General features: G+C 38.5%; 1 protein-coding gene and 1 long non-coding RNA gene across 13 annotated transcripts; one reads left to right on the plus strand and one right to left on the minus strand.

Annotated features, from left to right (window-relative positions):
- Positions 1 to 12,820: 12,820 nt before the first annotated feature.
- Positions 12,821 to 31,506, minus strand: LOC112580627. The gene is made up of 4 exons (XR_003104956.3): positions 31,251 to 31,506; positions 16,275 to 16,460; positions 13,480 to 13,541; positions 12,821 to 12,882 (listed from the first exon to the last, which is right to left on the minus strand). It is a non-coding gene; the product is annotated as an uncharacterized LOC112580627 (long non-coding RNA).
- Positions 31,507 to 33,430: 1,924 nt separating this feature from the next.
- EMB (embigin) lies at positions 33,431 to 96,908 on the plus strand. Of its 12 annotated transcripts, none has more exons than XM_006067711.4 (12): positions 33,431 to 33,806; positions 48,222 to 48,311; positions 50,550 to 50,639; positions 53,746 to 53,835; positions 73,001 to 73,081; positions 73,190 to 73,379; positions 73,609 to 73,697; positions 84,232 to 84,359; positions 89,600 to 89,879; positions 90,900 to 90,933; positions 93,018 to 93,072; positions 93,626 to 96,908. In XM_006067711.4, exons 1-12 carry the CDS (start codon positions 33,698 to 33,700, stop codon positions 93,641 to 93,643), a joined length of 1,254 nt encoding a protein of 417 aa, XP_006067773.4. In that variant the 5' UTR covers positions 33,431 to 33,697; the 3' UTR covers positions 93,644 to 96,908. The 12 variants fall into 12 exon arrangements, 10 of the variants coding, with proteins under 10 accessions (XP_006067773.4, XP_025126324.3, XP_044788655.2 ...); XM_025270539.3 differs by lacking the exon at positions 33,431 to 33,806 and adding an exon at positions 34,048 to 34,279; XM_044932720.2 differs by lacking the exon at positions 33,431 to 33,806 and adding an exon at positions 38,179 to 38,212.
- The last annotated feature ends 47,271 nt before the right edge of the window (positions 96,909 to 144,179 follow it).

A 144,179-nucleotide genomic window follows, 5' to 3' on the forward strand; every position in this document is an offset into this window, starting at 1 on the left:
CAGTATTCTGACCTGGGGAATTCCACAGACAGAGGAGCCTGGCAGGCTACAGTCCATGGCATCGCAAAGAGTCGGACATGACTGAGTGACCATATATATATTTTAAATTTTACATAGTTAAAATTTGTGATTTATTTTGTTCTTACTTTGATTGGAATTCTTATAGTATTCTGTTGTTAAGTATATATTTTTGTTTTTGCTAAAGACCCATAATTACATAATACAAAGAAAAGCTTCTTTCTATCCTTGTCTACTCAAAATTTTGGGTTATTGTTTTAATAGGAAAATTGATGTTGACGTCTTACCAAACACATTTTGAGTAGGTGTAGAGATAAATGGATATTTTCTCCATTAATATAAAATAATAAATTACCTGCATGGATGTATGCTCAGTTGTGTCTGACTCTTTGGAACCCCATGGACTGTAAACTGCCAGGCTCCTCTGTCCATTAAATTTTCCAGGCAATAATACTGGAGTACGTTGCCATTTCCTACTCTAGGAGATCTTCCCCACCCAGGGATTGAGCCCACCTCTCCTACATTGGAAGGCAGATTCTATAGTTTCCCTAATGTTGAATTATTCTTTCAAAATATACCCCTTTTGACCTTGTAGTGTTATTGCTAAATTTCTATTATGGTGTTATTGGTGGTATTGCTAAATATTCAATGTTTACATTATTAAGCCTATGTAGGTATATTTCACAGCTGATAGTTTTAGTGTATTATGAATATTTTTGTTTTCCTTCCTTTTGTTTCTCTCTTGTGTGTGTTTGTGTGCATGTTTGTGAGAATTGCTATTTCCCTCCACCACTTATCATTAGTACCTCTAAGTACAATATACTTTTCAACAAGGTCAATCACATCTGGTAAATTTAGACATTTCAATTATTTTTCTGGAAACAATCTTCCTGGAGACCCTCTTTTTCCTGTCTGAGCTGGTTGGACTCTTTTTTGAAGCACAAGGGTCATTCTAGGACTCCCCCTTTCCTTCATACTTTGAATTTTTCATCTTTTTCTTCTGGAACTACTGCTTGTGTCTCCCATATCCCTCTTACTTGATTGTTGCAGAGACAGGAATGAGAGCCCTCAACAAGTGACACTACTCCAGTCTGAGTTCACGATGCTTTGTGCTGCGCACATTTATCATATTCCTTCAGTGTCATCCTGATGATTTCTGTTCCTGTATTTCCCCCTTCACTTTGATTTACTCTCTTGATTTTGAGGATTTTCTTCAGTAGCTTGCTGAGAAAAAGTATGCATAGGAGATAAAATTTTTGAAACAGTTCATACATTAACATGGTTTATTTCATTCTCATATTTGACCTTTCAACAGGGCTTTGAATCCTAAGTTGGAAATATTTTCCTTCTGAATTTTGGAGGTATTTCTCTTTTGCTAAGAAACATCAAAGCCATTCTATTTTCTGACCACCTCTAATATCCCTTTCTCCTTCTATGGAAATTATAGAATTTTCTCCTTGACCAGAGTGTTCTGAAGTTTCACAATGATGTGCCTTTGGTATGGGTCTACTTTCATCTGACTAAAGGAACTCTTCAGCCTGCATTTCCTTCTGTTTTAGTTTTTGAACTATTAATATCCCATTGTTGATCACCTCCCCTCTGTTGTCTCTGTTTAATCTTTATTTGGATGTTGAGACTCTTGGACTAATCATTTAATATTCTTTTTCTTTCCATTCTTACAGTAATCTTTGTCCTTCTGCTCCATTTTCTACAAGATTTCTCTTAACTTTATTTTCCAAAACTTCTTTCATTTTTTCTATTGTGTTTTAAAATCTGATATCGTTTTTCTTTTCTAAATGTTCATTTGCATTTGTTAATTTTTTTCATAGATGTAATATTGTCTCAATATGAGGGGTTTTATGATATTTTTCTATTAAAATTTCTATATATATATATATATAGCTTATAAACCATGCTTTTTCTATTCTGGCTTCTCTTCCATATTAAATATTTCCCTGAGTGTTTGGCAACCTGGTAGTTGTTTATTTTTGTTTAAAATTTTGGGAATATAAATTTATCTTAATCCCTGTGAGTGTATGGGACTTCTTTGACTTTAAACTTTACTTGACGATGGTCTTAAGTAATATGTTTTGAGGGATCCTTGGGCTGGTCAAATATACTTGAAAATAAAATTTCCATCTCCTATCTGTAAAGTACATGTAACAGCTCCTTAGTTAATGGTTTCCAGTGTTCAGTATTCAGTATGTGTGTAGACATTGACCCTTTTATTTTCAATAAAATACTATGTGACCAACTCTATGGAGGCAAAATCAAATTGTACAGTCACACTGAGCCCCTAGAAGAGACCTGTGCTTGATTTCATCATCTACTATAATCATCTTGAAATTGTAATTTTTGAATCATAGACCCCCTAAGTTATGTATCCAGTCCTGGGTATCTTTATCCTCAAGTCTGCAGATTCAAGGCCAAAGACCCTCAGTTTTATCCTCATCAATTCTCTTTGAGGGTAAAAGAAGGGCATTTGCCTAACAACATATAATACAAGTGGGCATCTAGGGATCTAACTGTTTCTAAGTTGGACTTCACAGAATTCACCAGCCCTGCCTTTTAGCCTCCATCCCCCTTCCTCATAAAGTAGCTGTGCCTAAATATAGCTTTCCACTGGCACCAAGGCCACAGCCTACTGGAAGCTGATTTTTGTCTGCCACTCCTATATGTGGCCAGCAATCCAAATTCAGAATGTCTGTTGATAAGCACTCTTTATCAACAGTGAGGTAGGGTCTTCCCTCTGACTGCCAACCCTATATTGTGTGACCAGTGGAGAACCCTGGCCCTAGAATAGCTCTCTGTGTGATAAGGAGAGGTATTGGAGGACCTATGCCTGTCTTTCTGCTCATCACATACTTTGTGCTTTGCCAATAAAATCTGTTTCTTAACCCACTAGACTGACTTGGTAGCAGCTTCAATAAGGCACAGCCCCAAATGGATGCATTTGATACTGTGAGGGAACAAAATTTGCCACCTCAAAATGTGGCTCTTTGGAATAAGGATTGATTTAGGCTGTTTTCTTTTTTTAAATTCTTATTTCCTACTATTGACCATTACCTGCTTTTAAATTTTATTTATTTATTTGACCATACATCATGTGGGATCTTAGTTCCGTGATCAGGGATGAAACCCACACCCCTTGCATAGAAGCCTGGAATCTTAACCATTAGACAGCCATGGAAGACCATAGGCTAACTATTTTTAAGAAACAGAAGACTTAAAAAGTTGTTCCTTTTACCTCCCCCTTAACTACCTAACAGACTTTATATAGAGGGTCTGTTCCCAGAATAGAGCTATCATTAGAGCTATCTGCAAAGAATCTGGGCTAGGTGTGTTGCAGACTCAGCAAGGCCGGGAGAACAGAGCCCTCTTTGTTTACTATTGTGTCTGGTCCAGACAATACATATTTACCAAACATTTGCTTTCCCATTTCCATGTCAGTTGCCTTCTTCCCCTTTGCAATCCCAAAGCAAGGGTTTTGGCCATTTTGGATAGTTATTTAGCTTTCCTGGGTCTCTCCCATGTATACATGTTATTAAGCTTTTGATTTTCTCCTGTTAATCTATCTCAAATTAATTTAATTCTTAGACCAGCCAGAAAATCCTAGGAAGGCAGAGAAAAAATTTTTTTCCTCCCTGATAGCACAAAACTAGAAAAAAAAACCACTTTTTTGAAACCTATAATAATAGTCATAGCAACAAACATTCACATATTTTGTTTTGTCATTTGCAGTGCTGCCAAGACTGTTATTTTCACCTTTACAACACTGGCAGACATGTATTATCTCCCTATTTTATAGGAAAAGAAACTGAAGCTTGGAGTAGTTAAGTGATGTACCCAAATTCACAAAAAGTTTAAGTGGTAATGCTCGGTCTCAAAACCGCTGCCTCCAAACATCCTCTTAACCAGTATGAACATGCAAGACTGTCTCCACAGGCTGAGTTTGCTCTTTTTTAATATTTAAAAATATTAAATCCATTTTTTCTAAGTTATTCATTGAGGAAAGCTAATCCTCCTGTCTTTCCCTCTTTGTCAAGAGCGCCTTAAATAATACCTAAGTTTATTAACTAAACATTTTCCTTAGCAACCATTAATCTTCCAGAATGACTACAAAGCTGCTTTGTATCAGAACGAAAATCAGGGTAATGATTTATTTATTTCTCATACCATGTCATCAAAAACACATTTCTAGAGCACCTAGCAGGTTGTAAACACTAAGACATGGCATGCTTTTTTGGCAACAGTTTAATGAAAAAGTGAGGGCAATACTAAAGTTAAAATGTACATGGTGCTCAGTCATGTCTGACTTTGTGACCCCATGAACTGTAGCTTCTTTGTGACCCCATGAACACGCCAGGCTTCTCTGTCCAGGGGATTTTTCCAGGCAAGAATACTGACTGGAGTGGGTTGTCATTTCCTTCTCCAAGAGATCTTCCCAACCTGTGTCCTGCATTGCAGGCCAATTCTTTACCACTGAGCCATAGAGGGAGGCTGAGGACAGCAGCACAAATGGCCAAATATCTAATTGTTGAGATCAAGCAGCTTTATTTAACTTGTCAATCTTATTTTTTTTTAATTTATCAAAACTGTTAAAATGTCATGGGAAATAATATATTGGCTCTATTTTGAAATAAAACTCTCTGAATAAAATCAAATGTTTGGATAAAAATTGAGACATTTAAATCATTTATAGTGGAAGATGTCCTCTCTCACCATCCCCTCCTTCACCTCTCACTTCTATTACAAAGGCTGAAATGAAATTTTCTGCATCAGGCTTTGACATCTTTGATTTTGCCTTCTGTAAATTGCTTTATCTCTAAAATGTGAACTTGAACTAGATCTCTTTGAGAATCAGTCCAGCTGTGAAATCTTTACTTCCATTAGGCTAAATAATCAGATTATTGGGTATATTCAGGTTATTTAATTTTCCTTTCTCATTCATGTGTGTGGTTAGCCCTCTTCCCAATAGTTTTAATTAAACAGTGTCACTTGTTTGAGCTTGCTTGAAATATGAGAAACAGGAATATTAAACAGATAATAAATGAATAATTCATTTAAATGAGTGGATAACTTTATTGCCCCAAACACAGAGGCAAAATGAAATTCTAAAATAAAAGATGATTGGATATGACAGGAAGATGAGTCATAACCGTTCAGTTTACAAATGCATCAAAAATTCAAGATAAAGAGAGAAAGCAAAACAATACTAGAATAAATCACACTTTTATATTTTTCTTAAAATAAGGAAGGCTTTTCTATATGTGACAGAAGCAAAAGCCATTTTTTGAAAGATTAATTAATCTGAATGCATAATACATAATTGTTGGTGATAAAGTCATAAGACAAAAAAGGTATACTGAGAAAAGTTACCACCAAAACAAAGTTGACAGTGACAAGTGACCCGAGCAGGTTTGGTTTCTCCTGAGGCTTCTTTCCTTGACCCTGTAGATGGCCATCTTTGCTCTGTGGCCTCACATGGCCTTTTCTCTCTCTGTACATCCTTTTTTGTCTCTTCCATAATCTTGGATTATGTCCAAGATTAGACACATTAGATTCTGAGCCCGCTCATATGACCTCATTTAACCTTGCTGTTCAGTCACTAAGCCATGCCCGACTCATTGCAATCTCATGGACTGTAGCACACCAGACTCCTCTGTCCTCCACTAACTCCCAGAGTTTGCCCAGATTCATGTCCAGTAAGTCAGTAATCATCTCCAAATACACTCACACTCAAGGATGCTGGCAGGTTAGAACATCAGTATACAAATTTTGGGGGAACACAGTTCAGTCCATAACACTTTGATCTGGCAAAGATATCCTTTTCCTTCTGAACTTACTTCTGGTGCCAAGTGATAATAGCGTATCAAGACTCAGTCTATCCCTCTTCACCTTTATGTTGGGATGTCCAGAGTTGCCTCAGTCAATACAGGGTGAGTCCCACAGTAAAAGCTCTGTATATCTTTAAGTCATTTCTAGACTGGGTGGCTAGCAATAACTTGTTTCTATGCTAAAGGGATCACAAAACACAAAATTTTATTCGAATAAATCTCAAGTTGCTGCGGCCAGCGCAGCAGGTAGGGATTGAAAGTGGCCAATGCGCAGTTTGGGAAAAAGAAACTAGAGACAGAATTAAAGTTTTAAAGATGGGACCAGGGGACTCAAGACCTCTTGGATCAAGAGCCCCGTTCCTCGGAGCCACTTTTATTTAGAGTCTTGGCAAGCAGAAAGTATCTGTTGTGCTATGATGAAGTCAGCCTCCTGTGTTTCCTGTCACGTCTCCCATTTTATTGATTACTTCAAATTATCTTTGTTGTTTTCTTGTACAAGGGGTATCACCTAGCTGGATGCCATAGACCTGCATATGCCTTGGGAAAACATCTTGGTGTGTGCACAGGCAGTATTCTGAACTTGCTCTGACCTGGCATTCCAAGGTCCACCCTATGTTTTTCCTTAGCTTAGCAGGGCATAACAACCCCAACTGATCAACCCGATGTACTTTTATTTGGGTTATGCTGTATTGCTATATTTTGCTTTTATTTTTTTCCCATGGTGATTTTCTCATGGCTTAGTCAGAGCAACAGGAGGCTGACTATTAACCTCTGCCTATCCCCCTTTTTGCTTTTGTACCAGAAGATATGTTGATCTTGCAACCTCTTTCTTCATTAGTTCTTGGAGGGTTTTCACATGCATCTGAGGACTAAAGAAGATTATAGTGAAACAGCAGAACATAGCTAGTGTTCCAGTGAAACCACCTCTGATGCTTTTGATCCACTTGAGAGGACTCAATGAGTTAAGGCCCTCTGATATTCCTTGAAGTGTATCTGTACCTGGTAATAGTCTAAGAGAAGCATGCTGCATGCCAATGACTTTTGCTTGTAGCTTTTTAATATTTAGAGTAAGGTTGTCAGTTGTATGGTCCTGCGAGTGCCATTTAACTTTTTCCCAGGAGTGTTCAGATGGTTATACACCTGGGGGGTCACACAAAAAGGAGTAATGTTCCAGTCACTCTTTAAATGTATTTGTAATTTGAGATTTTGTACTTCTTCTCCTACGAGTAGCACTGCATTTTCTGAATCCACCAACCTGTTGTTAATCTCCTCGTCTATATGAGTTTTGGCTCCCCAAGCAGAACTGGCATTTTTTTGTACCACTCCTGCATAAAGGTGGTGGTTTGTACTGACTGATGGAGAGCTATTCCTGCCATTGCTGCTGTGGTGGTGATGGCAATAATGCCCATTATGGTGGCAATAAGGAGCCCGATAAAACGCTTGGAACTTTGCAAAATAGTATTTAGTGCTGTGAGCAAAGTATGCATGTCAGGGCAGAGTTCCCAAGGCCTATTTTGAGTTAATGGGAGCCAAACTCCTAAATGTCTATGCAAAATCACATAGGCATGAGTGAGTGATAGTTGCTCAGTCATGCCTGACTCTTTGCAACCCCATGGACTGTAGCCTGCCAGGATCCTCTGTCCATGGATTCTCCAGACAAGATTACTGGAGTGGGTTGCCATTTCCTTCTCCACACATAGGAATGATTAGCGTTAAATAAAGAACTGTTCAAGCAGGTATATAGTTTGCAATCCTGGCAGGTCAGGTTCCTTTCTGTCTGCTTAATAGTTATAGTGCCAATCACAATCACGTATGGATCCCTAACACAGTTCAGTTCAGTTCAGTTGCTCATTTGTGTCCGACTCTTTGCAACCCCATGGACTGCAGCACTCCAGGCATCCCTGTCCATCACCAACTCCCGGAGTTTATGCAAACTCATGTTCATTGAGTTGGTAATGCCATCCAACCACCTTATCCTCTGTCATCCCCTTCTCCTCCCGCCTTCAATCTTTCCCAGTATCAGGGTCTTTTCAAATGAGTCAGTTCTTCGCATGAGGTGGCTAAACTATTGGAGTTTCAGCTTTAGCATCATTCCTTCCAAAGAAATCCCAGGGCTGATCTCCTTCAGAATGGACTGGTTGGATCTCCTTGCAGTCCAAGGGACTCTCAAGAGTCTTCTCCAACACCACACTTCAAAAGCATCAATTCTTTGGTGCTCAGCCTTCTTCACAGTCCAGCTCTCACATCCATACATGACCACTGGAAAACCCATAGCTTTGACTAGACGGACCTTTGTTGGCAAAGTAATGTCTCTGCTTTTTAATATGCTGTATAGGTTGGTCATAACTTTTCTTCCAAGGAGTGAGCATCTTTTAATTTCATGGCTGCAGTCACCATCTGCAGTGATTTTGGAGGCCCCCAAAATAAAATCTGTCACTGTTTCCACTGTTTCCCCATTTCTTTGCCTTGAAGTGATAGGACCAGATGCCATGGTCTTAGTTTTCTGAATGGTGAGTTTTAAGCCAACTTTTTCACTCTCTTCTTTCACTTTCATCAACACAAGCTTGAGTATAAAATGCCCAATTTGCTGATGTATTGAATGTCAAAGTTTAATTTGTGGAATGAGAATAATTTCCACAGCAAATTTGATATTTTTTCAGGCTTATGACCAACTTTCATATTTCTGTTTGAGCCCTACCTAATTTGAGCTGTGGAGAAGGCAACAGCAACCCACTCCGGTACTCTTGCCTGGAAAATCCCATGGATGGAAGAGCCTGGTAGGCTGCAGTCCATGGGGTTACCAAGAGTCGGACACGACTGAGCGACTTCACTTTCACGCATTGGAGAAGGAAATGGCAACCCAGTCCAGTGTTCTTGCCTGGAGAATCCCAGGGACGGGGGAGCCTGGTGGGCTGCTGTCTATGGGGTCGCACCAAGTCGGACACGACTGAAGTGACTTAGCAGCAGCAGCAGCAATTTGAGCTGTGGCTGTGGCAGAGACATGCCACTGCCATGACAGATAACGGGATATTCTGAATGTGCAGTAATATTAGTGTGCTTATATACAGACACATGCCAGTGTACCTTCTTATAAGGATTGCAGGATGAGTTATGGTTTGAGCAATTAGAGACTGCATACCCCTTAGGAGACTAGTCCCAGACAATTCCATGGGAACCACTAAGTAATATCACCCCTCAATTCTGTGACAATTATCCCAGTGTATTTGATCTTGTCAGTTGGTCCATATGTGTCTGTTCTCACATAAGGGTCTATCTGGCTTAGTTAGATTACTTTGATCAGTCTCTTGATATCCAAAGCTCAATCTAGTAAATACAGTTGAGCCTTAGTGTGAATTCTATTCAAAGAATTTACAGAAAGCAAAGCCTGCATTGATAGATTAAGATAGCCCTGGTAAGCACCCAGGCAAACAGGCCAAGTGTCATAACCCAAAGTACTATTAAATGGAGTATTACTCAGCCATTGAAAAGGATACATTTGAATCAGTTCTAATGAGGTGGATGAAACTTGAGCCTATTATACAGAGTGAAGTAAGCCAGAAAGAAAAACACAAATACAGTATACTAAAGCTTATATATATGGAATTTAGAAAGATGGTAATGATAACCCTGTATGCGAGACCACAAAAAAGACACAGATTAATAGAACAGTCTTTTGGACTCTGTGGGAGAGGAAGAGGGTGGGATGATTTGGGAGAATGGCATTGAAACATGTATAATATCATATATGAAATGAATCGCCAGTCCAGGTTCAATGCATGATACTGGATGCTTGGGGCTGGTGCACTGGGACGACCCAGAGGGATGGTACGGGGAGGGAGGAGGGAGGGGGGTTCAGGATGGGGAACACATATGCACCTGTAGCGGATTCATGTTGATATATGGCAAAACCAATACAATATTGTAAAGTAATTAACCTCCAGTTAAAATAAATACATTTATATAAAAAAATAAAATAAAGGAGGTCCCCTCTTCCTTTTGATGAATGGGCAAATGCTTGTCTTCTGGACCAGGAGGAGTCATTAACATAAACAGGGATAGATACTTCACTTCAATTAACAGGTCTTAGTAACAGGGGATTAGGTACATATGCCCAATAGGTATAATTTTTTGCTTCTGCTGAAGCCAGGGGTATATTCACTGCGATGGTTATCAGGACAAGCATAACCATGATGATGTTGCCTGGAGTCACTGGTTGTTTCTGCTTGGTTTTACTCTACAAGCTGGAATCCACACAGGTTATAGACTTTCTCCTGGGGAGATACAAGCAAACCCTCTTCCCCCTGTAATTAACTTCCCCAGTGACCAAGTATTTGTTAGTGGATCTTGCCACCAAATCACAGGCTTAGTTGTATTTGTGGATGTAGCCTGAAAATGTCGCTCAGCTGAAGTTTCCATATTTGTGTCAAAATATTCAAAAAATTAGGAGTAAATAAAGCTTTATTCAATATTGTTTATTGTCCCATGGCATCTCCCCCTTTTCGTTTTTGTATCATATGTTTAAGTGATTGATTAGCTATCTCCATTATGGCCTGTCCTTGTGGATTTTAGGGAATGCCAGTAGAATGTTTTATAAACCAAATTTTAAGAAATTGTTGGAATGTTCTACTGGTATAAGCAGGGCCATTATCATTTTTATAGTTTTTGGTAGTTTCATAACAGCAAACAAGCATATAAATGTCTTTGTACATGTTTTTTAGTCTCACTGGATTGAGTAGTGGTCCATATAAACTGAGAGAATGTATCAATTTTCATATATACATAAGAGGGCTAACCAAAGGAAAATATATGAGTTACATCCATTATAACTATGGATTTCATATGGAATTGTATACCATCATTATATCAATGGCTCAGTCACACATTTGATAATGTTCAGTTCAGTTCAGTTGCTCAGTCGTGTCCAACTCTTTGTGACCCCATGAACCACAGCACGCCAGGCCTCCCTGTCCATCACCAACTCCCAGAGTTCACTCAGACTCACGTCCATCGAGTCAGTGATGCCATCTAAGCATCTCATCCTCTGTCGTCCCCTTCTCCTCCTGCCTTCAATCTTTCCCAACATCAGGGTCTTTTCAAATGAGTCAGTTCTTCACATCAGGTGGCCAAAATATTGGGGTTTCAGCTTTTTAAATGTTTTTCTTGCCTTTTCAATGATCCAGTGAATGTTGGCAATTTGATCTCTGGTTCCTCTGCCTTTTCTAAAACTAGCTTGAACATCTGGAAGTTCATGGTTCATGTATTGTTGTAGCCTAGCTTGGAGAATTTTGAGCATTACTTTGCTAGCGTGTGAGAAGAGTGCAATTGTGCAGTACTTTGAGCATTCTTTGCCATTGCCTTTCTTTGGGATTGGAATGAAACCTGACCTTTTCCAGTCCTCTGGCCACTGCTGAGCTTTCCAAATTAGCTGGCATATTGAGTGCAGCACTTTCACAGCATTATGTTTAAGGATTTGAAATAGCTCAACTGAAATTCCATCACCTCCACTAGCTTTCTTTGCAGTGATACTTCCTAAGGCCCACTTGACTTCACATTCCAGGATGTCTTGCTCTAGGTAAGTGATCACACCGTTGTGGTTATCTGGGTCATGAAGATCTTGTTTGTACAGTTCTTCTATGTATTCTTGTCCCCTCTTCTTAATATCTTCTGCTTCTGTTAGGTCCATGCCATTTCTGTCCTTTATTGTGCCCATCTTTGAATGAAATGTTCCCTTGGGATCTCTAATTTTCTTGAAGAGATCTCTAGTTTTTCCCATTCTATTGTTTTCCTCTATTTCTTTGCATTGATCGCTGAGGAAGGCTTTCTTATCTCTCCTTGCTATTCTTTGGAACTCTGCATTCAAATGAGTATATCTTTCCTTTTCTCCTTTGCTTTTCGCTTCTCTTCTTTTCACAGCTGTTTGTAAGGCCTCTTCAGACAGCCATTTTGATTTTTGGTATTTCTTTTTGTTGAGGATGGTCTTGCTCTCTGTCTCCTGTACAATGTCACGAATCTCTGTCCATAGTTCATCAGGCACTCTGTCTATCAGATCTAGTCCATTAAATCTATTTCTCACTTCCACTGTATAATCATAAAGGATTTGATTTAGGTCATACCTGAATGGTCTAGTGGTTTTCCCCACTTTCTTCAATTTAAGTCTGAATTTGGCAATAAGAAGCTCATGATCTGAGCCTCAGTCAGCTCCCGGTCTTGTTTTTGCTGACTGTATAGAGCTTCTCCATCTTTGGCTGCAAAGAATATAATCAATCTGATTTCAGTGTTGACCATCTGGTGATATCCATGTGTAGAGTCTTCTCTTGTGTTGTTGGAAGAGGGTGTTTGCTATGATCAGTGCATTCTCTTGGTAAAACTCTATTAGTCTTTGCCCTGCTTCATTCCATATTCCAAGGTCAAATTTGCCTGTTACTCCAGGTGTTTCTTGACTTCCTACTTTTGCATTCCAGTCCCCTATAATGAAAAGGACATCTTTTTTGGGTGTTAGTTCTAATAGGTCTTGTAGGTCTTCATAGAACCGTTCAGCTTCTTCAGGGTTACTGGTTGGGGCATAGACTTGGATTACCGTGATATTGAATGGTTTGCCTTGGAAACCAACAGATATCATTCTGTCATTTTTGAGATTGTATCCAAGTACTGCATTTCAGACTCTTATTGATTATGATGGCTACTCCATTTCTTCTAAGGGGTTCCTGCCCACAGTAGTAGATACAATTGTCATCTGAGTTAAATTCACCCATTCCAGTCCATCTTAATTCGCTGATTCCTAGAATGTTAATGTTCACTCTTGCCATCTCCTGTTTGACCACTTCCAATTTGTCTTGATTCATGGACCTAACATTCCAGGTTCCTATGCAATATTGTTCTTTATAGCATCGGACCTTGCTTCTATCACCACATCCACAACTGGGTGTTGTTTCTGTCACATCCACAACTGGGTGTTATTGCTTTGGCTCTATCCTTTCATTCTTTCTGGAGTTACTTCTCCACTGATCTCTAGTAGCATATTGGGCACCTAATGTAACGGACAACAATTCTTGAAACAGGCAATACAGAAAACAACTTAGTTAGCAGTAATAGTAAAATCATAAGTAAGAACTTAAGTCAAGAACTTTTATTAGGTATAGCCCAGTGACATTTTTAAGTCATCTGACTTAGTTTATTAAATGACTATATCTAGTTGTTAATTTTCTGGTTGCAGAGCATCTGATCTTTATTCAAAGACTGGTACTGAGATAAGCTTTAGAAACAAACTTACAGTGTCCTTTTCAGTGAAGGATATTTTTAACTTAAATTAATGAATGTCCTTCTTAATTTAATTTAATGAAGCCTCTTAGCAATGTAACATAACCACAATTTAACAAGTGAGTCATACAGACATTAATTAACAAAACTAGAACTTAAGATTCAATGAAACATATTAGATGTCATAGACCTGACATCAGTTGGGTGGATTTTTTTTTTTAGAGCTCCCCAGTATACTCTGAGGTTTTTGTATATGTCTGGAGACAATCTTTTTTGTAACATGATGAGGCTGTTCAGAACCCAAATGTCTCCAATTTCTGGAGGGATGAGGCAGAGAGGAAAAGAAAAATGTTTTAATTTTACTCACAGGTGTAAATCACTAAATTGTTTTAAACCATCAGTGACTTGAGGACAAGAGTTTCTTTATATCTGAAAACAAAGATTAGAAGCCAGTAACACGTCAGACAAAAAAATCATGAACATTGTAGTCATATTTTGCAGCCTGTTCAATCTCATGAAACCAATCCTTTTGTTTGTGGTCCTTGCCTGACGACAAAGGACGTCAGTGAAAGTAATGGTCTCCAAGAAGCTCATGAAGTTTTTGCAGTGTCTGTACGACCTGACCAGCAAAGTGGGTGCCCTGATCACTGGAGATTGCAGAAAATGTATTTTAACCTTTTTTTTTTTTTTTCCATTGTGAGATATTAACCCTACAGCCAGGAAAGGCTTTATACTATCAAATAAAGTGAGGTTTGTCAGGGAGCCAGGAAAAGCCAAGTGGCCATCTTGGACCTCCCGTAGCCCTGCTGTTTGGTTTATAGCCATTATTTATCCATTTTAAATTTCCTGATGAGGCGTTAATTTTGTAGAGGCAGAATGAGCTTTGTCTATGTGTGCTATAGTCTCCATAGATCATTGTGAAATAACACTCATTTATTTTATCGAAGTCACAAAAGATTTTAAAAGCAAGTATGAATCACTTAAAGACTAAGACATTTACATAGTCTGTAATCAAAAGCTATACTCCAAGAAGACTTTGTTTTTTTAACAGGAAGAGAAAACCAAATTCCAGATTGGTACCAGCTTATATTCATTGTGAAACAATAGTCATTCACCTAGTCAAAGTGACAATAAAAGATTTCAAAGGCAGTGTAATGTCTTAATAAACTTGTATCACACACAAAATTCTCTTCCACTTGCCACAGACCTTTTTTACACTTCTGGATTCATCACTTTATTTGCCCATTCAGAGAACAGCCACCTATAAGTTCAGATTTACTTCCTTTTTCCTTAATAGAAAGTAATTCCATCCTTATACCTTTTTGTTGAACATACATGTCCTACTTTCCTTCAGCAACCATGAACTATAGTTTATATCATCATTCTGTAGACTGGTAAATATAAATCACCCATAGCTATATCATTTGCAAAATTATCTACACAATGTCTATGTGAATTAGATCAGTAAACACACATTAATACCAGCTATCAACTCAATAGTGAATATTTCCTAGTTCACACAAGCCTGAAATTCATTTTAGTTTAATTTTTTGGAATTTAGAATTGTTTGATTCGTAAGTGCTTACTTCTCTTTAGGCCAATTAAATAGAGCTCATTGACCAATCAGCCTTTAGTAATTTTGTCCAAGGACAAATACACACTGTGAGTCACACATAAATTTAGACAGACATATAGACAGAGATCTCATAGTTTTCTGCTTGATATTTAAAATGTCTTTGTGCCTTCTTTTATTCTTGGTTTGAGTTCTACCAATTTGTTCATGGCTGGAGTCCCAGACAGAGTGGGCTGTTTATCCCAAGGACATGATATGAGTTAACTTTAGGTTTTTTCCCAGACCTGTTTTTGTTTCTCAGGAAGAACTGGAGCTCCAACAAAGTATTTTAACAAGCCAACTTTTTTTCTAATTGCACGTGCAAGGAGAACTGGTTTTGCAATTTCAAATAAAGATTTTATTTTAACCAGTGTTCTCTGGAGTCTAAATAATATCATGGCCATTCAGTGTCAAAAATGTCATCTCTCTCTTTTTGTAGTCATAGTTTCATAGTTAAAAATTAAACCAGAGAATGTTCAAATTGGCTCTGATGACAGGGGTAGCCTGACTAATAAGATGTTGTCCCAGCAGGGATTGTCTTTCTGGGGAGGTAAAGTCTTCTCTTAAAGTAAGGAAAGCCTGTCCTTTAACCTCTATTTTCTCCCAGACTCTTATGCAGTATCACCTCACCTGTTCTATAGCCTGATCTTCCGTAAGCACTTGATCTTGAGTCCTCCCCCAATTTCCACTGCCTGTCAATTGATCTAAAGACATGGGGATCTATCTGGCTTGGTCATGAGACACCATAATCAAATGGGAACCCTCAGCTAGTCCCTGCACTATTTCCACAGTAAAAGGAGAATTTACTCCATAATTTTGAACAGTTTGCTTAAGTTCATTTAGTATTTTGAAGGGAATCTGCTTGTGTACAGTCTCATACACCCCATTAGGATTATTAGGATCTGTCCCAGGAGCTACTCATTCATGTATTGTCATTGGAAATGTCAAAGTCATAACCTCCAAGTCAGCCCACCAAATACCTTTCTGGAGGGGTGACAGAACTGTTGCCCGTGGCAAAGAAGGAAAAGCTTAAGTCACTCCATTGGTTAAGACAGGAGGGGGAGGAAGTGGAGGTAGAGGAAATTCATCCTCTGCAAAAGCACAGAAGGAACTGTACTTTTAAGAGCCTCCTGTGTTTTTTGTTCTATCCCTGCTGGCTTTGGATATTCAGGTCTTCCCTCTGATGGGGATTCACATTCATCCTCACTCCCTCTGAGTTTTCTGGAGTCTGAAGAGGTTCTAAAATAGATTTTCTCAGTGTCCAAGTTGACCAGATAGATACAGGCAAGGGCACTCCCTTGCAAAGAAGTTTCTCTAATTCACTACCTACCTTCTTCCATGGCCCTAAATCTAAAATACTCAGAGAAGGGAACCATGAGCAATGTTTCTCAATGGTTTGTAAAAGCTCCAGTAGCCGGCCCTCACTTATTTTTGTTCCTCCTGCTTTTAGAACCTGCTGCAAGAGGCATATATATGGCCAGTACTGTTCCAAGCTTTCTGAATTTCCCATGCTTAACTCCAGTTTCAATACCTGAGAGAGCATTACTTACCACAAAGGGGGATTTTCTGAGGCCTCATCCCTCTTCTTCAGGACCGTGAGCCGATATTGATATTTCACCTGCAGTTTCGTTCTCCACAATCCTTCACTTTTCAGCCCCATGTTGGGTGCCACTTGCTGGAACCAGTTCAGCAGGCAGGGATCAAAAGTGGTCGATGCACAGTTTGGGGAAAACAAACTAGAGACAGAATTAAAATTTTAAAGATGGGACTGGGGGACTCAAGCCCTCTTGGATCAAGAGCCCCATTCCTTGGAGCCAAGTAACTTTTATTTAGTATCTTTGTAAGCAGAAAGTATCTGTTGTGGTATGATGAAGTCAGCCTCCTGTGTCCCCAGTCATGCCTCCCGTTTTATTGATTACTTCAAACTATCTTTGAATAGTTCAAAAAACATTCTTTGACTATTTCAAAATATCACAGTAATCCAAGTCTAAGCCCGGATCAGTAACACTGAAGAAGCTGAAGTTGAACGGTTCTATGAAGACCTACAAGACCTATTAGAACTAACACCCAAAAAAGATGTCTTTTTCATTATAGTGGACTGGAATGCAAGGTAGGAAGTCAAGAAACACCTGGAGTAACAGGCAAATTTGACCTTGGAGTACAGAATGAAGCAGGGCAAAGACTAATAGACTTCTGCCAAGAGAATGCACTGATCATAGCAAACACCCTCCACCAACAACACAAGAGAAGACTCTATCCATGGACATCACCAGATGGTCAACACCGAAATCAGATTGATTATATTCTTTGCAGCCAAAGATGGAGAAGCTCTGCTCAGATCATGAGCTCCTTATTGCCAAATTCAGACTTAAATTGAAGAAAGTGGGGAAAACCACTAGACCATTCAGATCAGATCAGTTGCTCAGTCGTGTCCGACTCTTTGCGACCCCATGAATTGCAGCACGCCAGGCCTCCCGGTCCATCACCAACTCCCGGAGTTCACTCAGACTCATGTCCATCGAGTCAGTGATGCCACCCAGCCATCTCATCCTCTTTCGTTCCCTTCTCCTCTTGCCCCCAATCCCTCCCAGCATCAGAATCTTTTCCAATGAGTCAGCTTTTCGCATGAGGTGGCCAAAGTACTGGAGTTTCAGCTTTAGCATCATTCCTTCCAAAGAACACCCAGGGCTGATCTCCTTTATAAGGGACTGGTTGGATCTCCTTGCAGTCCAAGGGACTCTTAAGAGTCTTCTTCAACACCACAGTTCAAAAGCATCAATTCTTTGGTGCTCAGCCTTCTTCACAGTCCAACTCTCACATACATGACCACAGGAAAAACCATAGCCTTGACTAGACGAACCTTTGTTGGCAAAGTAATGTCTGTGCTTTTGAATATGCTATCTAGGTTGGTCATAGACCATTCAGGTATGACCTAAATCAAATCCCTTATGATTATACAGTGGAAGTGAGAAATAGATTTAAGGGCCTAGATCTGATAGACAGAATGCTTGATGAGCTATGGATAGAGGTTCATGACATTGTACAGGAGATAGGGAGCAAGTCCATCCCATGGAAAAGAAAAGCAAAATGGCTGTCTGAGGAGGCCTTTCAAACAGCTGTGAAAAGAAGAGAAGCAAAAAGCAAAGGAGAAAAGGAAAGATATACTCATTTGAATGCAGAGTTCCAAAGAATACCAAGGAGAGATAAGAAAGCCTTCCTCAGTGATCAATGCAAAGGAATAGAGGAAAACAATAGAATGGGAAAGACTAGAGATCTCTTCAAGAAAATTAGAGATCCCAAGGGAACATTTCATGCAAAGATGGGCACAATAAAGGACAGAAATGGCATGGACTTAACAGAAGCAGAAGGTATTAAGAAGAGGTGGCAAGAATATACAGAAGAACTGTATAAAAAAAGATCTTTATGACCCAGATAACCACGATGGTGTGATCACTCACCTAGAGCCAGATATTCTGGAATGTGAAGTCAAGAGGGCCTTAGAAAGTGTCACTTGAACAAAGCTAGTGGAGGTGATGGAATTCCACTTGAGCTATTTCAAATCCTGAAAGATGATGCTGTGAAAGAGCTGCACTCAATATGCCACCAAATTTGGAAAACTCAGCAGTGGCCACAGGACTGGAAAAGGTCACTTTTTATTCCAATCCCAAAGAAATGCTCAATGCCAAAGAATGCTCAAACTACTGCACAATTGCTCTCATCTCACACACTAGCAAAGTAATGCTCAAAATTCTCCAAGCCAGGCTTCAACAATACATGAACTGTGAATTTCCAGATGTTCAAGCTGGATTTAGAAAAAGAGGAACCAGAGATCAAATTGCCAACATCTTCTGGATCATTGGAAAAGCAAAAGAGTTCCAGAAAAGCATCTATTTCTGCTTTACTGACTATGCCAAAGCCTTTAATTGTGTAGATCACAATAAACTGTGGGAAATTCTGAAAGATATGGGAATACCAGACCACCTGACCTACCTCTTGAGAAATCTGTATGCAGGTCAAGAAGCAACAGTTAGAACCAGACATGGAACAACAGACTGGTTCCAAATAGGAAAAGGAGTACATCAAGGCTGTATATTATCACCCTGCTTATTTAACTTATATGCAGAGTACATCATGAGAAATGCTGGGCTGGAAGAAGCACAAGCTGGAATCAAGATTGCTGGGAGAAATATCAATAACATCAGATATGCAGATGACACCACCCTTATGGCAGAAGTGAAGAAGAACTAAAGAGCCTCTTGATGAAAGTGAAATAGTAGAGTGAAAAAGTTGGCTTAAAGCTCAACAATCAGGAAACAAAGATCATGGCATCTGGTCCCATCACTTCATGACAAATAGATGGGGAAACAGTGGAAACAGTGGCAGACTTTATTTTGGGGGGCTCCAAAATCACTGCATATGATGACTACAGCCATGAAATTAAAAGACTCCTTGGGAGAAAAGTTATGACCAACCTAGATAGCATATTCAAAAGCAGAGACATTACTTTGCCAACAAAGGTCCATCTAGTCAAGGCTTGATTTTTCCAATGGTCATGTGTGGTTGTAAGAGCTGGACTATAAAGAAAGCTGAGCACTGAAGAACTGATGCTTTTGAACTGTGGTGTTGGAGAAGACTCTTGAGAGTCCCTTGGACTGCAAGGCGATTCAACCAGTCCATCCTAAAGATCAGTCCTGATGTAAAATATCATGTATGAAATGAGTTGCCAGTCCAGGTTCGATGCACGATACTGGATGCTTGGGGCTGGTGCACTGGGACGACCCAGAGGGATGGAATGGGGAGGGAGGAGGGAGGAGGGTTCAGGTTGGGGAACACATGTATACCTGTGGTGGATTCATTTTGATATTTGGCAAAACTAATACAGTTATGTAAAGTTTAAAAATAAAATAAAATTAAAAAAAAAAAAATGAAGGACCGATGTTGAAGCTGAAACTTCAATACTTTGGCTACCTGATGCGAAAAACTGACTCTTTTGAAAAGACCCTGATGCTGGGAAAGATTGAAGGCAGGAGGAGAAGGGGACGATAGAGGATGAGATGGTTGGATGGCATCACCGACTCAATGGACACGAGTTTGCATAAACTCCGGGAGTTGGTGACGGACAGGGCGGCCTGGCATGCTGCAGTCCATTGGGTCACAAAGAGTCAGACACTATTGAGAGACTGAACTGACTGAACTGAACTGATATTTGTTATTTTCTTGTACAAGGGATATCACCTAGCTTAAGGTCATAGACCTGCCTATGCCTTGGGAAAACATTTTGGTTTGTGCACAAGCAGCGTTCTGAACTTGTGCTGACCTGGCATTTCAAGGTCCACGCTGTTCTTCCTTAGTTTATCAGTAAGAACCACAACTGATCTACCTGACATACTTTTATCTGGGTTATGCTGTATTGCTATATTTTGCTTTAATTTTTTTCTCATGGTGAGTTTTTCATGGCTTAGCCAGAGCAATAGACGGCTAACTATTAACCCCTGCACCAAGTGTATCTTTAACTTCCTTCTAGCAGGATCCCCAAACCAGTCACAGCATGCCATTCGATCTGTGAGAAAGTGTGATGCATGAGAAGTTAGAGTAGAAATAGATGGCCCTATTAAGTAGTTTCAGTCATAAACCTTACTTTAGCAGATTTCACAAAATAATCATACAGAAAATGCACATAATACTATATCCCAGTCCCAGAGCCTTAGAATACATCTGTATGAGTCAGGGATCTGAATTCCCCTTCTAACCAGACTTGCCTATTACTGGGATTGGAGGAAGTGTCTGTATTTGATATGAGTAGAAGTTACATTAGGGCTTCCCAGGTGGCTCAGTGGTAAAGAACCAATGCAGGCCACTCAAGAAATCTGGGTTCAACCCCTTAGACAGGAAGATCCCTTAGAGTAGGAAATGGCAACACACTCCAGTTTTCTTGCCGGGAAAATTCCATAGACAGAGGAGTCTGGCAGGTTACAGTCTCTGGGGATGCAAAAAGTTAGACACGAATGAATGAATGAGCGCAAAGGAGTATCTGCTTTTGTTTCAAACAATAATTATGAAGAAGAGTTGCCTGTTGGATAGGGCTGGTGTGAATATTTGACATTTTTAGGACTTAATGTATTTTGAAAACTCTTCTGTATTTGGGAAAATTAACGCTATGAATCTTGCTTGCCTCCCTTCATTGAGGTCAGAACTCAAATACTAACCTCTCCTGCAGGTAGCACTCAGATATGTACCCTTGCATTTGAACTACCCAGGTGAGTGAGACTGATTCAGAGATAAACAGGGTGGCATTCCTGTTTTTGCAGGGGAGCGCTCCCATTTGGCTGGTGTAGGTGGCAGCAGGAATTTCAAGAGCAAATTCCTGATGCACAGACAGCATCAGTGATGGAGGCAGTGGTAGATGTGGGCCATTGGGTTCTGGTGCTTCATGTTTGATGGAGGAGGTATCAGTGGGGTTCATATCAGACCAGTGTACTGCATGCCCTTTGGTGTTCCTGAAAGTGTATCCTTGAGTCTGTTTCTTCAACAATCCACAGTAGTACCTATTAAACTTTAAGAGGTTATTTTTCTGATTAAACTAGCCAGACTGGATTTTGTTGTTTGCAATGTTTATGCATAACATAAAAATGCTATGCATAAAAATGTTTAACTCGACTTATCACTTTTTATAAAGAAGTAAAAATTCAATTGTAAATGCATAGCTTTTCAATTGTCAGATTGACAAAGATCAAGGATCTGATTTGTTGGCATTACTATAGGGAAACAAACCCTTTCATTGCTGAGAATATAAACTAATAATTTTGAAGAAAAACAATGGTACAGTATTTATCAAAGTATAAAACACAAATATCTTTTGATGAAGAAATATTATTTCCATGATTATATTCTACATATACACCCTTGTATGAGCCACTAAAGAAATGTACAATGACATTGATTTTTAAGCTGCTTGTAAATGGAAGTATTAAGACAAAATAGATGCAGTCAAGCAAGACCTAGTAAATACATAGTTGAAGATTCACAGAATAGAACATTTACCTGTTTAAAGGAGAAAGCTCTATAAGAATGAAACAGATATACTGTTAAAATAGAAAAGCTAGGTGTGGGATAGTGGGCATGGAATGTCATTATCTATATGAAAAGAAATAGGCATTCAGAAATATTTTACATATATTTGGAAAATTCCTGAAGAAGGCAGCACAAATAACCATCATTTCTGGGGAGGGAATCTGGGTTGAGGGACATGCCAAGAGATGGTTACTTTTCAGAGAATATGTGTCGCTTTTGAGTATTTTATTTTATTTGGCTATTCCAGGTCTTAGTTGTGGCATGCGAGATCTAGTTCCCCCGTCAGGGGTTGAACCTGGGTCCCCTGCATTGGGAGCTCAGACTCTTAGTCACTGGACCACCAGGGACACTCCATGAGGTTTTTTTCTTTAGTTCAACTCTGTGACAACTGTGTATTGCACATTGTGGCACATGGGATGCAAAGGTAAACCACGCACTGTTTCCATATTTAGGGAGCTAAATAACATAAACAGGTGATGGCTGTTGTTCAGTCATTCAGTTGTATCCGATTATTTGTGACCCCATGGACTGAAGCACACCAGGTTTCCCTGTCCTTCACCACATCCTGGAGCATGCTCAAACTCATGTCCATTGAGTCAGGGATGCCATCGAACCATCTCATCCTCAGTTGGCCCCGTCTTCTCCTGCCTTCAATCTTTCCCAGCATCCCTGTCTTTTCCAATGAGTTGGCTCTGTGCATCAGGTGGCCAAAGTATTGGAACTTCAGCTTCAGCATCAGCACTTCCAATGAATATTCAGGACTGATTTCCTTTAGGATTGACTGGTTTTATCTCCTTGCATTCCTAGGGACTCTCAAAAGTCTTCTCCAACACCTCAGTTCAAGAGCATAATTTCTTTGGTGCTCAGTCTGTGATTAGGGTGTACACAGATGCAGTGCGAGCCAGAGCAGAAGCTCTTGAAATGCACAAAGGGAATTTTCTGGAGTAAAAGGCACATAGAAATTGAAGGAAGAATTAGGCAGTAGAGCTATAAGCAAAGCTATTCCAAGCTTTACCAAAAAAAAAAAAAAAGAATCAGATGTTAATTTAGTTAGGTGCATAAAATAGTCAACTTCAGGGGAATTATAAGCATTTTAGGATGAGCATAGTTTGGGTGGAGGAAGATGTGGAAAAATAAATTAAAAAGTTATTTAATGTCCTTAGATATTGGATATTATCCTTACAGAAAAGATGACTAATTAAAGTTAGGAGGTGGAAGGAGAATCCTGTGTGGAGACAGAATGGGAGTTCTAAGGCATAGTGCAAGGCTTTTAATTAAACTAGAGAAGTCCTGGAAGAGATAGGAATGCATTCAACTACTATGAACCAAAATGCCCAATAACAGTGCTATAACTAATAGCTATTATTGGATACAGATCTGGAGGGAGGCATCTCAGGGTTGGTGTAATAGGCTCAGAGATGCACCAAGGAATCGGGTTTCTTTTTTTCATTGTTTTCTGCTATTCTTGGGAAAGTTGGCTGGTCATCACATCATTGCAAAGTTGCCACCATTGATACTGGCATCATGGCTATATTCATGGCAGGAAGAGGGAGTCAAAGGGATGGGGCAGAAAGCCTTTTCTGTTTAAAGTTTTTCTCTTTTTGATGAAGAAAGACATTCACAGTAGATTTGCTCTTGTATCTCATCTGTTATTCTCTCCTTAGACCACCATTGATAAGGGGAATGAGATTTTTACTCATGGTTTTAGACCAATTATGATTTATCTCCTGGTAGAGGGCTTCCATCCCTGAGATCAAAAGATCTCCATACATTGTTTAAATCATTTAGCATTTATTAAATATATATATCTCTGTGTAGTGTGTGTCTATATATATATATATATATATACATGTCTCTTTATATAATACACATGTCTATACAGACATAAGTATGTGCATGTGTGTGTGTATATATAATATATATATATATATATATATACACTTTTTCTCCTTTTTCTTCCTCCCAGAGAAGGAGAGCAAATGATTGTTAGAAGGTCATAGGTCCCAATTTAGAAATGATATAACTTTCTAAGTAGCTCTGGAACTTTTTCATCCAATTCTTCTTAATATCCAGAGATGACTAAAGTGGTTTCCTTTTCCTTCCATATCCACTCCTGACCTTATTCAAGTATAGACTCTTTCTTTTTTTAATTAAAAAAAAAATGTAACTAGAATCACTGATGGGCTGCCCTATATTAGTTTGTTACCACTAACTTCATGATTTAACACAAATTTATGATCTCACAATTTCCATGAGGGTCAGAAGAGACAGGCATGGTTAATTGTACCCTCTGCTCAGGGTCTCACCAGGCTGCAAAGTGTTGACCTGGGCTGTGATCTCATCTGAGGCTTGTGGCTTCTTCCAAGTACACCCGTTGTTCACAGAATTCAACTCAGAGTTGTGGGCCTGACATGCTCAGTTTCCAGAGGACTGATGGGCAGTTAGTTCACACTGCGGCTGTTTGCTTCTCCGTAAAAGCATAAGGGCATCTGCCTCACTAGGAATGTCTCCTTCCCGCCTGCCAAAATAGAGTGCTATCAAATGGAACCTTATCAAAATAGTGACTACCACACCATATTCACAAACCTGCCCGCATTCCAGGGTTACCCCCATGACTATGGGTCAAGAATCTTGGGGGCTACTGCAGAATTTTGCCAACAAGTTCTCATGACTTGTATTTGTATTTTTGCTTGTTTTCTATTAATGGGAAGTAGCAAATTCCATCTTTATATTTAGTACTTTACAGACTAATGTCTGATATAATGCCTTTCTTCAATACAATCTTAAAATTAAATATTATTTTCAAAAGGAGCTAAGCCATGCCATATTTCCATTTTCATTTTTGCAGTTTCCTAGGATCTATTTGAAATCCTAAAAGATGATGCTGTGAAAGTGCTGCACTCAATATGTCAGCAAATTTGGAAAACTCAGCAGTAGCCACAGGACTGGAAAAAGTTTGTTTTAATTCCAATCCCAAAGAAAAGCAATCCAAAGAATGCTCAAAGTACCACACAATTGCACTCATCTCACACCCTAGCAAAGTAATGCTCAAAATTCTCCAAGCTAGGCTTCAACAGTACATGAATCGTGAACTTACAGATGTTCAAGCTGGATTTAGAAAAGGCAGAGGAACCAGAGATCAAATTGCCAACATCTGCTGGATCACCGAAAAAGCAAGAGAATTCAAGAAAAACATCTACTTCTGTTTTATTGACTATGCCAAAGTCTTTGACTGTGTGGATCACAACAAATTGTGGAAAATTCTGAAAGAGATGGGAATACCAGACCACCTGACCTGCCTCTTGAGAAATCTGTATGCAGGTCAGGAAGCAACAGTTAGAACCAGATATGGAACAACAGACTGGTTCCAAATCAGGAAAGGCGTACGTCAAAGCTGTATATTGTCACCCTGCTTATTTAACTTATACACAGAGTACATCATGAGAAATGCTGGACTGGATGAAGCAGAAGCTGGAATCAAGATTGCTGGGAGAAATATCAATAACCTCAGGTATGCAGATGACATCACCCTTATGGCAGAAAGTGAAGAGGAACTAAAGAGCCTTTTGATGACAGTGAAAGAGGAGAGTAAAAAAGTTGGCTTAAAGCTCAACATTCAGAAAACTAAGATCATGGCATCCAGTCCCATCACTGCATGGCAAATAGATGGGGAAACAATGAAAACAGTGAGAGACTTTATTTTCTTGGGCTCCAAAATCACTGCAGATGGTGACTGCAACCATGAAATTAAAAGATACTTGCTCCTTGGAAGAAAAGTTACGCTCACGTCATGGGAAATAGATGGGGAAACAGTGGAAACAGTGGCAGACTTTATTTTTGGGGGCTCCAAAATCACTGCTGATGGTGACTGCAGCCATGAAATTAAAAGATGCTTACTCCTTGGAAGGAAAGTTATGACCAACCTAGATAGCATATTAAAAAGCAGAGACCTTACTTTGCCAACAAAGGTCCGTCTAGTGAAGGCTACGGTTTTTCTGGTGGTCAGGTATAGATGTGAAAATTGGACTGTGAAGAAAGCTGAGTGCCAAAGAATTGATGCTTTTGAACTGTTGTGTTGGAGAAGACTCTTGAGGGTCCCTTGGACTGCAAGGACATCCAACCAGTCCATTCTAAAGGAGATCAGTCCTGGGTGTTCTTTGGAAGGACTGATGCTAAAGCTGAAACTCCAGTACTTTGGCCACCTCATGTGAAGAATTGACTCACTGGAAAAGACTCTGATGCTGGGAGGAATTGGGGGCAGGAAGAGAAGGGGATGACAGATGATGAGATGGCTGGATGGCATCACCGACTTGATGGACAAGAGTTTGGGTGAACTCCGGGAGTTGGTGATGGAGGGAGGCCTTGCATGCTGCGATTCATGGGGTCGCAAAGAGTCGGACATGACTGAGTGACTGAACTGTATTGAACTGAGACAGCATATTAACAAGCAGAGACATTACTTTGTCAACAAAGGTCCATTTAATCAAAGTTATGGTTTTTCCAGTAGTCATGTGTGGATGTGAGAGTTGGACTATAAAGAAAGCTGAGAGCTGAAGAATTGATGCTTTTGAACTATGATGTTAGAGAAGACTCTTGAGAGTTCCTTGGACTGCAAGGAGATCAAACCAGTCCATCCTAAAAGAAATCAGTCCTGAATATTTATTGGAAAGACTGTTGCTGAAGCTGAAACTCCAATACTTTTGCCATCTGATGCGAAGAACTGACTCATTTGAAAAGGCCCTGATGCTGGCAAAGATTGAAGGTGGGAGGAAAAGGCAATGACAGAGGATGAGATGGTTGGATGGCATCATGGATCTATGGACATAAGTTTGAGTAAACTCCAGGAGATGGTGATGGACAGGGAAGCCTGGCATGCTGCAGTCCATGGGGTTGCAAAATGTCAGACATGACTGAGTGAACTGAAGATCTTGTCATACCCTTTCCACTTGATGATGGCTTAAGGGGAAAAAAAAAAAAAAAACCTAAGGATTTTACAGCATTATTTTACTACAAAAAAGGGAAAACACAGAAAACAATATATTTTGCCTATAGTGAGCCTTTAACAAGTAAACAAGTAAAAAACAGAGCACACTAAAAGTATTATTTTTTTTAAGACATGGCAGGACATAAAAAGAACTACTTCCAGGTACTGAAAAGAGTTGTAATATAGTTGGGAAAGAAGATATAATTACATAACAACTAAACGTGGTCCACTGGAGAAGGGAATGGCAAACAACCTCAGTGTTCTTGCCTTGAAAATCCCATGAACAGTATGAAAAGCAAAAATACATGACATTGGAAGATGAGCTTCTCCAGATCGGTAGGTGTCCAATATGCTACTGGGAAAAAGAGGATAAATAGCTCCAGGAGGAATGAAGAGTCTGGGCCAAAGAGGAAATGACACCCAGTAATGGATGTGTCTGGTGGTGAAAGTAAAGTCCAATGCTGTAAAGAACAATACTGCATAGGAACCTGGCATTTTAGGTCCGTGAATCAAGGTACGATGGACGTGGTCAAGCAGGAGATGGTAAGAGTGAACATTGACATTTCAGGACTCAGTGAACTAAAATGGATGGGAATGGGTGAATTTGATTCAGATGACTATTATAGCTACTACTGTGGGCAAGAATCCCTTAGCAGAAATGGAGTAGCCCTCATAGTCAACAAAAGAGTTTGACATGAAGTACTTGTGTACAGTCTCAAAAATGACAGAACTATCTTGGTTCATTTCCAAGTCAAACCATTCAGGATCACAGTAATCCACATCTATGCCTCAACCTTTAATGCCAAAGCTGAAGGGTTCTACAAGACCTTCTAGAACTAACACCAAAAACAAACAAACAAAAAAGTCCTTTTCATCATAAGGGACTGGAATGCAAAAGTAGGAAGTCAAGAGATACCTGGACTAACAGGCAAGCTTGGCCTTGCAGTACAAAATGAAGCCGCGCAAAGTTAACAGGGTTTTGCCAAGAGAACACACTGGTCATTGCAAACACCCACTTCCCACAACACAAGAAGTGACACTACACATGGACATTACCAGATGGTTGATACCAAAATCAGACTGACTATTATTTGCAGCCAAAGATGGAGAAGCTCTATAAGGTCAGCAAAAACTAGACCTGAGGCTGACTGTGGCACAGATTATGAGCTCCTTATTGCAAAAATCACACATAAAATAGACAAAGGAGGGAAAACCACTAACCATTCAGGCATGACCTAAATCAAATCCCTTATGATTATACAGTGGAAGTGACAAATAGATTCAAGGGATCAGATCTGGTAGACAGAGTGCCTGAAGAATTATGGACAGACGTTCATAACATTGTACAGGAGGCAGTGACCAAAACAATCCCCCCCCCAAAAAGAAATGCAAGAAGGCAAAGTGGTTGTCTGAGGAAGCCTTACAAATAGTTGAAGAAAGAAAAGAAGCAAAAGGCAAAGAAGAAAGGGAAAGCGATACCCAACTGAATACAGAATTCCAAAGAATAGCAAGGAGAAATGAGAAAGACTTCCTCAGTGAACAGTGGAATGAAATAGAAGAAAATAATAGAATGGGAAAGAGTAGAGATCTCTTCTGGAGAAGGCAATGGCATCCTACTCCAGTACTCTTGCCTGGAAAATCCCATGGACGGAGGAGCCTGGTAGGCTGCAGTCCATGGGGTCACTAAGAGTCGGACACGACTAAGCGACTTCACTTTCCCTTTTCACTTTCATGCATTGGAGAAGGAAATGGCAACCCACTGCAGTGTTCTTGCCTGGAGAATCCCAGGGACCGAGGAGCCTGGTTGGCTGCCGTCTATGGGGTCGCACAGAGTCGGACACGACTGAAGTGACTTAGCAGCAGCAGCAGAGATCTCTTCAAGGAAACTGGAGATACCAAGGGAACATTTCATGCAAAGATGGGTGCAATAAAGTATAGAAACAGCATGGACCTAACAGAAGCAAAAGATATTACGATGAGATGGGAAGAACACACAGAACTGGTACACAAAAGTTCTTAAAGAACCAAATAACCATGATGTTGTGTTTCTTCACTTAGAGCCAGACATTCTGAAGTCTGAATTCAAGTGGGCATTAGAAAGCATCACTACAAATGAACCTAGTGGAGGTAATGGAATTCCAGCTGATTTATTTAAAATCCTAAAAGATGATGCTGTTACAGGGCTGCACTCAATATGCCAGCAAATTTGGAAAACTCAGCAGTGGCCAAATGACTCGAAAAGGTCAGTTTTCATTCCAGTCCCAAAGAAGAGCAATGCTAAAGAAAGTTTAAACTACTGCGCAGTCATACTCATTTCACATGCTAGCAAGATTATGCTTAAAATCCTTCAAGTTAGCCTTCAACAGTATGTAAACCAAGAAATTCCAGATGTACAATAGTTAGAAAAGGTAGATGTACCAGAGATCAAATTGCCAACATTCACTAGATCATCGAAAAAGCAAGAGAATTCCAGAAAAAAAATCTACTTCTGCTTCACTGACTACATTAAAGCCTTTGACTGTGTGAATCATAACGAACTGTGGAAAATTCTTAAAGAGATGGGAATACCAGACCACCTTACCTGTCTCCTGAGAAACATGTATGCAGGTCAAGAAGCAACAATTAGAACCAGACATGGAACTGATTCAAAATTGGGAAAGGTGTACATCAAGGCTGTATATTGTCACTCTGCTTATTTAACTTATATGCAGAGAACATCATGCAACATGCTGGGCTGGATGACTGCCAACCTGGAATCAAGATTGCTGGGAGAAATATTAACAACCTTAGATATGCAAGTGATACATCCTAATGGCAGAAAGTGAAGAGAAACTAAAGAGCCTCCTGATGAAGGTGAAAGAGGAGAGTGAAAAAGCTGGCTTAAAATACAACATTCAGAAAACTAAGCTCATGGTATCTGATCCCATCACTTCATGAAAATAGATGGGGAAAAAATAGAAAAAGTAGCAGATTTTACAGAGAAGGCAATGGCACCCCACTCCAGTACTCTTGCCTGGAAAATCCCATGGACAGAGGAGCCTGGCGGGCTGCAGTCCATGGGGTCACTAAGAGTCGGACACGACCGAGCGACTTGACTTTCACTTTTCACTTTCATGCATTGGAGAAGGAAATGGCAACCCACTCCAGTGTTCTTGCCTGGAGAATCCCAGGGACGGGGGAGCCTGGTTGGCTGCTGTCTCTGGGGTCGCACAGAGTCGGACACGACTGAAGCGACTTAGCAGCAGTAGCAGTAGCAGCAGCAGATTTTATTTTCTGGTGCTTCTAAATCACTGTGGATGGTGACTGCAGCCATGAAATTAACAGATGCTGGCTCCTTGGAAGAAAAGGTATGACAAACCTAGATAGCATATTAAAAAGTGGAGACATTACTTTTCCAACAGAGGTCCGTATAATCAAAGCTATGATTTTTCCTGTTTGTCATGTACGGATGTGAGAGTTGGACCATAAAGAAGGCTGTGTGCTGAAGAATTGACATCTTTGAATTGTGGTGCTGGAGAAGACTCTTGAGGGTCCCTTGGACTTCAAGGAGATCAAACCAGTCAATCCTAAAAAAATTAACCCTGAATATATTCATTGGAAGGACTGGTGCTGACTGAAACTGAAGCTCCAATACTTTGGCTACCTGATACGATGAGCTGCCTCATTGGAAAAGATCCTGATGCTGGGAAAGATCGAATACAGGAAGAGAAGAGGGTGACAGAGGATGAGATGGTTGCATAGCTTCACCAATTCAGTGGATATGAGTTTGAGTGAGCTCCCGGAGATAGTGAAGGACAGGGAAGCCTGGTGTACCGCAGTCCATGGGGTTGCAAAGAGTTGCACATGACTTAATAACTGCTGCTGCTGCTGCTGCTGCTAAGTCGCTTCAGTCGTGTCCGACTCTGTGCGACCCCAGAGACAGCAGCCAACCAGGCTCCCCCGTCCCTGGGATTCTCCAGGCAAGAACACTGGAGTGGGTTGCCATTTCCTTCTCCAATGCATGAAAGGGAAAAGTGAAAGTGAAGTCACTCAATCGTGTCCGACTCTTAGCGACCCCATGGACTGCAGCCTACCAGGCTCCTCTGTCCATGGGATTTTCCAGGCAAGAGTACTGGAGTGGGATGCCATTGCCTTCTCCCTTAACAACTGAATAACAACAAATATTTAAATGGAGATTGAATGCAACAATGAAGGCCACAGACAAGGATGTAAATTATTAATTATCAAATTAACCTCAGGGACATCATGAGTTTAGAGGAAAGCGTTTGGATAATTTATTGTGGAGAATAAGCTACCCTTAATTTAGTGGCTTAAAGCAATAGTGTTCTTGTATGTCACAATTGTGTGGGACAGGCATTCAGGCAGGGATCAGCAGAGCAATTATTCTGCTTCAAGGAGCATCATGTGGCACTCATTGGGTCTTGTTTTAAGCTTCAAGAAGGGTCCTGCAAAAATCTAGTACCTTACTGACCTTCACACCCTCTTTCTTTATGGCATCTCATCCTTCTGGTCCTCCATGTAGTTTGGGCTTCTCACAGCATGGTGATCTCAAGGTTTTCACACTTCTGGCGTGACAGCTGTCTTGTAAGAGAAGGGAGGAAGGAAATGGAGGCTCCTGTGGTCTAGATCCGGAAACTCACACAGTGTCACTTCAGCAACATTCAGTATTTCAACAGGAGTCACAGAGACCACTCAGCCTGAGGAGAGGAAGTGCAGGACACTCAGCATACCTCGTGACAAGGACCATGTCAAAGCAGGTGTGGCCTTATTTAATTCACCATGGAGGGAAAGGTTAGTTTGGACCAGAAAGATCAGAAAAAGCTGTATATGGAAGGAGTATATAAACTGGTTTCAAAGGATATGGATCATTTGAAAAAAATGGAATGGGAATAAGGCTAAAAAATATTAAGTATATAAATATAAGACAGGAGTAATAGGGAAAACTTTCAAAATACTTAGCAAAACAAGAATTATATTTCTTCATCAATTTATTTTGCTCTAACAACAAAAGGCAAGTGGGAATTAGCTTCAACGTGGCAAGTTACTTTTTCCTGGTCATAGACACATTGATTTGCCTGGGAAGATAATTTTTCTTTAAATGTGGTCAGCTTATTTGAAAAAAGGTGAATTTGAGCTTAAGGAGATAATAGGGTTAATTGGGGAAGGTAGGTCAGAGAACATTTTATTTTGAGAAGTGTTTACTGTTAGAACTCTCCAAAGGCCTAGGGAAACTTTTGTATATAGTCCTGAGACAGGAGGCCGGGCAGCAAGACAAGGGTGTGATTTAGCAAACAGTGATCTGGCAGTTTGGGTTTAGCAAGTCTGCTCAAAGGTCCTAAGAGGGTAATGGTGAAAAGTGTTTAGTCCTTCAGGGTCTCGAAAAAGGTTTCCTTCAGGAAGGTTTAATCATTATAGCCATAATTTCCTGACTGAGAAGAGGACTTCCTTAGATTTGTAGATCACAGATAAATAGCTCTCTAGACTAATATGCATACAGTACATGCACCGAACACTGAGCCTGGTATTTGGTAGATATTTAATACTGCTTAACAAATTGTATTACTCATATTCTCTGTCTTCAAATTTAGATAACCTACCTTTTCCCTCAAAGTTTTGTCTATGTAATAAACTGGAAACAGAGGAATATTTTTACAATACATACCAATTAAAAATTAGTCATTCCTGTAGGAGGGGAGCATAGCTCTTGTTTAGTGCTCCAATTTTCAAAATGTGGATCTAACATTTTCTTTCTTTTTTTGTTTTTGATACTGATAAATTTTCAATGCATGACTATCAAACGACATTGGAAAGACAAGGGGAGAGGGAACAAAGTTCATGAAAAATACTTTAAAATGTATCTTTTAACGTATTATAACATCTTGGAGAATTATCACATCTTACTGCTCTTTTATGTTGTGAAAATTACTCTTTATATATTTAATAATTTTTAGCCTTATCCCCAGTCCATTTTTTTTTTTTTCAATGATCCATAGCCTTCATCCTCCTCCTCAGATAAAGCAGTAGCTTTTAGTTGTTTTATTTCATTGGGAGCACTGAAAAATTCCAAGCTACAGTAAGCAAGGGATAACATTAGTGTCGGAGTTTGACAAAGGTCAACAGGCTTGTGCATTTTACACAGTTGTCTACTTTTGATAGTTTTGTTTCTGGAGCTCTAGGTGGCTCCTCAGAAACTGCTAGGCTAAGCAAACAAAAGGAAAACATACACTGGGACACCCTGAGACTCCGAAAGCTTAATCTAGAGCGAACCGGTTAAGCCTTCAGAGACCAGAGCCGAGGCTGTGTACGATTGGTGGGCAGAGTAAAGACTGATTAGCCCAGATGCAGGGCGGAGGGACACGGCCTTCCACCAGCGCATACATAAGCCTCCTTAATAACACAGGATGGCCGGGAGGAAGAAGTGTTCTCCATCCTCAGTCCCACTAAAGTAAATAAGTGAACCTTGGTGCATATGAGCTGCAGAGGTGTGTGCACCTCTGCACATATAGTGTGCTGATGAATGTATAGATATCAAGGGTTTCACTCTCTCCCCCAGGAAATGGGCTAGGCGTCGCCTGCCAGCGTCTTTAGCAACCTCCCTCCCTGACCTGCCCGGGCGGAGAGGACGGAGGCGGGGGAGGCGTCGGCGCGGGTGTGATCACCGCACGTCCGGGAGCGCCTGCAGGCGGCAGCGCGCTGCATAATTGATGGAGAGCCGGACGGTGTTCTGGGTCGGCTGCGGGAGCGGTGCGAGTGTCTCGGCGTAGGAGGGCAGGGCGGCCGGCCCCTCCCACTCCGCCTTTTCTCGAGTGTCCATACCCCGGCCTGGCAGCGGGCGCCGGGCTGCGGGCGAGTGTGCGCGGCGACCCCGGGCACCGAAGGCGGTGCGTGGACGAGGACCGCGGCTGACCTGTTGGCGTCATGCGCGCCCTCCAGGGTCTGCGGGGGCCTCGGGCCCTGTCCCTGCCGCTGCTCCTCCTGTGCTTCCTCGCCGCGGTGCGCCGGAGCTTGGAGGACGGCCTTTCCACAGGTGTGATGGTTGCAGGGCCAAGGAGCGGGCGGAGAGCGCGCCGGGATCGGGAGGCAGAAGTCCCGGGATGCTGGCGGCCGCGGGCGGGGGCGACGGCCGCCTCCGCCTATTGGCCACGCGTGGGTTATCGCAACCTGCCGGGAGACTGGGGCGCCCCGCGAGACGGGGACGTGGGTAGTAGGGCAGTGTTTGTGTGTTTCTAGGAGAGGGCGTGAGGTTGCGGGTGGGAGCAAGGCGGCGACTTGGCCTGTCTAAAGTGGCAGGATTTCTGAAAGACACGTTTTCCAAGGCCACCTCCCTTCACTTGAATCGATGCGTGTGTGCTCAGTCGCGATAGTGAGGCTTAAATACCACCTCCTCCTTCCTAGCAGGCGGGTGGCTTTGAGGATGTATTTTAGAGCTGAGTTTAAATAACAACACAACACAACCAACCAACCAACTAACCAAACAAAGCCCCACGACCGGAGGATAATGTGAGTGTGTATCTTCTTTTACACCTTGGTCTTTTAAAACAAAGACTGTAGGTTTTTCGTTTGTTTATTTTTGTTTTTGTTTTTTTTTTTTGGTGGTGTAAGACACTTTGAAAGAGGGATTTTTGGTGCAAAGCAACACCGGATTTGCCATTTTAGCTTCACCTGTTTATAATTTTTATGATGAAAGTATTCCATCTCACGTGCTTTCTAATGTAAGTCTCTGTGTTATACATTATTACCTGCTAATTAGGATAGTATATCACCTCTAGCTTGGCAAATATTGCCCATCAGTAACTCAAGTCAGGATCTTACCCTACACAAGGTTTTGAACGTTTCATAGGCATTCATTTTTATGAGCTTATTGCATGTAGACTTGTAACATATTTTAAAAATGGAAAGATAATCAAATAATAAGATTATTCATTTTTTAAATAAATGTACTTTAACAGGTCTAGCTGTTAACTACTTGGACAAAACATTTTGGGTTGCCTCAGTTTCCAGATTTCCTTGCCTCACTTTCTCATTCATACCACTTATAAAGAATGGTCAAGGACATTCTTTTTTCCCACCCTGGGGCTATCCCGCATTCACCCGTCGTTCACCTGAGAGTATGGCACTTCTGAGGACCAGTGCATCTTAGGTGTGTCCTAGAACTTGGTTTCTCAACTTGACTGTATGTTCGAATTACTAGTGAGCATTAAAAATACTGATATGGTGGATCCTGCCTTAAAAATTCTGATTCAATTGTCCTGGGATTCAGTCTAGATGTCAGGAGGTTTAAAAGTTCCCATGTGAGTTTTATCATAAGATCCTAAGCAGGTTGAAAACCACTGCTTTAAAATGATACGACCTAGAGAGTGCACTGTTAGATAGGTATTCCATTGGTATCAGGGAGTCAGGTTTAAATTGACACTTAGAGTAGACTTCTAAAGAGAAAAAAAGTAGGAAGCAAATGAAGGTGGAATAAATTAACAAATAAGTCTTAAATAGAATGATGTATACCACGTATGTTTTGTTGAATGTCTGTGTATATATGTAGTCTAAGTCCTGAACTTTTAACTGCCGCTTAAGCTAAAATTATGGAAGAATGTGACATATCAAAAACATGAGGTTAGCATCTCATTTCAAGGGAGAATTAAAAATTGTGAGGCAGCCTCATCTCACTTTATAGATTCTGTATCGAACTTGATGAGATTCAGTTTCCTCTTTGCTAAAGACCATTGTGAAGTTTACCGCCTTTTTTTTTTTTTTAAACCTAGGTGCTTTTGAACTACTTGAAAAGAGATGTTCTATAAACCTAAGATTTGGGGCCATATTTAAATAATAAAAATGGTTATTGTGTTTTTTTATCATAAATGTATCATATTTACTATGTAACAACTGCATGCCAGGCATTGCACTATGTAATTTACAACTCTGTGGGTTAGTTTTTATTATCTCTGACTTTCAGATGAGGAAATTGGAATTTTAAGGAGCTAAATAGTTGCCCAAGTACACATAATTAGTTAAGCAGTAGAGCAGGAAGTTTAGCATTGTTCAGTCCGACTCCAAATACTGTTTTCTTACACACAATACTCACTTGTCTCTCTGAAGTGGGTGTGTATGTGTGTGAAAGTTTGGAATCACTGACAGAGAGCAGAGTGTGTAGATGTAAATACTTGATTTGGACTGAAGGGCATGATGACAGTCTGAGTCCTAGAATAAAGTTTGGCACAAGGACTCACCTTAACTCTTTTAGGCTGTTTCTTAATTAAATAAGAAATGTAAAATAGCTTTATCGAAGGAGAAATATTACATAAGTGGGAATATTTAAATGCCATTATTACTCTTTGGGGGAAACAAATTGAAGGAACGAGCCATGCTTATCTACTGAAAAATGTTTGCAGGGGAGTCATTTGAAATGATCGTTTTTAACCTCTAGATGATGTTGCTTACATGTTTCCTTGATCAACGCTCCCTTCTTTTCAAGAGATACGCAGAGCAACTGCCCACTAATAAGTATTCATTGCAATAAATATTATTCAAGCACCTACATATGTCTGACATTGCTAGTCTGTATCTAAGAAGAAAACCTTAGCTGTTTTTACTTTTCATAGAATTTAAACTTTAAAGGAACAGATTGGTTGTAAACCTGTCTTTAGTAGGGTTGTATCTGATGGATCAAAATTTTGACCCTAAATTGTTACATTTACAGTTACATTATTTACACATTGTTCAACTGGCTCTTCCTCTTCCTGGTCTTTTGTCCCCACCTTCTTCCCTCCCTTCTGGGAGGCGGGTCTAATAGCCTTTAGGTGGGGAAAGGCAGGAATCATCCCCCTTGGTGAAGAGAACCTGAGGTTTCAGGTCAGGGCATTAGAAGCTGAGCCAGTCAGGATGGCCTCCAAGTAGAAGAGCAGCCGTGTGTGAAGTGTTAGAGCCTAGGCACAGGAGGTGGCTGTTCATGCAGAAAGGTGGCACCAGACCTCAGGCCTTATAAGCAAGGGCTTCTAAACAGCCATGACATGGGGGTCTGATCCTGATCATGGGATGGAAGTCAAATATGCGGGAGCAGACAGGGCAGGCCGCTGGAGCCTGAGTGGGTGAGGAAGACACTTCTTGGACCTATGAGTGGCAGCGGCAGTGGGAGATTAGATTAATCTAAGTAAAGTTGGCAAGGATAATAGAACCTCGGTTTTCCTCTAGAGAAGAAGGAAATAAACAGGGAAAACTAAAGTGAATCTTGCAGTGTTAGATTGCAACTGGCAGCATTAGTGTGAAGTTGTAACTTTAAATATCTATCTGTATCTCTTATGTCTCTCTCTGTGGCGGATTCATTTCGATATTTGGCAAAACTAATACAATATTGTAAAGTTTAAAAATAAAATTTAAAAAAAAAGTGAAAAAAAATGGTTGCATCAATATGAATGTGTATGTATAAATATATGTATAATGCATATGCATGCATGCATGCTAAGTCGCTTCAGTTGTGTCCAACCCTTTGTGACCCTATGGACTGTAGCCTGCCAGGCTCCTCTGTCCCTGGGATTCTCCAGGCAAGAATACTGGAGTGGATTGCCATGCCCTCCTCCAGGGGATCTTCCCAACCCAAGGATGGAACCTGCATCTCCTGCATTGGCAGGCAGGTTCTTTACCACTAGCACCACCTGCTGCTGCTGCTGCTAAGTCGCTTCAGTCGTGTCCGACTCTGTGCGACCCCAGAGACGGCAGCCCACCCATCCCTGGGATTCTCCAGGCAAGAACACTGGAGTGGGTTGCCATTTCCTTCTCCAATGCACGAAAGTGAAAAGTGAAAGTGAAGTTGCACAGTCGTGTCCGACTCTTAGCGACCCCATGGACTGCAGCCTACCAGGCTCCTCCGTCCATGGGATTTTCCAGGCAGGAGTACTGGAGTGGGGTGCCATTGCTTCTCTCACCTGGGAAGCCCATATAATGCATATATATGTCATATAAATTTACAGGTGACCACTCTACAACACAGCTTAATCTGTGTACAATTTATAGTCAGCCTTCTGTATCAGTGTGGTTCCTTTGCATCCAAGGATTGAATCAACCGTGGACCACATAGTAATGTGTTATTTACTACTGAAAAAATATGTGTAGACTTGGATCCTTAAAGTTTGAATCCTCATTGTTTATGGCCAACTGTATATATATTATACCCATTACATATAGGTGTATATAAATATGTGTTATGCATCTGTGTATATGAATATACACAATGATTTCTTAGCTCTGTCCACTGAAATGGAGCAACAATTTTCCCATAGTGATGAGCATACTTAGTACCCAAATCTTCATTCTAAATACATTTCTTCCTAATAATAACTAGAACTTTGTATAGAAATGGCTGATTTTAGGACTGGAATGGGGAGAGGATGTGATGAGCTTGGACCCTTTTGTTCCAGAAAGCAATGAAGTGTTCAAAAAATGGTGAGTAATGTGAAAAGGATACAGAAGCCAGAGGGAAGGGGCTCCCACTTGATGAACAGAGCATCAAAGTAAATAATAATACTGATGGACTAGTATCCATAGCCACTGAAAAATGTCCATTGCTTTATATAGGTATTCATGAGAACATACTTAACTAAATTAATTGAGTCAATTGAAAGTTTGATGAGGCACAAATTATATAGTTTCAAAGTGGGTCAGAGAGTGATAATTGTGTAGTCAAGTCCGACTCTTTGTGATCCCATGGGCTGTAGCCTGCTAGGCTTCTCTGTCCATGGAATTCTCTAGGTAAGAATACTGGAGTGTGTTGTCATTTCCTTCTTCAGTTTCAAAGTAACTTCCCACAAAGTTTTGGGAAGTAGCTTGCCACAAAGTATTAATGAAAAGAGAAAAAGAATAATTTAAAGTGGAGAATCCTGGCTGACATCACTTGAGTCAAATGATCAAAGTGTAAATCAGTAAGGAAAAGAAATAAAAATTGTGTGTCCTCTGATAGGATGCTGTGAGAGGAAGGCATTGTCTCCTCTATGATATTCCTGCCAAAGATGTCTACTCTGAATCTAATTGTATTACAACATAACTATCCTGGAACTTGCATAAGCATCAAGGTCATAAAAGTCAGGAGAGACCAAAGCTGTGAGAGTGAAGAGAATAGAGGGACATGGTGGCTCAAGGCAGCTCCTGTGATCCTGAGCTGAAACCTTTGAATAAAAAGTGCATTATAAAGACTTGTGTTGAAACTCCGGTGAAGTGTGGGATGAGATCAGAGGGCATAAAATCCTAATTTCCTGATTTTCACAGCAGTATTGGGGTGTTGTGAGGTGTGTCCTTTGTAGGAAATATACTGTCTTTTTTCCAAGGTCAAGTGAGTCTTTAGGTCAGCAACTTATTCTCCCGTGGGGGAAACATTCTTTATTCTGAACTTAAAACTTTTCTGTTAGTTTGAGATGGCTTGAAAAGAAACAAAAAAAAAAAAAAAAAAAGAAAGTTACCTCTGAGAACTCTTGACTGATGCACCACAAGTATGGTTGAGAAACAGTCATTGGTTTATATAATTAGGTACTGTTTCTCAAAGGAGTATTTGTCCTCAAACAGAGACAGATTATAAGTGTTGAGACTGTTTGTCCTGGACTGTAATCGTTTCAAGTTACTTTTATATAGCTGGCCTCACATATTTCACAATATCAGGTGAACCTTAGAAATAAACAACTTTGGACACACACATTGACATAGAGGGAAAAGAACCTCACTGTATTTTACTAAAAATAAACTCTCTACTCCCAATAAAACGTCATTATTCAGGCACATCTCAATATATTTTAGTATAGAAATAATAGATATTATGTTTAAAAATGGTGTTTCTCTTTTACTTGGAAATAATATTTTTCTGTTATCTGTAAAGTTATTGTGGTTTTATCATTACTAATGTATCCCTACTGTCAAGATAGAATATTTTTTTATGACAGCCTCATAATTACATTTCTGAGATCCTGCAAAGGAATTTGAATGTCTCATCTGATTGATCTTGAAGCCTAGAGTGCTTTTGTGAGGTAGCCAAGAGCCTGGAGCTAGCTAATGACTGTAAATGGTTTCTTGGTTTGCATTTTAAAACCACATACAGCACTTGGTGCAAATTCTCAAAATAGGCCCCAGCCATGAAGGTTGTAAGAAAAGTTCACTCTTTAAAATAGCTGCACTTAAACCTGTAAAATAGGAACTCAGAGCCACAGGGTCATATGAAGATTTTTAAATACTGTGTTGAGAAATCAGGGTTGAAGATGTACCTGTTTTGAAATCAGGGTTTCTCAACCTTGGCAGTATTGACCTTTGGGGCTGGAGAATTCTCTGCTGGGGCGGTGCAGGGGTTGGCAGGGGGCATCCTTTCGAATGCTTGGCAGTATCACTGGTCTCTACCTGTGAATGGGTGTGTTGTGTCCCCACCCCATCAAGTGTTCAAGCCTTGACCATTGGTACCTATGACAGTGGACTTGAGAGTAGGGTCTTTGTAGATGTAATCATGGTAAAATGAGGTCATAGTAGATTAGGGTTGACCCTTAACCGAGTGACTGGTTTTTATGAAAGAAGGGAAAGGGAGATTTGGATAAAGAGACACAGACACACGGAGGAAAGATGGCCAAATAAAGATGGAGCCAGAGACTGGAGTGATGCACCTACAAGCCAGGGAATCCCAAGGAATGCTGGCAACTACCAGAAGCTAGCAGGGGCTCCCCAGGTTGCTCAGTGGTAGAGAATCTGCCTGTCCTTGCAGGAAATGCAGGAGGGTTTAATCCCTGTTTTGGGACGATTCCCTGGAGAAGGAAATGGCAACCTACTCCAGTATTCTTGCCTGGAAATCCCATGGGCAGAGGAGCCTGGTGAGCTACTGTCCATGGGGTGGCAAAAAGTAGGATACAACTTAGTGACTAAACCACCATACCCTATATAAATAAAGGGAGAAATGAAAAGAAGAGGAAAAAATTGTGAAGATATATAAATATATACAAGATAATACAAGAAAGAAAACGTGGGTGGAAGTCAAGGCCCTTCTTTCTGTGGATGGTCACCAGGTCATTACTGCCATCTATGACCGTGTGTCCTCAGCTAACATCTCTGCTAATTGGGTTTTACATTGTAAAACCTTTGAGGTTGCAAAGTTGGACACGACTTAGTGACTGAACACACACATACTTTCTCTCTCTCTCACTCTCGCTTGCTCTCGCTCTCTTTTACCCTCTGACCCACCCCCTGACCCACCCATCCCAGAAGCTAGGAGAGGCAAGGAAGAATCCTTACCTAGTACCTTTAGAAGGAACAGGCCCTGCACCTTGATTTCAGGCTTCTAGCCTCTAGAACTATGAGAAAATAAACTTCTGTTGTTTTATGGCACCGTATTTGTGGTAATTTGGTATAGCAACTCTATGAAACTAATGTAACCTACTAGATACAAGTAGTACCCTACAAATTGTGACAACTTGAATGTCTCCAGACGTTGCTAAGTATTCCCTGGGCATGGTGATGGTGGGGGGCAGAATCACCCCTAGTTGAAAACCATCGAACAATATCTCAGTCTCCAAAGAATAACCTAGTCAGTGAAACATTTAAAAAACCCAGTCTCTAGAAAGAGCAGAAATGCTAGTTTTATTTGGCGTAAGTTCATGGTTAAAATATCTTGATGACCCATGTAAAGGTAGTTTAAAATATGGGTTTCCACACTGCCCTTCAAAATATATTTTATTGCAAACATCATATTTAAAGAGAAGTTCAATTTGCATTTCTGTGTGACCAAGTTTTAAAAGTAGGTTTATAAGGCTGTGTAAAAGTATACATTGCTTTTGTCATTAGGCTTTTAAATTGTTTTTTAATTTTTTAAAAGTGAATCTAAAAATCACCTTCTTGTCTAATATAGTTCCCATACTATGCAAAAAAAAGTATGCATTCCCTATATAGACTATTATCTGTCCATGACGTAGAAAGTCTGACTTATAAATGTTCCCATCAGAAGCTTATTTTCTTACCAAACGTTTTGACACACTCTCTCTAGGGTCTGTAGGAATCAAGATAGCCTTATTCCTTTTCTTTTTTGTAATGAAGCTATAGATAGGGGATAGAAATATAGAAATACTATATTTCTAGAACCCAGAGGTAGAACTCTAAATGTATTGCTTACAAGCAGTATTGGTAATTAGATGTTTTAATGCTATAGTTCAGCTGTATCATGACTTAAATGGCTTTTAGAATTTGGCCTGGGATCTCATGGTTATATATAGTATTCCTTCCATGGGGAAATATATTCTGATGAAATATATTCTGATGAAACCTTTGTTTCATAAATAGTATACATTATCTATTCCTGGGTTATTTTGTTTTTGTAACTGGGTTGCTCATTTATAATGCTATATGTGTGCTAAGTTGCTTTAGTCATCTGACTCTTTGCAGCCCTATGGACTGTAGCCTGCCAGGTTCCTCTGTTCATGGGATTCTCCAGGCAAGAATATGAGAGTGGGATACCATGCCCTCCTCCAGGGGATCTTCCCAACCCAGGGATTGAACCCATGTCTGTTGCATCCACCTGCATTGGCAGGCAGGTTCTTCTCCACTAGCACCAGCTGGGAAGCCCATAATGCTATATATCAGAATGCTAAAACTAAGACTTCTTAAAATGTTAATTTTATAGTTGATAGCAACCAATACAGGCTTCCCTGGTGGCTCAGACAGAAAAGAATCCACCTGCAATGTGGAAGACCTGGGTTCCATCCCTGGGTTGGGAAGATCCCTTGAAGAGGGCATGGCAGTCCACTCCAGTATTCTTGCCTGGAGAATCCCTGTGGACAGAAGAGCCTTGTGGGCTGCAGTTCATGGAGTCATGAAGAGTCAGACAGGACTGAATGACTAAGCACAGCACAGCAATCAATACATTATGTGGATAAGAGAGAGGAAGACAAGGAATGGTGTTTATCCTACTAATAGCTTTTTCTTACACTTTTTTTCTAAATGGAGTTCAGATCCTTCTGAAATTATAAAATTTAAGATTTTCAGGAGGGGTTAGAGAAAATGCTTATTCTTAAACAGAGATATAGTTGAACTTATTTTCTGACTTAAGTAAAAGCAAATCTTAAAACCCAATGCAGTTTTCTAGTGTTACTTATCACAAGCTGGAATCAAGATTGACCAGAGAAATATCAATAACCTCAGATATGCAGATGACACCACTGTTAGGACAAAAAGTGAAGAACTAAAGAGCCTCTTGATGAAAGTGAAACAGGAGAGTGAAAAAGTTGGCTTAAAGCTCAACATTCAGAAAACTAAGATCATGGCATCTGGTCCCATCACTTCATGGCAAATAGATGGGGAAACGGTGGAAACAGTGAAAGACTTTATTTTCTTGGTTTCCAAAATCACTGCAGATGGTGACTGCAGCCATGAAATTAAAAGACGCTTACTCCTTGAAAGAAAAGCTATGACCAACTTAGACAGCACATTTGAAAAGACCCTGATGCTGGGAAAGATTGAAGGCAGGAGGAGAAGGGGATGACAGAGAATGAGATGGCTGGATGGCATCACCAACTCAATGGACATGAGTTTGGGTAAACTCCGGGAGTTGGTGATGGACAGGGAGGGCTGGCTTGCTGCAGTCCATGGGGTCGCAAAGAGTCGGACACAACTGAGTGACTAAACTGAACTGATCCTCTTATTTTTCTGAATTTACTTCAATTGAGTAGGGCCCCATTTAAATATGTGAAAATGTTTCCTTAATATTAGGTAGAAAGCATGGCATGCTTATTTCATTTAAAAAAATGTTAATGGCATAAATTATAAACCCTTCCAGCAATGCCTATTTTAAAAGGTAACATGTTAAAGATATCTAAATAGAGACCATTTTGCGATTTTCCATGAAACAATAATAACAGGTGAAAATTAGATGTTACTCAGTTCTTTGACGCAACACCCTCATGCTCCATTTGCCAAGTGAGGTGTGCATGCTCAGTCACTCAGTCATGTGTGACTGTTACCCCCGGAATGTAGCCCTCAAGGCTCCTCTGTCCATGGGATTCTCCAGGCAAGAATACTGGAGTGGATTGCCATTTCCTTCTCCAGGGGATCTTCCCCACCCAGGGATCGAACCCACGTTTCTTGCATCTTCTGCGTTGGCCGGTTGATCCTTTACCATTGTGCTGCCTGGGAAACCCAATTCCTTGAGGAGAGAAAGAAAATGTTTTAATCTCTGGCACAACTACTAGAAGCTAGCTACTCTCTTACGTTGGCATTTTGGCCACTACCTGTAAAAGAATACTGAGTGGAACGCCTCCAGCAATGACTAAGAAAGGAGTGGGCATGGTAACTTGAGGAATGTGTGTTCCGATCTCGGTGCCATCACTCAATATTATGCAGCTTTTCTATCCTCCTTTCTTTCCTCTATGAAATGAAGCCCCAAGGAACACGTCGGTGGCAGTATTTGGATCAGGATACAAATTTTGCCTCTCCATTTTGTGTACTTCTCTTTGTGACTCAGCTAATCCTTTCGGGGAAGTATTCAAACCACATCTGCCTGACTCTCCTGCCAGTTTCCCTCAAATACCATCGTTGGCTGAGTCAGTCTCCTGTCGTCCTACTGAAAGCAATAAGGTTTACATTCTCACTTTTTTGATTAAAACATATCTTGGCTAAACAAAGAGCTTCTCACTTTGCTTTTCTGACACCTTGTGCAGACTGCCCTGCTCTTGTACTGAAGACTCTTAAAGGTCTTCCCAAGACAAAATTCACAACAGTAGACATGCCCTTTTGCACTTGGGACTTCAGTGGAATCTGGAGCCTGATCATGAATGCTTTAAAGGCAATACGAAGTTAGGATACAGGTGATGGCTGATTTACGGATGTCTGGTTGTATTTTTAATATCAGATGAGATCAGATCAGTCGCTCAGTCGTGTCCAACTCTTTCCGACCCCATGAATCGCAGCACGCCAGGCCTCCCTGTCCATCACCATCCCCCTGAGTTCACTGAGACTCACGTCCATCGTGTCAGTGATGCCATCCAGCCATCTCATCCTCTGTCATCCCCTTCTTCTCCTGCCCCCAATCCCTTCCAGCATCAGAGTCTTTTCCAATGAGTCAACTCTTCGCATGAAGTGGCCAAAGTACTGGAGTTTCAGCTTTAGCATCATTCCTTCCAAAGAAATCCCAGGGCTGATCTCCTTCAGAATGGACTGGTTGGATGTCCTTGCAGTCCAAGGGACTCTCAAGAGTCTTCTCCAACACCACAGTTCAAAGGCGTCAATTCTTCGGCGCTTAGCCTTCTTCACAGTCCAACTCTCACATCCATACATGACCACAGGAAAAACCATAGCCTTGACTAGACGAACCTTTGTTTGCAAAGTAATGTCTCTGCTTTTGAATATGCTATCTAGGTTGGTCAGGAGCTGGCAGTTGGAAGTAGTCACAACAGCTAGAATAACTGGAATTATTTCAGTTTTCCTACTCTTTCAGCTTGCTGTTTCCTTTTTCTCCTATTCCTTCAACTTTTGTAAATTCAGATTTTTGTCCAAGCCAAGCCTAGACCCCTTTTTTCTTCTTGCTCTAATGTAGGCCCTAGGTGGACCCATCCATCCACGTCCTGCTGATGCAAAATGTGAAGATAACCCAGCCTCATCTCCCTGGTGTGTTATCTCCAGTTCTCTTCCAACACCAGAGTCATTCAAAGATGTAGATCAAGCTTCATATTCTGGAGGTCACATGCAAGCTTGTATACAACACACAGGCTAGTTATAGTCAACATTATGAATGGGTGCTACTCTGAAATTTTAATGACTGTCACAAATGGTGGGCCTCAGTCAATATCATTATGAGCCATGTAGCTTTATATTCCATATTGACATCCTGCATGTATGCTCTGTATGTTCACTTATTTAAGTGAAATGAGAATGACAGTGTTTCTTCCAGCTTATGTCACTCATATTGTTGTTGATAGTGTGGATAATAATAATGATAATAAGTGTCAGACCATCTCAAAAGGGTTATGAGCTTGTTTCAGGGATAGAGTGTGATGAAGACCTTCATGATGATATTCCACTCTGCAGTAGGCTAGGCCAAGTGGAAAGACCTCCTGAGCAAAGAAAGTACAAATATCCAAGCTTGTGTCTGCAGGCTTCACAGAACAGATAATAGAGTGGAGCATCTGTCTTGATCTCCTTGAGATACTTTCTCTTTAATGCAACCTCTAAGTGAGCTATGCCCAATAACAACAAAAAAAGGAACTTTCATGTTGATAAACTTTTTGGCTATGTCTGTGTGTTTGAGAGAGAGTGACAGAGAATATGAATGAATGAATATTAGGTGTGGATGAAGGAGAAGTTTGTATTCTTGACAGCCTAGTGAGAAACTCAGGGCATATTTTCCTAAATGATCACTGTCAGAGAGCAGTGTGATTTACGTATGTTATTTGTTAAAGGATATGAGAAACTGCATTCCACCTTCTAAGATTGTATTCAGTTCAGTTCAGTCGCTCAGTTGTGTCTGACTCTTTGCAACCCCAAGAATCGCAGCACGCCAGGCCTCCCTGTCCATCACCAACTCCTGGAGTTCACTCAAACTCACGTTCATCAAGTCAGTGATGCCATCCAGCCATCTCATCCTCTGTTGTCCCCTTTTCTTCCTGCTCCCAATCCCTCCAGCATCAGAGTCTTTTCCAATGAGTCAACTCTTCCCATGAGGTGGCCAAGTACTGGAGTTTCAGCTTTAGCATCATTCCTTCAAAAGAACACCCAGGGCTGATTTCCTTCAGAATGGACTGGTTGGATCTCTTGCAGTCCAAGGGACTCTCAAGAGTTCTCCAACACCACAGTTCAAAAGCATCAATTCTTTGGCGCTCAGCTTTCTTCACAGTCCAACTCTCACATCCATACATGACCACTGGAAAAACCATAGCCTTGACTAGACGGACCTTTGTTGGCAAAGTAATGTCTCTGCATTTCAATATGCTATCTAAGATTGTATTAGAAGTGATCAAATCTTTGGACCATGGGCTTATTTGAGAGTTAGGCTCCTCTGTCTTTGGGGATTCTCAAGGCAAGAATACTGGAGTGGGTTCTATGTCCTCCTCCAGGGGATTTTCCCAACCCAGGGATGAAACCCAGGTTTCCTGCATTGCAGGTGGCTTCTTTACCATCTGAGCCACTGGGGAAGCCCAACATAAATATAAAGCGTACATATACTATACAGTCCATGGAATCCTCTAGGTCACAATACTGGAGTGGGTAGCTGTTCCCTTCTCCAGGGGATCTTCCCAGCCCAGGGATCGAACCCAGGTTTCCCTCATTGCAGGTGGGTTCTTTACCAGCTGAGCCACCAGGGAAGCCCTGGAGAGCAGTGTGATTTAGATATGTTATTTGTTAAAGGATGATTTTATGAGAAACTGCATCCTACCTTCCAAGATTGTATTAGAAGTGACCAAATCTTTGTAACATGGTATATTGGAGAGTTAGGTTCTTCAAAATACTTTTTTAAAAAATTAGGCAATATTGTAAAGGCAGTGTGTAAGCTGAAGCAACAAAAATGATAACTTGCTTTGGTAACATTTTGCATACATGTTAGAAAAAAACAACTAGAAATCTAATCTTGCAAATGGAATAACTTTTTAAGCAGAGAATTTAAAAAAATGTGGTATAAAAGAGGCTCAAGTTTAATTTAAAGTGAATGAAAAGTTTTCAGAATGCAGTCAAGTTTACAGTAATGAGCCTTTCTCCTTCTCTGCCTTGTTTGGTAGAGTTGGGGTAGACTTCCTGGGAGGTAATGTCTGTGTCCTAAAGTCAAACAGAGAATAGCTGGTGTTTAGGAAAAAAAAAAAAAAAAAAGGAATCTTTGAGGAGAATGCGACAGATGGAAACAGAAACTTTGCTTTTTTGATGAAAGTTTTCGAGAGAAGAGATGAGTGACGCAGCAAGACTGGAAGTCAGTTTGGTGGAGGGCAGGCTGGGTTGTGACCGTAAAGCAGAGAGCAGCGCAGACTCTCCTGTGGATCCGCTGCATGCTCCCTGTCCTCTAGCAGCCAGCACACTCTCTCTTTCCTTTGTTAATGTACTTTATTATGGTCTCTCTGTCCGTTTTTGTCGTCTCACCTTCTCTCTGCCTTTCTATGCCTTCCCCCCACCCCACCCCCGATACTCTTTATCTAATTCCTCAATGTCATCATTTATATTTTATAAAGAAATTACAAATCGTAGGATAAGAGAAGGTTTGTTTTTTAAGCCGCTTGATGTAAAGCAATAGGGATTTTTGAGTAAAAAAATAGAAAGATGGGAAATTTTGGTACATTTAGTAGCTCAGTGTATTTCTGAATGTCTGTGGAACATAGAAGACCTAGTGAATGAGAGTTTCCTGAAAACATTATTTTTCATTAATAGTATACAGTACAGCATTTTAGCTGTTGTGTGAAGTAGCTTTTAGGCAGTCATTTAACTGTGATAATAATATGTAATCACGTGTTCTTTTTTCTTACAGCTGCACCTTTTAAAAGTCTACCTGTCCAGGAAGAAATGATGACAAAGGACTCTAATCTTTCTTTGGAGAGTCATAACATATCAGTGACTGGTAAATGCATTGTGTTTCTAGTAATTTAATAACCAGATAATTTTTTATTTAATTAACCCACTGTATTTTCCTTATGGAGTACTAATCTCTACTCACAGGTTGGAGGAAGAAACACACCAGTACCTAATAGAGTTATAATATAGTGAGATGGGAGTCAAATGTGAAGAGGGCAGTGTGCCCTAGTGCAGGGAGGAGGCGGCCAGTCAGCTGGGAGGATTAAGGAAGGCTCTCTAGAAGGACAGCTGAGGAGAGGGGAGGGTTCATTTTAATTTGCAGATGCTCTTCTGCTGTCCTCACACCTTGCTGGTACAGCCATTCAAGTCACGCTGCCTTGAGAGGAGAATTCAGGTATCTACTGGAAGACCTTTAGACAAAGAAATTAAAGATGTTACCTTTAAGTCAGGGACAGTGCTATGGAAAAACAAGTAAGGAATCCTGAAATAAAATGCAGGTCTGCTTTCTCCTCACAGTTTTGGATTCCAGTGTTTTAAAAGTAATCTCAGAGCCTTTTAAATGTTATCTGTTTTAGTAACCATATTAGAAGTATAATTAGAATTCTAATCCTGTTTTTTAAGTCACTGATAAGTTTTATCCAATCCTATGTCCAGTCTTTAACTGTCCTCTAGTCTTAAGAATGGTTTCCCTGTTTCTGTTTAATGTGAGTAAAAGGTGTGCCCTCCCTGAAATCTGATGCCATTGGAATGTTTGCAGTGAGTTTTCTGACAGAAGAACATCTTTATGCCTTTGTGCCACTCCTGTTTGTTTCCAGATGTCCCCACTCTAGTATTTGGAGTGTATTCCGTCTTGTAAAAAAGGAATCATCACACTCCTGTGTTGCTGCTTGTTGGTTTACTTTTCACAAGTTTTAATGGTTGGTTTCCTTTGTTAGGACGGAGTGTTTCTTTAAGAGAGATTTATGTAAGGACATAAGTTTGCAAATCTATTCATTAACTTGGTAATGCTGGCAGGAGCACACCCCTCATTTATCCTGTATAGCTGGAGCTCAGGTGCAAAAAGGATCAGGTGCCCACAGAAGGAGTAAAAATAATGGACTTTTAGTTGATGTCAAGCTGATTATTTACTTACTTAACCTGTTTGGAGGGTTTCTTTCCTAACCACTCTTTTGTTCTGATAACTGTTATTAAAACCAGCATTCCTACAGTATCCAAGAGAGCAGGTGTTCACAACTGTCCATTACTCACTGTCTGCCTTGGCCTGATCAAACTGGAATCAGGCTTTTCTTTTCCTCTCACCCCTGACCTTCGGCTTGCCCCCCGTCTGAATCCAGTGCTGCCGTCTGCTTTTCCCCCCTAGGTTGCCCCATTGCTTCTTAAAAGTTCTTTCCAGTCCTCTTACCCCTCTGTGTACAAGAAAAGTGTTTTTTTTCTGTTTGACACTGAGATGCCTGTAGATCCAAAGCTTGTAGCATTTCCCCGATTACAGTAGAATTTTTGGAATAAAGACTCCTTATTTGGGCGCTCCTGGTGGCTCAGTGGTAAAGAACCTGCCTGCCAATGCAGGAGATGCGGGTTCTATCCCTGGGTCAGGAAGATGCTCTGGAGAAGGAAATGGCCACCCACTCTAGTATTCTTGCCTGGGAAATCCCATGGACAGAGCATCCTGGTGGGCTATAGTTGATGGGGTCATCAAAGAGCTGGACACGACTTAACAACTAAAAACAAAAGCAAACAAGGCTGTACTGTCCCCAGAGCTGGAAAACAGCAGCACAGACTTTGCTGCGCAGGTATTGTGTGCTGTCTGCCCTCCAGCACCCAGTACATCCTCTCTGTCTTCACTTTTTATGTCCTTTATTATGATCTGTCTGTCCGTTTTGTCCTCTCATCTTCTCCCTGCCTTTCGATGTCTTTTATTTTCTGGCACTCTTTATCTAATTTCTCCATGTCTTCATTTATGTATTAGAAAGAAATGACAAATTGTAGAATAAGGAAAGTTTTTTTTTTTTTAAGTCAGCTGATACACGTCAGTAGGGATTTTTCAGGAAAAAACATAGACTGGAAATTTTGTTACATTCATTAGCTCAGTGTGTTTCTAAATGTCTATGGAGCATATAAAACATAATGAATCAGAGATTCCTGAAAACATTAATATTGTGTATATACATTAATATTTCATTAATATTGTGTATATACAATATAGTATGTTAGCTGCTGTGAAATAGCTTTTATGCAGTCATTTAACCTTGAAAATAACATGTAATCATATTTCTTTTTCTTACAGCTGCACCTTTTACAAGTCTACCTGTCCAGGAAGAAATGATGACAAAGTCCTCTAACCTTTCCTTGGAGAGTCATAGCTTATCAATGACTGGTAAATGTATCATGTTTCATGTTTCAAATAATATAATACCCAGATAATTTTTATTTTTAATTAAGCCACTGTATTTTGCCTTATGCAGTACTAAATTCTGCTCACAGTCTGGTGGGAGAAACACACCAGTATCTCATACAGGTAAAACCTGTGAGGTATTCCAGTGCAGGGAGGAGGCAGCCAGTCCAGCTGAGAGGGTTAAGAAAAGTTCTCTAGAAGAAAGACAGCTGAGGAGAAGGGAGGGTTCATTTTAATTTGCAGATGCTCTTTGTTGTCCTCACACCTTACTGGTACAGCCATTCAAGTCACTCTGCCTTGAGAGGAGAATTCATGTATCTACTGGAAGACCTTTAGGCAAAGAAATTAAAGATGTTACCTATAAGTCAGGGACAGTGCTATGGAAAAACAAGTAAAGAATCCTGAAATAAAATGCAGGTCTGCTTTCTCCTCACAGTTTTGGATTCCAGTGTTTTAAAAGTAATCTCAGGGCCCTTAAATGACTCAGAGTTCAGTCGCTCAGTCGTGTCCAACTCTTTGCGACCCCATGAATCGCAGCATGCCAGGCCTCCCTGTCCATCACCGACTCCCAGAGTTCACCCAGACTCACGTCCATCGAGTCAGTGATGCCATCCAGCCATCTCATCCTCTGCCGACCCCTTCTCCTTCTGCCCCCAATTCCTCCCAGCATCAGAGTCTTTTCCAATGAGTCAACTCTTCGCATGAAGTGGCCAAAGTACTGGAGTTTCAGCTTTAGCATCATTCCTTCCAAAGAAATCCCAGGGCTGATCTCCTTCAGAATGGACTGGTTGGATGTCCTTGCAGTCCAAGGGACTCTCAAGAGTCTTCTCCAACACCACACTTCAAAAGCATCAATTCTTCGGTGCTCAACCTTCTTCACAGTCCAACTCTCACATCCATACATGACCACAGGAAAAACCATAGCCGTGAATAGACGAACCTTTGTGGGCAAAGTAATGTCTCTGCTTTTGAATATGCTATCTAGGTTGGTCATAACTTTCCTTCCAAGGAGTAAGCGTCTTTTAATTTCATGGCTGCAGTCACCATCTGCAGTGATTTTGGAACCCAAGAAAATAAAGTCTGACACTGTTTCCCCATCTATTTCCCATGAAGTGATGGGACCAGATGCCATGATCTTAGTTTGCTGAATGTTGAGCTTTAAGCCAACGTTTTCACTCTCCACTTTCACTTTCATCAAGAGGCTTTTTAGTTCCTCTTCACTTTCTGCCATAACGGTGGTGTCATCTGCATATCTGAGGTTATTGATATTTCTCCCGGCAATCTTGATTCCAGCTTGTGTTTCTTCCAGTCCAGCATTTCTCATGATGTACTCTGCATAAATGACTCAGAGTAGTTATCTGTTTTAGTAACAATATTAGAACCATATTAGAAGTATAATTAGAATTCTAATCCTGTTTTTTAAGTCACTGATGAGTTTTATCCAATCCTATGTCCAGTCTTTAACTGTCCTCTAGTCTTAAGAACGGTTTCCCTGTTTCTCTTTAATGTGAGTAAAAGGTGTGCCCTCCCTGAAATCTGATACCATTGGAATGTTTGCAGTGAGTTTTCTGACAGAAGAACATCTTTATGCCTTTGTGCCACTCCTGTTTGTTTCCAGATGTCCCCACTCTAGTATTTGGAGTGTATTCCTTCTTGTAAAAAGGAGTCACCACACTCCTGTGTTGCTGCTTGTTGGTTTACTTTTCACAAGTTTTAATGGTTGGTTTCCTTTGTTAGGATGGAGTGTTTCTTTAAGAGAGATTTATGTAAGGACATAAGATTGCAAATCTATTCATTAACCTGGTAATGCTGGCAGGAGCACACCCCTCATTTATCCTGTATAGCTGGAGCTCAGGTGCAAAAAGGATCAGGTGCCCACAGAAGGAGTAAAAATTGGACTTTTAGTTGATGTCAGGCTGATTATTTACTTACTTAACCTGTTTGGAGGGTTTCTTTCCTAACCACTCTTTTGTTCTGATAACTGCTATTAAAACCAGCATTCCTACAGTATCCAAGAGAGCAGGTGTTCACAACTGTCTATTACTCACTGTCTGCCTTGGCCTGATCAAACTGGAATCAGGCTTTTCTTTTCCTCTCAGACCCCTGACCTTCGGCTTGCCCCCGTCTGAGTCCAGTGCTGCCGTCTGCTTTTCCCCCCTAGGTTGCCCCATTGCTTCTTAAAAGTTCTTTCCAGTCCTCTTACCCCTTTGTGTACAAAAAAAGTGTTTTTTTTTTTTTCTGTTTGACACTGAGATGCTGTAGATCCAAAGCTTGTAGCATTTCCCCGATTACAGTAGAATTTTTGGAATAAAGACTCCTTATTTGGGCGCTCCTGGTGGCTCAGTGGTAAAGAACCTGTCTGCCAATGCAGGAGATGCGGGTTCTATCCCTGGGTCAGGAAGATGCCCTGGAGAAGGAAATGGCCACCCACTCTAGTATTCTTGCCTGGGAAATCCCGTGGACAGAGCATCCTGGCAGGCTATAGTTGATGGCGTCACCAAAGAGCTGGACACGAAACAACTAAAAACAAAAGCAAACAAGGCTGTACTGTCCCCAGAGCTGGAAAACAGCAGCACAGACTTTGCTGCACAGGTATTGTGTGCTGTCTGCCCTCCAGCACCCAGTACATCCTCTCTGTCTTCACTTTTTATGTCCTTTATTATGATCTGTCTGTCCGTTTTGTCCTCTCATCTTCTCCCTGCCTTTCGATGTCTTTTATTTTCTGGCACTCTTTATCTAATTTCTCAATGTCTTCATTTATGTATTAGAAAGAAATGACAAATTGTAGGATAAGGAAAGTTTTTTTTTTTTTTTTTTTTTATGTCAACTGATACAAGTCAGTAGGGATTTTTCAGGAAAAAACATAGACTGGAAATTTTGTTACACTCATTAGCTCAGTGTGTTTCTAAATGTCTGTGGAGCATATAAAACATAATGAATCAGAGATTCCTGAAAACATTGTGTATATACATTAATATTTCATTAATATTGTATATATACAATATAGTATGTTAGCTGCTGTGAAATAGCTTTTATGCAGTCATTTAACCTTGAAAATAACATGTAATCATATTTCTTTTTCTTACAGCTGCACCTTTTACAAGTCTACCTGTCCAGGAAGAAATGATGACAAAGTCCTCTAACCTTTCCTTGGAGAGTCATAGCTTATCAATGACTGGTAAATGTTTCATGTTTCAAATAATATAATACCCAGATAATTTTTATTTTTAATTAAGCCACTGTATTTTGCCTTATGCAGTACTAAATTCTGCTCACAGTCTGGTGGGAGAAACACCCCAGTATCTCATACAGGTAAAACCTGTGAGGTATTCCAGTGCAGGGAGGAGGCAGCCAGTCCAGCTGAGAGGGTTAAGAAAAGTTCTCTAGAAGAAAGACAGCTGAGGAGAGGGGAGGGTTCATTTTAATTTGCAGATGCTCTTCTGCTGTCCTCAGACCTTGCTGGTACAGGCATTCAAGTCACTCTGCCTTGAGAGGAGAATTCAGGTATCTACTGGAAGACCTTTAGGCAAAGAAATTAAAGATGTTACCTATAAGTCAGGGACAGTGCTATGGAAAAACAAGTAAAGAATCCTGAAATAAAATGCAGGTCTGCTTTCTCCTCACAGTTTTGGATTCCAGTGTTTTAAAAGTAATCTCAGGGCCCTTTAAATGACTCAGAGTGGTTATCGGTTTTAGTAACAATATTAGAACCATATTAGAAGTATAATTAGAATTCTAATCCTGTTTTTTAAGTCACTGATAAGTTTTATCCAATCCTATGTCCAGTCTTTAACTGTCCTGTAGTCTTAAGAAGGGTTTCCCTGTTTCTCTTTAATGTGAGTAAAAGGTGTGCCCTCCCTGAAATCTGATGCCATTGGAATGTTTGCAGTGAGTTTTCTGACAGAAGAACATCTTTATGCCTTTGTGCCACTCCTGTTTGTTTCCAGATGTCCCCACTCTAGTATTTGGAGTGTATTCCGTCTTGTAAAAAGTAATCATCACACTCCTGTGTGCTGCTTGTTGGTTTACTTTTCACAAGTTTTAATGGTTGGTTTCCTTTGTTAGGACGGAGTGTTTCTTTAAGAGAGATTTATGTAAGGACATAAGATTGCAAATCTATTCATTAACCTGGTAATGCTGGCAGGAGCACACCCCTCATTTATCCTGTATAGCTGGAGCTCAGGTGCAAAAAGGATCAGGTGCCCACAGAAAGAGTAAAAATTGGACTTTTAGTTGATGTCAGGCTGATTATTTACTTACTTAACCTGTTTGGAGGGTTTCACTCCTAGCCACTCTTTTTTTCTGATACTGCTATTAAAACCAGTGTTCATACAGTATCCAAGAGAGCAGGTGTTCACAACTATCCATTACTCATTGTCTGCCTTAGGGCTTCCCTGGTGGCTCAGATGGTAAAGAATCTGCCTGCAATGCAGGAGACCCAGGTTTGATCTCTGGGTTAGGAAGATCCCCTGGAGAAGGAATGGCATCCCACTCCAATATTCTTGCCTGAGTTTTCCATGGACAGAGGTTGTCTACAATCCATGGGGTCACAAAAGAGTCGGACATGACTGAGCAACTAACACAACACCCTGTCCACCTTGGCCTGATCAAACTTGAGTCATGCTTTTCTCTTCCTCTCAGACCCCTGGACTTTGGCTTGCCCCAAGTCTGTGTAAGCAGTAAATGCATTACCCCAGTCCAGTGGTGCTGTCTGCTTTTACCACTGGGTAAAAGCTTCATTTCTTCTCAAGAGTTCCTTCCAGCCCTCTTACTCCTTCTTATAAAATTGTTTTTTTCTATTTGACGTTGAGATGCCTGTAGATCCAAAGCTTGCAGCATTTCCCTTATTGCAGTAGATGTTTGGAATACAATTGTTCCTTAAGTCTGGATTTGATTTTACTCAAAAAATAAAAAAAAAAATTGACATTAACTTTGGGCTTCCCTTGGCTCAGCTGGTAAAGAATCCGCCTGCAATGCAGAAGACCTGGGTTTGATCCCTGTGTCGGGAAGATCCTACCCACTCTAGTATTCTAGCCTGGAGAATTCCATGGACTGTATAGTCCATGGGGTTGCAAAGAGTCAGACAAGACTGACCGACCTTCACTTTCACTTTTCTTTGAAACACAGCGTCTCTGAGCTGTGACCCTTTTTATGGTAGGCTGTTGTTCTGGTTGCCTTTGCATCTAAAAGTTTGGTTTTAGGAACTGCCTTTATTGAAATATAGAATTTAAATCTGAAGGTGTACTCAAGTTTATTAGGAACCATAGGCTTTCTTCTTCTTGTTATCACTAGGATTTTTAAGTACTTCATAAAGAGAATGTTTTCATATATTTTCACCTTGTTTATTTGAATTGTGCTTAGCAACATTTCTGTTTTGTTGCTTATTATTTTTTCTTTTCCTGTGGCCTTTTAAAAAATTCATCTCTTTTGGGACAAAATGTCTCTTTTAGAGAGATCTAAATGTGGACATTGGTTGCAGAGTTGGCTCCAGTTCATAGCATACTTACTCAAAGATGCTTGAGACTGAGAAACAGGTCCTGTGCCTTGGAGAGTGAACAGCATGACCTTTGAGTCATGATAGCAAATTGTCTACTGATTTTATGTTTTAAAAATATTGCTAGTAATTTACCTAACAGATACAAGGTAATGTCTAGGTGTGTATTTTTACACATAACTGAGTTTAAACCTCATAAGAACCCTAAACAATAGATACGGCTACTATTTGCAACTTGCTCATGAGGAAAAAGAAGCACTGAGAGACCAAGTGAAGGGACCACAGTCACAGGTGGTCAGTTGGGAGTTTGATTTTCAAACCAGACTCTCTGGCACCAGGGGCTTATGCTATTAACCATTATACTATGTACGCAGCCTTTCTTAATGCCCCGTTACTCATTTCTTTCAACAGTGTTCCTAATATAATTATACCTATTTTAAGGAAACTTAGCTTTGTTTTTGAGACTATGGAAAAAGTTTCAAAAACAATGAAAAGGAGGGTATTTTAATTGTTCTTTGCTAAACAGGTTTGTCTTGGAAATTGCACTTGCTAAGATAGTGGATATATTGTTAAAGTATAACTGACCTAAGAATAAGGTATGCTTTTTTTCCAGTTGTCTGATACCACTGGGTTTCAAAATTGATCTTTTACTAATGGACTATTTTTACATCACTGTGCGAGGTTTCCCAGTGTCAATATTCGGAAGTCATTGTTTGTATTACAGCAATCAGAGTGTTTCTTTATTGTTTTATTTTTTTCTTTCTCTGTGTATGTTATGGTGATTGGTGTCTCCATCAGTGTGTTACAGTTTAACCAAAGAGGTTATAAATCAAAACATCTGCTGGCAGTTTTCTTGACTACCCTGGTAATGCTGGCATAGGCTGTCCCCACTGGCACATTTTATTTACCATTTTAAGATGTGATTAGCTGTCCTGGCAAGGACCTGATGAGACAGGGAATAGACAAAGCAGGCATTGGAGGTACAGATGAGTATATTAAAGCACAGAGTGAAGTTTGGGAAGATTAGTCCAGGTAGGGAAAGGCAGCCATGTTGTTTAGACCAGCTAGGCAGGAAGGCTAGGGTTAGGATTCAGATTCCAGGTTCAAGTGACTGGTCAGTGAGTTTGAGAAAACGTAAAGAACTGATGTTGAAGCTGAAACTCCAATACTTTGGCCACCTGATGCGAAGAGCTGACTCATTTGAAAAGACCCTGATGCTGGGAAAGATTGAAGGCAGGAGGAGAAGGGAACAACAGAGGATAAGATGGCTGGATGGCATCACCAACTCAATGGACATGGGTTTGGGTGGACTGCGGGAGTTGGCGTTGGACAGGGAGGCCTGGCGTGCTGCAGTTCTTGGGATCACAAGGAGTCGGACACAACTGAGCGACTGAACTGAAAGAAACGAGTGTCCCTTACGTTTGGCTGCTCAGACACTTTGTTGCTGAGAAGATCTGAGGATGATTCCAGTGAGGTGTACTTGTTTAGGATGTTTCTCAGAAGCAGATCACCAGTTATCAAATCTTATGTAGACTGTTGATGTAGAGAGGAAAAGGATTGAGAATCCTAATATACACAGAGAGTGAAAGAGAAGGTGGAAGAGGATCTGTCATAGAACACAATTGGTAGTAGCTGTCAGCAGCTTTTGTTTTATGCTCGAGTTTCTCATTATCATAAACATTAACATTTTGGGCTGGGTAACTCTCTGTTGCTGGGGTCAGGGGCTGCATGTTTGCGGGCACTGTAGGATGTTCAGCATCATCCCTGGCCTCTCTATCCACTACGTTTGAGCAGCACCTACGAAGTTGTGACAACCAAAAATGTCTCCAGATATTGTCACATGTCCCCTAGTAGACAAAAGTATCCTCAAGTGTAAACCACTGGTTGACACATAAAAAAGAATAGCTGTATTACTGTTCCCTGTCCCCTCAGCGTGGGGAGACAGATGATTTAATAATCACATGGTTGTTAACATTTAATAAAAAATTTCACCAAAAAGTTAGATGATGGTGCTGAGCATAAGTGGGACAGGGAACCTGATCAATTAAAAGCCTTTTCCCTGCCCTTTTGCTGATTTCAGATCCTCCCCATCTTTGAGAATTAAGTTAAAAGCTATGTCCCCAGTAAAGCGCAAATAGAGAAGTACTGTTTCTGTTTCCTTGATATGTATCCAGCATCTTTTAATGAATTTTAAATTACATAAATAAAAATGAATTCATTTGAAGAAATACTAAAATGTTATTTCTAGCCCACAATAAATTAGAGAATCTGACAGTTCTCTTGACACATCTAGAAAATCTAAAATATAGCAAACATTCATTCTTTTAAATATAAAATCTTTTAAGTATATAGCTAAGTACTGCCAAAAGATTTAATCAATAAACCAGTCTATAATAGGAATGGAAAAGAGTGTTACTTGAGCCAAATGGAAGACTATAGCCCAGGAGACAGATTCAGGAAGCACTTGAATTGTGTTCTACTGGACTACAAAATGGGGAAGTTTATAAAGGCAAACACTGCAAAATTAACTTAAGTTGTTTGTCAAGAATTATAATTAGACTAGGGATCCAATTGTGAATTGATGTCATATTAGGTTTCCTTGTGTTTGTTGCCAAGGCACTTGAGTTCTCATAGCCACAGACTTAGAACAAGGCCTTGAATTTAGGCAGAGGGGAGTTGGAACTGAAAAGCCCCAGAAAGCTGGAGCTGAAAACCCTCAGAATTCTATAAACACAGAGAAAGGATTCACATAGTGTAAAAAACAGCTGATTAGCACAAGGAGATGCTCAGCTGGCTTCTTGGTTGTAGCTTTGTTCTGCACCAAAACAAAAGACTTCCATGAGTTTTCTAAGACAAGAGCCTGCTCTCCCTAAGGCTTACATTACTTGCATGATACAGGAGCTTCCAACCTGAGAAATAACACAAAAATGACCCTGACAGGTGATACTTCTGCAGGAAAGCAAATGAAAAACATCTGTGGAAGGAGGAATCGTTCTCCTTGGCTGTGCAGTTCATATTTGGACCTGCTTGCGAGACAGAAATGTGAAGTGCAGTGAAGCAGTTCTAACACTGAGCATCCACTAAGGAGCAGTGGGATTACACCTTCCAGAACTTCAGACTCTAGAATACCAGGGAAGGACGTGAAGGAAGCAATACTTGAAACATGAGAAAAGAACATTATGCTATTAAAAAAAAAAAAAAAATATATATATATATATGTTGGGGGTATCTGTATAAGGTGATGGATAATCATTTTCCAATATATATAGGTCTAGTCATTATGATGTACACACTGAACTTACACAGGGTTGTATGTCAAGCATGTCTCAGTAAAACTGAAAGGGAAAAAAAATCACTTTTGAAAAATAGCTGAATAGAACTTCTGGGGATAAAAACAAAACTTGTCAGACTTGACTATTCACTGCTTCCATTCTCAGATCTCTCTCTTTTTGCCAGTGGTAATCTCTGTTCAATGTATGTGTTTATGTGTGTAGTAACCATAGAAGCTATATAGTATTTTTGGCTATTCTTTAATATTAATATTATAAACCCATATGTATCCATCTGAAAATTGCTTTTTTTTGGTTATCATTCAACATTAATTCTGGGGGCTCTAGCCATATCATCTATGCATGTAGCATGTTCTTTTAGCTGTGTGTACAGTATAGATACACAGGCTTGGGTATTTTTCTCTCAAGAGACCTTAGTTTGCTTAAATTTTTTTCTAATGTAACCATAGAGCAACAGACACTTCTACATATCTCTTTCTGGGCATGGTTGTCTGTGTTCTTCTAGGATAAATACCACAAAATAGAATTGCTGAATTAGAAACTATGCACATTTTAACACCTACTTGCAAACTACCCTCCAAAGTATCTTGATAATTTACTCCTTCCCCCCATTTGCATATTTGAGTATAATTTTCTCTAGATCCTGACCAGCCTTGATGTTATTAAGCTCTTTGCTATTATGAGCATGAAAAGGTCTACCTGTTGTTTTAATTTGCATTCTGGAGTTAGACATATATGTGTGCATTTATATGTTAATATCATTTATTCAGTTGTCTGTTGGGCTTATGAAAAAAGTGAAAGTGTTAGTTGCTCAGTAGTGTCTGACTCTTTGCGACCCAAGAGATGGTAGCCGGCCAGGCTCTTCTGTCTATGGAATTCTCCAGGCAACAACACTAAAGTGGATAGCCATTCCCTTCTCCAGGGGATCTTCCAGACTCAGGGATGGAACCCAGGTCTCCTGCATTGCGGGAAGATTCTTTACTGTCTGAGTCACCAAGGAAGCCATTGGGCTTATATGGTCTTCAATTTATACAAATGAGACAGCTATAAATTTTGAGTAGTAATTTTTACTTTTTATAAAAATTGCAAATATTCTTTCTTTAATTTTTTACATGGTTTTTTTATTGTGTATTAAATTTTATTTACACATTTCTGTTAATATTTTCATAGGAGTTTTTTAACCTTCCATTTTTAAACCATTTAAAACATAGTTCTTTGTATTGTGTGTGATAGAACACTAACATTATTATATAGATGTATTATTTTATATAGACATATTATTTTATATATGTCCCCAAATGTCCCTAAATCCTTGCCTGAATAGTTCTTTTTTTCCCTACTATTTTGAAATACCACCCTGATCATATTACAAATTCCCCTATGCTATTTTGTTTCTCTACCATTTAAATGTTTTTCAAACTTTTAATAGTGCTCTACAAAGTAAGGAATGATTTACCTTGTGAACTGATGTACTACCATGCATGCATGCACATGTCAAGCAACACCCACACGTAATAGATGTGTTACACTTTGATGATTTCTATCTTACAACCCATTAAAAAACAAATCTGATGGTAATTAAGTTGATTTTCTGTTCTACTGTTTCCAACTTGCAATCTGAAAATTGCTGCTTATTTTATATCATTAATTTTCTTGGTGTTTTCCAGCATCACTAACAAATTAATATTACTTCTTGAAACATTATACTTTTGTTACTTTTTTTCAAAAAATAGCTTTTTCTAATTCCTGTACTTTTACTCTTTCAAGTGGATTTTTTGTTTGGAACCAAGTTCCATAAAAAATCCTTTTTGGATCTGACTGACTTTTAACTGAATCTATGGATTATTTTAGGGGGGAGAATATTAGTATTTTTATAATCCCGCTATGGTTTTTCCAGTAGTCATGTATGGATGTGAGAGTTGGACTGTGAAGAAGGTTGAGCACCGAAGAATTGATGCTTTTGAACTGTGGTGTTGGAGAAGACTCTTGAGAGTCCCTTGGACTGCAAGGAGATCCAACCAGTCCGTTCTAAAGGAGATCTGTCCTGGGATTTCTTTGGAAGGAATGATGCTAAAGCTGAAACTGCAGTACGTTGGCCGCCTCATGCGAAGAGTTGACTCACTGGAAAAGACTCTGATGCTGGGAGGGATTGGAGGCAGGAGGAGAAGGGGATGACAGAGGATGAGATGGCTGGATGGCATCACTGACTCGATGGACGTGAGTCTGAGTGAACTCCGGGAGTTGGTGATGGACAGGGAGGCCTGGCGTGCTGTGATTCATGGGGTCGCAAAGAGTCAGAGACGACTGAGCGACTGAACTGAGCTGAATACTGTGTTGTCACCTGTGATTTAGATCTCATTTGACTTGGAATATCTATTTAGTTAAATTTTTCCACACATATGTATATATATACTTAAAATTTGTACATAGATATACAACATGACTATACACACACACACACACACACATGTTGCTACAGTCAAGCTAATTAACATGTCATCTTCTCACATAGTTATCATTTTTTGTGTGTGAAGAATGCACTTGAAACCTACTGTCTTAGCATATTTCCAGTGTTCTATACAGAATTATTAATTATAGTCTTTATGCCTATATATAGTAGCTATAAAGTCTTAGACTCTCTAGTCTTACTCATTCTATGTAACTGCAACCTCATACATACCCTTTGATCACCCCGTCCCTACCCCTCTTCTGTCCCTGATAACATCAACATTCTGCTCTCTGCTTGTTTGAATTTGACTTTCTTTTTAGATTCCACATATTAGTGAAGGGGCTTCCCTCATAGCTCAATTGGTAAAGAATTTGCCTGCAATGCAGGAGACCTGGGTCCAATTCCTGGGTTGGGGAGATCTGCTGGAGAAGGAAAAGACTACCCACTCCAATATTCTTGGGCTTCCCTTGTGGCTCAGCAGGTAAAGAATTTGCTTGCAATGTGGGAGACCTGGATTTGATCCCTGGGTTGGGAAGATTCCTTGGAGAAGGGAAAAGCTACCCATTCCAGTATTCTGGCCTGGAGAATTCCATGGACTATACAGTCCATGGGGTCACAAAGCGTCGGAGATGATTGGGCTACATTCACTTTCATATTAGTGAAATCATACAGTATTTTTTTCTCTGTCTCTTGAGTTATTTCACTTAGCATAATGTCCTTAATGTACTTACCTCTTTTTAATAAGAGTTTCTATTTTTAAGGCATGTTTGGAAACACTGTCCTATGTGAAAAATTTTAATTTGCTTTTTCCATTTGTTTCTTTTTTTTAAATGTAAGAACAAAGTAGATTTTTATTTCACATGATATGATTCCTAAATGAACCCATTAAGGTCTGCTGCTGCTGCTGCTGCTGCTGCTCTCTTCAGTCTCTTCAGTCTCTTCAGTCGTGTCCGACTCTGTGCGACCCCATAGACGGCGGCCCACCAGGCTCCCCCATCCTTGGGATTCTCCAGGCAAGAACACTGGAGTGGGTTGCCATTTCCTTCTCCAATGAATGAAAGGGAAAAGTGAAAGTGAAGTTGCTCAGTTGTATCCGACTCTTCATGACCCCATGGTCTGCAGCCTACCAGGCTCCTCCGTCCATGGGATTTTCCAGGCAAGAGTACTGGAGTGGAAGGTTACAAATGGCTTAAAGGTCCACATACTTTTTTTCCCCTTCCAGTTTTATTGAGATATCATTGACATATAGCACTGTTTAAGGTATACATCATAATATGACTTATATACATCATGAAATTATTACCATATAAGTTTATTGAATAGCCACTATCCTATGTAGATAAAAAAATTAAGAGAGTTCCCTAGTAGCCTAGTGGTTAGAATTCCAGGCTTTCACTTCTGTGACCCAGATTCAATTGCAGGTTAGAGAACTGAGATCCTGCAAGCCATGTGGTATGAGCAAAAAAAGAAAAAGTTTCATTATGATGAGAACTGTTAGGCTTTACTTTCTTAACAACTCATATATAACATACAGCAGGTGTTAATCATATTTATCCTGTTGTACAGGATAACATCCCTTTTTGTTGTTGTTGAGTGGCTATGTTGTGTCCAACTCTTTGCCATTCCATGGACTGCAGCATACCAGGCTTCCCTGTTGTTCACTATCTCCCGGAGTTTGCTCAAACTCATGTCCATTGAGTCAATGATGCCATCCAACCATCTCATCTTCTGTCATCCCCTTCTTCTCTTGCCCTCAATCTTTCCTTGCATGAGAGTCTTTTCCAATGATTCTGCTCTTCACATCAAATGGCCAGAGTATTGGAGCTTCAGCTCTAGCATCAGTCCTTCCAATGAATATTTAGGGTTGATGTTCTTTAGGATTGAATGGTTTGATCTCCTTGTTTTCCCAGGGACTTTCAAGAGTCTTCTCCAGCACCACAATTCAAAAGCATCAATTGTTCAGCACTCAGTGCTTTTTATGGTCCAACTCTCACATCTGTACGTGATTGGAAAAGTCATAGTTTTGACTATATGGACTTCGTTGGCAAAGTAATATCTCTGCTTTTTAATATGCTGTCTATGTTTGCCATTGTTTTTTTCCAAGGACAAGTGTCTTTTAATTTTATGGCTTCAGTCACTGATTGCAGTGATTTTGGAGCCCAAGAAAATGAAATCTGTCACTATTTCCACTTTTCCTCCATCTATTTGCTGTGATGTGATAGGACCAGTTTCTATGATCTTAGTTTTTTGAATGTTGAGTTTCAAACCTGCTTTTTCAGTCTCCTCTTTCACCCTCATCAAGAGTCTCTTTAGTTCTTCACATTCTGCTATTTGAATGGTATCATCTGCCTATCTGAGGTTGTTGATAATTCTCTTGGAAATCTTGATTCCAGCTTGTGATTCATTCAACCCAGCATTTCGCATGATGCACTCTGCATTTAAGTTAAATAAGCCGGGTGACGATATATAGCCTTGACATACTCCTTTCCCAATTTTGAACCCGGTTCATTGTTCCATATCTGGTTCTAACTGTTGCTTTTTGATCTGCAGGACAGTAGGAGGGCACAATCACATTAAAATCAAATCCCATATTCGCTGGGTAGGCAAACCACAAACTGGAGAACAGTAATGCCAAAGAATTTCTCACAATGTTATGAAGGTTCTAGGCTCCACATCAGACTTCCCAACCTGGGGATACAGCAAAGGGACTGGGAATCCCCAAAGAATCTGACTCTGAAGGCCAGCTAGATTTGATTATAGGACTTCCATGGGATGCAGGGAAGCAGAAACTCTTTGAGGGCACAAACAAAACCTTGTGCAGGGGCCCCAGGGGGAAAGGGGCAGTGACCCCTCGGGAGACTGAACTAGACCTGCCTGTGTGTGTTTGAGGGTCTCTTGTGGAGTCATGGGTTAGCAGTGGCCTGCTGTGGGGACCGGGACACTGGCAGCACCAATCCTGGAAGGCACGTGTTGGCATAAGTCCCCTTGGTGGTCAACATTAGCTCTACCACAGAGCCTGTAGACTCCAGGACTGGGTCGTCTCAGGCCAAACAACTAACAGCAAGGGAGCACTGCTCTACCTAGGATTAAAGATTTACTGAGCAGGGCCCTACCCATCGGAGCAAGACCCAGTTTTCCCCACAGGCAGTCCCTCCCATCATGAAGCTTGCACAAGCCTCTTACCCTCATCCAACAGAGGGCAGACAGAAGAAGCAAGAAGTACATTACATCCCTAGTACTTATCTATCTTATAATTGGAAGTTTGTACCTTTTGGCCACCATCCTGTTTCCCTTCCCCAGACCCCCGCCTCTGGTCATCACAGGTCTGATACCTTTTTCTATGAGTTTGTTTGTTTTTAAAGTATAACACTACAACACTATTTTAGTTCCTGGTGCATATTACAGGGATTATATATTTCTCTATATTTCAAAATGATCAACACTATAAGTCTAGTTAAGTCTACACCATCTGTAACCATATAAAGATGTTACATTATTATTGGCTATATTCCCCACACTGTATATTTCTCATCTGTGACTTCTGTATTTTTTAAGAAAGTTTATACCTCCTATTCTCTCTCACCTATTTTTCTCAACCCTCTACCCACCTCCCCTCTGGCAACCATATGTTTGTTCTCTGTTTCTGTGACTATGTTTCTGGTTGGTTGTGTTTGTTCAGTTGTTCTGCTTTTTATATGCCATATAGAAGTGGAATCATTTAGTAATTTTCTTTCTCTGACATATTTTGGTTTGCATAATACCCTCTAGGTCATTCGTGTTGCAAATGGAACTGTCTTGTTTTAACTTACTTTGGTTTGCATAATACCCTCTAAGTCATTCATGTTGTTGCAAAATGGCAAGATTTCATTTTTTTTTTTTTTTTTTATGGCTGAGTAACATTCCTGTGTGGGTGTGTGTGTGTGTAGATTACATCTTCTTTATCAATCATCTCTTATTGGGCACTTAGGTTGCTTCCATATCTTGGCTATTGTAAATAATGCTGCAGCGGCTATAGGGGTGCATATATCTTTTAGAATTAATGCTTCTGTTTTTTTTTGAATAAATACCCAGGAACGGAGTTTCTGGATTGTATGGTGTTTCTATATTTAATTTTTTGAGAAACCTCCATAGTGTTTTCCATAATGGGTGCACCACTTCATGTGTCCACCAATAGTGTGCAAGGGTTCCCTTTTCCCCACATTCTTATCAGTACTTGCTATTTGTTGTCTTTTGGGTAATAGCCGTTTTGATAGGTGTGATATCTCACTGTGCTTTTGATGTGCATGCCCCTTTATGATTAGTGATGTTGAGCATCTCTTCATGTGCATGTTGACCATCTGTATGCCTTCTTTGGAAAAGTTTCTTTTCAGGTCCTTTGCCAATTTTTTATGCAGGTTTTTTTTTTTATGTTGAGAAAGGTTCATATATATTTAAAATGTTAAGACTGTATTGGGACAGAGGTAAATTACTCTGAATTAAAGAACATTCTTTTTAAAAATATAATTCAGGAACTGAGCAAATGAGTATGGTTTGAGAGATGTAGATGTCATGGATGCTTTTATAACACAGTAAAACAGCCGAAATGCATTGCGCTTGTGGAGTTTTGGGGAAGTTGACACATTGTCCATTGAGTTAAATAGACAGACTATTTTTTTGCTAACCAAAAATATTTTCATGTTAGAGATAAAACTTTTTACATGTTTTTAATGCTTGTGATTTCTTCACGGGAAGGAAATCAGGCTGCAGAAACACTAGCATATATAGAAAGCAGTGAGATAACAGTTAAGGCTTGGAGAGTGACTTGGCAAGAAGAAAGACTACACTGCAGTTTTAATGGAAGCATTTAGTTGAAAGTATAAATGTTTAAAATATGTTGATCAAGGTAAAATATTTTTTCTTTTTCATTTTATTTTCTATCTGTATAAGGTGATGGATGTCCCTTAAACTTTTATGGTCATCATTTCATAATGTACATAAATCAGAACATTATGCTGTAAACTTATTATAGTGTTATATGGCAATTATGTCTCAAACTGGAGAAGAAAAGAATTTTTAATTAAAAATGTTAATCACATCATTCATCTAGTAACACACTGCTGTATTGCTTTGTTGTTGTTGCTCAGTTGTGTCCGACTCTTTGCTACCCCATGCACTGCAGCATGCCAGGCTTCCCTGTCCTTTACTATCTCCCGGAGTTTGTTCAAACTCATGTCCATTGAGTCAATGATGCCATCCAACCATCTCATCCTCTGTTGCCCTCTTCTCCTCCTGCCCTCAGTCTTTCCCATCAGCAGTGTCTTTCCCAATGACTTGGCTCTTCCCATCAGGTGGCCAAAGTATTGGAGCTTCAGCTTCAGCATCTGTCCTTTCAATGAATATTGAAGGTTGATTTCTTTTAGGATTGACTGGTTTGATCCTTACTGTCCAAGGGACTCTCAAGAGTCTTCTCCAGCACAATTCAAAAGCATCAGTTTTTCAGTGCTCAGCCTTCTTTATGGTACAGTTCTCACATCCGTACATGACTACTGAAAAAAACCATAGCTTTGACTATATGGACCTTTGTTGGCAAAGTGATGTCTCTGCTTTTTAATACACTGTCTAGGTTTGTCACAGCTTTTCTTCTGAGGAGCAAGCAGAAGAAATATATTGCTATGTTATAAATTTGTTTCATCTTCTATTAATGTTTTCTTTCATTTAAAATCTTGGTTCAGTAGTTTGAAAGTGATGAAGTTATTTCCATTGTTATGAGCATTTCACATCTTTGAGAGCTGGGATATACTATTTATTGGTTATAAGAATCTGGACTCAGCCACACCTAAGTTTGAGATTTTCTGCTATTATTAAATTTATGCTTGATTTTGGGCAAGATAGTCAAACTCTGCTCGCTTTAGCTTCCTCATCCATGAAATAGTGAGAGAATAATGGCACTTAACCCTGTGGAACTGCTGTGAGGATTAAATGATATAATTAATATATAACTTTCAGCAACATACATGATAACTTTGTTATAACCCCCAGTGAGATAAATGGTGAGAGGAAAGAAGTGGGTAATTATTCAGCAATTACTATGTTATATGACTACTACTTTTTCATGATAGCTCATTTAATCCTTTCTACTGTCTCGTAAAATATATATTGTCCCATTTTATCAATGGGGAAATTGAAGTGTCCAGTACACTTTGTTTTGCCCTCCCCCTACAAGAGCCCCTGACGTCAGGCCGCTCTCTTGTGAAATGGGGGAATGATTCATATTCTAACTTCCTGCTATGTTGGGAGGCTCCAGTTAACCGCATCACCAAGAAGAGCGTGGTGCCCTGGAACCACCTTCTGGAACATAAATACCTCTACACTGCTTCCCACTAGGAGTGATAATGGCACTCATCTCTCTTCCAGTTCTCCCCGGAAAAGTTTGTCATCAGCCTTAAGAGGGGCCAAAGATAGAATGCAAGAGTCAAGTAGCCTTTTCTGGGTTCTCTGACCTTGAGCATCTCTTGCCCTGCAGCAAGGCCCAGCTCTCTTCGCTCTGAACAGGGGAACCCTGCAGAAGTTAAGACTTGGGCTGAGCAGCATTCAGCAGGAATAAACTCAACTCAGACCTGGGAAAGAGATTCACAGATGTCCACAAAGACTTTATCCCTAAAGCAGAGTTTTGTCAGATATGAAAGGGTGTTTTGGAGATTTGAGTGATGGTGCATGTCTGCATGTCCACCATGCTCATGTCTGCCACGTGTCCTAGACATTTTGACTTCCTGAGACTTTCTTTACAAACTAAGCTTTCCTTTCAGAAATGAAGGAGGGGAATAAACCAAACCAGTTCAGTCTTCTGAGGAGCCATGCAGTACCAGCAAAGGCTGTGACTGCTATGAGCAGAGACTACAGAGACGCAGACCCCTCCATATGTGTGGAATTCTGTAGTGTTTGTCCTGTGGCTGCCTTATTTCACATGGTGTGGTGTCCATGGGCATGGTATCCTTAGAGTTCATCAATGTTGCTGTATACTGTTGCTGAATGAATTACCTTCTTTTTTAAGGCTGAGTGATGTTTCACTGTTTGTATATACCCCATTGTTTTTGTCTGTTCATCACTGATGGATGGATGGAGTGTTTCTATATCTTGGCTGTTGTGATATGAGGTATCCAAAATAGTCAAATTCAAAGAAGCAAGGGCTTCCCTGGTGGCTCAGATGGTAAAGAATCCACCTGTAATGCAGGACACCCAGGTTTGAGCCCTAAGTTGAGAAGATCCCCTGGAGAAGAGAATGGCTACCCACCTCTGTATTCTTGCCTGGAGAATTCCATGGACAGAGGAGCATGGTGGGCTTCAATCCATGGGATCACAAAGAGTCAGACACAAGTGAGTGACTGACGGTTTCATGGAAGCAAGAATATAGTGGTAGTTGCCAGGGGCTAGTGGGAGGGGGAAATGGGGAGGTATTAGTCAAATGTACTAAAGTTTCAGTTACGCAAGATGAGTCAGTTCTACTATACTGTGCCTACAGATGAGATGGTAGGTCTCATGGTAAGTGTCCCTTCTATGATTAAAAGAAAAAGAATACCCCCCTTTTTTTTTGGCAGATGAAAGGTATCTAATCAGAGCAGATAAATAATCCAAGTTTTGCTTTAGAAGGACAACTTTTTTGTTGTTATAGAGAACAAGCAGAAGAGGAACTGTAGTCAAGAGAAGTTAGGAAATCATTTTTCTGGTCCTGGTGAAAGATAATGAAAGTGTAGGGGAGGAGAAGGTTTTCCTGGACCCTGTTAGGGGGTCCCTGACTGGGTCTGAAAATTAAACTGAAAAAATAGATTAATAGAAAAGCATGAATATTAATTTAATGTAAGTTTTATGTGACACACATCCTTCATAAGGAAGACCCAAGGAAACAGTTAAATCTGCATATTTTTATGCTAGGCTTGATGAAAAGTGAATAGTTGTAGGGAATATGATAGAGAGTATAGATACATGTAATAAACTGAGAGAAATTTAGAAAATCCTGTTGTTAGAATTCTTCTATGTGTCCCTTTGTCTTTGGAGATAAAGATGCTCCTTTCCCCCAGGTACAGAGAGGGCACATCTGCATCAGGGTTTTATGAGCTGTTTCAGGAGAGGTGGGCAAGGGGAATGCCAGTGACCTTCCTGCTTCTGCTGTTTTCACAAACTCCTTCAGCTTAAGATAGTTAGTATACCAAGGTGCCATATTTTGGGGGTAGTGTGTTCTCAATCTCATCAAAGCCCCTAAGTAAGGGGGTTAGAGACAACTGGGCAAATCTGACATTTCAGAGATAAAAATCAACTGAATTCTACTGGATGTGATTTTCTTAGGGGTCAGGAGAAGAGAAGGCTAATGCATCTCCCTTGGCCCTTTTGAAATTGAAGAACATTTGGGATATCTAGATTTAGATGCTCAGTAGACAGCTGGAGCTGTGGGCCTGGAGGTCAGGAAGAAAGTCTTGAATGGAGCCAACAGTTTTACAAATAAAGGATATTAGAAATAATAATTGAGTCCAACATGAGAAGGTCAAGTTGAAAAGTAAAAAGACTAGAGAGCAAAGTCCCAAGGGAGACCAACATTTAGGGGTAGTTGGAAGAATTAATGTACACATTAATTAATGTACACATTTTCACAATGTTAGGATTGTGAAAGAAGAGCAAAGTTAAGGGAATTTCAGGTTTCCCAGGTGGCTCAGTGGTAAAGAATCCTCCTGCCAATGCAGGAGATACAGGAGACACTGGTTTGGATCCCTGGGTCAGGAAGATCCCATGGAGAAGGAAGTGGCAACTCATTCCAGTAGTCTTGCCTGGAGAATACCATGGACAGAGGAGCCTGGTGGGCTATAGACCATGAGGTCCCAAAGAGTTGGACATGACTTAGTGACTGAGCATACAAAGGGAATTTTGAGTAGTGGGGCTTCCCTGGTGGTTCAGATGGTAAAGAATCCATCTGCAATGTGGGAGACTTGATTTCGATCCCTGAGTTGGGAAGATCGCCTGGAGGAGGGTATGGCAATCCACTCCAATATTCTTGCTTGGAGAATCCCCATGGACAGAGGAGCCTGGTGGGCTACAGTCCATAGGGTCGCAAAGAGTTGGATATGACTGAGCACATAGAAGTAGTCTCTGGCAACATCTGATGTTTCGAAGACATCAGACAAAAACGAGCTTGGAAAAGAAGTCATCAGGTTAAATAGGCCATTTTTAACCCAAGAGAAAGCACTTTCTGTAATGTGGTAGGATAGAATATTCTATATTGAAATGAGGGTGTGGGTGAAGACAGAGACTCTTAGGAAGAAGTAGATTTCTTTGACAGACAGGTCTAAGATTTATGGCTGTCCTAGAGCGAGGAAAATTTACAGAAAACAGAAGCTCAGGACAAAATACAGCAGATCTATAAACATTTTCTCCTGTTATTAGTACCTGGTATAATTTGTGCATGTACATCTGCTGAAATGTATAAATCCCTTCAGTTTTACCTGACTCATATTTTTTTCTCCTATATAATTGGATTTTGTTAAGGTCTTTCCATACCTAGGAGTTTTGTTTTGTTTTGCTTTTTGGGCATAAAATTCAACTCAGCAGTTTTGGAATTACATGGGTAGTCATTTCAAGCATGTGCTCGCTCACAAAGCGCTTCACACTAGCTGTACTTCACTGTTCAAAAAACTTTGCACCAGCCATTGCTTAAGGAAGCATTTTTGTAAAGTTTTAAATGTAATTAAGAGTGATGTTATGGTGTTTTAAATTCAGTTTTTTTCTTTCTACATTGTGGCTCTGTATTACGCTTTTGATGATACTATACTATTGAACATGAGATGGAAAATGTGTTTCTATAAAGCAATGTCCTCTCCCAAACCCAGCCCTTTCCTTCCCAGTAGAAGTAAGCATCCCTGGTCTGATTTTTGTATAGTCTCTTCCGTGCTTTTTAAAATTGTTTTATCACTTAGGTGTACATCCCTAAATATTATAATTTATTTTACTTTTTTAAAAATGCATGTTTTAAAATGTTTTTCTATTCTCTGTATTTCCCAAAAACTAGTAACTGGATTGAGAGACTTAGTTTTAGGCCTCCCTTCCACTTTACTTTTTTTTTTTTTTTGGACAAACTTAATTCTTAGGTAATGTGGTGTTCCTTCTCAGCAGACACACAATTCTGTTGTTGAGATGATTGCAGCGGTTGATGCAAAATGCCTGTTCCTGTGATTTCTGCATTTATTTGTTGAAATTCTATAAAGAGAAAGTTATCCTTCTTTCTTATTTGGTTACCAGTGGTACAATTAGTATAGAAAGAGCAGTGTGTGTACTTGATTTTTGTTTTTAATTTACCACTCTTCAAAATTTTAATAAGTCGGCTCTATGTATCTTCCTAAAGTTTGATATATAAATGTTTACATCTTCCTATTTATATATAGATATATCACCTAATGGGGTTGTACTGGTATTTCAAATGCAGTGAAAACTCAGAATTGCAGGATGTTTATTTAAATTCTTCTATCTCACAACTGCATCTTTATCCCATTCCTACAAGTTCTTACGGATTTAAGAAAACTGGGAATGAGAGAATTAGTATATAATACAAAGTATATTCACAAAACATTCTTGTAGTAACTACCAATAGCATGATCAGTAAAAGGAGTTACAACAGTCACTCCTTTCTGTTCCCGCTGCTGCTAAGTCACTTCAGTCGTGTCTGACTCTGTGTGACCCCATAGACAGCAGCCCACCAAGCTCCTTTGTCCCTGGGATTCTCCAGGCAAAAACACTGGAGTGGGTTGCCATTTCCTTCTCCAATGCATGAAAGTGAAAAGTGAAAGTGAAGTTGCTCAGTCGTGTCAGACTCTTAGCGACTCCACGAACTGCAGCCTACCAGGCTCCTCTGTCCATGGGATTTTGCAGGCAAGAGTACTGGAGTGGGGTGCCATTGCCTTCTCCATCTGTTCCCACTAGTTTTTGTGTTTCCAGTTGTACTGTTTCTACCCCGTCAGGAGCATATGGCACTTCTTTAAATAGAACTCTTCCCCCTATATCCTTGTCAGCTAGCAAGAGTTTGAGTAGATTAAGATCTTAGAGTTAGGCTTTTGTGATTCTATTACTGTTGCAACAAACCTTTTTTTTTCAGCTTTGCCTATCAAAGAAAATAATAAAGGGAACCAAATCTGTGTTGACAGAGGAATAATGCTTCAAAGGAGTGTTACATTAGGTAACTGTAGATATAGCACTATTGTTGATTATTTAAACTTTTTATATGTTGAATTTTCCCTAAATGTAACTTGTACATCTTTTTTCGTTTGTTTTATTTTGTGGCTAGTAGAACACTCCAATATACCAGTAGAAAAAAATATCACTTTAGAAAGACCTTCTAATGTAGAACTCATATGCCAATTCACACCATCTGGAGATTTGAATTCAGTAAATGTGACTTGGAAAAAAGGTGATAAACTACTTGAGGATAATTATCTCGTCAATGCAACGGGAGGTATCCTGTATACCCAATATAGGTGAGTATACACGATTTTAACCTGTATGAAATCGGTTAAATTCTAGATACTTTTGCTGACTGAGCATTCTTTCCTTTGCTGTCGCTTGAATGTTATGCTAATACTCTAATTTGCATATTTACAGAATTGTTTCTTTTTTAAAATTTTGACTAAAGGCTGAGTCTTTTGGTTTTCATTAAGAAGCATTTTTGAGAACTAAGCCTGTATTAATAACATAAATTATCTTTAGGGTCGCCGTCATTAACAGCAAACAGATGGGAAGCTATTCTTGTTTCTTTGGTGAGAAAAAGCAACAAAGGGGCACATTTAATTTGAAAGGTCAGTACTAACCATTTATAGAGTAATAACTTTAAGTAATCTAGCATTATACTCATAGAATTCTGAATCCTCAAATTTTAAAATGATTATTACAATACTAAGAAAGTCATCATATGCTTTCTGTGGAATTATAAGTGGTGATATTGAAAATGGAGTTTCCCAGTGCCTTCCCGGTTGAAAATACAGGTTTTAGTTTGAAAGACCAGGCTGCCAGGTCATTTATACATTTCTTGTAGCACTCTTTTGAATGTATTTATTTATTTAGCTCTCTAAACCCGGAGCTTTCATAATATTCTTCTGGGTGTCTGAGTTATTGCACTCCTAACCTGTGAGATTATGCTTTTGGTGTTCTGTATCAGTGGCCCTAGGACTTGAGATTTTAGGGACCTATAAGATTTAAAAATAATACGAGGATGCATAAAGGTTGCCTGCTTTTGATTTAATCAAATAAGGCCAAACCCTAGACTGTAATCCACAGCTCTCCCCCATGGGAAAAAAACAAAAAAAAAAAAAACACAAGTCAAAGTATTTTACTCTTGCCACCATTAAACCAAAATTTTAAAGGTCTTAATCTCATAATATAGACTAGTTGTTCAAATTGGGTAATTATCTTCACAAAAAAATCATATTTTATGATATTAACAGCTAGCTGCTCTGACAAAGTATACTGTCCCCAGAGTCCCATCAACAGCAGGATGGCCTGCTCCGTCATTGCCATGATTTCAGATCGTTGCCTCACTCATGCCCCCCTGTAGTCCCTCTGCAAGCAGACTCATTTCCTTCAGGTGGTTTAGTATATGTTCCTACTGAATAAATATAATAAATCCTGTATTTATGCACTTTGGTCTTTGCAAAGGCAGAATCTGTTATCATCTTTTGATTATTTTGATCATGGATGTTCTCTTTTAACCATCTTTCCTCTATTTGCCTAATTTAACCTAGTGAATGTTAGATACGTCATATAAATTTCCTTCCCTTATTTCTTTCCTTCCTTTCTCTTTTCCTTTCTTTCCCCAGTCTTTTTCTCTGCCCCCTGAAACCATTCTAATGAGCTAACAGATACTAAACTTGTGGACACACACACAACCCTAGTAAACAATTTATTGTGTCTCCTTTAAATGCATAAAGAAAGGCTAAAGGTCTTGAGGAAATGCCTATCAAATCTTGAGGCTCAAAGTGCCTCCAGGAGATTCAGCTTTAAAAATTGCTTTTTCTCTTCTTCTAAATAGCACGGTTTTCTTGAAGTATGTACTGTCATACCTGTTCAAAGTTTGAATATTAAATTCATTTTTTCTTACTAGCACTCATAATAAATTACTTACATTACTACTTGGAACTGATCATTCTGGCCTCTAATGTGAAGAGAAGCATTTTCATTTACAATGTACCATGTTTTGGGGACTTCCCTGGTGGCTCAGACAGTAAAGAATATGCCTGCAATGCAGAAGACCCTGGTTTGATCATCCCTGGGTTGGGAAGGTCCCTGGAGAAGAGAATGGCTACCCATTCCAGAATTCTTGCCTGGAGAATTCCACGCACAGAGGAGCCTGGTAGGCTACAGTCCATAGGGTGGCAAAGAGTCAGACATGACTGAGTGACTAACACTTTAACACTAATAAATTTAATGCCAGTCTTAAAGAAGGCCTCTTGATTTATATCTGTTTTGATTAACTAGGCTGATGCTGGCTTTTGTTAGAAGCACCTACATAAGGTCTAAGTTTGAAATCAAGTTCTTGAGGAATACAAAGAGCCACTGAATATTTACTTTTTTGCTTTTGATAGATTTCTTGAAACAGTTTATTTTCAGTTTATTAGTTTTAAATGCCCACTTAACAGTGTAACTTTTAAGTGTGTTCTATATCTTAAAGATTTTATATAATTAATAATTTGGGCCCTTCCAGATTCTTGTTGGTAAAATAATTCTGTTTATTTAAGGTGACTATTACTTGGAGGAATTATTTCATTTGAGGATAATTTAACAGCATTTGAGAATAATTCATATTATGGTTGTTTAGATCTTATAAGACTTCTAGACTAGTGTATATTTTTTACAAATATCCTGTATTACTATTTTTCCATGTGGATTGTTTATGACTTTTCCTAAGAAAGGTTATCTTTTCAATTGAGTGTAGATGAAAAGCCCATTTTATCCTCTATTTGAGCCTATTTTATCCTCTAATTGAGCACCGCCCCCCACCAAATTCTGCTACATGAGTCAACTGGAGTGCATGTGCCTGAGACTTCCAAACAGTTTATCAGCAAAGTCCCTTTTTCTCCTTTTATGGGAATTGGTTGATTTATTACTGTTGTTTTTCAGTCAGTAAGTCGTGTCCAACTCTCTGTGACCCCACCGATTGCAGCACACCAGGCTCCTTTGTTCTCCACTGTCTCCTGGAGTTTGGTCAAATTCATGTACATTGAGTTGGTGATGCCATCTCACCCTCTCATCCTCTGCTGCTTCCTTCTCCTCTTGCCTTCAGTCTTTCTAAGCATCAAGGTCTTTTCTAATTAAAATTAGTAATTCCTGCTAAGGCCCACTTGACTTCAGACTCCAGGATGTCAGGCTCTAGGTGAGTGACTATACCATCCTGGTTATCTGTGTTAGTAAGACCTTATCTGTAAAGTTCTTTTGTGTATTCTTGCCACCTGTTCTTAATCTCTTTTGCTTTGTTAGGTTCTTACTGTTTCTGTCCTTTATCATGATCCTTGCATGAAATGTTCCCTTGAGATCTCCGATGCTCTTGAAGAGAGATCTCCCATCATTCCCATTCTATTGTTTTCCTCTGTTTCTTTGCATTGTTCTTTTAAGAAGGCCTTCTTATTTTTCCTTGCTGTTCTTTGGAACGCTGCATTCAGATGGATATATCTTTCACCTTACTCCTTTGCCTTTCACTTCTCCTCTTTCCTCAGCTATTTGTCAGGCCTCCTCAGACACCCATTTTGCCTTTTTGGATTTCGTTTTCTTTGTGATGGTTTTGGTCACTGCCTCCTGTACAATGTTACAAACCTCCATCCATAGTTCTTCAGGCTCTCTGTCTACCAGATCTAATCCCTTGAACCTATTTGTCACCTCCACTGTATAGTCATAGGGATTTGATTTAGCTCATCCCTGAATGGCCTAGTGGTTTTCCCTACTTTCTTCAATTTAAGCCTGAATTTTGTGATAAGGAGCTCATGATCTGAGCAGCAGTCAGTTCCAGGTCTTGTTTTTACTAACTCTATAGAGCTTCTCCATCTTTGACTGTACTACAAGATTATAAAAAACCTGAACATCCCTGATTAGTATGTTGTGAAAAAAACCTGCTGACTTTGTGTGTTTGTCTGTTGGTGACAGTACAGGGAGAAAGCAAAGGTCACACCTGAAGCTTGCAACTGCTAATATGTCAGTGACTACCTTTCACCGAGAAAGAGCAGTGATGGTCTACCATGTTTTTCAGCAGAAGGTGAAATATTCTAAAGTGGATACTGAACATGTCTATAGTAACAATCTGTGTTAAAAGTTCTTAGTACCAAGATGCAGAAATTTTGTTGGTAAAGAATAAGTAATAGGACAAAGAACTTAGAAGAAACAGTGAGATTTTGATAGTACCAAGAAATCTCTCTTCTCCCAGCCATCTGTCCTTACCTGGGAGCATCCAACAAGTCAAAGTAGGGAAGAACAGAATAATAGAAACAGTTGGAACTTCATCTTCAAAGTGTATTGATAGAAGTGTATAGTGTATTAATAGAATGCTAGTTAGCTGGCTTTGACTACATGGGAGAATCTTTTTCTAATTCAATAACACCTAAACGTCCTTGAGCCAAAAGTGACACAGGCTGATGTTTTCTAGTCCACAAATGTGCAAATAGAAATCTCTAAGCTTACAACTCCATAGGGCTTTCACTTCCACTAAGTGGTTCCTAGACCTTACCTTCCTTGACACGTCTGAATCAGCAAATTTACTATCTTAAAAGTTGAATTCTTTCAACTCAAAGAGTGTGTGTCCTACTTTATCCAGAGTTCCATAAAGTCAACAGGACACATTAGAATGCTCTAACACTGTCCTTCTATTCGTAAATATTTCTAAACATAAGCAGAAGCCCAGAACCAGCTGTTACCTCTAGAAGTTTGAACAAATCAGTGTTCCCTGAGTATAGTGCCTTTTCTAATTTGGATGCACATCACTCTTATCAGCCAAAGAAAGCATACCAGAGCAGTGATTAATATTATTTGGCTTTTAGTTTAGGGTATCATCAAGGAAACAGAAGAGATGCAAAGAATACAGAATGTGAATTTTGTTTCCCTGTGGTATCCCTCAGTCACTGCCAGTTATCTGCAGTTAACATTTAACCAGGGATGCTTTCATAGCATACCCATGTGTTCCTCACCCAAACGTCATAAAATAGCCAGGATTTTCTTGAAAAGCACACTTCAGCTACCAGTTGTGCCTCCCAAACCTGTGCCTCTTAGAGGCTTACTGCAGGCCAATGTATCTTCTGCCATCTCAAATGTTACCTGTCTTCCACTTTTGATTCTTAGCTTGTGGGTGAATTTCAATATTTTGATCATATTTCAACACACATTCCCATGCTGAAGCATGGCCTGATTAATTTCCAAAAAGAAGCATGCTGAAATTGAGAAGCAGGATAGGTGTCTGGGAGATCCACAAGCTGGGAAAGCAGAAACTGTGCCCTTAACTGGTGCTCAACCAAACCAGTTTCACAGTTTATCTTCAAAGCAGTGCTTGTTTTAAGGTGAGCCTAGCTTGGCTCCAGAAATATCTGTATCAGAGCTACACTATGAAAAAGAAGCACCAAATATGTACATGTTGTACCTCTCCATGTGGAACTCAAGAAGGGTGGCTCTGTTCCATCTGAGGTTTGGAAGGAACCTTGTGGCTTCAGAAAAGAATCCCAATGTTAACCAAGCTCAAAACTACTTAATCTGCAGGTCTGTAGTTGCTTAGTCACTCAGTCGTGTCTGATTCTTTGCAATTCCATGGACTGTAGCCTGCCAGGTTCCTCTCCATGGGATTTTCCAGGCAACAATACTGGAGTGGGTTGCCATTTTCTTCTCCAAGGAATCTTCCCGACCCAGGGATTGAACCCATGTCTCTTGCATTGGCAGGCAGATTCTTTTACTCTCAGCCACCAGGGAAGCCAGTCTTTTAATTGAGGGCTCTCCAAAAGTAGAGTTGATCTTTCCAGGTAGGACTTTATCCCTCAAAGTGCTTCTGTGTTCTCATACTCCATTTAGTAGTAAAACCACATCAGCTCTTGGGAATATTGGAATGGAGTCCAATTGGAAAGTGCTCCTGAGCTGATAGTGTTTTGTCAGGAGACCCAAGAATAACTCCATTCTTACCTGGCACAGTCGTTCCTCTTCACAGCAAAATCTCAAATATAGAAATACACACAGAAAAGAGACACCAGAGAAAAATAACATCTCATTATCGGCCAGACCTGGCTACAAACCTTGCTGAAATCCTTGGGTGGCTTCTTTTTTCTCAGTTAGGTCTTACTAACCTTAAACCGAAGCACAGTCACCTAGGCTTTCACAGTCCAAGCTCAATTTGGTACTTATTTCCCCAGATAGGAGGAGCTGCTGCTGCTGCTAAGTCGCTTCAGTCGTGTCCGACTCTGTGCGACCCCATAGACAGCAGCCCACCAGGCTCCCCCGTCCCTGGGATTCTCCAGGCAAGAACACTGGAGTGGGTTGCCATTTCCTTCTCCAATGCATGAAAGGGAAAAGTGAAAGTGAAGTCACTCAATCGTGTCCGACTCTTAGCGACCCCATGGACTGCAGCCTACCAGGCTCCTCTGTCCATGGGATTTTCCAGGCAAGAGTACTGGAGTGGGGTACCATTGCTTTCTCCGAGATAGGAGGAGAGACCCTCCCAAACCAGAAAAAAACATGCTGAGTATGAAGCTGAGTTATTTACACCTCCAGATTCCTAGCCTTAGAAAACAAGGCCCAATCTGTGCCCTGGAATATGACCCATCCAGGACTCACCCCCCATCTAGGACTGAAAAACTGGAGGGTTGAATGAGAGTAGGGAATTTAATACCGAGGTCACCAGGGAAATCAGTCCAGCCCCTCCCCAGACTTCTGTTGTCTTATTCTCCAGTGCCTCCTGAGGAAACTGGCTCTACCATAAGAAAAATGAAATAAAATATGTTCTTTGGTTCAGGCTAAATTAAACCTTTTAACATTGTGACGTTTAAAGTTATTGTCTTATTTTTCAGGAACTTAAAATACAGTTCTCATGTTCATGTCAGTATGTATAGTCAGTCTTCTTTTGGGTGCTAGCTTTGCTTCTGGTTTTCTTGTATGGCTAGGCTAAGGCTAAGTCACTTCAGTCGTGTCCGACTCTGTGCGACCCCATAGATGGCAGCCCACCAGGCTCCCCCGTCCCTGGGATTCTCCAGGCAAGAACACTGGAGTAGGTTGCCATTTCCTTCTCCAGTGCATGAAAGTGAAAAGTGAAAGTGAAGTCGCTCAGTCGTGTCCGACCCTCAGCGACTCCATGGCCTGCAGCCTTCCAGGCTCCTCCATCCATGGGATTTTCCAGGCAAGAGTACTGGAGTGGGGTACCATTGCTTTCTCCTTTCTTGTATGGGTTCTTCTATTAGAGTGCTGTCTGGACCTACAAATGGCCCTGAGGAGTAGCCACAGAGGAAATTGAACTGGATAAAAAAAATGATCTAGTAACAACACTTATGTGAGAGATACCCTCTTTACTTGTATTATAAAAAGACACATGTATAGTATTTAAAAATTTAGCTCACGGTGTATCAAAGTATTACTTGCTTTATTCTGCCTTGTTAAATTCAGTATGTGTTGAATGGGCCATTTCCTTTATATTCTTAGGTTTTATAATAATATGTAAAGTTATTATTCCATTTATTCTTTCTGCTCCATATACTACATAGTTCTGGAAACAATAATTTCTTTTTAACTTTTAACCAATTTCATTTCTTTTTATGGTAAGGAGAGGTAATTAGGTCCCCTGATTTAAATTGTTCTAATTTATACTTAAATTGTAATTCTTATACAAACAAACTCTTATTCATCTGTGTTAGCCAAGGACTTGAATGAGTTTTTCAAGCAGTAGAATTTGTTTTACAGCTTCACAGCAAATTTTTTAATGTAAATATTATTAAAGGATGAATTGGTACCAACGCCAGCATCTCAAAGCTACTGTTTCATCATTCTTCTGGGCCTTGTCCCCTGTGAATTCATTTTTTATTTTCCATCATTTAAATCACCTTTCTCAGGTGAGCGGGGTGTTCTGTAAAAGACTCAGTTTGAATGCTTTTCCTCATTCAGGGGTGTTTTTATACATTCTTAAAGTTCTGAAATGAATTCAGATGAATTTCCAGTTCTCCTTTCATTCTGTGTTTTATTTTTTCTGTCTTCCACATGGCCTAGAAATCATTCTTGCACATGACAATAATCTACACCATTAAGCTGGCTAATGTAGGAAGGCCATGGGTGTTATAAATTATAAGAAAGCTCTATTAATAAGAGCAGTACCACTACATGGACACAACAAAAGTTTGAATTTTGTGGTGTTCATTCTACACCAAGGGCTTTCCTGGTGACTCAGCAGTAAAGAATCCTCCTGCCAGTGCAGAGGAGATGTGGATTTGATCCCTGGGTCAGCAAGATCCCTTGAGGAAGGAAATGGAAACCCACTCCAATTATTGTTGCCTGAGAAATCCCATGGACAGAGGAGCCTGGTGGGCTACATTCCATGGAGTCGCAAAAGAGTTGGACATGACTTAGCAACTAAACCACAGCAACTGCTCTACACCGAGCAATGTGATGCATTGTGTTCCTGTACTTAGTTCTTTACGTAGCGGGGGGTATAATCTGCCTATGTCCTCAACACTAGTGACTCTGAAACTATAATTCTAACTCAGATATTTCCTGGATCTAAATCTTACGTTTGTCACATCACCGTCACATTGTGCTGACTAATTCAAACACTCATGGTCTGATCTTTGAAATGGACAAATAATGACCCCATTTCCCTTAAAGGCCCTCAGCCTCATGGTGACCGAAAGGGAATATGGGACGCTAGTAGGCTCTCAGAAGGAGTGCTCAGAATATTCTCTGGCAAGCTCAGCTCACCAGTTTCTTGTGACTGGGATGAGCTCAGTTACAACAGTCACATGTGTCTCACGTCTCTCCTTCCTCAGGAGCGCCCTAGTGGTACCTCACTAGGTGCTCATAAACTGTTAGTGGGGGTGATTATAAATTATGATTGGCAGTTCACACATTTGTTTAATGTAAAATTGTACCTCATTCCATCTTGTCTAAACAGGTTTCCTTGGTTATAACAGGTACAGTAATCATTGACTTATAGATTGCTCTGCCATCTTAATATTGCTGGACCATTTGCACTGGTGATATATCTTTCTCATTTGCATCTCTTTATTTTTAGCAGTGCCACATTCAACACTACGCTGGGCAGATTTACTGAGGAAGGAGAGGGTGATGTGTGCAATTATATTTAGCCCCATGTGAAACCATAAGGAAAATGGAAGACTTCCCACATTCGTCACCATAACATTCATCACCTAAAGACAAACTGTGAAGAAATCCAATCCTATTTTTATCCCCTATACAAGTGGTTATGTGGAGGAGTGTGTGTGTGTGTGTGTGTGTGGTGTGTGTGTGTTAGTTGCTCAGTTGTGTCTGACTCTTTGCAACTCCATAGACTGTAGCCCTCCAGGCTTCTCTGTCCATGGAATTCTCTAGGCAAGAATACTGGAGTGGGTTGTCATTCCCTTCTCCAGGGGATCGTCCCGATTCAGGGATCGAACCCTGGTCTCCTGCATTGCAGGCAGATTCTTTACCATCTGAGCCACCAGGGAAGCCCATACAAGTGGATATAGAAGTCAGAATTTATTTTCTAGTTATTATGATTATTTTCCCCTTCCTCATGTTTATAATTCACATATCCATAAAATGCTGTTATCTTTGGGGAGTAGAAAGCCAAGAGCATTTAGAAAATATATTTAATCTGGAAACCTAATTTTAGCAACTAAAATTGATCGTTCCATTTTCCACCCTGACCTTCCCCAAAATAAAATCTAAAAATAGGATAATGAATAGCAAACAATATATATAAAATTTGTCAACATAATATTATTAAAATGTACATATAATTTCAAATACTCTCTGCTAGCAAACCAACAAAAAGGAAAAACAAAACACAAAACCTGCTAAAATTAGTAAAAGAAAAAATATCAACGAAAGTCATCTTTGTTGATAAGTTTCTATCTCCAGTATAAATGTACATTCTCTAATACATGCCTTGAAGTCCATCAGAAGGAATTGATTTCATCATGGAGGCTACTGGTTGACCTTTATTGCTTTGCTTATGTTGTTCTGTTTTAATTTTCTTACCAAATTATTCTGGAGAAGGAAATGACAACCAACTCCAGTATTGCCTGGAGAATTCCATGGACAGAGGAGCCTGGAGGGCTAGAGTTCATACGGTTGCAAAGAGTCGGACACGACTAAAGTGACTTAGCACACACATACCAAGTTATTCATAGCCTTAAAACTTAATTTTTCTACATTTAGTACTCAATTTTAGTCTGTTACTAATGACATCTGTTTCTAACTTTATGAAATAGATTATCACAGTGACTATTAGGTGTTTTTTTTTTTTTAACAAAACAACATGAAATAATTTTTAATCTCATTTTCTTTCTTAAATTTCCTGTTTGTTTCTCATCGTCTCACCTTCTCCAACCCTTTTCATAAATTTGTATGAACTAAGAATTTTAAATCCTAAAAATTTTGTCTCCTTACTTAAGTGCCATCTAAGGGTAAACTTTAAGAGAAATATTTGTTCTAAAGCAATTTAGTAGGTGGGACGAAAAAATAGACTTGAAAAACATCAAGTTTCTTTCATATCCAAAGTATGTAACAGTTTAATACAATATTTATAACTGTTATTAGGCTCATAATAGAAGACTTTTCTTCTCTTTCTATGCTATGCTATGCTAAGTCACTTCAGTCGTGTCCGACTCTGTGCGACCCCATAAACGGCAGCCCACCAGGCTCCCCGTCCCTGGGATTCTCCAGGCAAGACTACTGACAATTACATTGCACTACCTACCTACTCTGATCCTTGGAGGGATTGGGGGCAGGAGGAGAAGGGGACGACAGAGGAGGAGATGGCTGGATGGCATCACCGCCTCGATGGACATGAGTTTAAGTGAACTCTGGGAGTTGGTGATGGACAGGGAGGCCTCGCATGCTGCAATTCATGGGGTCGCAAAGAGTCCGACACGACTGAGTGACTGAACTGAACTGAACTGAACTGACTATTCCTCTCATTAAATGTGCAAAGAACCTACCTACTACAACGGTCCATCCTAAATACTGTACATTGATTTCATTTTATATAGAACTAAAACTACAGAAAGAAAATCATATATAAATGAAAAAATGAAAGGATAAATTATATTGAACTTGAATACATCCCGCTATTCAGACTTTTTAGTAATATGTATATTTCTACATTTTCCTTAGTTCCTGAAATTAATGGACAAAACAAACCATTGATCACTTACTTGGGGGATTCAGTTGTCTTGATGTGTAAATGTCAAGGTTGTCTTCCTTTAAATTGGACCTGGTACGGTAGCAATGGGAGTGTACAGGTAAGATAATATTTCTTTGACTTACAAAATAAACACACATTTATTTGATAAGTAATAAGATTGTATTATACTCAAAGTTCTTAGGACTATTTATACTTCTCTTATCTTGTTCTTAAATACATGATCATGGAGAAAGAAGAGTGATAAATGGAGTTGTTTGATGTTTTCAGCACTTTACATTATACATCTGAAGATACTCCCAATGTTTCATTAGCTGGTGCTTTGTTTTTACATTTAGCAATTTATTTAAATTCACTGAAAGTTACAATTCATTTTTAGTTGATAAGCTTAGGTATAACCCCAACAAAAATGATTCTTTTTTTTCCTTATCATTTCATGAAAGTAACTTGAAAAAAAGGAAGTTATCTTTTCCTGCTTCTGTCTCTGGACACATTTGTGATAGAATGCAATATAGTGGCACTATTTAAGGAAAGAATGAAAAAAAGGTAACTTAAACTTAGGTTTTGGGTTCTTTTAGTGTCACTGACCTCTTTTATGCCTCCAGGGACCTAGGGGAAGCCAGATACTTTAAATTCCTACTAAAAAATGAATGGCTTTTCAAAGACCTGATATTAAGAAAAACATGCTGCTGCTGACAAGTGCTCAGTCCTGTCTGACTCTTTGCAACCTCATAGACCGTAGCCTGCCAGACTCCTCTGTCCAGGGGGATTCTCCAGGCAAGAATACTAGAGTGGGTTGCCATGACCTTTCCAGGGGATCGTCCCACCCAGGGATTGAATCCAGGTCTCCTGCATTCCAGGCATATTCTTTACCATCTGAACCACCAGAGAAGCCCAAGAATACTGGAGTGGGTAGCCTATCCCTTCTCCAGGGGAACTTTTGGACCTAGGAATTGAACCAGGGTCTCCTGCATTGCAGGTGGATTCTTTACCAGCTAAGCTACCTGGAAAGCCCGCATATGTCATACTAGACAAAAAATAGCCAAATCTAATTATATTGAACTTTTAGAATACAGTCTGTGCTTCTTTCCATCTTACTAAAGGTCTCTCAATTTAGCCCCAAGCATGGATCATATTAGGATATAAGAAAAGTGCAGCGAAGAGAGTACAAGTCAAAACTTTAGGTCAAGTGTTTTTTCAAAATGTACATGAACCATCTGCATTAGACTCAACCTGGGGTGCCTACTAAACATGAGGTGCTTTGATTTATCAGCCCTGAGTTAGAGAGTACCTTTGTAACAAGATCACAGGCAATGCTGTGCACAGAGAGCTAGGTTGATATAATTTTTGGCAAATAATAAACTCACAGTTCTTCATCAGATGATCTCCAAGAATACTTATTCAGATTAGCATTTATTGATCACTGCAGTTGAATGATAGAGCAATGAAGGCAGCAAATGGCCTAAGAATAAAATTTAATTTAAATGATTAAATAAATCAGCCCCCAAATAGCTTGGTATGGATCTTAAAAGACTGAAGAAAACCCAGTGAATTCCAGAAACCGACCTGATTGATAGAGAAATTCAGCTTCGAAAAGACAGAAAGTATACAGACCACCATGCTTACCAAGCTCACAGGAAGGTCTGCTAGTCCTTCTACATCAGCTTCAAAGGCCCGAAGATTTCCGTTCCAGTCTGAGGAACTCCCAGTGTCAAGAACCAGGAAGCTTCCTTAATAGGAATGATCAGTTTAATAGCTTTATTAACTTAATAGTTGATTTAATGAATGTATGCCTGCACTTGTGAAGGAGTAAGTACTTTGAACAACTAGTCAGGTATTCTAACATGAAACCTGGATGGCTGGAATTTTCCTGTATGTTTACTTTCAATAGACTATTTACCCATGATGACTTGCATGCTGTAGTTTCAAACGCTCAGTGCTAAGCACTTAAAGCAAAGTATCCTTTTCCTTTGTTTGCTACCTCCGAAAGGTCAAACTCTGATAAGAATTGAGCTATGTTATGTATCATTTCATTTCAGTTCAGTTGCTCAGTGGTGTCTGATTCTTTGCGACCCCATGGACTACAGCACGCCAGGCATCCCTGTCATCACCAACTCCCAGAGCTTACTCAAACTCATGTCCATTGAGTCAGTGGTGGCATTCAACCATCTCATCCTCTGTTGTCCCCTTCTCCTCCTGCCTTCAATCTTTGCCAGCGTCAGGGTCTGTCAGATGAGTCAGTTCTTCGTATGAGGCAGCCAAAATATTGGAGTTTCAGCTTCAGCATCAGTCCTTTCAATGAATATTCAGGACTGATCTCCTTTAGGATGGACAGGTTGAATCTCCTTGCAGTCCAAAAGTGACTCTCAAGAGTCTCCTCCAACACCACAGTTCTAAAGCATCAATTCTTTGGTGCTCAGCTTTCTTTATAGTCCATCTCTCACCTCCATACATGACTACTGGAAAAACCATAGCTTTGAATAAGTGGACCATTGTTGGCAAAATAATGTCTCTGCTTTTTAATATGCTGTCTAGATTGTTCATAGCTTTTCTTCCAAGGAGCAAGCGTCTTTTAATTTCATGGCTGCAGTCAGCATTGGCAGTGATTTTGCAGCCCCCCAAAATAAAGTCTCTCACTATTTGCACTGTTTCCCCATCTATTTGCCATGAAGTGATGGAACTGGATGCCATGATCTTAGTTTTCTGAATGTTGAGCCAACTTTTTCACTCCTCTTTAACTTTCATCATGAGGCTCTTTGGTTCTTCTTTACTTTCTGCCATAAGGGTGGTGTTATCTGCATATCTGAGGTTGTAGATATTCCTCCTGACAATCTTAATTCCAGCTTGTGCTTCATCCAGTCCACCATTTCTCATGAAGTACTCTGCATATAAGTTGAATAAGCAGGGTGACAATATACAGCCTTGACGTGCTCCTTTCCCGATTTGGAACCAGTCTGTTGTTCCATGTCTGGTTCTAAGAGTTTCTTCTTGACCTGCATACATATTTCTCAAGAGCAGGTAAGGTGGTCTGGTATTCCCATCTCTTGAAGAATTTTTCACAGGTTGTTGTGATCCACACAGTCAAAGGCTTTGGCATAGTCAATAAAGCAGAATTACATGTTTTTCTGGAACTCTCTTGCTTTTTTTTTATGATCCAATGGATGTTGGCAATTTGATCTCTGGTTCCTCTGCCTTTTCTAAATCCACCTTGAACATCAATAAGTTCATAGTTAAAGTATTGTTGAAGCCTGACTTGGAGAATTTTGAGCATTACTTTGCCTGCGTGTGAGATGAGTGCAATTGTGTGGTAGTTTGAACATTCTTTGGCATTGTCTTTCTTTAGGATTGGAATGAAAACTGACCTTTTCCAGTCCTGTGGCCACTGCTGAGTTTTCCAAATTTGCTTGCATATTGAGTGTAGCATTTTAACAGCATCGTCTTTTAAGATTTGAAATAGCTCGACTGGAATTCCTTCACCTCCACTAGCTTTTTTCTAGTGATGCTTCCTAAGGCCCCCTGACTTTGCATTCCAGGATTTCTGGCTCTAGGTGAGTGATCACACCATCGTGGTTATCTGGGTCATGAAGATCTTTTTTGTCTAATTCTTCTGTGTTCTTTCCACCTCTTCTTAATATCTTCTGCTTCTGTTAGGTCCATACCATTTCTGTTCTTTATTGTGCCCATCTTTGCATGAAATTTTCTCTTGGCATCTCTAATTTTCTTGAAGAGATCTCTGTCTTTCCCATTCTGTTGTTTTCCTTTGTTTCTTTGCACTGATTACTTAGGAAGGCTTTCTTATCTCTCCTTGCTATTTGGAACTCTGCATTCAAATGGGTATGTTTTTCCTTTTCTCCTTTGCTTTTAGCTTCTCTTCTTTTTACAGCTATTTTTAAGGCCTGCTCAGACAACCATTTTGCCTTTTTGCATTTCTTATTCTTGGGGATGGTCTTGACCACTGCCTCCTGTACAGTGTCATGAACCTCCATCCATAGTTCTTCAGGCAATCTATGAGATCTAATCCCTTAAATCTATTTGTCATTTCTACTGTATAATTGTAAGGGATTTGATTCAGGTCATACCTGAATGGTCTAGTGATTTTCCCTGCTTTCTTTAATTTAAGTCTGAATTTGGCATTAAGGAGTTCATGATCTGAGCCACAGTCAGCTCCCGGTCTTGTTTTTGCTGACTGTATAGAGCTTCTCCATCTTTGGCTGCAGATAGTATAGTCAATCTGATTTCAGTATTGACCATCTGGTGATGTCCATGTATAGAGAATTCTCTTGTGTTGTTGGAAGAGGGTGTTTGCTATGACATTGTGTTCTTAGGAAAAACTCTGTTAACCTTGGACCTGCTTCATTCCGTATTCCAAGGCCAAATTTGCCTGTTAGTCCGGTATTTCTTGATTTCCTACTATTCATTCCAGTCACCTATAATGAAATGGACCTCTTTTTTGGGTGTTAGTTATAGAAGGTCTTGTAAGTCTTCATAGAACCATTCAACTTCAGCTTCTTCAGTATTACTGGTTGGGGCATAGACTTGGATTACTGTGATATTGAATGGTTTGCCTTGGAAATGAACAGAGATCATTCTGTCATTTTTGTGACTGCATCCAAGTACTGCATTCCAGACTGTTTTGTATACTATGATGGCTACTCCATTTCTTCTAAGGGATTCTTGTCCACAGTAGTAGATATCATGGTCATCTGAGTTAAATTCACCCATTGCAGTCCATTTTAGTTCACCGATCCCTAAAATGTCGATGTTCACTCTTGCCATCTCCTGTTTGGCCACTTCCAATTTGCCTTGATTCATGTACCTAACATTCCAGTTTCCTGTGTAATATTGCTCTTTACAGCATCGGATTTTACTTCCATTACCCATCACATCTGCAACTGGGTGTTGTTTTTGCTTTGGCTCCGTCCCTTCATTCTTTTTGGAATTATTTCTCCACTGATCTCCAGTAGCATATTTGGCACCTACCGACCTGGGGAGTTCATCTTTCAGTATCCTATCTTCTTGCCTTTTCATACTGTTCATGGGGTTCTCAAGGCAAGAATACCGAAGTGTTTTGCCATTCCCTTCTCCAGTGGACCACATTTTGTCAGAACTCTACACCATGACCCGTCCATCTTGGGTGGTCCTACATAGCATGGCTCATAGTTTCATTGAGTTAGACAAGGCTGTTAACGTATAACTTCTCACAAATTTCAATATGCCCTTTTGCTACTAAGCTGTTTTCTTGGTACTGTCTTATAGCTTTCACTCAAAACTAGATCATTCAGGACATATATTTTTTTATGGAATATGACAGGAATGAATTTTAATGTCTCCTTATATTAGGTTCCTGTTGGTGTTCCAGTGAATGATAAGTATGTGATCAGTGGAAACCATGCTAATGAAACAAGGCTCAAGATAACGCACCTTTCAGAGGACGACCAGGGAACTTACTGGTGCCATGCAATATTCGAGTTAGGGGAGAGTGAAGGACACGTTAAACTCGTCGTGCTCAGCTATTTGGTACCCCTTAAAGCATTTTGTGCAATAGCTGCTGAGGTTGTTCTCTTAGTGGCTATTATTCTGCTTTTTGAAATGTATACTCAAAAGAAAAAGAAGCCCTCAGGTAAGATTTCTTTTTTTAGATAACATTCTCATGTTATGGCTTACTACATTACAGTAGCTTTAGAGTTTTGGGGAAAAAAACCTAACTTGTGTTATTTGTAGTGGTATTTATGTTAATATCAGTGATGACTGTGAGCTAGGAGCTTATATTGATGGACTTCTTTTTTCAACTTCCTAAAAAGCTTTAGTGTTAAAATATGGCTTTTATCCCCCTTTCTTTGGTGTTACTGGTACCAACACACCAATTAAGTGATAACATGCTTTGGTACTAGAATATTAGAAAATTCTGTGGTAACTTAATAGAAAAGATCTCAAAGATAAACAGTTATTCTTCCACTTAGATAACTCGTTTTTAAAAATGTTTTATCAAACATTTTTGAATTCTCATCAAAGAGACATTGCCTGCCAGATCTGTTTTCATAGCCTGTTCCTAATGGTTTACAGACTGAGAAACTACTGGCCCCCTAGGAAAATTTATCTTGCACTCTGTATTTTTTCCTATTTTGTGCTATTTAGTAACTTTAATCATTACAAGTCAGCCAGTCCTGTTTTTGATGATCCCAGGCACTAGACGAGGCTTGATCAATTCTTGTCAGTTATACCTCAGCATGCACCTTCTGTTTAGTCATGTCTGACGCTTTGTGACCCCATGGACTGTCACCAGCCAGGTTCCTCTGTCGATGGGATTTTCCAGGCAAGAATACTGGAGCAGATTGCCATTTCCTTCTCCTGGGGATCTTCCCCACCCAGGGACTGAACCCGAGTCTTCCGAGTCTCCTGCATTGCAGGTGGATTCCTTATGCGCCGAGCCATCAGGGAAGCCAATGTTTTGCTTGATCAAAGCAGCAAGTCAGGGGAGCAGGGAAGGAGTAGACATGACGGACGTGCAGCTGTCCCCTCTCGTTGCAGAGCAGCGTGGGCAGTCAGGGATGTAGAAGTCAGGGGAAAGTAGAATTGCACATATATGTTCCACAAAAATAATAAACCAGCCTAACAGTTAAGTTCTTCTTTTGTTACACAGATGATGGGAAAGAATTTGAACAAGGTGAACAGCTGTAAGTATTATTTTTTATAGAATAATTTTCCCTTGAATAAAATACAGATAAATATGAAATTAAATAAAATGTTTGCAGTTAGAGAAAAAAGGTACAAGAGTATATTGTGTGTTATTTTCTGCGCATGTCCATTTGTGGTGAAGAGTGGCATTTACTGTCTGCAATACCTCGCTGTACTTCTGTTTTCTCTTCAACAAATGGGTTTAATGACATTACCACATAAGGTTTCAGGATTAAATGACTTTCTCTGTGTAAAAGTGCTTAGCATAAGCTTTGGTTATTGAATGCCTTCTATGCCTGAGCATCTATATTTCTTTAAAGTATCCATCACTGATTCTGATTCTCTGTCATGTTGAAAAGCATTGATCTAGGATTCTATTTGTTACTATTTTTCTGAGAACACAAATTGTGTCACTATTTCTTTTACAGCCCCCTTTGTTTAGAGTTAAGCTGAGCAGGAGGAGAACTAGAAAGAAAATGACCAGTGATGTCATTTGGTTTGGTGACAGTGGGAGTTGGTTCCACCATGCCAGGGAACTGAGAGCGGCGCCCAGCTCCGCTGGGCTGAGGGAATTGCCCAAAACTGGGTTTGAAGTTCAAGTAATAGAGCCAGGGTCTGGAAAATGAGACCAGAGTAAAGCAGCCAAAGGAAACCTAGGAAAAGGGAAGCCTGAGCAACTATTACCAACCCAAACGGACACTTGCAATTTATCTTTATCAGTCAAGATGAGCTCTGAGGTGTGAGCGCTATAACCACAGTTAAATAGCAAGACTAGAGCGGATAGTTGTCATGCATATATTCATAGACATTTTTCAAATAGTTATTTTTACTCAGTTCACTCAAATCAACAGGACAAAGCTTCTAAAGTAAGGGCATAAAATAATTATATCAGGAGTTCCATAACCCCAGATAAGGAAAAAAAAATGTTAATCTTAGAATCAGACTTTTATGATTGAAAAGGATGTGAACCTCTTTCTGGAGAACTTGTTCATATTAATTTGAACATTTTATCTTTCTGGTTTGCATGTGCTTGATTACCTTTCTTACACTTGGAATCATGAAAAACATGATGGTTATTCAGATATTGGAAACAATTATACCCTTGCCTGGATTCTTTTGTTCTCCCAGCTCAGCCTCCACAGTGTTCCCCTCCATTCCCCTGCAAGTCACATTTCTCATCTTTAGGTTTTGTTAGTATCTTTAGATTTAATTCAAGTATGAAGGGCACTTGGACTCCTTTAGAGAAGCCTTTTACCAATGCTTTTTTTAGAATTTTTAGTTTAGGAGATAAATTTGTCTTTAAAGAGAATATTGTTTATCAATATATTTTGTATTTGATGCTTATATATGTGTTTAGATACCAGCCATTCACAGAATGAATGACTTTTAAAAATAATACTAAGAGTATAACAAGCTAGTCAGTTCAATGAAGAGCTCATTGATTTATCTGATCCACCAAGATATTTAATCCACACAATTTTACCTACAACTTCTTCTCCCAGTTTTTATATAACTGATTATATGGTTCAATTTATTATCTGGTGAGACTAGTTTAACAAGCTCAAGCCTGCCCATAAGATCTAGAAGGGTATTAATTATGTACCCTTGTAACCTAGTTTAGTCTTCCTTGTCTTAAGAATCTGGAGCCCATGTTGTGGTCTTATTTTGATGCACTTTGAGGAGACAAAGAGCTATGCTTAACCTCTAATTCAGTGTATAAACATGTTGGATTATAGCACCTTTATCTACGTACTGGCTGACCTCCAGATTGGCTATTATCTTGATGGGTCAAAGCAACATATGTTAGGCCATATACTGAAGCCTTCACTCATGCTTGGGGAAAAGCAATTCTCTCTGCACAAAATAAACAAGCCTTTGTCACTCATCTGTGGCATTGGTTCCTCTCCAAGCAATGGCATGCAAATAAAATCAACATTATGAGTAAAACACCATTTTTAGCAAGAATAAATCCTATCTCTATTGACCTCATATTTTAACTTGATGGCCATGATATAGATGGTGTACTGACTTAGTCTGATGCTGTGTAAACATATAGTAATTTTCTTTTTTGTTTTCTATACAGGAAATTGGATGACAGCAATGGTATAGAAAATAGTGGCCCTAGGCACAGAAAAAGTGTAAGTTGCTTCCAAATGCTTACCTTCTAAATAAAATGTAAAATTCAATATGCACAGCCTGTTAATCCATCTCCTTTTTTTTAGTTTCATAAAAGACCTAGTCATTCACTAGGTGCTTGGATATTATAGGAGAATATACTCATTACACAATAAATAAATGGCATCCTTTTTCCACCAGAGAACATGTAACAACCAATCTAAAAGTGAATCAGTTGCACTGTAGATACATATTTTTTCTTCTGTCAACACAGGCCAAGTTATTTTATAACTTATGTAGTCTTATTTTTTTCTCTATTTTTTTGGATTCTCCTATTTTATTCTCATATATTCCTATACATCTAGTCTGTGAATGAATCAATATTAGTTTATTTTCTTTACTGATGAGGATCACAATTTCCATATTTCATCATTTTTCTCTTGAGTAGGAACTGTTTGGTTTAGCAATTTTGGATCACCTCCTTCCAGAAATTTTTGCTTTGCTAAAATGATAATAAGTTGTTACAGAATAACCAGGATGTGCTAATTATGTTTCATTATGCTTTATGTAACTCAGGAATCCGTGGGGCAGTGAGTGACAAACATCATTTCAAGAGTCACAGGAAGATGTACAAAGAGTTTGCATTTCAGCTTTATTTCTGCTTCCTGTTAAGAACGTGTGATTTTTTACTTTTAAAAGGATGAAAAGTTTATGTAAAATGCTCAGTAGTAGCTTTGTAAATAATATATGCAATTTCAGATCTACAAATATATTTTCATTCTGTATTTTACACTAAAGCAAGGTAAATTGTATTAAGTATGTGCTATGAGCTATAACCCAGGATAATTAATTTCATTCCAGTCCTTAAGGGACACGCAGAATAGACACCAGCAAAACCAAACAGTACACAGAGTGAATGTCACTCTAGACCTGTTTATAACCAAAGAATTCATTAAAAACAAAGCTTTGCCATTTGTCTTAAAAAGGTTTTTTTCCCAGTCATGTTTACTAGGTGTAGAAGTATTTGTAATAATTTCATGTAAAGTTCATCCTTCAGTCGTATTGAAAAGAAGTGTCATCAAGGGGAGATGAGCACTGTCTACCTTTGCTAATGATGGTTACTGTGCAGTCACCGCAAGGAAAACATACTTTTCCTATGAAAACATTGGTTGAAGGCAAAGAAATAAAACCGTACACTTGCCCATCTCCGTCTCCACAGAAGCTAATTTCTCAGTCTCATTCCACTCATCTCCACTGTTTTCCCACATTAAGCTAAAGTGATTCTTAGACTTCCTAGAGAGCATTATTTTATTTTAAGCTGTGGGTTTTGGATTTCTTAAGTTACAGCTGTTGTTGATGTTATAGGACTAAGGTTCACCTGGACATGATGTCTCACTGCTATAGGCATGCTTCTGTGTTTCATGGTGGTATCCATGGCTGGCTAAATATCTCAAAAAGCATCATTAGTGGTTTCTAATACTAATGTCTTTGTCTGAAATCAAGAAGTGTTAGAGTTGTTCTATGTTGTTGACAGTGCCTTAGGCTTTCTATTGTGTGTATAACTAAATTATTTTATAAAACTCACTGTAACCAAGTCGATTGAAATCTGAATAGCCATGAAAAGTTGTCAGTGGCTTTGAATGGAATATTGGTATCATACAGCAGGATACTAGGTTAGGTTGAAGACAATATGTGAATCCTGCTGGGGGATCCTTGGTGCTTATGAGTCCACTGTCCCCCAGCTCACAGTGCAGTGGGGATCAGAACAATTACAGGCAAAGAGGGAGGGTTTGGGATGGTGGTGAAGACCCACGGTCTTGGTGACCAAGGGGACTAATGCTTGAAAAAGAGAAGTTCAATTATTTGAAAAAAATACTTTACAGAAATTTGTATGATATTCTGGGTGAAAAAATTATAATAAAATTGAGATAGGGAAAATTATGCTTTATATGGCATCTTAACTAATGTTAAATAGTATGAATAATACACATGAAGTGTGACTTGGAAGCTTCTGTTTGTTGCAGCACTGTTGTGCATAAAATGTGTGACCTACCCACAAAAGTTTTACTGAATAGACTACATCATTTAAGTAATGGCAGGTTTCATCATGTTCTTGTCTCAGAGCCACGAGCCAGGCATTTGTTTTGGTTTAGTTAATTATTAATTTGACCAAATGATCTTGGGTGGTATCTATATAATGGCACCCAAGCAGTTCACTTAGTTAATCTGAACAATTTGAATTCAATGAAAAATTAGTCAGACCTGCTTTTTTACTAAATCCAATGCAAATGCATTTGTGACTAGATATATACAAATCCCCATACAATTTGTAGCTCATATGCAGTATGTACTCTTCTATTTTACCACCATTATTTAGACTAAAATGGTTCTCAGGCAGAAAAATTGCTGTCCCAATGTAAAATAATCTGAAATATTTATGTAGTAAATTGAAATTTTAAGTGTCAGTGTTTGCTATTTTTCCTAGCAAAGAAAATTAAGTTCAGTAACTTTAAGCAGAAAAGGTACTCAGGAAATTAAAGTAAATGAAAGGAAATTAAAGTTGAATTTTGACTATTCAGAGTCTCCCTGGGGAACCTCCAGAAAATTATTTCACCACTGTTAGGTTAAAAAATGGAATGCTTCCATTAAGTAACCTCATGGAAATGAATGGATTAACTAAAAATGACCAATTGTAAATTGCCTAAAAATACAGAGCAAGCAGAAAAGCTGAAGTAGGAAAATTACGCCACGTTTATATATTAGACACCTTGGGAATTCTGTTCATCTTTCCAGCTAACAGAGTTTTGCTGCATATTAAGTAGATTTAATGATGTCTTAAATTCCCAGATATTTTCATATTCAGTTTATGCTCTAATGTAAATCTTCACTTTGTAGTCTTTTTCTCTCTTTTTTTTTCTTAGCATCCAGTTACCCAGGCCAAAACCTAAAGTTCACTGTGCCATTTTCTTTTCCTTTATTAACTAATATTTATTAGTCATGAATCCCTGTTCCTTTGTCCTCTTTAATAGCTCATCAATCCACTCATTGCCTCCCCTACCCCCATGCTCACCAGCTGCAACAGCTGAGGTCTTGATTTTCCTACATCAGCCTCATCTACTGTTCATCCATTTTTTGCATTGCTTTGTGTGTGTGTGTGTGTGCACTTAGTTGCTCGGTCATGTCCAACTCTTCGCAACGCCATGGACTGTAGCCTATGAGGCTCCTATGTCCATGGGATTTTCCAGGCAAGAATACTGGAGTGGGTTGCCATTTCCTTCTCCAGAGGATCTTACCACCTCAGGGATTGAACCCACATCTCCTGCCTTGGCAGGCAGGTTCTTTACCATCTTCACCATAAAGATGCCCCTTTAGCATTGGTGCCAGGCCATATTTCTAAAACACAAATCTCACTATGGAGCATAATGTGCCAGTTCCCATGACAGACCTCTTTAGGCTCCCCTTTGCCATATCTTAATGCTGCAGTTTTCCAAGTCACTAATCTTTCTTCACTGTCTTGATTTAGCCTTGACAGAGAGAGAGTCTATCCAGAGTGCTGCCCGCTGTGTGCCTCCCCTTTGATGAACTCAAGTTTAGCCTCAACACTTGAATCTGATGTTACTTCCTGGCAGATCCCTCATTCCCAGTTGACTCTATACCATCATATGTGCTCAAATAACTCCACATTTTTTGTGCTTATTTACCTGTATTATACATATGCTTTTATATGTCTCCTTCCTGGATTCTGATTTTATTTGCTTGTCCCATACCTACCACAGAGAAGGTACATTGTAGATATCATGTATGTGTAGTGAATAGATAAATGTATAGGTGAAAATAAAATTTTATAAATTTATACTTATTTTTAGAAGTCCAGGTTCGATGCACGATACTGGATGCTTGGGGCTGGTGCACTGGGATGACCCAGGGGGATGGTATGGGGAGGGAGGAGGGTGGAGGGTTCAGGATGGGGAACACATGTATACCTGTGGCGGATTCATTTCGATATATGGCAAAACCAATACAATATTGTAAAGGTAAAAAATAAAATAAAAAAAAAAGAAGAATCTAAATTGTGACATCAGAAGTGAAACAAAATATTTTAACAGAGATAAACCAATCCTTTGTAGCTTCAGTGTTTGCTTCCACTTCTTTGAAAAACAGTAGCAATATAATAAAAACTTCTGTCAAATTTGAATAATGTGTAATAATCTAATGAGCAAAGAGTTGTGACTCCTAAACTATTATACAAGGTATGTTGCTTTCAACTTATCTAAATTCCCCTTGTCCTTTATCTTTTATTGGCAGTACAAATGTTAACCTTATTTTTCTCCTTTATTTCAGTATGGTAATGTGTTGACTTTATATATATGTAAAGAATTTTAGCAATTGTAGTTCTCTGCATGGCACTGTAGATATCAGTGTCCACTCCACTAACTTTCTCATTCCTCCTCCCTGCCAGTACCTCATAGTACCTTAGAATATCTCAGAATCCAATTCAAAACTTTATCTTAAATATATTTTTTAGAAAGCTTTCATTGTTTAGTTTTGGTCCCTGTAAGTTTATCTTTACTTTGGTCTCTGTAAGTTTGTATTTGATAATCAGATACATAAAAAAAGAAATGTCAGTTCTGCTCACATACTCCCTGGATTTTCATCTTTGAGGCATTTAAGTAGATTTATGCAAAATTATTTACTGAATCTACTTCTTTATAGAAAATGAATCTTCTCTAATGGAACAAGTTTTGCAATGAATTAGGTACTTCTGATTAATACTTTTAGGTGGGAGCAAGTTCAAAAGTGTGTGTTCTAGTATTAATTAAAAGGCACACTGACCTATTATAGCTTTCTCTGAATTAATATTTATTGAATGAATGAAAAATAGATGAATGACTCAATTATTTTGGAATCTTAAATTATATATATGTATGTTATCTACTTTGATTTTGATTAACTGAATTTATCTTCTCTAGCAGAGATAAAGAAAACTGGAACTCTCTGTGTATTTCTTTCACATGATATTTAGGAATATATTTGCAGTATATCTGGAAGGTCAGTTACATGTGCAGCTTATCAACTGATTTCTTTATTGATGGTATATCATATTGTTAAATAGTAATGACTCACATTTGTTGAGTGCTTAGCGTGTAACAGGTACTGCGCTAAATACTTCGAAATGTTTTATCTCATTTAATTTCCACATCATCTTATGCTATAGAAACTATTACATATTGTGTTATACATGAGGAAACAAGCTTGAGAGATTAAGTATTTGGAGCTGGGAATTGAAATCCAAGGAGTTCTCTGTAATGAGTCTAGGTTAAACAACTATGGTGAACACCTTTGGCCTTCTACTAAGGAGAGTCTTAGAAAAATCAGGCTATTATCTATAAATTGTCTTTTTTTAAAAAAAATTTGACTCCTTTAGATGATTAGTTATATAATAAGTTCCATAATTTTATTCTTAAGGCTTATAGAACCTATGCTGTGGCATATTTATGCTCTCCCTGCAGTGGTGCTAAGGAATCAATATATTTTTGCTTGTTTGGAGCGTCTTTATTTTTTTCCCTAATTTTACTTCTCAATAACTAGTGAGACCATAAAATTTATCATCCAAACAATGAGAATGAAAGAAGGTGCTATTTATAATTTTATAAGGACAAATGGAAAACAGATGGTAAGTCACATTTTTACCTGTAGGTAGGAGCAAAGAATTGAATGGATAATCTAGCCTAGGCACAGCAGTAACATCTTAAGTCTGAATAATAAACACTTTGAAATTCACCTTCAGGGAAAGAACTATCCTTAGTAAATGCCAGGTGAGATGCCTATGAGACAATTTAGTAAGCTTAAAGATTTATTACTTTTCAGCAGTACTATAAACGTATCAGCATTCAAAAATGTGATTCACAAGTTGTAAGAGAAGCTAGGAAGCAAAGTTGTATTTTTGATGGCCTGTGAAATGAACTGGACAATTCTTTGGATTTGCTTATCTTCATGATTAATGTGTCATAATGATAATATCCATATGATTCTCAATAAGTCAGGAATGCCTGATTATGCCTTTATAATAAAATTTATTTTTGAAATCAGTGAAGCTCACTCATGACTAATATTGTCAAAATTACTTTTAATCATGTGATTAACCTATAACACCTATTTCTTCATTTCTCATGTCCCAAATGGGAGAAAGCTAGTGAAATTTGTTTATGGTATTGGTTAAAGTCCTTGTATTATTTGGTGTGTTATCTATTATGTTTAAGCACTTTTATTCATAAAAATTGATTCTGCTATTTAATTTGTAATTTACTTCAGAATTTAATTAGCACAAATTATTTTTTAAAGATTATTTGATAAACAAATGAAAATATTAGACTTAATAGTATTTGTAATTAACTGTAATGGTACATAATGCTACAAAAATATCACACAGTATGATTACATGAACTGCTTTTGTGTCTTTTAAGATAGAAATTTGCCCATAAATTTTACTTAAAAAAAAAAAACAAGCACCATGGATTTATTACAACATATTTTCAAATAATTGTGGTTTTCTTTTTTTAACATGTATGTCTAAATTCTCACTAATGCCATCCTGCATTATGTAAACAGTACAGAAAATGTTTGTATTAGAATGTTTAAAGTTTTTTTGTTGTGTTAACTCAAAGGATATGCCTAAAATGTAATTAAATTCAATAAAATGTACTCTGGATTAAAAATTTAAGCATTATAGAATGTATTTTAAATTTTTAATTATTTAAATGTGAATTTAAAGGCACTAGATAATAGAAAACACTGACTTTTTAAATTATACACACAGGAGATTCAAGTCTTGTAAAACAATTCATCCTTCCCAAGCCCAGCAAAAAAAGTGTACCTACAGCTGGGAATCTGTATTTTAACACATCAAATAGGAAGTTAGGAAGGAGTTTTCAAAACATAGCAAGATATATTTAGAAATAAAAAAGACAACAGTGGCCTTGACATAAATGGACATTTAAGTGAAATTAATGTATAGGACATATTTGTTTGTCCTGCACAAATTTTTTTTTCAACATTGCAGTGTCATTTTCAATTGATTTTAGTAAAACTGGTTACAAAATATTTCAAAATTTGTAATCTACAAAAATGTCTACTGCTACAAAAGAGAATCAATATTCCAAATAAAGCATTTTTATGATCCTAACAGTCAAGGCAAAAAGAAAAACTCATTAGGAAGGATAATAGCATATTTCACTATATATTATATTTGACTCAACTGAATTATATACACATATTAAAATGACTAATGGCTAATAAATGTTTGTGTTGTAAAGCATTTTAGGTCAATTTAAAGGGGGTGAGTAACTGTATTTGGGTAATGCCTAGAATAAACAAACAAACAATGATTGGGGAGATCCACTTCTGGAAAGATGTAGTTGACATATTTTCCCCTATTCTGCTCCCTAAATTAGCTAACAACATTTTGCCTTGTTAAAAAACCAGTAAAATATTCTGAAATGTGAAGAGAACAATGCAGACCAACTAGGAACTTTGGGATACAAGGTATGACGTGCCAGTGAGATTCCTGATTTTTCTTGTTGCCTCATATATTCCAGACTAGGTGCTACAGAAGCCAACAGTCTGGAAATACCAATGAGTTCAGATCCAGGAAACTCTCTCCCGTGAAAGAAATAATCTAGTAAGGCAGAAAAATATTTAGATAGTAACTGTTCTACTCCAGCCAAACACTACCACTGTGGCCCCACCCCCACAACCAGCACAAAAAGCTGAGTGGGGAGACGTTTACCCCACCTGGGGGGGTAACACCTGGAAGGGTAACAAGGCCCCCCTTCTCACTCCTAGTGGAAGGCTGAAATCTCACTTCCATCCTAGAGGAGCAAGGTACCCCTCCTTCCTTAGATGTCAGTGAAGGCAAAAGAATTCACAGTTCCGACTTCCTGACAGTAATGAGTAATCAGTAATCTTTCCCCACTAAAGTGTCTCAATTCAATACCTAAAGAATCCAAATTTCAATAAAAACCTCACTTGTTGTTATATAAATCATGAACATCTCTCTTTGAATAAGAAAAAACAATCAACAGATGCTAATATCAAGATGAAAAGAGAATTATATGATGATGATTTTAAAGCAGCCATCATCAAAACACTTCAGTGAACATTTATGAACAAATGTAAAAATAATGAACAGAAAGCATCAGAAAATAAATAGAAGATATAAGGAAAACCCAGATAGAAATTTCACAACTGAAAAATGGAATAACTGAAATTTTAAAAGAAACTTAGTGGATAAGCTCAACCTCAGGATGGAGGTGACCAAAGAACAAATCAGTGATAACTGAAGACAACAACAGAAATTGCCCAATCTACAACATAGATAATGTAGACTAAAAAACATGGACAGAGCCTTAGGGACCTGTGGGATGATGACAAAAGACAAACATTTGTGTCATTTGAGTGCCAGAAGGAAAACGGAAATAGTAGCACTGAAAAAGTACTCCAAGAAATAAATAATGGCTGAAACTTTCCCCAAATTTGGCAAGTGACATAAACCAACAGATTTAAGAAGCTGTGCAAATAACAAACCAAAAATCTGAAGAAGAAATCTATGCCAAGACACACTGTAATCAATGCTGTGAAAACTAAGAATAAAAAAATAATCCTGAAAGCAGCAATACGGAAACACTTTATCTACTGAGGAAAAAAATGAATGACAGCATATTTTTTATCGAAAACCGTGAAGGACAGACACAAGTGCCACAGTTTTCAAATGCTCAAAATTCTGTAAATCTCGTGCTCTATGTCTGCTGATCCTTCAATTATGAAGGATCTCGTGCTCTATGTCTGCTGATCCTTCAATTATGAAGTAGAAATCGAGAGGCATATTCTCAATGAGGCATAACTAAAAAACTGTCACCAGAAGACCAACCCTAAAAGAATGATTAAAAGAAATTCTCTGAGGAGACAGGAATTATAAAAGAAGAAATTCTGGAATATTATAAACAGAGAATAATGGGAAGAGTTAAAATATCAGTGAATTCAGTAGACTTTCTTTCCCTTTTGAATTTTCTCTATTGTTTTTGATTATTAAAGCAAAAATCACATTTCCTGATCTGGTTGCCAGTGTAATGTAAATGTAAAGAAAATATTTAATATCCTTACATTATAAACAGGAGTATAAAGGGACGTAAGAGAAGATAAAGTTGCTACACTTCACTCAAACTGGTGAAATGTCTATATCAGTAAACTGTAATAAATTATATATTATGATACCTGAGCAACCACTAACAAAAATATAAAAAGCCATTTTGGATAAATCAAAATGGAGTGTAAAGCAATGTTCTAGTAACCCACAGGAATGCGAGAAAAAGAAAACGGAACGATGAAACAGTAAAGTAAAAGAATGGAAATATATGCCATGTAAAATTTAAAAAGAAAGTAGGAGTGCCAGTTCTCCCCAGAATGATACACAGATTTACTCATTATAATCCAATAAGATTTTATCCTGAAGATATTTACTAAACAATAAATAAATAAAGCAAAATTATTCTAAAATTTATTTGGAAAGGGAAAAAGAAAAGCTGAAATAATATTTAAAAATCAGGATAAAGTTGGAGGAATTGCTTCATTCAATTTTAAGATTTATTACACAACTGTTAACACAAGACTGTGTGGTTCTGACAGAAGGACAGATATACAGAAAAATGGAACAGAATAAAGAAATCAGAAATAGCCCCATACAAGTACTGCCAAAGAGTCTTTCAACAAATGTTGCTGGAGGAATTGATTATACAAATGATGACACGCATCTTAAACCACACATGTTTTGCAAAAATATCTCAAAATGGATCACAAATTTCATTATAAGGCTTACACCTAAATCTTCCACAACCATGTTCATACAGCAAGCACTATTCACAATGGCCAAGAGGTGGAAGCAAAGCAAAAATCTGTTAACTTGATGAATTGGATAAACAAAGTATAGTATATCCATACTGTTGTTGCCGTTCAGTTGCCAAGTTGTGTCTGACTCTTTGCAATCCCATGGACTACAGCACGCCAGGTTTCTCTATCCATCACCATCTCCTGGAGTTTGCCCAAGTTCATGTCCAATGAATCAGTGATGCCATCCAACCATCTCATCCTCTGTCATCCCCTTCTCCTCCTGCCTTCAGTCTTTCCCAGCATCAGGGTCTTTTCCAGTGAGTCAGCTCTTTGCATCAGGTGGCCAAAGTATTGGAGTTTCAGCTTTAGCATCAGTCCTTCCAAAGAATATTCAGGGTTGATTTCCTTTAAGATTAACTGGTTTGATCTCCTTACTTTTCAAGAGACTCTCAAGAGTCTTCTTCAGCACCACAGTTTGGAAGCATGAATTCTTTGGTGCTCTGCCTTATTGTTCAGCTCTCACACCCATATATGACCATTGGAAAGACCATAGCTTTGACTATACAGACTTTTGTTGGCAAAGCGATGTCCTTGCTTTTTAACACATTGTTTAGGTTTCTCATAGCTTTTCTTTCAAGAAGAAATTGTCAACTAATTTCACGGCTGCAATCACCATCCACAGTGATTTTAGAGCCTAAGAGGAAATCTCTCACTGCTTCCACCTTTTCCTCTTCTATTTGCTATGAAGTGATGGGACTGGATGCCATGATCTTAGTTTTTTAAATATTGAGCTTTAAATTGGCTTTTTCACCTCTCCTCCTTCACCCTCATCAAGAGGCTCTTTAGTTCTTCACTTTCTGCCATTAGAATGGTATCATCTACATATCTGAGGTTGTTGTTGTTTCTCCTGGAAATCTTGATTCCAGCTTGTAATTCATCCAGTTTCGCATTTCTCATGATGTGCTCTATGTATAAGTTAAATAAACAGGGTGACAATAAAAAGCATTGCTGTACTCCTTTCTCAATCCTGAACCAGTTGTTTCATATAGGGTTCTGACTGTTGCTTCTTGACCAGTATACTAGTTGTGAGAACACCACGAATTGTATAAACAGCATAGCCATACAATGCAATTTATTCAGCTTTAAAAGAGAAGGAAATCCTGTTTCCTGCTACAACATGGATGAACCTTGAGGATATTATGCTAAGTGAAATAAGTCAGTCACAAACACTGTATGATTTCACTTCTGTGAGGTATCTAAAATTGTCAAATCCATAGGAAAAAAAGGAGAATCATGGTTACTAGGGGCTGGGGAGGAGGGGGGAAAGAAGGTTTATTTGAGAGTACAGAGTTTTAGTCTTGCAAGATGAAAAAGTTCAGACCTTTGTAACAACAATGTGAGTATACCTAATACTACTAAACTGTACTCTTAAAAATGGATAAGGTGGCAAATTTTATGTACTTTTTAAAAAAACTACAGTGAACAAACTTATAGGCAAAAAAATAACCTATGAATCCTTTAGTAGAAAAATAGGAGAAAATCTTTGGAACCTAGGGCTTGGTAAAGAGTACACAGAAATGATATCAAAAGTACAATCTGTAAAAGAAAAAAATGGTTAATTATGATCCATCAAAATTATAAACCTTTACTCTGCAAAAGACGTTTTTAAGAAGATGAAAAGACAAACTACGCACTGGGTGAAAATATTTGCAAGTCACATATCTGGCAAAGAACTCATTTAGAAAATATAAAGAACCCTCAAAACTCAATACTAACAACAAAACAAACAATCCAAGTAGAAAATGAGCAAAAGGCATGAAGAAGCATTTCACAAAAGAGTACATATAAGTGGTAAATAAGTACATACAAAGGTGTTCAACATCACTAGTTATTATGGAAATAAAGATCACAAAGAGCTATCACTACATACATATAAGAATAGCTAAAATAAAGAATATTGACAATACAGATGCTGACACGGATGCACAGAATGAGATCTTATATATTGTTTGTAGGAATGTACAGACCTGGAGAATCCCATGGGCGGAGGAGCCTGGTAGGCTGCAGTCCATGGGGTTGCGAAGAGTCGGACACGACTGAGTGACTTCACTTTGACTTTTCACTTTCATGCATTGGAGAAGGAAATGGCAACCCACTCCAGTGTTCTTGCCTGGAGAATCCCAGGGACGGGGGAGCCTGGGGGGCTGCCGTCTATGGGGTCGCACAGAGTCGGACACGACTGAAGCGACATAGCAGCAGCACAGACACTGAAAGATGGTGCAGCAGTCTCTTAAAAATAATAAACATGACACAGCAACCACATTCCTAGGCATTTATCTCAGAGGAATGAAAACATAGGTTCACACTAAAAACCAGTACATGACTGTACACAGCAGCTTTAATTATCGTAGCCTGAAACTGGAAGCAACTAAATTGTTTTGCAAGGGTAACTATTAATATTTAAGCAATCTGCACTACATCCACACCATGGAATATTGCTTAGAAATAAAAAGGAACAAATATGCAACAACTTAGATGGATTTCAAGGTTTGCAGTTAATTATGTAACTAATTATGCTGAGTGAAGAAACCCATCTCAAAAGGTCTGATTCCATTTCTATGAAATTCTTGAAATGAGAAGATGATAAAGATGGAAAACAAACTAATGTCTGCAATGACAGTAAAGAGGTAGAATTAAGATACTTGTAATGATGTCTTACTTTTGTATCTCAGTGTTTACATGAACCTTGTTGTTGTTCAGTCCCTAAATCTTGTCCAAATCTGCAACCCCATGGACTGTAGCATGCCAGGCTCCTCTGTCCTCCACTGTCTCCCAGAGTTTGCTCAAATTCATGTCCACTGAATCAGTGAAGACTAGAGATCTCTTCAGGAAAATTAGAGATAGCAAGGGAACAATTCATGCAAAGATGGGCTTAATAAAGGACAGAAATGGTATGGACCTAACAGAAGCAGAAGATATTAAGAGGTGGAAAGAATCCACAGAATAACTATACAAAAAAGATCTTCATGATACAGATAATCACAATGGTGTGATCACTCACCTAGAGCCAGATATCCTGGAATGTGAAGCCAAGTGGGCCTTAGGAAGCGTCACTACTAACAAAGCTAGTGGAGGGGAAGGAATTCCAGTTGAGCTATTTCAATACTAAAAGATGATTCTGTGAAAGTGCTGCACTCAGTATTCCAGCAAATTGGAAAACTCAGCAGTGGCCACAGGACTGGAAAAGGTCAGTTTGCATTCCAATCCCAAAGAAAGGCAGTGCCAAAGAATGCTCAAACTACCACACAATTGCACTCATCTCACACGCTAGTAAAGTAATGCTCAAAATTCTCCAAGCCAGGCTTCAACAATAAGTAAATGTGAACTTCCAGATGTTCAGGCTGGTTTTAGAAAAGGCAGAGGAACCAGAGATGAAATTGCCAACATCCACTGGATCATCGAAAAAGCAAGAGAGTTCCAGAAAAACATCTATTCCTGCTTTATTGACTATGCCAAAGCCTTTGACTCTGTGGATCACAGTAAACTGGAAAATTCTGAAAGAGATGGGAATACCAGACCACCTGACCTGCTTCTTGAGAAATCTGTATACAGGTCAGGAAGCAACAGTTAGAACAGATTTCTCAGGAGGCAGGTCAGGTGGTCTGGCATTCCCATCTCTTGAAGAATTTTCCACAGTTTATTGTGATCCACACAGTCAAAGGCTTTGGCATAGTCAATAAAGCAGAAATAGATGTTTTTCTGGAACTCTCTTGCTTTTTCGATGATCCAGTGGATGCTGGAAATTTGATCTCTGGTTCCTCTGCCTTTTCTAAAATCAGCTTGAACATCTGGAAGTTCACGGTTCAGGTATTGCTGAAGACTAGCTGGAGAATTTTGAGCATTCCTTTACTAGTATATGAGATAAGTGCAATTGTGCAGTAGTTTGAGCATTCTTTGGCATTGCCTTTCTTTGGAATTGGAATGAAAACTGACCTTTTCCAGTCCTGTGGCCACTGCTGAGTTTTCCACATTTGCTGACATATTGAGTGCAGCACTTTCACAGCATCATCTTTCAGGATTTGAAATAGCTCAACTGGAATTCCATCACCTCCACTAGCTTTGTTAGTAGTGATGCTTCCTAAGGCCCACTTGACTTCACATTCCAGGATGTCTGGCTCTAGGTGAGTGATCACACTGTCATGATGAACTGTGGTGTTGGAGAAGACTCTTGAGATTCCCTTGGACTGCAAGGAGATCCAACCAGTCCATCCTAAAGGAGATCAGTCCTGGGTGTTCATTGGAAGGACTGATGTTGAAACTGAAACTCCAATACTTTGGCCATCTGATTCGAAGAGCTGACTCATTTGAAAAAACCCTGATGCTGGGAAAGGTTGAAGGCAGGAGGAGAAGGGGACAACAGATGATGAAATGATTGGATGTTATCACTGACTTAATAGACATGGGTTTGGGTGGACTCCGGGAGTTGGTGATGGACAGGGCAGCCTGGTGTGCTGTGGTTCATGAGGTCGCAAAGAGTCCGACATGACTGAGCGACTAAACTAAAATTATTTACAATATTGTAGTGGTTTTGGCATACATTGACATGAATCAGCCATGGGTGTACATGTGTTCTCCATCCTGAACCCCTCTGCCACCTCTCTACCGATCCCTCCCTCAGGGTCATCCCAGTGCACCAGTCCTGAGCACCCTGTCTCATGCACCAAACCTGGACTGGCGATCTATTTCACATGTGGTAATACAAGTGTTTCAATGCTATTCTCTCAAATCGTCTCACCCTTGCCTTCTCCCATAGGGTCCAAAAGTCTGTTCTTTATATCTGTGTCTCTTTTGTGGTCTCGCATATAGGGTCATTGTTACCATCTTTCTAAATTCCATATATATGCGTTAATGTACTGTTCTGATGTTTTTCTTTCTGACTTACTTCACTCTGTATAATAGGCTCCAGTTTCATCCACCTCATAAGAACTGATTCAAATGTATTCTTTTTAATGGTTGAGTAAAATTCCATTGTGTATACGTACCACAGCTTTCTTATCCATTCATCTGCCTATGGACATCTAGGTTGCTTCCATGTCCTGGCTATTATAAACAGTGCTGTGATGAACATTGAGGTACACGTGTCTCTTTCAATTCTGGTTTCCTTGGTGTGTATGCCCAGCAGTGGGATTGCTGGGTCATATGGCAGTTCTATTTCCAGTTTTGTAAGGAATCTCCACACTGTTCTCCATAGTGGCTGTACTAGTTTGCATTCCCACCAACAGTGTAAGAGGGTTCCCTTTTCTCCACACCCTCTCCAGCATTTATTGCTTGTAGACTTTTGGATCACAGCCATTCTGACTGGTGTGAGAGAGTATCTCATAGTAGTTTTGATTTGCATTTCTCTGGTAATGAGTGATGTTGACAATCTTTTCATGTGTTTGTTATCCATCTGTATGTCTTCTTTGGAAAAATGTCTATTTAGTTCTTGGGCCCATTTTTTGATTGGGTCCTTTATTTTCCTGGAATTGAGCTGCATGAGCTCCGTGTATATTTTTGAGATTAATTCTTTGTCAGTTGCTTCATTTGCTATTATTTTCTCCCAATCTGAAGGCTGTCTTTTTACCTTGCTTATAGTCTCCTTTGTTGTGCAAAAGCTTTTAAGTTTAACTAGGTCCCATTTGTTTATTTTTGCTTTTATTTCCATTACTCTGGTGTGGGCCATAGAGGATCCTGCTGTGATTTATGTCAGAGAGTGTTTTGCCTGTGTTTTCCTCTAACTCACAACTTTTAAGTGTGCTTTTTTCTTCAGTTGACAGCAGTTATACAAAAGGTAGAAATTATTTATAAATAATATATATAATATAATTTGCATATATAAATTATATATAAATAATTTCTATTAAATCTCTCATTGTTCCCCACCAGAGCTACAAGAGCCAGTTTAGCTTTCTGCTGACAAGAAAAAAAAGTTATTTTATTTTGGAAATAAATCCATCATCAAGGTTCAATCAAAACATTGCCCATATATAAAAATATATCTGCACACACAAAATATGAGAGTATATATATATATGTATATATATATTACCATTCGTGTCATCTCCCTATCCTAATTACATTCACTCATGTATTTGTTTCTTTGAATAGGGGCTCTGGGGCCGTTATAGTAGCTGTCATGTGGAGCAGGAGATAAGGGTGATCAACCAGGGTTCACAGTGATTATAGTGGCCAGAGACAGTTTGTGGCTAAGACGGTATTCAGCACTCTAAGTTTGCAAGTGAGGCAGACACCAGTCTCTTGATGACACTCTTCTAGGTCAGAGAGCTCAGAAAGCATTAAAATTCTGAGTTAAGAAATATTCTGTTTTAAAAACGTCTCCTGAAATTCTGAAAACAATGATCAAATTATAGTCTAATTCTGCTTTCAGTGATGCACTGAAGTTTCCTTAGCTGGTGCAAAGAAAAATCTTTAGTTAAATTAAAAAAAAAAAAGAGTTAAAGCTCTATAAAATATGTATATTTTATCTAAAGAGAAATAAAAGTTTTGTGCTCTTTTAAAATGTTACAAAAGTATACGAAGAAATGACAGAAATAATACAAATTTATATGGAGAAAACCACAATTCACAAAACTGGCTCTTATTTATGGATATTAGATTTCTGGCTTCACACCTATTAAGTGGTGCCTTGCTATTTTCTATGGTATTGTTTGGATTTAATTCATGGTACAGTCTGGGTTCATGATGCAAAAATGTGTACGTTAAAGTCAGTTGTAGAAAGAAATGATATTCCTTTGTTAAATGGCAGCAGACATTGTATTATTTGGGGCACTTCTGAAAGAGATGGGAATACCAGACCACCTGACCTGCCTCTTGAGAAACCTATATGCAGGTCAGGAAGCAACAGTTCGAACTGGACATGGAACAAAAGACTGGTTTCAAATAGGAAAAGGAGTACGTCAAGGCTGTATATTGTCACCCTGCTTATTTAACTTATATGCAGAGTACATCATGAGAAACGCTGGGCTGGAAGAAGCACAAGCTGGAATCAAGATTGCTGGGAGAAATATCAATCACCTCAGATATGCAGATGACACCACCCTTCTGGCAGAAAGTGAAGAGGAACTAAAAAGCCTCTTGATGAAAGTGAAAGAGGAGAGTGAAAAAGTTGGCTTAAAGCTCAACATTCAGAAAACTAAGATCGTGGCATCTGGTCCCATCACTTCATGGGAAATAGATGGGGAAACAGTGGAAACAGTGAAAGACTTTATTTTTTTAGGCTCCAAAATCACTGCAGATGGTGATTGCAGCCATGAAATTAAAAGACACTTACTCCTTGGAAGGAAAGTTATGGCCAACCTAGATAGCATATTCAAAAGCAGAGACATTACTTTGCCAACAAAGGTCCGTCTAGTCACGGCTATGGTTTTTCCTGTGGTCATGTATGGATGTGAGAGTTGGACTGTGAAGAAAGCTGAGCACCGAAGAATTGATGCTTTTGAAGTGTGGTGTTGGAGAAGACTCTTGAGAGTCCCTTGGACTGCAATGAGATCCAACCAGTCCATTCTAAAGGAGATCAGTCCTGGGATTTCTTTGGAAGGAATGATGCTAAAGCTGAAACTCCAGTACTTTGGCCACCTCATGCGAAGAGTTGACTCATTGGAAAAGACTCTGATGCTGGGAGGGATTAGGGGCAGGAGGAGAAGGGGACAACAGAGGATGAGATGGCTGGATGGCATCACCGACTCGATGGACGTGAGTCTGAGTGAACTCTGGGAGTTGGTGATGGACAGGGAGGCCTGGCGTGCTGCGATTTATGGGGTCGCAAAGAGTCGGACACGACTGAGCGACTGAACTGAACTGAACCTGACTTTAAACCATGTGAAATGTGTCTACCATTCTTACTTTTCTGTTTTAATCATAGAAATTTGCCAAAGTACTAATTATTTTGTATCTGTGCCCCTACCATTGTGGACTAAATGGGCCCCAATTACATAATACGTTTCAGAAAAGAAATCAGTATCCATAGGATTGAGTCTAGGCTGGAAACTTCTCAACCCAAATGAGACATTAAAAGACAGGCGCCCTTATACTGGAGAGACTTGAGAAAGAATGTTGCCAAATGAATGGACTAGGACACAGTTGAATTGCAAAATCCTGTGATCTGTGGCAAACAGTTGACTTCTATGAGTTTTGAACCACTGAAAATCAAACAAAAACTTAACGTGTTCATTTTCTACCTGGCTTTCCTTTTACACCACATAGAATTCGGTAGAGTTTACTAATTTATACCTAGCAAAACTGTTGTAAACTAGTTATCTAGTGAGGGAGAAAGCTGGGCATCAGCCAGTCCTTTGCTTTAGCCTCAGAAACCTCAAGGACTTACCTTTGGGGAAGGAAATTAAGGTATTTAAGAGAGATCATAATTTGAAGCTGGGTTGTTTTTTTAGAATTAGGTCACAGTTGGGCTGAGAGAAAGGCATCCATGTATTCCCGTGTTTCTTCCCAGGCTCCATGCTCACATGCTTGGTTTCTAAGCCCTGTCTAACTCTGCGACCCCAAGGACTGTAACCCACCAGGGTCCTCTGTCCATGGGACTTTTTCTGGCAAGAGTAGTGGAGTGGGTTGACATCCTACTCCAGGGGATCTTCTCAACCCATGGAACAAACCCAGCATTGTCTCCTGCTTTGCAGGCGGATTCTTTACTGCTGAGCCACCAGGGAAGTTCCAGGCTCTCTCCCATTCCAAATTCTAGTTTTGTGTGTCTTGAAAGACAGAATAGGAATAGCAAGAATGTAGGAATTAAATTCTTGTATTTAAGTGATACAGAGCATTCTTTTCACTTCATTTCATATCCTCTTCTGTGACAATACCAAGAGCATTTTTGCAATAAGTGTTACTGAAATTTTCTTTGCTCATTTTTCAGTGTGTGTTTATAAAAGGCCCTCAGCACCACTTAAGATTCAATTAACATTGTTATGAAGATATTTTATGTACATTATTTCATTCAAATCATGGGAATGACTATAAATGCTCTGAGAAAGGCTTGTTTATGCCTTCCACAAGCAATTATTGAGGATTTACTTTGCTCAGTAGGGTGCTAGCCACTGGGAATACATAGATGAAGGAAGCAGGTCCTAAAGAATTTACAGGCTAGACCTGGGGGCGGTGGGGGGTGGGGGAGGAATTAAGCAGCAATTTTCAGTACATGTGAAAAATGCTTTCTTCTTTGCTGAAAACTTTCTGGACAAGAAAAGAAAAGAAAATACAGAAGAGATCTTATCTAGGTAGCCTTCATTAAAATGGAATTACCCTCCCAAAGGCTTTAGTGCAAAAATGAATACCTTCTCAAAAATTCTCAATTTTGACAATTCGTGACAGTTTTTCAGAGTTCAGGCTCTGGTTTGTCCCTCCAACTTCCTTTTTAGGCTATGATGATGCTGCCTCAGCTGTACTGCCTGGGTTAATTGCCACTATTTTGGGGACAGACCTGGCACCATGAATCTTGGAAGAGGCTTCTGCTTTCTTTGTGATTCATTCTAAGATGTGGAATAGTTTCCTTTCTCTTTATTCATCATGACATAGAAAATATTTACCCAGATGTTACTGAAGGCTTGATCATACTGGAAGGGAAATATCACATATAAAATAATTTATAATTACTCAATGATAAGCCCTATACTACAGAGTTCTTACCTAACTTCATTCCTGCTTAAATCCAGCCTGCCTCTACCAGTAGCACTCCCAGTGTCTCTCTTAGAGCCCAGGCTGCATGTCCAAAATGTTTAGAGAAGAGGAAAGCTTTTCAAACTCTTCTGCCTGTGGCACACCACTGCAGGTTGATTTTCTTCCCCAGAATTAACATCTTACCAGTATGACTGACTGTACAATAATTCACTGAGGGAAAATTCCACTCTTGCTCATAAAACAATACAGCCAAACAATCCCATAGTAGTGTGAGATCAGTATATTTCCTGAATTCTGAATTGTAATAATGTGAGATTATACCTTGTCAAAAACAGTCAAATTCAGGATGGGATACATGGAATTCACTGCATTTCCATTTTGGTCTCTTCCCATCAAAAACAAACAAAGAAAACTAAATTTAGGGTCTTATTTCAGCAAGATTCTTCCTGTTTCCTGTGTGTAAAAATGAAACCAACAACACGAAAGTGAACAAAATGGAACCTTGAAGGATATAGGGAACTTTAACAAACTCATCATCAAAAAATGACGAGCATCATATTAGTTTGCCAGCCTAAACTATCCTGGGTATAACAGGTAGGATAATAATATAAGAAGAATAAATCAGTATGTACATGAATAGTCAACTATTCATATGCTCATACATTCAAGAATGCACACTGGAATGTGCATTCTTGGTCTTCGGATGGACCAAATGCCTGGAATGGTTCTTGGTCTGGGAGACAGAGGGGCAATTAAATGTGTATGTCATGGAATTTAGCTTCTAGGGGGAAGATAGATAAACTAAGAGGCAAATAAAAAATACATTAACTGGGATTAATACATGCTATAAAAAATAAAGTAGATGATGAAAGATTAACTTGTGCTTTTATTTGAGATATACTGGTTAGAAGTCTTTTCTAGAGGAAGTCCAAACAGAGACCAGACATGCACAGGAGTCCTGTACTCCAGGACAGAATGACAGACTGAAGGATAAAAAGCACCTAGACCCAAAGGTAATAATGTGCTTGATGTGTCCAGTGAGTAGCAAGAAGTTCAATATAGCTGGAATAGACTGAATGTGGATGAAGGGCAGGAAATAAGGGATAAAATTAGCCAAGGAACACATAGGGCATAGAGAGAATTTTAATTTTATTCTCAGTCACGTGAAAGTTAGAATTAGGTACAGCTGCAAATGATGAAAAATTTATATTTAGACTAGCTTCTGAAAGACAGAAGATTGCTTGTCTTTCATATAAAGACATCAATATACAGGCATCAAAAATTTCAAAAAATTGGCAGGGTCATAGCTCCTTCTATCTTGCTCTTCAGTTATGCTCAGAATGGCTTTTAGCCTCAGGAACTGAGATGACTGAAGGAGCTCCAGCTATCAACTCTGCATTTCAATAATCAGAAAGTACAAGGGAACAAAGAAAATGCTTCTGCAGTTAAGTCCCCTGCATACAAATGTTGCAAAATTTCAGACGTGAACGTGTGTTCAAATGTCCAATCATAAGTTAGTTCACGCATCTAGTGTACATTGTCACGTGCATTCATCCTCTACAAGTAGTTGCGCTTTTGTGTATTTTATTATACAGTATTTTATTAGAGTGGGGCTTCCCTTGTGGCTCAGATGGTAAAGAATCTGCCTGCAGTGTGGGAGATCTAGGTTTGATCCCTGGGCTGGGAAGATCCCCTGGAGAAGGGAATAGCTACCTACTCCAGTATTTCTGCCTAAAGAATTCCATGGACAGAGGAGCCTGGCAGGAAATAGTCAATGGTGTTGCAAAGAGTCAGACGTGACTGAGCAACTAACACACACACACTGTTGTATAGAGTGCAGTAGTACCAGATCTTCATTTCAAGGCCAGGATGTCCAGAAGCAAGTGTAAAAGCAGCAGTGATGTAGCTGGTACTGCTAAGAAGCATCAGCAGTTGTTCTGTACTACTGCATTCTTCAAGGTACTGTACTGTAAGATTAAAAATGTTTTATTTTGTTTGCTTTTTAATGTATTACTTGTGTAAAAATATTGTAAACCTATTACAGTACAGTACTAAATAGCCAATTGTGCTAGGTGGGTACCTAGGCTAACTGTTGGATGAACAAATTGGACATAACGAAAGTGCTCTTGGAATGGAACTCGTTCCTATGAAAGGGACTTACTCTATTTATAAAGTTATATCCCCAAAAGTGTTCAAGATATTTTTAAATTAAAAACACACTTGACTTAAATGCTGTTTTAGTTTCTGGTGTACGGCAAAGTCATTCAGTTATAAATACATACACATTTTTTTTTTCCATGATGGTTTATTTCAGGCTATTGAATACAGTTTCCTGGGCTATCCAGTAGTAGGTCCAATGGTTTATCTATTTCATATATAATAGCTTGTATCTGCTAATTCCAAACTCCTAATTTATCCCTGCCCCATGCACTTTTCCCCTTGGTAACCATAAGTTTGCTTTCTATGTCTGTGAGTCTGTTTCTATGTCATAAATAAGTTCATTTGTGTCCTGTCTCAGATTCCACACACAAGTGATATCATATAGTGTTTGCCTTTCTCTTTCTGACTCAGTATGCTAATCTCTAGGTCATGTATGCTGCTGCAAACGGCATTATTTCATTATTTTTTAAGGCCAAGTAGTATTCCTTTGTATATTATACCACATCTTCTTTATTCATTCATCTGTAGGAGGACATTTAGGTTGCTACCATGTCTCAGCTATTACAGTGCTGCTATGAACACTGGAGTACATATATCCTTTTTTTTCCAGATATATGCCCAGGAGTAGGATTGGTGGATCATATGGCAACTTTATTTTTAGTTGTTTTAAGGAACTTCCATACTGTTTTCCACAGTGACTGCACCAATTTATGTTCCCATCAACACTGTGGGAAGGTGCTTTCTCCACACTCTCTCCAGCATTTGTTTTTTAATGATGGCCATTCTGATTTAGTATGTGGTGGTACTTCATTGTAGTTTGATCTGCATTTCTCTAATAATTAGTGACGGCCATCTGTATGACCTAAGAGAAATGTCTGTTTAGGTCTTCTGCCCATTTTTGGATTCTATTGTTTGTGTTTTTTCTGCTATTGAGTTGTATGAGCTATTTGTATATTTTGGAAATTATACCTTTGTAGTTTGCATGGTTTGCAAATGTTTTCTCCTAGTCCGTAGGTTTCCTTTGCTTATGGTTTCCTTTGCTGTGCAAAAGCTTGTAAGTTTTGATAAAGTTCTACTGTTTATGTTTGCCTTTATTTTTAGTCCTGGAGACTGACGTAAAAAACATTTCTATGATTTATGTCAGAGCATGTTTTGCCTATGTTCTCATCTAGGAGTGTCATGGCATCAAGGCATAATTACATTTCATTGAATAAAACTTTGTCTTATGGCCACACCTATCTCTGAGAGAAAGTAGAAGATGTAGTGTTCATTTTAGACATTTGTGAATATACCAAGGGTTAAGCTCTCAAAGAAGAATGGCAAATAGGTACTGGTAAATAGGTATTTTCTTATGTCAGAAACACACAGGCTCTGACATAAGAGTCACAGAAAATGATGCTGAGCAGAAGCATGGCATGACCTGATTTACATTATTAAAGGATTGCTTTGACTGCTGTGTGGAGAATGGAGGATAGCAAATGTTGCAGGGAGATGAGCTGAAAGTGTACAGTAGTTATCTAAATTCTTTAAGGTCACCTTAGTTATGGTTTGACTTCCCTGGTGGCTCAGATGGTAAAGAATCTGCCTGCAATGCAGGAGACCAGGGTTCGATTCCCGGGTCAGGAAGATCCCCTGGAGAAGGGAATGGCAATCCACTCCAGTACTCTTGCCTGGAGAATTTGAATTCCATGGACTGAGGAGCCCAGGAGGCTACAGTCCATGGGGTCACAGAGAGACACGACTGAGAGACTAACACTTTCACTGGTTACGGTTTAATAGATACATATATTCAATCTTTGTAGAGTTTACTTTGGAACAAGCCAAATACCAGTTGTTGGTGTTAATTCCCCAAGTTTATATTTCCTTAATTATTTACTTAATACTTGCTTCAAAAACAAGGTAAAGTCAATTGACAATACAGAAGTCTTTTTCTGAACCCTATTCCAATGAGGTGCACATCAAATCTCATTGATAGGAAATTCTATCTGTATATTAAATATATAAACTAGTTTTATGATAAACTAAAATTATGATAAAACAAATTAATGTATGTTTGGTGATATTAGCAGTCTTTAGAGAAATCACTGAAATCAATCTGAAACACTGCAGAGTACAATCTTGGTACAAAGAATTTTGCCATCATTCTCCTGCCAGTCTACATGGATTAGAATTTGAAATATATTTCCACTTAGTACAAATCTCTTTCCAGTTCTCCTATTCTAATCTATTCTCCTGCATGAGAATGCAGGCAATGGTTGAGAGTGAGGTAAAGACAAAAAGAAGGAAGGAATAAAGGAAAGAAGAGAGAAAAAGAAAGAAAAGATGATAGTCATCCTTAAGGAAGGAAGGTCATGGCTAAAAGGCAGCAAAGATAATAATCTGGCAAGGTTACTAACAGTTTTGACCGTTTTCCTACTATTTTTCATATTAATAATTCTTACCAAATTTTTAAAATAACAAATGTCTTTTTTTTTGACCGAGGAGAGAAAAATTATGCTCTGCCTCTGAGCAGACACATCTTCCAACTTGGCTGGAAAAAATGCAGTTCGTGTGCATGCTTGAGGGCAAGGTAGAAGGAGAGAAAAATAGAAAGTAAGAAAAGTAGCCAGGAAACAAGTCATTATTTTTTCATCAGCTAAAGAGCATTAAACTTGATTTCTGAAAAGGCTTGTGTTTGGTGTCTTGATATCAAGGCCAGCTGTCTGTGCAGTGGTCTGATTTGAGGGGTATAAGGAAAATTCCACCAATTATAAAAATTACCTACACTCCAGTGAAATGGTTGATTTGGCAAAGCACCATTTAGAAGTCAGGGGCATTTAAGAAGACACCAAAAATCAGTTTTCTAAGGGGCAGTTTGGTAGATGATGCAGTGCCTGCCTATATATAGGCTAGGAAGAATAATGTTTCAATATTTTTATACTTCATTTTAGTATACTTTGGGGCTTACCAGAATTATATCAAGAAGCTGTTCAATAAACAAAATACAAAAAATCACTATCAAACTTATGCCATAAAGTTAGATCTATAAGGACCAGGTAAATTTAAGTTGACAAGAACAATCCCCACAGTCTAAGAATGGTTAGGAACTTAAATGCAGTAGTTGCTTCAGAATCTTGATAGAGTCATAATGGATTGTCAGAGAATTAGACTTCCCCAAAGTTTTATTTCCTTCTTATTCTGCTGTAAATGTTTGTATATAATGCAAAAACACCCAAGTTCATGAATCCAGGGACAGTATAGGTCAATTACCCCACAGTTATAAATTAAACAATATCAAAGTGGTGTATTTTTACAAAAGCCTGGCTTTCTAAAAAAAACCTGAAATGGGCATTCAAGCTCCTGATTATGTTTCATGTAGCAGTTGGACAAAAGTAGAAAATATTCATTCTAGGAATAAAAATTCAGGTATTTAATAATACAATTTTTCCGTGTCTTTAAAATGTCTCTTTGGAAGAATATTCAATATTGCAGGAATTGAAACTTGATAATTATAATGTTTATCAAGGAAAAGTTTACCATATGTTATCAAAATGCTAAGTGGGAATTCAACTTTAATGAGTCAGAGATGATTGATTTACTTGAATTTACTCATTTTGTAGAGAAAGAGAAAAATACTCTCTTGTATGTTACTTCTAGTGATCCCATGCTGAGGTACCAATATGAAGAGTGGGAAATGACTCCTAATTTGAGTTCTTTTTATATGATCATAGAGTACGCATTTGATTACAACTAAAGGAAGGAAAAGGTAGAAACTCAATGGACAAAAAGTATTTTTAACTACTGAATAATTAATGGAGACATTTGTCAAGGAGAAAAAAGCATAAAGAAATGTACAGAGATAAGAAGTACAAGGCAAAATCAAGGAATGCTAAAAATTGTAACACCAATTACTAGAAGGAAGGACAAAAAGAGGAGACTGGGAGTTAAGTGTTGGTTAATGAACCTACAAAAGTAAATTAGATCCATAATATGAAAAATCTTAAAATCTTGAGTCAAAATCTTGAGCTTACTGATAGAATGCAATTATTATTCTTTAAATTATGTACCTTAATTTGGGATAGTCAAAGTAATGGGAGCCACCTAAATTAATACTTCCCAACATATCTTTCAAAACTATACAAATCAACAATGATAACAAAGAAAACAACACAAATCTGAAGCCTTCAGTGTATGTGGAAAACAGAGGACACTACAACTTCAACTTGCCTGTAAGCAGAAAAATAAGAACCACTTTGAGATGAGCTGTTTCTTGAGTTCCTACCAAATGTTTGCATGCAGTCAAGGGTAGACATCTTGAAAAAACTGTCTGGAAGATAGGAGAAGGAAATAGAGGGCCTAATATTGAACTAAAATCACCATCATAAAAAAGGAAGTCTATACTAAGTGCTAAAATACTGCCAAAAAACTCTTGTATATTAGAGTACTGGCTATAGATAAAGGACTCAAAAGTATGCAGTTTAGAAAGTTATCTCTTCTGTGAAAAATAGGATAGAAAGGAAGAGAGGAGCAGACTCTGGAAATTGTACACAGGGAGAGAAAAAGGAGCAAGTATGGAGAAATTTTGAAAGACACAACAAAAACAATAAACTCAAAACACAAATATTGCCCCCAAAGTGCCATACTATTAAAAATACTGCATTATCCTATGCTGAAAAATGGGCAAAGGAGAGTCACTTTTTTAATAAGAATATTCTAGACCACCATAAACCAGTAGCTTTGCTCATAAAATGCAATGCAAATGAATTTTTTGATCTCCACAAAGATATTATAAGACCACAGTTCAGTTCAGTTCAGTCGCTCAGTCATATCTGATTCCTTGCGACCCCATGAACCGCAGCATGCCAGGCCCTCTGTCCATCACCAACACCTGGAGTCCACCCAAACCCATGTCCTTTGAGTCAGTGATGCCATCCAACCATCTCATCCTCTGTCATCCCCTTCTCCTCCTGCTCTCAATCTTTCCCAGCATCAGGGTCTTTTCAAATGAGAGCTCTTCGCATCAGGTGGCCAAGTATTGGAGTTTCAGCTTCAACATCAGTCCTTCCAATGAATACGCAGGCCTGATCTCCTTTAGGATGGACTGGTTGGATCTCCATGCAGTCCAAGGGACTCTCAAGAGTCTTCTCCAACACCACAGTTCAAAAGCATCAATTCTTTGGTGCTCAGCTTTCTTTATAGTCCAACTCACACATCCATACATTACTAGTGGAAAAACCATAGCCTTGACTAGACAGACTTTTGTTGACAAAGTAATGTCTCTGCTTTTTAATATGCTGTCTAGGTTGGTCATAACTTTCCTTCTAAGGAGTAAGCATCTTTTAATTTCATGGCTGCAATCACCATCTGCAGTGATTTTGGAGCCCCCCAAAATAAAGTCAGCCACTGTTTCCCCATCTATTTGCTATGAAGTGATAAGACCACAAATGAGAATTAAACTGTTATAGCTAATGGAATACACACACGTATGTACACACACACACACACACACATCACAGAAGGAAACTAGACAATATTCTGAAATAAAATATTCCCAAATATTTTTTAATATAACAAAATCCCAATAATAGTGAATTAGAAATTTTAAAAAGAACAGAACTGTACCAAACCTATAAAGAGATAAAATGATGATTGATCTGAAAAAAAGAAATAGAAAAGAGAGGAAAATAATATAAGACTAAATTATAAGATACCTCAGAAATAAAACTAGGAAAACAGCAAAGAGAATAAAAATTAAAGTAAGGAGTAAAATTCATCAGAGAGGCAATGGTTGAAATAGACAAGCAAAGAAAATCTACATAAATATAACAAATTACTAAAGAAGGAAAAACACTGGAATAATATTAATATCCTACATTTATTGGATAAGAACACTTTCCTGAAATAAAATATAAATCTGCAGAGCTTCCCAATTATCTGTGAAAACTGATCTAGAATAAGCAAGCCATAGGCATATTTCAGTAAACTACTGAACTTTAAAAATAAAGAAATTATCACGGCCTCCAGGCCTAACCAGACAAACAAATCAAAATTAGACTGTCACCAGTTTCCTTAAAAGCAATTATAAAGAAAGAAAACAATTAGCACTATTTTCAGACTACTCAAGAAAAAAACTTATGAATAAGGACTTTTTTTTAACCTATTTAACTATCTTTCAAGTGTTAAAGCTACAGATGAAAAATGTGAAGCGTTCAAGATACTAGGGATTACTTTTTATGCAATCTAAGAAAGCAGAAACTTTATTCAACCAAGAGGAAACTGCAGCAAAAGAACAAATAGTGAGCATTTAATATTTTAAATTGATGATCTAAGACTGAAAAAACTGTGGAATGGAGCATTAAAGAATAACTTAATAGCATATTTTATGATGATAGAAATAATAGAGTGGGAGAAGGGGGTGAGAAAAAGAGTAACAATAAATCCATTAACTGTTGTACAGACAATACGTGTAGTTAAAGGGTACCATTACAAACTAATGAGATAGGATAAATTAAATAAGAAAACTAGAATAAAGGGACTCTTGAAAAGGCATAAGGATAACCATTAGGACAAGAATACAATTATTTATTTTTAAAAATAAACATGTAAAGAAATCATATCTCTTAGAGAAAGTAAATATAATAGACATAGTAATTGTAACATGAATAGTTGGACAGATAAGAGACTAAACATATTAGACTTAAAAAAAATATGCATGGGCGTAACTCATCTATTGAAAGAAAAAGATTTTCAGCTTAACCGACAAAGTGGGATTGAACTCTGTAATGCATTCAAGAGCACACCCAAAAAAAAGATTTATGAAGGTTAAAAACAAAAGGATGGACAAAGGTATACCAGGCAAATGGAAACAGTAAGAAAGCATGGGTTGCAATTCTGATATCAGACAAGAAGAACTTTAGTCAACATGTATTAAACATGGAAAAAAAGTTACATCTTATCTCAAAGCCAAAATTTAAATTGAAAATGTAATCATTATGAATATCTATGTACTAAATAACTATATAAAGTGGACATTACACACAATATAAGGAAGACACTGATAGAAACATACTTTTAAAAATAAGAGACTTTTTACATACTTCTCTAAGATTAAAATCTTCTCTGGTGACTCAGATGGTAAAGAATCTCCTTGCAATGCAGAAGACCTGGGTTGGGAAGATCCCCTAGAGGAGGGCATGGCAACTCACTCCAGTATTTTTGCCTAGAGAATTCCCATGGACAGAGGTGCCTGGTGGGCTACAGTCCATGGGGCCATGAAGAGAACAAACAGTTAAGTATATAAAAGATCTGTATAATGAAATTAACTAGGTAGACCTTATAGTTAGATTCTGTTTTCTACACACTGATTAAACAGAATAGACTGATTTTTTAACAATGCAATAAATCTAGAAATCAGTTACAAGGCACAAAAATCAAGAGTCTTTCCACCAGAAATAAAAGACTTCTATTAAACAACTGTTTGATTATTTTAAAATATGGGTTTTATTATTATTTAGGTATAACAACATCAACAGATTGGGAGATAATTGCCATTGAAAAGATAGTTTGTTACACTCACAGATCCCAAGAAAAAGGGGCATACCTTGCTTTAGGGGTCCACAGAGAAGCACCAGGGCAGGTCAGAAAGCAGACAGTGTAAAAAAAATGTATATATAATATAAATATATATATATTATATAAGTATTACATATATTATATATTATATATATATATATATAGGCAAGAACTTTTATTGTGGTTTCTGCTGGAAGGAACAGCAAGGCTGTTCCAGGATAAACAGGTTTTGGATTGGCTTGTTGTTATTGTTCAGTTGCTCAGTCATGTCCAATTTTTGTGACTACATGGACTGCAGCATCAGGCTTCCCTGTTCTTCACTATCTCCTGGAGCTTGCTCAAACTCATATCCATTGAGTCAGTGATGCTATCCAACCAGCTCATCCTCTGTCATCCCCTTCTCCTTCTGCCCTCAATCTTTCCCAGCATCAGGGTCTTTTCCAATGAGTTGGCTCTGTGCATCAGGTGGCCAAAGTACTGGAGATTTGAGCTTCAGCATCAGTCATTCTAATGAATATTCAGGAGTGATTTCCTTTAGGATTGACTGGTTTGATCTCCTTGCAGTCCAAGGGACTCTCAAGAATCTTCTCCAACCCCACAGTTCAAAAGCATCGATCCTTCAGCATTCATTCTTCTTTATGTTCCAACTCTCACATCCATCATAACTACTGGAAAAACCACAAGTTTGATGATACAACAGACCTTGGTAGGCAAAGTATTGTCTCTGCTTTTTAATGTGTTGTCTATGCATTGACTAGTGCAAAGAATTTTAGCAGACTCTAGAGCAAAGGGCTTGTCTCTAGTTGTCTGATACCAGGCTTTGGGGCATTTAGGACTGGAAGACAGTGGCCCAGATTGTGAAAACCTGATAAAGGAAGTAGTTGGGAGTGTGGGCTTGAATTGTTTGATTTTCATATGAAAGACGTGCTCCAGGTAAGTTGTTTACCATCTATAGGAATTAGGTTGCCTTGAGAGGGCAGTCTCTCCTGAGTTAGTAAGTCTCCAAGATGTCAAAGGATGAAAAATACATAAAAGACAATTTACATATCTGTCGAAGAGAAAACACAATTTAAAATGAAAGAACTTCAAAAAATAATGATAAAAACTATAGCCAGTGCAATAAGGTAAGAGAAATAATAAAAATGTTTACAGATGGAAAGAAAGAAGTAAATGGTTTATATTTACTGTTGCAATTATTATGTAAAATATTACAAGAGGCTTCCCAGGTAGTGCTAGTAGTAAAGAACACACCTGCCAGTGAAGGAGATATAAGAGATGTGAGTTTGATCCCTGGATGGGGAAGATCCCCTGGAGAAGGAAATGAAAACCCACTCCATTATTCTTAATTAGAGAAACCCATGGACAGAGCAGCCTGGCAGGCTACAGTCCATAGGGTTCCAAAGAGTCAGACATGACAAAAACAACTTAGCATAGCACAGCACACAGAAAAAGAAATTTCTCAAACTAAAAAAGTGAACACGGGTTACAGGATACAAGGTTAACAGACAAAAATTAATTCGTGTACTAAGATGAAATCAAACCAAAAAACAATATCACAGTTGCTCCAGAGAAAATGAAATTCTTAAGTAATAAATGTGCAAAAATATAAAATGCATGTATGGTTAAAATTACAAAATATTGATGAAGAAATCTAAAAAGATCTAAATAAATGAAGGTGCAAACTATATTTATTTACTGAAGCCTCAGATGGTAAAGAATCTGCCTGCAATGCAAGAGACCTGGGTTGCTTCTCTGAGTTTGGAAGATCCCCTGGAGAAGGGAATGGCTACCCACTCCAATATTCTTACTTGGAGAACTCTATGGACAGAGGAGCCTGATGAGCTACAGTCCATGGAGCCATAAAGAGTTGGATATGACTGAACAACTTAACACTTTCACTTCTCACTTTCAGTATAACAAAAAAGTCAGTTCTCCCCAAATTGACCTATAGTTATAATGTAATGTCTATTTAAAAAAAAAAAATTCCAGCAAGTTTCTTTTGTAGACATAGATAAGCATGTCCTAAAATCTACATGGAAAATCACTGGACCTAGAATAGTGAAAATACTTTAGAAAAAAAAAAAAAAAGAATAAAGTGGGAGGAATGAGTTTATCTGATATTAAAGCTTTTTTATACAGCTATAGGAATCAGGACTATGTGGTATTGGTATAAGAACAGCTATATTTTTGCAAACATAGTTTGGGCAAAGATGTAATAGCAATGCAATGGTGGAAGGATAGACTTTTCAACAAACAATGCTGGAGCAACTGGGCATAGCAGAAAAAATAAACCTTAATCTAAATTTCATATCTTTTACAAAAATTAACCAAAATTGATTATGAACTTAAGTGTAAAGTACAACTCTATCAGATTTTAGAAAAAAATATAGAAGAAAAATCTTCAAGATAAAGGACTAGGTGAAAAATTCTTAGATTTGATACAAGAAGCATAGGAGTAAAAACCGATAAAATGGATCTCATCAATGTTATAAATGTTATAAATCTTTGCTCTACAATACCTTTGCTCTATCCTGTGAAGAGGAGGAATGACAAGCTAGCAGTTGGGAGAAAATATTTGTAACCTCATATGTGAAAAAGAACTTATAGCTAGAATATGTAAAACAAAACTCTCAAATTCAACTCTAAAATAATAAAAATATCCAATTAGAAAATTGATGAAAGACATGAGAAGACATTTCACTGAAGAGGATATACAGATGGCAAATAAGCATGTGAAAAGAGGTACAACATTACTTACCATTAGGAAAATGGTAAGTAAAATGCAAATTCAAACCAAATTGAGGTAGTCCTATACATGTTTATGGAGTGGGTTGCCATTTCCTTCTCCAATGCATGAAAGTGAAAAGTGAAAGGGAAGTCGCTCACTTGTGTCCGACTCTTCGCGACCCCATGGACTGCAGCCCACCAGGCTCCTCCGTCCATGGGATTTTCCAGGCAAGAGTACTGGAGTGGGGTGCCATCGCCTTCTCCATACATGTGTCAGAATGGCTAAAATAAAAAAGTAGTTATAACACCAAATGCTAATGAGGATGTTGAGAAACCAGACCACTCATATATTGCTAATGGGAATGTAAAATGATACAATCACTCTGGACAAAAATATGGCAGGTTTTTCATAAAACTAAACTTGTTTACTGTACAACCTAATAATTAAACTCTTGGATATGATTTCAAGGGGAACAAAAATGTATATCTATGCAAAATCCTGTACATGAATGTTTGTGAGAAGTTTTATTCATAACAGCTAAACCTTGGAAACAATTCAGATGTCCTACCATAGGTGGCATCCTACAATCATGATCCTAAGATCATGGCATCCAGTCCCATCCTTTCATGGCAAATAGATGGGGAAATAATGGAAATAGTGAGAGACTATTTTCTGGGGCTCTGAAATCACTGCAGATGGTGACTGCAGCCATGAAATGCTTGCTCCTTGGAAGGAAAGCTATGACTAACCTAGAAAGCATATTAAAAAGCAGAGACATTACTTTGCCAACAAAAGTCTGTCTAGCCAAAGCTATGGTTCTTCTAGTAGTCATGTATGCATGTGGGAGTTGGACTATAAAGCAAGCTGAGTGCTAAATAATAGATGCTTTTGAACTGTGGTGTTGGAGAAGATTCTTGAGAGTCCCTTGGACTGCAAGGAAATCCAACCAGTCATTCCTAAAGGAAATCAGTCCTGAATATTCATTGGAAGGACTGATGCTGAAGATGAAACTCCAATACTTTGGCCACCTGATGTGAAGAACTGACTCATTGGAAAAGACCTTGATGCTGGGAAAGATTGAAGGCAGGAAGAGAAGGGGATGACAGAGGATGAGATGGTTGGATGGCATCAATGACTCAATGGACATGGGTTTGAGTAAACTCAGGGAGCTGGTGATGGACAGGGAATCCTGGCGTGCTGCAGTCCATGGGGTCGCAAAGAGTTGGACACGACTGAGTGACTGAACTGAACTGAACCATAGGCAAATGGTGAAACAAAGGGTCCTACATACACTTTGTAGTGTATGTTGTAGTAGTGGTAGTGGTAGTCATGGACTACTCTCTGCAATAATAAAAAGGAATGAGCTATAGATGTACACCACTTGGAAGGATTTTAAAGTGAAACCAATCTGAAAAGACTATATACTGTTTCCTTCCATTTATACAGGATTCTTGAAATCACAAAATTATAGAAATGAGGACCAGATTTATTTGTTGCTAAGGTCAGACTGGCAACACAAGGGGTCTTTGTAATAAAACTGCTCAGTATCTTGATTGTGATGGGTAGTTACACAAATCTATACAAGTGATAAAATTGCATAGAATTAAATACACACGAACACATGAAAAACTGGTGAAGTGAATAAGGTTGATAGATATGCAAATTGTTATCACTGGGGGAAGGTGTACGAAGGATACACTGGGTCTCTGTATCACTTTTATAAAGTGCATGTAAATCTACAATTATCTTAAAATAAAATGTTAAATAATTGCTATATCTCAGAATTTATGAAAAATCAATGAAAAATGTATATATAACCTTAAACATTTGTATTAATAAAAATGAACAAATGAAAATTAATACAATCCCCAACTCAAAAATCTAATAAAAGAACACCAAATAAAGCAACACATACATATCAAACACACACAAGGAACTAATAAATATAAAAATGGAAATTAAATGAGATAGGAATATAAAAACATTGTATCTAATTTATAACTCAAATTCTTGTTTTTTGAAAAGAATAAACTGCTAACAGATTTAATTAGAAAAATGGAAAGAAACACCAAAAATGGAAGAAAAATGGAACAAAACAGAAAATGTAATACATGACAGTGAGTAAAATAAGATATTGAGAATAAATTTTAAGCGTATGAAACTTCTGACATTTCCTATAAATAATGTAAAAGCCTAGATTAAAAAGATACTGTTTCTAGAAGACATAACAAATTCTGTAGAAGAAATAGAGAAAATTTTCTAGGAAATACTCTACAGAAAAGCACCAATGTCAGATATTTTTATAGGAAAATTCTACAAAACCTTTAAAAATAAAATTTTCCCAATGCTTTCTTAATTCTTTTTTAGATGAAAATGTAACAGTGATGCCTATACCTGATGAGGTCAGTACAACAATATAAAATTACTGTCTAATTACACTTATAAATGTTATTGCAAAAATATGAAATAAAATATTGGTGAACAAGATCTATTACCACAATAATGAAATAATGTATTATACATAAATGGAATTTACTTCAGGAATTCAAGGGTTCAATATTTTAAAAACGTAATAATATAAAACACTTAGCAATCCTGCCTTTATGAATTAACTGAAGATACAGCTCCAAAAAGACAAAAACTTGTTTGCTTAAACTGAATTGCAACAGTATTTGTTAGTGTGAGACTGGTTACTTAAAGTGAAAGGGTGGGATCACAGTGGGAGAATTAAGGGTTATGAATGAGGGAAAGGGACCTGGAGAGCATTTATAGTTCTCTGAGTATAGGTTTTGTATAGGTTTGACTTGTGGAACCATGTTATGTTTCCCAAACCAGAGTGAAGGAGTGAATGAATGAATAAAATTAACAGAGACTGAAGAAAAAATCCTAAAATGAAATACAAACAGAAACAATCCAATCTAAGTGTATTTCAAATAAATACCAAAAGCACACTGAAGGGAAGAAAAAAAGAACACTAGTAACCTCTGAACACAGTGATTGAATTACGTACCTTAAGATGAGAAAAACAGCTAAACCAATGTTGAACTCTAATTACCAGTTTTCCTCCTTCAAACCCTCAATGAGATAGGTTGGCAGTTTTGAAAATATTTTTGGTATATTCTAGCATTGAACAAATAAGTAAATATATATTGATGGCAATCAGATTTGGGTATGTTAAAATGAGGATCATACTGAAAACTGTGTGTCCCCAAATCCCCTTTTTGGACTAAAGGAATTTTTCTCAAAAATTGCTGGGAATGCTGCAGGCAGTCAGCCCTCAGCTGTCAGCAATCCAGGAGAATTACCCTTGGCTAAATAGAACTGCCTAGCCAATTATGGAGTGCCGGATCCAAAAATACAACTTTCTACTTACAGAACTCTTTGATTCTTATTTTAAATAATGTGCAGGAAAAATAATGTTAATCAGGGATTGGCAATCTATGACCCATGAGCCAAATCCAGACTACTATATGTCTTAGAGTTAAAATGTTACTGAGCTATAGGCATGTCCAATTGTTTATACATTGTCCATGGTCACGTCCTTCTGTATCTTCAGAGCTGAGTAGCTGCAACAGAGACATATGGCTCACAAAGCCTGAAATATTTGCTATCTGGTTTCTTCCAAAAAAGCTGACTTCTGGTCTAAACTACGATATTATAAATTTAGTTGCTATAAAATATGAATCAAGGTAAAAGGACTTATAGGACTTAAGTCAACTACATTTTATCATCTCTATAATTAACAACAACAAGAAGGAACACACTCAATGCATATTTTATTGATAGGTGAAGTCAGAATTTTCTAACATTTCTTGTGGGAAATATTGGTCTCTGAGGATATTCTTTTTTAAAAAAGTTCTGCAGTTAAATAATTTTGAAACATTACATACATCTTCCTCTCCTGCAAAGTCCTCACACTCACAGCCATGATTAAGGCCCTAAGCAGCCAGACTTCCAATTTTCTTTGTTATGTACCTGTGACTTATGATTCTTTTTAAAAAAGCACATAATAGTCTAGAAAGGAAAAGATTAGATTAGCCTCTAATCTCACTTTACACATAACACTAGTGGTATTAAAAGCAATTAGAAACAATAGTAAAAACTATAGACACACAAAGATAAATAACTAAGCAGTATGGAAAGTTACAGGATTAAAAAATAAAAATTTCCTCCCCTATTTTCTCTCATTCCACCTCCCAAAGGCAGTTATCATTAAACTTTTTTTTTTTTTCTGAGTTCTTCCAGTTTTTTCAAAGAGAAGGAAAAAGAAAATTGAGGTGTATCTTCTCATATATTCTTTTTGTTGTTGTTTCATACAAAAAGGAGATCATATAGTACATCACGTTTTGCACCTTGAATTTTACGTTTGACTATGCACTTTGAAGAGCTTTAACTATTAGCAATCATTTTTATTTTCCATTTTGGTAACTAAGTATCCCCAAACGCATTAATCTCCTGTAGACAAAACAGATTTTGTTCTTGGTGTTTTGTTGTTGCTATTTATTTACAAATACAAAGATGCTGGAATGACATCATTGACCATATATTTTGATACAATTTGTGGATCTATCTATAAATACAAAATCCTGACACTGGGATTTCTAGTTGAAAATTTGAAATATAATTAAATCATCATTAATAAATATATAGGGGTAAGCATTGGGCTGTTATACACTCAACAGTGAATGTGGTTTTCTTTCTCTGTACTCCTACCAGCAATACAAATCTTTTCATTTGAGAAACACCTTTAAGTGTCTTATATTTAAAGGTAAATATTGAGGAAATATAATGCTCTATTATAATTAATTTTTTTCTGAAATAATGCACATGAATAGTGAGATGAATAAGTCAATAAATATGAATTAAGTAAGCACATTATATTTATTATTTATAAGGATATTATCTATTCCTTATATGATATTTAGAAAGTTGAAATTTATAAAGATGTATCATTGAGTTCAAGAATTTAAATAGCATTATTTAAGAACGATTTCAGCTGATTATTTAGGAAAATTAATATTATGTGATTATTAAATTTTAAACTTATCAGTATAATTCCTAAGAATTCCTTCCTAAAATTAGATGGCTCAAATACTAGAGAAAGTATACTGGTGTCCTGTAGATGTTATTTTTACATTGTTTACATTTGTTTGCTAGAGTCAAATGGCCAGGGATTTGAAACATAACTCATGACCTCCATCTGTTTTCCTGTTTGTCCTTATTGTTAGGTAGTAACCCTGTTGGGTATTTTATATTTCTCTCAGGAATATCACGCTTACATTAACCACACGCCAACAATGAGAGGCTATAGCCATGGAAAGAATCAGGTGTAGAGCTGAGGCTTGTGTTAGCGAGACTCAGGTTTCCTCCTGTGTTTCTCTCCAGTGTGTCTACTTTACTCACACAGAACACCTCATTTCTGACTCTTCAGGTCACAAAATGTGTGACATTTTCCCCCCTTCACTAAGCAATTTTCTGTAACACCAGTTGGGTATCCTACAACTGAACTAAATTCTAATACTCTGAAAGCAGAGATAGTGTCAGATGGCACAGATTAAGGGCTCAGTCCCGCAAGATAGCTCCCACTCTACTTCAGACTAAGTTAAGTGATTCTAACTTAAGTAATCATCTAACTGCAAGTAGAAGGTCCCTAGGTTGTCCAAAACTTCTACAAATCAAAGATTCCCCATGACACTCTCCTGAGGTTTAATTAATTTGCTAGAGTAGCTTACAGAACACAAGGAAATACTTACATTTACCAGTTTATTAAAGAAAATGATAAAGGATACAGATGAAAAGATATATGTGGCGAAGTCTGGGAGGGCTGTGTGGGAGCTTCTGTCCCACAGATTTGGGGGAGGGGGTGTTACCCTCCTGGCAGGTGGAGATGTTCACTCACTTGGAAGCTCCTACACTATTGGGATTTTTATAGTGGCTTCTGTATATTGTTGTTGTTTAGCTGTTAAGTCATGACCTCATGATTCTTTTGTGACCTCCTGGACTATAGCCGCCAGGCTCCTCTGGCCATGGGATTTTCCAGGCAAGAATACTGGAGTGAGTTGCCAGCCATTCCTTCTCCAGGGGATCTTCCTGACCCAGGGATCAAACCCAAGTCTCCAGCATTTCAGGCAGATTCTTTCCTGCCTGAGCCACCAGGGAATGGGCATGATCAGTTATTAACTACATTTTCAGCCTCTTTCCATTCTCTGGAGAAGTGGGGGTTGGGGGAGGTTGAAAATTCCAAGCTTCTAGTCATGGCTTGTTCTTTGTGGTGACAAGCCCCTATCAAAGAGTGCCCCCAAGGTCACCTCATTAGAAGAAAAGATGTTCCTAGTGTTTTCATTTCGGAGAAGGAAATGGCAACCCACTCCAGTATTCTTGCTTGGAGAATCCCAGGGACAGAGGAGCCTGGTGGGCTTCCATCTATGAGGTCGCACAGAGTTGGACATGACTGAAGTGACTTAGCAGCAGCAGCAGTGTTTTCATTACTTAAGGAAATACAAGGGTTTTAGGAGCACTATGCAAGGAACTAGTGGCAGAGAACAGCAGGTTTATCTTTTGTAACTGAGCAGGACCCTATGGGGCCTTCCTGGAACAGACCCTGCCCCCATGTCCTCTGATCTACTAGTTCCTTTCTGACTACTTAGATAACAGTATCTCATGCACATTTCCTGAGTTGCTTTACAGATCCCATCAAACAGAAGAAGTTAAGCACTTGATGATCATGAGTACGTAGCCCCAAGACCTACAGGAGTTTGAGGATTAATAACCTTAACTTCTGTCACACTGCCCTGCTACTTCACCATCAACCAATCAGAGGATCATGCATGAGCGGATTTGATCACAAACCCTGTGATCACCTTGCCTTTAAAAATGCCTCCCTGAAAACCCACTGGGGAACTTGGGCTTTTTGAACATTAGTTGCCCCAGGCTCCTTGTCTAGCACATTGCAATAAACTCTGTCTTCTCCTTCACCACAACCCAGTGTCGGTAGATTGACTTTACTGCTTGTGGGCTAGTAGATTCAAGTTTGGCTCAGTAGCATTTTCTCTTATCTCACAGGACTATAGCTGTTTTCACAAAGAACTTCTCTCTGGCAGCCTTTCTGTAGCCTTCTGTTTGGCAGACAGTCTGACTCTTCGGAATGCAGGCTTTTGGACATTGGTGCCATTTTGGCACTAAATGCATTTATATGTGTATTATGATGAATGTAATGATACAGTAGGAATTTATATTTAAAGGAGATTGTGAAAGCTTGTCATATGTAAGTTGGTCTCTTGTCTGATTTAGAAAGTTAAGATATTCTCTTAACTAAAGTGGTAAGAACCAGATAGTTTCTTACTGTTCCTTCCCTTTCTGTGATTTTTAACTCCTGACATCTCATGGAGTCAGAGTTGAGAATCACTTAAAACACTGGAAAATCCCACACTTGCAACTGTCAAGAGTCACGACGAAAGTCTTCTTTTTTCCAATCACATTTGACAGGAATGAGTGTAGGTTAGGCTGTTTTTCTTGTGGTTCAAGGAAAATGTTATATTACTTCTTGAACTTTTGGCCTTCCTCCCTTCCCCCAGCTGGAACAACTTTTTTTTTTACAGCTCCTCATTCTAAGGGTATTCACACTTAAAATCTCAGCTATTCTCTCCTCTTGCAAGTGTTCCCTAAAAACTTAAGAATCTGTTGCCAGATTCTCTGAATTTCTATATGAATGTCTTTACTTTTGAAAACACTTCATTCTAATTGATTCCACAATTGAATGTGAGGCACAGCATATAGAAATTTGCTTATTTTATAGAGTGTGTAACAGAGAAGAACAAACCTGAGTCTATATTGAATCTATCCCTCTAACTCTAACCTTTGTGCTCTGTTGCCTGTGTTTACTCACGTTGGCTCAGTCCCTCTGTAAAAGAATGTTGCCTATGGACTGAATGATAAATGACAGCCCATTTTCAAGGGACTGCCTCCCAGACTTAACTTTTAAAGGTATAATGAACAGTCTCAGAAAACTAACAATTGTCTTGCTGGAGTTTTATAGGATCACTGTAACCAGACCTAGGACAGCTGCAAGAAAAAAGGATTCCAGAACCAAAAAGTTTTCAATAACCAGCCACATCTTCTCCTCTTTTAGTATAAAAGCAGTTTGAAATCTAACTCGGGTAAAATGGTTCTCTGGGACACTACACTAGTTCACCATCTTCTCAGTCTGCTGACCTTCCAGATAAAGTTGCTATTTCTTGCCCCAACACCTCATCTCTTGATTGACACCTGTCCTGTGATGAGCGGTATGAGCTTGGACTCAGTAACAATAGTAATAATGAGGCTTGTAGGTTAAATAACTTGTGCAAAATTGGCCAGTAAGTAAGAGAGTGGGCTGATATTAAAGGCACAAGTCTATTTTCAACTTCATTGCTCTTTGCCTCAAAATGTTGCCTATTTGATGATAATGGGATTATCCTGCAATTGCTCATTGAGTGCAAATTATGTGCTTGATAATCTATTTGATACTGAAGGCAGATACGAAAGATGTTAAACATATCCTGAGCTTCTAATGTATGTATAATCTAGTTGGATTGAAATAAACATAGATAATTGAAGAATAAAGTAAATTAAAGGAATATTGAGGGGGGGAGAAAATGTGATTCAGAAAGGTTAAACGTCAATTGTAAGACCCAAAACATGAGTAGAGAATGAGTTACTAGGGTGAAAGACAAAGGGAATGTATTTGAGATGCCATTTTGAGGAATATCCTACTTGGAGTTGAGGGCAATAAAAATTAGAAAACTGGAACTGAATGTAGTAGACATTTGTTCATTTCTTCCCTGACATTTATTCCACCTTTATGATGTTCAAAGTAGTCTTTCCTGTTTTCAGCTATTGGGATTAAATTATTTAAGATAATAAATTTGTACACCTTCTATCCTCAGTGATTAGTACAGGATGGGGCAAATTAAAGTCATTTATATGTGGTATCTAAAAAAATAAAGCAAACAGGAAACAGACTTACAGATATAGAGAACAAGCTAGCAGTTACCAGCAGGTAGAGGAGACAGGGGAGGGGCAATACTGGGGTAGGGGATTAAGAGGTACAAGCTATTACGTATAAAATAAGCTACAAAAACGTATTGTACATAGAGAATATAGGCAATATTTTGCACTAAGTATAAATGGAGTATATGTATGTGCACTCAGTCATGTGTGACTCTTTGCAACCCTATGGACTGTAGCCCACCAGGCTCCTCTGTCCATGGAATTTTCCAGGCAAGAATACTAGAGTGGGTTGCCATTTCCTCTTCCAGGGGAATCTTCCCCACCCAGGGATTGAACTTGTGTCTCTTCATTGGCAGGCTGATTCTTTACTACTGCACCACCTGGGAAGCACCCCCCAAACCCCTGCTCCACAAATGGAGCATAACCTTTAAAATTTTTGAATCATTATATAGTTTACTTGTAATATATAATATTGTACATCAATTATAACTTTTATATGACTGAACTGAACTGATATGTTTATGTATATAAAGTATATATAAGTTATATAAAGTATATAACTCAACTATATACTTATAAAAAGTATAATAAAAATACTCAGTTACACACAAAAAGTAAAGTCAGTGAGATATGAGAGATGTTTATGGGACTATGGGAAATGGGAAATATCTCTTTCTTTTCTAGGAAGTGAGGTCTACATCTTTGATAACCACTTTCCCCCATAAGGGAAGGGCTCAGATATTCCAGAGACAACTAAGTCAAGTCTAAGGATCAACAGAGGACCTCAGAAGACAAGAGGAAGGAAAACGTTAAAAAAAAAATGTTATTGGTGATAAAAGTTTGAGCAGGACCAAGTCTTGCCTGAAGATGTCCTTACTTTTTTCTAGACAACAGATCTCACTTTTGGTTTAAATCATGAGGGAGGGAGGAAAGGGGGAGGGGGAGAGAGAAAATGAATTGGATACATAAGTTTGAAAATGAAATGTGTGGCAGGTTTATTTAAAGTCATAAATTGGATGTGTTCATGAACACCAAAACTGAGCTTTGTAGAATATCCATTGTTTGAAGGCAAGAGGTATAAGTGAAAGTTGCTCAGTTGTGTGCAACTCTTTGTGACCCCCGGACAGTAGCTCCCTCAGGCTCCTCTGTCCATGGGGATTCTCCAGGCAAGGATACTATAGTGGATTGTCATGCCTTTCTCCAGGAGATCTTCCCAGCCCAGGGATCAAACTCAGGTCTCTGGCATTGCAGGTGGATTCTTTACCAACTCAGACATCAGGGAAGCCCAAGAACACTGGAGTGGTTAGCCAGGGTCTAACCAGGGTCTCCTGCATTGCTGGTGGATTCTTTAACAACTGAGCTACCAGGAAAGCCCCTAAGAGGTATCAATTCAGTTCAGTCTCTCAGTCGTGTCCAACTCTGCAACCCCATGGACTGCAGCACTCCAGGCTTCCTTGTCTGTCACCAACTGCCGGAGTTTACTCAAACTCATATCCATTGAGTCGGTGAAGCCATCCAACTATCTCCTCCTCTGTCATCCCCTTCTCCTCCCACCTTCAATCTTTCCCAGAATTAGGGTCTTTTCAAATGAGTTAGTTCTTCATATCAGGTGGGCAAAGGATTGGAGTTTCAGCTTCAGCTTCAGTCCTTTCAATGAATATTCAGGACTGATTTCCTTTAGTATGGACTTGTTGGATTTCCTTGCATCTAAGGGACTCTCAAGAGTCTTCTCCAACACCACAGTTCAAAAGCATCAATTCTTCGGCACTCAGCTTTCTTTATAGTCCAACTCTCATATCTGTACATGACTACTGGAAAAACTATAGCCTTGACTAGATGGACCTTTGTTAGCAAAGTAATGTCTCTGCTTTTTAATATGCTGTCTAGGTTGGTCATACCTTTTCTTCCAAGGAGTAAGTGTCTCTTAAATTCATGGCTGCAGTCACCACTGGCAGTGATTTTGAAGCCCCTCAAAATAAAGTCAGCCACTGCTTCCATTGTTTCCCCATCTATTTGCCATGAAGTGATGGAACTGGATGCCATGATCTTAGTTTTCTGAATATAAAGCTTTAAGCCAACTTTTTCAGTCTCCACTTTCACCTTCATCAAGAGGATCTTTAAGTTCTTCTTTGCTTTCTGCCATAAGGGTAGTGTCATCTGCATATCTGAGGTTATTGATATTTCTCCTGGCAATTTTGATTCCAGCCTGTGCTTCATGCAGCCCAGTATTTCTTGATGTACTCTGTATGTAAGTTAAATAAGCAGGGTGACAATATACAACCTTGACGTACTTCTTCCCCAATTTGGAAGCAGTCTGTTGTTCCATGTCCAGTTCTAACTGTTGCTTCCTGACCTGCATACAGGTTTCTCAAGAGGCAGGTCGGATGGTCTGCTACTCCCATCTCTTTCAGAATTTTCCACAGTTTGTGGTGATCCACACAGTCAAGGGCTTTGGCATAGTCAATAAAGCAGAAATAGATGTTTTTCTGCTACTGCTAAGTCACTTCAGTTGTGCTCGACTCTGTGCAACCCCATAGACGGCAGCCCACCAGACTCCCTCGTCTCTGGGATTCTCCAGGCAAGAACACTGGAGTGGGCTGCCATTTCCTTCTCCAATTTCTTCTCCATTTCTTTCGCTTTAGACAAAGATAAAGTCAGGTATATCATAGTACAGATGGATCGTAACCAAAAATAATGATTATTTCAAATATTATTTTCAAAGCATAAATTTAATTTAGTCTTCATTTGTTCAATAATTAATTAATTCTTTCAACAATATTTTCTGACTATAGACTATTCTACTCATTGTTCTAGATTCTAATTATACAACAGTAAACAAAATAGCCAAAGTTTCTTGCTCTCTTATGACTTACATTCCAGTTGGCGAAGCAGAAGAGAAATATAAAAATGTATTAATTGTATGGAATGTTAGAAAGTGATGAGTGTTATGGAAAATTATACTGCTGATAAGAAAGGTGGTATGGAAGTGCTAGGAGATTTGTCATTTAAATGGGATGATTATACAGGCATCAATGAAAAAGTGCTATTTGAGTACAAACTTGAAGGAGGTGAAGAGCCATATAAAGATTTTTCCCAGCATAGAAAACAGTCAGCATAATATTCTGAGGTTGGAGTATACTTGGAATACTCAGAGAAACAGCCAACAAATCAGTGTGGCTATATAACAGTGAGCAGCAGAAGCAGACAGAGATGAGAGTGAAGAAGTCACATAATAAAATTGCGAAAAATCACTGATATAGAGATAAATATTAAAAGTCCTCCCCTTCTTCCAGGCAGATTGGGGACCAAGTTACATTTGAAGAAATAAAAATAAAGATGACAGCATATTTGTCTTAGGAAACAAAAGGAGTGAAAATATCAAATGTTTAAGGAAGAAAAACGTGCTTATAGAAAACAGGAGTGGAGGGGTTGCTTCTAAACTATTTTATGAGGCAAATATCACCCTAATATCCAAACTAGACAGGGAGGTTACAATAAAAAGCTGAACAAACTATAGACCAACATCTCTCATGATATGCATGAACAATTCTTAACAAAATTTCACCAAAATCAAATCCAACAATATATTAAAAGAATAACACATCATGATCAAATGCGTATGCTAAATTGCTTCAGTCGTGTCTTACTTTTGCAACCCTATGGACTGTCACCCACCCGGCTCCTCTCTCCTCCGTCCACCAGGCTCCACCAGGATTCTCCAGGCAAGAATACTGGAATAGGTTGTCATGCCCTCCTCCAGTGGATCTTCCCAACCCAGGGCTTGAACCTGCATCTCTTATGTCTCGGGCATTAGCAGGCAAGTTCTTTACCATTCACGCCACCTGGGAAGACCAAACTGGATTACCCCCAAAATGCAAAGTTGGTTTAATATTAAAAAATTAATCAATTTACCTTAGTAACAAACTAAAAGAGAAAAGTATATGAGCATCTTAATTCATGTAGGAAAAAGCATTTCAAAAAATTCCAATAGTCGCTTCTAATTTAAACTCTTTTGAAAGTAAAAATAGAAAGGAACTTTCTTAACTTAATAAATGGCATCGATTAAAACTACAATTAATATTGTACTTAATAGTGAGAAACTACTTTCCCTCTAAGATCAGGAACAAAGATTCATACTCTGAGCCCTTTTATTATTAACAGCTAGCCAGTGAAATACAAAAAATAAAAGGTGCTCAGACTGGAAAGGAAAAAGCAAAACTCTTTGTTTATGGGCAATACGACAGTCAACAGAAAATTGTTGAATTGGAAAAACAACCAAATATAACACCTAGAAAAATTAATTCATGAGTTAAGCTTGCAGGATACAAGATTAACATAAAAGTTAATTGTACTTCTCCATCAAAGACCACCAGTAACACACACTGGAAGTGTATATACCATAGGAAACCATGGGGGTCTCAAAAAGAGTGTGTTGGAAAGAACTTGAGTTTCAGTTAGGTGATTGGAGGAAGGGTCCAAGTGAGCATAAAGTATATTACTGTATAGTATATAATTCTAGAGAAGAAATATACTCAATGTAGTCATATTAGCTTGGAGAGGAAGCTATTAGATATTTTGCTGTTTGCTTAGCGACCTTGTTTTTTCTCTGCTTAGACAAAACTATTAAGCAGTCTTGTTTTGTCACACAGCTTCATGGTTGAAGAGTGATCTTCTTGTTCTGTGAGATTCTTTATGTCCAGCAAGACAAGAACACGAGCACCCAGACAGCTTCTAAAAACGCTGTGGCTGTGGCGTCGAGTTGGTTCTCTAATGTCAGGGGCTGCTTTTTTCTTTCCGCTATAGCGCCTCGAAGAAAGGCAAGTTTCAGTGAGAAGAAACAAGAGTGGAGGTAAGTGTTGGGGAAGTCTGACCAGCTCTTTCACAGGCTTCTTCCCACGTGGTTTAACACAGGAGCTGCAATTTAAGCCACTTTGTATGTTGAGCATCTTCCTAAAATTCCTTCTATTACTTGAAAGCCACACTGTATCTTTATTACTATGTCGCAACAGAGGCAGTGATTGTGTAATGTGTGGATTGAATCTGATCTTGCAAGGAATGGGTAAATCTGGGAAAAATAGCCATATCTGTAGAAAGTCATCCCTACTAGTATTCCTTTGAGCACAATGTGCCATAATTTTTAAAAAATAATTAACCATAGAAAATTATGCAGCAAATTCTACCTAATCCCACTTCAATGTCTAATAATAGTACCTCATAGGTTTCTCATGTGATTCAGACCATAAAAATCATAATTTTGCTAACATGTAGAAATGGAATGGGTAAAAGAAGAAACATGAAATTCATATTTTGCTATAGATGAAGCCTTCCTTGAATATTCTTTCTGGAAGTCACATCTTTCTTTGGCCTTTTCCATTCAGTGATTCACTTCTGCTTTGCATTAGAAATGGTCATTGAATCTCATCTCCACAAAAAATGGTATTTTTCAGTGCAAGAAATGAGATAACTGTGTCTCATTCCTTCTTATGCTTAGGTCAGTTTTTCACACAAATGCAGATCAAATGAATAGTTGTCCATTAGAAATATTTCAGATCACAACATAAATCCCTATCATACCTAGTTGGCTTTAGGATTTACATATATTTAATACTAGTTTTAAATGCCTAAATAATATTCATCTTGGACACTACTTTAAATCTCTGAAGTGTAAGAACGTCTAATTTTTTAAAATAAAGTATCTATGATAAATGATTAATTTGCTTAATTTTGAGTCAAACAAAATTGGAAACAGTGAGCACTTAAATAAAAAGATGGATGATTAAATAAATCAGGATGTACTCAAAGCATCCATGAAAAGTAAAGATGCTAATGATTATGTGGGGGAAAAAAATTCTAAGTAGTGCAAAGATCAAAATACTGATATACTGTTATACTGGTAAGCTGATAGGTTTCAGCTTTAGAAACTAATAATAAAAATTCCTGAATGGGAGTTTTATTTTCTATTTGACTGGTGGAGTAATATTTCTTTGTTTTAAAAAAATGTTTTAAAGAATAATCAATTTGGTAATATTAATTTTAAAAAGATTGTTAATATATTATACTAGATAGTAAGTTAAAATATTATCAAATGACAGTTTTTAAATAAAATTTAAGTAATATTGAGTTTTAAGACTTTCTTAAGCTGCAACTTAAAATATTGACCCATTTCAAGAATCAAAAATATGAAGTAATAAATAAGTTTATTAAGAAAATTAGAATCCAAAATACCTGCCAAAAATGACAAATGATCTTTATTTCACAAAGAAACACTGAAACCAGATTCTCCTTGTTCTGTAAAGTGAAATTACAATAAGTTTAAACAGGTAATTGTGCAACTTCACAAGTAACCAGCAGGTGTCAGACTCATACTGCCTTATGTTATATCACAAATTCCTGTCAGACAAGCAGCTAGCTTTGAGACTCTTTGAGAGATATTCAAAAAAGAAATTAGACTATAGGGAGGAAAATGTACAATACTGTACTGGTGGAAGAGAACATTTAAGACACGTTTCTAGATAATAAATATCTACTTATTATAAAATGGCAAAATCTAGAAAGTAATTTGGCATTATTTATTCATAATCAAGATAAAAATTCATAGTGTTTGAATTAAAAGTGAAGTAAACATTTATGTAAAAATATTAAAATGATTTTATAGTGGTGTTAGGTGAAAAATAGTATAAACAATATAAAGTACACATATATTGTTATATAATAAAATGGGTATTATGATATATGTTAAAGAACGAGAATTTTTAAAAATGTATATCGTAAAGGGCATCACATTGTTAACAGTGATGGTTTATGAATGGTGATGTTGTATTTAAATGTCTCACTTCTCTGCACCTTTTTCTCAATACATGATGGGGACCTTTAATGAAGAAATGTAGTTTGTGACTGGCATGGTTTTGGAATTTGATTTGTGCATTCCCTTACCCTGCTTTCCACAGTGCTTTACTTAGCATTTGTACTATCCTTGAGCAAACTGGTTCAGTTTCTTAATTTTTGATGTCACCTATTTTTTTAAATTATGAAAGTAAGATAACACATTTACAGGAGACTTGGAAAATACAGAACAAGTTTATATATAGTTCCATTATATATTACACTCTTTTTAAGTAGATAAATTAAGTTTTAGTTGGAGTTTAAATGTCAAACTCTCAAAAATTAACAGAATGAATATACAGAGAAGTAGAAGGATATAGTAGACCTGAAAACTCTGTGAACCAATTCAACATAATTAAGATTTATATAATTTTTACATAACAGAGGAAACAAATTCTATTCACCTTCTCATAGACTGTAAAGCAGGAGACAGTGGAACATATCAAGGACATAAAACCAGGTGAAAAAATGTCATGGTCTAAAAATGTATTGAAAATGTACAGAGTCTGTTCTCTTATTACTGTGGCATTATGTTAGAAATCAATATCAAAAGATATATGAAAATAATCCACATATTTTCAAGAGAAATGTGACATTTACCAAGAGAGATCTTCAACTTAGCCATCAAAAGCCTCACTAAAGTCAGACTGAAAAAAAACACAGAGGGTGATTGCAAAGAAGAAAGCATTTAAATGAGGAATTAGTATCAAAGTGAGATATTAATATTAAAGATACTTTAAACAAAATCCCATGTATCTGGAAATTAAATGTCCACTTTTAAATAATGGATGTATCTAAGAAGCCATAACAAGGAAAATTAGAAAATACTTCTAATAGAATAAAAATGATAAGAGAATTTACCAGAATTTATTGCATGTAGTTGAAGCTGCTCGATGCAATTAAATACAATGTGGAGTCTTGAATAAAGTAAAAAAACAAATAATGGACACTAGCATAAAATTTTGTGAAATTTGAAAAAAAATCTGTAATGAGTTAATAACACTGTATCACTTGTTAATTTTCTTTTTTATTTTTTTACAAGATAGCATTTCTTTATATTCTCAGGACAGAATTAGAAGCGTTTTTTTTAATTACTGAAAGAAAGTGAAAGTTAGTCACACAGTCGTGCCCGACTCTTTCCTATCCTATGGGCTGTAGTCTGCCAGGCTCCTCTGTCCATGGAATTCTCCAGGCAAGAGTACTGGAGTGGGTTGCCATTTCCTTCTCCAGGGGATCTTCCGGACCCAGGGATTGAATCCAGGTCTCCTGCACTGCAAGGAGATTCTTTTGCCAACTGAGTTACTAGGGAAGCCTTTAAATAACTAAGATAATAAATTTCCTAGACTTTTAGCAGTAATACTAGTTGCTAAAATACATGGAACTATATCAAAGTTTTGAGTGACTATAAATTAGAAATCTAGAATTCTACTCACACAAAATCAAACAACTGGAACCAAAATGTCATGCATTTTTTTTTAGGTAAGCAAAAATTAATATATTTAAAATATATATATACTATATTATACATACTATATATGCATACATACAGAAGCTTTTCTACAACAGTTGATAAAGGCTTAAGAAAGAACACCAACAACAAAAAGACAGAGAAACTGGGAAATATAAACTAGATGAAATGGGAGAACTGAATATGAAACAGAAAAAGTGAAACAAACTAAATAAAAGTAAAAGATCATCATATAGTACAATTGTTTTTAAACATGGCTGCTTATTGTTTAACATGGCTGCTCATGGATGCTCAAAAAATACATCTGGAAATTTGGAGAAAAATAGCACTACCTGGGCATTTGCATTTTTCAAAAATTTCTAAGATAATTCAGTTATGCATCTGATTAAAAAAAGATTAAAAGTTTTTGTATTAATGGGTAGTTTTAGTGATATAGAATTTTATTATTTTATGTTGACAAATCATGATACAATGGTATTAAGTGAATAATAGTTACATAACACAATAGTAAAAGATGTTTATCAGTTTTCACAATCAAGAGCCAGATAAAAAATAAACGATAATTACAATTGCAAGCCATGATGGAAAATAGTTCAGTTCAGTTCAGTTGCTCAGTCGTGTCCGACTCTTTGTGACCCCATGAATTGCAGCATACCAGGCCTCCCTGTTCATCACCAACTCCCAGAGTTCACTCAAACTCATGTGCGTCAAGTCGGTGATGCCATCCAGCCGTCTCATCCTCTGTCGTCCCCTTCTCCTCCTGCCCCCAATCCCTCCTAGCATCAGAGTCTTTTCCAATGAGTCAACTCTTCGCATGAGGTGGCCAAAGTACTGGAGTTTCAGCCTCAGCATCAATCCTTCTAATGAACTTTCTTTGGGACTGGAATGAAAACTGACCTTTTCCAGTCCTGTGGCCACTGCTGAGTTTTCCACATTTGCTGGCATATTGAGTGTAGCACTTTCACAGCATCATCTTTCAGGATTTGAAATAGCTCAACTGGAATTCTGTCACCTCCACTAGCTTTGTTCATAGTGATGCTTTCTAAGGCCCACTTGACTTCACATTCCAGGATGTCTGGCTCCAGGTCAGTGATCACACCAACATGATTATCTGGGTTGTGAAGATCTTTTTTGTACAGTTTTTCTGTGTGTTCTTGCCACCTCTTGTTAATATCTTCTGCTTCTGTTAAGTCCATACCACTTCTGTCCTTTATTGAGCCCATCTTTGCATGAAATGTTCCTTTGGTATCTCTGATTTTCTTGAAGAGATCTCTAGTCTTTCCCATTCTGCTGTTTTCCTCTATTTCTTTGCATTGATCATTGAGGAAGGCTTTCTTATCTCTCCTTGCTATTCTTTGGAACTCTGCATTCAGATGCTTATATCTTTCCTTTTCTCTTTGCTTTTTGCTTCTCTCCTTTTCACAGCTATTTGTAAGGCCTTCCCAGACAGCCATTTTGCTTTTTTGCATTTCTTTTCCATGGGGATGGTCTTGATCCCTGTCTCCTGTACAATGTCACGAACCTCAATCCTTAGTTCATCAGGCACTCTATCTATCAGATCTAGGCCCTTAAATCTATTTCTCACTTCCACTGTATAATCATAAGGGATTTGATTTAGGTCATACCTGAATGGTCTAGTGGTTTTCCTTACTTTCTTCAATTTCAGTCTGAATTTGGCAATAAGGAGTTCATGATCTGAGCCACAGTCAGCTCCTGGTCTTGTTTTTGTTGACTGTGTAGAGCTTCTCCATCTTTGGCTGCAAAGAATATAATCAGTCTGATTTCGA

The sequence above is a fragment of the Bubalus bubalis genome, chromosome 19, assembly GCF_019923935.1.
Source record: "Bubalus bubalis isolate 160015118507 breed Murrah chromosome 19, NDDB_SH_1, whole genome shotgun sequence".
In the NCBI taxonomy this organism is placed as follows: Eukaryota; Metazoa; Chordata; class Mammalia; order Artiodactyla; family Bovidae; genus Bubalus; species Bubalus bubalis.

Coding starts and splice junctions, on each gene's coding strand:
- EMB (XM_044932715.2), top strand. CDS start 47,649: ATGAGTGACGCAGCAAGACTGGAAGTCAGTTTGGTGGAGGGCAGGCTG. Junction 47,956..48,221: donor AAATCGTAGGATAAGAGAAG/GTTTGTTTTTTA, acceptor TTTTTCTTACAG/CTGCACCTTTTAAAAGTCTA. Junction 73,082..73,189: donor TCAAAGGAGTGTTACATTAG/GTAACTGTAGAT, acceptor TTTTGTGGCTAG/TAGAACACTCCAATATACCA.